This window comes from Epinephelus lanceolatus, chromosome 6 (genome assembly GCF_041903045.1).
Source record: "Epinephelus lanceolatus isolate andai-2023 chromosome 6, ASM4190304v1, whole genome shotgun sequence".
Taxonomy (NCBI): domain Eukaryota; kingdom Metazoa; phylum Chordata; class Actinopteri; order Perciformes; family Serranidae; genus Epinephelus; species Epinephelus lanceolatus.
Window position 1 is genome coordinate 6502706 of NC_135739.1, and position 128969 is coordinate 6631674.

The following is a 128969-nucleotide window of genomic DNA, read 5'->3' on the forward strand; positions in this document are numbered from 1 at the left end:
AGAAACTTTAGCCTCTGTGGGAGAGGAGACTAAAGAGAAGGACTGTCTCTCAGTTTTCCCTGTCTGCTGTTTCTCTGTCACCATCCTTCTGCTGCCATCTAAGAATTTCTCCACAACCTCCCTTTGAAAACAAAATTCAGTAGCATATTTCACTTCAGCTCTGGTAGGTTAGTGTTAGGCACTGAGCTGTCTAATCTAACCCGACAGTCAATTTCAGGGTCATTAGCCATCAGAAAGTTGGCGATTAAACCTTATTATGTCGATTTCCTTTTGATGTTGTGGACCCTGAATTATGGATCTGTTCGATTCAATTTAATCTCACAGTAACCAGGTGGCACTTTTAGAAACCACTGAAAGGTTAGTGCCACAAAGTGTTACTCTTAAATCTCACACATGAACTCATTTTCATCTGTCACCACAGTTTTGGTTGTGTCAAATTGTGTTTCATTATCTCTCCGTCTCTGTAACAGAGTCAAAACCTCACAGCAACGCAGATCTGCTCTCCATGTGCTGAGATGCTCCTTCTTTGTGATAAAACCGAGCCGCAATAAAATGCCAGGCTTCTCGGTTTCACTCTCCTCAATAAAAATGCTTCTATCATATCAAGGCCTGCAGCTGAACCCGCATTTGATTTGTGAGTCAAAGGAGCAGAGATAATCACAGGGCCTCTGTCTTACATGACCAAACTACTTTGTGTTTATGGGCTTGTGATGCAAGCCAGTGCAGCAGGCTAAACTGTTTTTAATTTGACCAACAAGGTTTTAGTTAGGCAGTAGGCAGCGAGAGGGGAGGACGTGGAGGTAAGAAGGGGATGGCAATGAATCAAACTGAAAAGTAGCGCCACAGGAGCCCTGAAGTGCCCAAATGGAGTCGATTACCAGTAAAAACTCAGTGTTTCTGAGGCAGCCGGGGGGGGTCCAAGGTGTTAAGGTTGGATCATCAGACAGAGTGTGAAATAAAAGATGATGATGGTTAAAGACACCAAGAATAAGAAAGAGAAATAGATTCTTATGTGAAGCTCCAGCTGCTCGGCCCAGAGCAGTTTATTTGGATTTCAGTTGCCTTCATCTATCAATGCCAATTATCAAAATGGGATGTAATTGCCTTGTTATGAATAGCTCTCTTCTTTTCTTCTACTCTTTTGTTTGCTTGGCTTGAGGGTCCGTGACACACAACAAAAGACTCTGTAGTCGTTCTTCCTTCTGACAATGAGCTCACTATTATTCAGCAATCAGAACAAGACACTTGAGGGCAAAACAAATTTGGCTTTGATTTCAGCCTTGACTTAAACCTCTACAACAACAAACTTAGATATCACTTAACATCCCCAGGTGAGCCCAGAATGACCTAAACCTGACAACTGTGGCCAAGTCCATCCAAATGTAAAGTGACGTCTCAATATATAACAGATAGCATCAGTGATGTTTAACATTCTTCTGATTCTTCATGTGTTGCGTAGGAAATTAATTTGAAACAGAACACTTCTCTGCTGATAAAACCCCATTCAGCAAAGCACTTAACCACCAGTGAAGCAGCGTCCAGCGGAGACAGACTGTGCAGCTAAGTGTGAAATAGGGCATTGCTGAGAAAAAATTACTCACTCAACTTTTCACGGCTGAGTAAATGTTTTTAAAAAAGTGCTCAGAACCAACATCTGCTGCAATAATTAGATTAAACCCAGCCCATCTATCCTGGCTGAGAAGAGGAGCAGCAGTAGGAACAGAGCAGAGCATCTCAGCAATTAGAGGAGAGGATTGCATGTCAGAAGAACCACCCGAAGGCTACGTTTTCTGCAGAGCTACTAGGAGACATAATCATGTCTGACTGCAGCCTCAAGGCGGACTTCGCTCTGCTTCTCCATCACCAGCAACCGTCTGGGCAAACACAGGAGGAGGAAGAGATCCGGATGGTACCAAAATAGCTGAGGGGCGCCAAGAAAGACATGGAATTGATTGATCATGTAATTGAATCAAATCGTCCAGCATTGCAGTGAATCATCATGAGACCGTGTACTGAATGTATAACTTTTATATTAAAGGTGCTGTATACAACATTTAGCACATTAACATAGCAAATATTTTTTAATGTAAAGATATAGAGGAGTAAGGAGAGAGTGAAGTCACGCTCCCTCTATGTGTGTCACAACCCCAGCTTCTCTGTTCTTTGTTGTGTAAGGTGGTCTGGCCACACGTGCATGTTAGTGCATGTGAGTCCTGTGTGTGGATCCCACTGGCTGGCTAATCTCTGCTGCTCTACACTAGGGCTGTACCCAAATATTCGGATATTCGGATATTCGAATATTCGTTTCTATGGGTAGGTATTCGTTATGAAAATTTGGTATTCGATATTCGTTTTTTTAATTTACTTACTATGAACGGCAGGCTTGAGCGCATCTGTCTGAGGCTGTGGATCAATGCCAAGTTTTACCACTTTATCACTATTCCCTCTAACTTGTAGCTGTTTTTTCATTATCTTTTGAATTTGATATGAATTATGGAAGCGTTTTGTCAGTGTTTGTTTCCCACGTTTTGTACAATAAATTATTGTTTAAAGTTTCAACAAGTTTCTTTTGGAGTGCGTGACACAAGTGTGTTTTGAAAACGACCGCGGACTGTCACCTGCTCAACGCATCAGTACCTTCGGATGCCGTGACAGTAATAGCCAATAATGTCAAAATATCATTTACAGACCGATTTAACAGACGATCACTGCTGCCCAACCTGCAGGTCCATTTGCGGGTCCCGCGGGTTACGGTTCTACCCGCGCATCACTACTCAGCTCAGTCTATAAGGCTGTACACAACAGTAAGGCTATAGACAATATATTCTATTCACGCCGGCAGAACCAGCAACGCATCGGCTCTACAGTGCACGACACTGCTGATTAACCATTTTATGAGTGTCTGCCAACAACCAATTACTTGCAGATGCTTCCTACAACTTGTTTCAACGGTTCTGATTTAATCAGAAGACAAATTAAACAGGATGACTAGCCAATGTGAAAATCAAAAGGAAGCATAGAATAATGTACTGAAGGAGACTGTTGTGCCGTCACATCTTTTTGTGGTTTGAGAGCAAAGATCCGGTCGCCGCTGTGCAAAACTCCGCAATACGATTAGGACCGAAAAACCCCCGCCCACAGGTGAAACATTTGTTTGACCAATCTACTTCACCTCCTACCGACCCTACGCAGATGATCTCACTCTTTATATTAAGGTAGTTGCCCGCAGAGTCAGATACTGCCACCATCCACTGCTTATCATACCGCCGCGAAAGGTGCATCTGTGTATTGGTGACTGCCACCAAGGGCCAATGACCAAGCGTTGGTATTTGATGCATGGGCTGGACCCAGGGTGGCTGAGTGCCGGGTTGCAGAAGTATAGTGCCTGCCACGCTAGCACTGTTGTTAGCACTGGTTGTACCAAGAGCTGTGACTCTGAATCACAGATGTGCTCTGCAAGGGTGTAGGTTTTGCTTTAACAGTGAGGAGAGGCGCCGATTGAACAAGGTGTTTGGGGGTCCTCCCCCAGAAACCCTCAAACTTTTTAAGAAGATTTCACTGCTGGAAAGATGGCTTTTTTTGTAAAACTAGGATGTCTGTGTAGTAGAAAGACACAAATACTTTGGAAACTGGTGATACATGACACGAAAAGGATGCTTTTGCTCAAGAGGAAGAAAACCTACAACTACCAGAATGCACTGCGCCGCCCAGATCAATAAATGCTCCTAATGATAGGTGATATGATGCCGACTTGTCCATGTCAGACAAGAAACGATCTGCTATTAAAGTTAAACAGTAAGCTAAAACATTTGAGTAGCAGAATAGAATCTTGGTTTATATTTGATCTCAGTGTTTCTTCGGCCTCCGTTTTCATTGTGCAGGAAACAGTACGGTGTGCACTTCCTGTTCACAAACAATCTTGATATGTATTTGATCAGCACTGCCTAGTTTTACCATTTGATCTGATTTCCGTTCCAAGTTTGATAGAGAGGGGGGCGGGTCTGTCTCTTTATCTGCCTCTGTACTCTTTATGTCTGTGGTGGCACAGGTGGTGGGCAATACGCAAAATGCAGAAGTACAGCCTGTAGCTTATAGCTAGCAAAACTCCAAAAGCCATAAATTACGTCATCCCGGTGGGTAAGGAGGGATATGTAGGCTACTTTCATGTTTTTATTGGAGGGAACAAATGCACATGTTCTTAATATTAATATTAAATATCGTCCCCTGCATCCCACCTTAAATCTACCCCTATGATCCTCTGAATGTTGCACAGAGCTCCTTTAAAGGAATAGTTTGAGCTTTTGGGAAACCACTCCTATGAGAGTGGTATCAATCTTCTCACCTAACTCTTGGTAGGAAGCGAACAAGCATATTTCCTAAAATGTCAAACCTTTACTTTGATTTTCTGCCCTATCGGAAAATATTATGAATGACTGGGCGATTTACTGTACAGTGTGTGCTTTCAACCAAATAATCATGTTCACGCATCACATTTTTCCTCTCATGTGCTATGCATTTATTCAGCCTATTTTATGCCGTCTATTAACGACTGATATTCTTCTCCTCGGTGACTGGAAACTGAAGATTGGCCACTTGATGTGACAGAGCAGTAAAGTGTGATTTATGTTTCAAAGGTCTAATTGGCAGCATTTCCTTCGTCTCCAGGCTGCACTAGTCAGATTTTTGACATATCTGAAAACCTTGGGAGATATATACTTGGCCTTAAACAGCGCTGGCTGGTCTCAGATAATTTATCTCTGTCTTGAGCTACCACTGAATAAAGAGCAGGCCTGCTTCTGTGGCTAACTGCATTACTCTTTGGAAATATCGATTTACGGAGTTCAGCAGAACAATGTCTTGATGGAAACATTTTTACAGAGAAAAGAAAAAACAATAAAAGGGTTATACATGAAGGCAGTTTAGGAACAGCTCATATAACTTAACACCAAACTGTATTTTGTTCAGCCATTTTATCATAAAATCTAAATATATTATGCTATAAAACGTTATGTACTGTAATATGATACAGAAACCATTTCCCCGGGACATTTTTGATAAAGTAGACATTGACTGGGCTTATTTTTATCCATGTTATACTGCTGTGGCTCTGCCGATGATGATGCTGATCGGTCTTAAATGTCTCAACAAATAAACGATGGTACAGATGGATTGTAACTTTGGTTTATGACCAAATACCTGCAAAACTAATCACAGTGCATGCATCAATTTTTTATCAGTACTTTAAGCATTAGCAACACACGAACATGGAAACACAGGGGGCATCCCTATGCTCTCAGGGTCACATGTCTCTTGATATAACTTATGTTGTCAGAGATTGTTGGGGATTATGTTTGGAGATCAAATTGCAAGGTACAAAGGGATGTGGTTGTTTTAAATGCTGTCTGAATGGTACAAACCTATTCAGCGACTGTGGATATGTCTAAAGTCAAGAAAACTGTCTCGCCCACAGTTTTGAGGGCCGAGGTTTCAGACACCAAGCAGCGACGAACTGCAGCTGGCCAAAATAATTACATCTGTCTGTAGCCAGGAGGCGCGTTCATGTATCTCAGGCAGGAAGAAACTCTTTGTAACATAGATCAGCGTGTGTCAGGAGTCACAGGACTCTGGGGGTATATTCTGGCCGCGATTTGCCGCTAAAAGTTAAACTGCCTCCAACTTAATTTGGCTGCACTTAGAGTGACCACCGAGGCCTTCCATAGACATTTCATGGCAGCTCACTAAAGGCTGTGCTTCAACGCTGCTTGGTGTGTTATCGGCGTAACATCAGTAGGCTATGCTGTTGTTTAGTGATTCTAACATGTTGACCCAGGCAAATGTGCTGAACTTAATATTGAACATTTGACCTAAAAAATAAAATTTAAAAAAAGACATTGCTGAGAACATGAAGCCCTATGAACAGCTCCCCAAAAGTGAAGCCAGAACATCTTGATTGCCCCCTGGTGGCTGGCTGCAGTATAGCTAATAAACCCCACCCCCTCTGTGTTAGCAGGTGGGACATGGACCAAGTTTGGTTTTAATTATTTATCGGATGCTATTAAAAAGGGGGTTTGATGTCATAGTGGACAGCTGTGTGGGTCAGTTAGTGTGCTTGCAATCAATGATGCTGCATGTGATTGGTCAGATGGCGTGAACTCAGTATCGCAGAGATCACTACTGCACAGACTCAAAATGACATCACTGGCATAATATGGCGGCAGCCGTATCCGGGATATTTTGGCCTTGTTTTTGTACAGCTGAATACAGCATATTGCTGCCACATCAGGAAAAAAATAATGGATCAGTATTACATTATAACATAAAAAGTTTATTGTTCTAACAAGTTTTTCACGTTATAACAGTATATTTTCAAGTTATAACATTAAAGTTTCATGTTACAACATGAATAAACTTTTCACGTTATAACGTAATACTGATCCATTATTTTTTTCCCGGTGTGGCAGCAATACACTTAGCAGAAGGACATGGAAGTGTGTTGTCCATCTTTAACAGCCAGTTCTCACTCCCAACTCGTTAAATACCGATGCTTGTCGGCAGACACCAACGCACAGAGGTGCACAGAGCACACAGCTGTTTCTGATGCTGCAGGTGACTACAGTAGAATTCAGAGCGAGAAATTCCAAATAGGGCAACTCTGGACTTTCCTCGAGGAGTCCTCTCTTTGTTTCCTGTGTGAAGGTCAATATATTTTGACATGTACCACTGTCCAAGCGTCTGTGTTTGATGAGTCGGGATGAGAATTTGTTGTCTTTATATACAGTCACTGATTCCTACTTGCAGCCTCATGAAGCTGCTAGCATGGCTTCAGTCTTGTGAAAATGCAACTATAAATCATATATAAGATGTAAAACACTCAGTATGTATCTGTCGTATTAATTTGATTATTTAGTTATGATATTTAATGTTACTGTATGAATGTGTCTCTGTAATCACTTTTAACATCTCTATGATTGAAGGTTCAAATCATATTAATAACAATAATAACAAGGTTGCAGTGCTGTAAAATCCAGTATTTACATTTTAAGCAACAGCGTCTCTTATAACATCAGAATGATTTAAAATTGTCATTGATTTGTTTTCACAGTTTCACTTTATTGAATTTATTGTCTCACACACACTAATAAATCACAATTCCCACCTGACTGACCTCCTGTAAACAGCATCGGTGGTTCATTCATCGCGAGCTGCAGCCCTAATCCAAATTATTCACAGTTCTGTCACTGCTGTGTTATGCAAACACACGGTACATGTCTGCTTCATAAATCTTCCCGCAACGTCTGGTGTAGGGAATTATCTTAACGGCGGGAAAACAAGCAAAGCCTCTTAGCTGTTGAGGCACTATTGATTTGATTTGCTCCCTAAAAGGGGGGAAATTTATAGATGCACGCCGTCTCCTCCGGAGAGTGATATTAGTTTCCCTCAGGAGGAAAGGATACTGTCTGAGCGAGGTGTGAAGAATTGGGTCCAGATTCAGCAGCAGCGTGGGCCCCTTCGTGAGTGTATAACATGTTATTAAAGGAGAGAAAGTTGTTACAGGACTGTTTCTCTTGAAGGTAACCCAAAGCTCTCCGGTTCTGTGGTCGCAGGAAGAAAATTTATTTCTCGCAGTACACTGAGCGCCGAGACAGCTGACGACACTAAACCCCTGTCTCAGTTTCTCTGCCTGGTTTTCTTCTTCACTCACTGAGTTGCTACCTCAGCTACTCTCAGTTTCACAAACTCCACAGTTTTACCATAAGAACAGTTTGTCCTGAGTGTTCGAGCTGGAGGCGTTTCTATGTTTAACTGCAGGTTTTCATGCAGCTATATGCAAAGTCTCGATGATGTTATTTTAATGATAAGCTGTCACTGCTGTGTTTGCACTAAACTTCCCAGGATGTCCTGTGTAACATCAGCAGTAATGTGAGGGCTTCTTCCCTCCAGTTTACATTAATAAAGACCTGTTCTTTGCTTCACTAATGCTAACTACTTGATGCTGCCTCCATTCCTGTTACTGTGTGACAAAAAGTAGTGACATAATATATCTAAACATACAACTGTGGCATTATATTGTCATATATGTGTTTTCCCTAGAGTTTCCTTGTGTTTCCCCTTCACTTTGTTCCCATCTGCTTTTCTCTTCCTGACCCTCATCCATCAAACAAACGTACAAACCAGCGCAGATCCAAACGCAGAAATGGTTCATCCCAGTATCCCTCCTAGACTCCTCTATCCTCTATCCTTGATCACTTGACCTGGAAATCAGTTAAGACCCGCCATCTTGAAAGACGTCCCAATTGACCCTTTGCTAAGTCCCAGCCCTGGATGCAGACTGACCAATCATAACGTAGCATCAGGCCAGCTCAGACCAGGGTCCGACACCAACACAGCTGTGCTCCATCATTTCAGATTTGCTTCATTTTCAGGCAGGTTTTGTGGATTTGGAGCTAAATGTTGTGCCTGGGGCACGTCGTGTATTAATGATACTTGTTACTTGGAGAGGTTGGAAAAAGATATACGTTTCTTCCCTGTTCCAAAACCAAAATCAAACCCTGGAAAGTGTAGGGTTAGCTAGCTAGCTACTGAAGATATAGCCTACTGAATGTATACACATGCTGCTTTTGCTTTTTAATGGTCATAACAGTGAAACAAAGACCGACCCTGCTGTACAGGAACCAGTGAAGGGAAGCAGGGAAACTTTGCTGATATTCAACCAGCTGTGTGTCATCACAGCGTGTGCAGATGAACGTTGTTAGATTTCCCCTGCCCATCTGACAGCTGAGGTCCAGGTGCTGGCAGCAGCACGGGGTGAAGCCAGACACTGTTCATCTGCACACACTGTGATGCCACACAGCTGGTTCAATATCAGCAAAGTTTCCCTTTATATTCATTGTCTTGTGTGGCGATCAGCAGTGATGTGGTGGTTCACTTTTACACTGTGATCTGTAGCCTATAGTTCGGCTTTAGCTTCTAACTATCTTTGTCTTTTTAACCTGTTGTTGCTGCTGAGTCAGTTTGACATCCTGGATATATCCTTCAAACACAGACTGTAGACCCCTCTGTCTGCTTCTCTCTGGAATCACTGGTTCATTTCTCCAAAAATATGATAATATTTCTTCAGGGAGTGCAGTTAGTTACAGTGTCGGCTCCACGTCTACTCCGACAGCTTGAAGAACTATCACAATGGGGCGGGGCTTAGTGAAGGGTCAGTGTGGTCTGAGGAGAGATAAGCGAGGACACACGAGAGCAGGCTTCACTGAAATCTTTTACATCCTTATTTGATATCAATTATTGATTTGACACTGCAGCTGATCCGACTGATTTGAGACTTCACAACAACACGGGAGTTTTATTGAGTGAAGACAGATGAGAGATTAAACTCAGATGTTTTTCTTCCAAGTTTTATGTTTTATTTGTTTCTTTGTTTTGTCTCTTCAGTTACTTTGCATCTCTCTGTGGTCTCTTTGTGTCTTTTTGAGTCTTGTCGTGGTCGTTACGTGTTAGTATGAGTGACATTTTGTAGTTGAAAGCCACTGCCTGTAGATGACGCCTGTGCCCAGTTGGCCCATTCAGTAATACATCTGTGACTCTGTTGGAAGATGGTGTACTGGGAAGTTATCTGTGCAGACACATCACATGTATGTAAACACATGTACAGCTGGTTATCTCCTTTTTTTCTGCAGGTGGTCAGATCAGTGTCCCGGCAGACCAGCTGATGCATCTGTGGTACAATAAGTTTTTCCCAGCCACAGTCGGCAGTGGATGCTGATAACAAAGTTCAACAGGTCTAATGTAATCCGTGCCTGGGCTGACAGACAGACGGAGCTGGTATAAGAGAGCTGTGTGTGTGTGTGTACGTGTGTGTATCTACAGACTGACATCATGATGCGAGCACTGGCTCTCCTGCTGCTTCAGGTGGCATATGGTGAGTATGGCAGTTGTTACAAAACACAGACGTCAGACATTGAAATAAAGGACTAAATTTATTTCAGTTACAGAATCCAGTATTATGTGTTTGTAGTTTTTGGATGTGGTACGCCTGCTGTCAAGCCTGACACCAACAGGGTGGTGAATGGAGAGGATGCTCGCCCCCATAGCTGGCCTTGGCAGGTACTGTCACACAGATGTTTTAAATTTACATGCAAAAGTGCCGATATGATGAGTATACTGTTATTTAGGATTAAACTCTGATTATTTATGTTTTCCTCTCAGATCTCCCTGCAGGTGAAGCACGGCAGCCGATACCATCACACTTGTGGAGGGACTCTGATTGGACCTCGCTGGGTGCTGACTGCCGGACACTGCATCTGGTGACTAACAATGAGAAAAGATAGCTGCTGTGTGATTCAAATGAGAGCAGGAGGTTAAGGGTTTATTGAAGCAAGCACACAGAAACACTGTCGACGTGCAAAAGGACACAAATGCATTCTAGAGAGGGAAATAACAGGTAAATGTCTTGCAGGCCAGGAGATGTGTACCGTGTGGTCTTGGGAGAGCACGACATGAGCCAGCAGGAGGGCACAGAGCAGATCAGAGATGTTCTGCGCATCATCGTCCACCCCAAGTGGGACATTGACTTTGTGGCTGATGGGTGAGTTCATTTTGACTTAAAATTTGAATGCAAAATTTCCATGTTTTTGTATCAGTGGAATCCTCAATAAGCATAAATAATACTGTTTGATTATCTCGAACCAAAGACCCGTCAATGTAAAGTAAATGCCAAAAAGTTTGGTAATCTGTTTACTATATGCTGAAGGAATATTTTAAAAATCACATTAGACCGTAAACACAGTCTGAATGAATGATCTTAGCAGGCTCATAAAGTCTGCTCACCTCATCCGCCAGGTGAAATCTGACTCTGATAATGATTTTCCCACAGAAACGATCTCGCCCTGCTGAAACTGGATAAGAGCCCCATAATGAATGACAGCGTCGGCGTGGCTTGTCTTCCTGAGGCTGGAGAGATCCTCGCCCATGGGACCCCGTGTTACATCTCCGGCTGGGGCAACCTTTACAGTAATGTCACTGTGTCCTCACCTGTCATCCTGACTTTGCACCCATCACAGCAGAGTTTCATTTGCACAGAACATTAATGGGCACTCAAGGTTCAGATCGGAACTCATTTTAAACATTAAAATGTGAGCAGTGGTTGACATTAGCAATTGTACAGTTCGCACTATCTGCCCTTGTTTGGCAGTGATGTGCTACCAGAATGTAACTTATAACTACAGCTGTGGTCTGTCTCCATATGTAGAGCAATTGAGTGCCTCTGAGATGTGGCAGAGTAGAAGCATAAATTTGCATAAAATGGACATACTTAAGTAAAAGTACCTCAGGTTTTTCCTTGAGTTAACGCACTTACCGGTAGTTATTTTCTACCACTGCTGACTGGGAGTTTGAGGGACAGACTGGTCCAGGACTCGCTCCAGTTTGTGTCTCTTGTGTACTTGCATCTGGGCCACAGTGATAACCCTCAGTCTCTTTCAGTACCCAGAAGGTCGTTCTGGACACTTGCTGCTGTTCTTGCTTGCTCATGGGAGAATGTTGGGTCTCTGTAAATTAAAGAGTGTGGTCGTGACCTGTTCTTTATTGAAAGTGTCCCGCAATAACTTTTGTTGTGAATTAGTGCTGTATAAATAAAAGTGACTTGAAGGGGTTTTCAGAATCCTCAAATACTCTTCGAACCATTTGGGTGAAAAGATATTCTGTCGGCTGACTAACAAAATGTTTCCGTTAATTTCCAAAGTTGCGACTTTCTTTCCTATCCAGGTAGCCGGCAAGCTGCCATTCTTGTTTTCGGTTTCTTTAACATCCAGGTGGATGTGGAAATCTTTAGGGAGCAACAGTGTTTTTAAACTACCTTCTGATTAAGAAACGATTACCTCAGTGGCTCGAATGAATGCTAAAGCAGCAAAAACTAGGCCTGGTCTATTTGTTTACGTCACCTGTGTGTTTTAGCTCGCTAATGTTAGCCATGGGAACATGAACATTCAGGAGTCAGCTGTCTTTATGTGTGTGAGCTGAAGTCAGGACTAGGGCTGGGCAATATGTCCTGAAAATTATATCACAGTATTTTTAAGCTATATCTCGACACACAATATATATGATATATTTAAATTTCATCAAAAGCACTTGAATTAATGCTTGGCTTGAAAGACCGAATCGATACTATCGATCGATAACGATATTTCGGACCAAATATCCTCACTGATGCAAAAAAGTTAAACAGATGACTTTTGTTTTGTTTTGTTTATTCAAAAAATATTAAGACAATGAGATTTTGACCAATAATCATCAATAATGTGGATTTGACGACTATGTGGGTTAAGAGTAAAGTCTGGTAAGCTGATAAATTGAAATCACTTTACTTTAATGCAGCCTTTAAAACAAGGGGAAAAACAACATTTATGCCATATCATAACGATATATAATCTTGTGTCTCGATAACGATATAATATCTTCATATTGCACAGCCCTAGGCAGAACTTGTGAAGAGCTGTGTGCAGTCATCGAGGCAAAGTTAAGATAGCTGTTGATGGATGATAAGTCCCTCTGAACTGTAGAGCTGCTTGTTTAAATCACAATGTGTCGTCTTTTGTTTTTACCTGATGTGTGGAGTTCTTTGAGTTGTTTAAAGGCACTCGTGTTGCCGTGCTGAGTCATGACAGTAATGCAACTAATTAGTTTTGCTGCGGAGTTATTCATAATATAATTATCTTTTAAATGAACAGTGTGTTATGAGTAATTACACTTCTGAAGTTAGTTGCCCAACACTGCTCTCTGCCTTGTATATTTATTGATGCGTTGCTGTCTGAGCAGCTCTGTTTGTCCTCTCTGTGTCTCAGCACACGGCCCCATGCCTGATAAGCTGCAGCAGGCCTTGCTGCCTGTGGTGGAGCACAGCGTGTGCAGCCGCAGCGACTGGTGGGGCATCAACGTCAAGAGCACCATGGTCTGTGCAGGAGGAGACGTCGTGTCTGGATGCAATGTGCGTGAGGCAAAAGAAAGGCAACTTGTACCCGTCAGAGCTGAACTACCTGCTGTGAACAAGGACAGATCCTTTACACTGTGCTCCTGTTCCTCTCTCAGGGAGACTCTGGCGGTCCTCTCAACTGTTTGGGCCAGGATGGTCGCTGGTACGTCCAGGGTGTCACCAGCTTTGTTTCCTCTCGTGTCTGCAATGAAGTGAAGAAGCCAACCGTCTTCACTCGCACCTCCGCCTTCACGGATTGGCTCAGTGACGTAAGTTACTCAGACTTGCTGTCTTGCTGTAGAGATACAGACATGTACATCACTCAAGTGTCACTAACATGAAAATGTCATGTATCAATAAGTGATGTTCTCTCTTCAGGTCATGCTGCAATACTGAGGAACAACTGGACACCAGTTGATCAAAAATGAGGTCTCAAATTCAAATATTTTCTCTATTAATTTTTAGTTTCACATGAGCGTCAGACAGAACAAAATGTCTGTTAGTGCTGAAAAGAATAGAAAAAGATAAATACTTTTCATTCAGTACAATAAACGTTTGTGTCTCTTGTCAGCGTGCCTCTGGTTGTAAATTATTGGACCTGCGTTTTAATCAGTCACCAAATTTTTGTGCTTAATTTGCATCACAAACAAACCACAACTGTTAATTTCAAAGCAGCAAGAATCAAACAAAAATCTGCATTTTTCACGAGAAAAGTGCAGAAAAATTCCCCATCTCTGTAAAAATGCACCGTTCCACTTCATATTTCATCCCCTCCTCACTGCTGTGTGATAAGAAGAGTGAGGAATGGCTGCCCATCAGCATGTGTGGAGGACTTATGAATCAGTATTTCCTATCAATCATCGCCAAGGTCAGCCAAGTGTCGGCGCTGGTGAACATACTGTCTGATGCACCCAGGTGGGAGCTGAGCTGGAGAGCAGCAACTCACATCAGATAAATAGCAGCAATAGGTTACCTTGATGCACGACCTCAGCAGTCTGCTGCGTCAGATAACAGCAGCATTTTGAGCCGCTTCACACAAACACACATCCAGTTTGTGACCGCAGACTTTGCTATTTTTAGTGTATGATCATACACAAGGGTACACAGCAGAAAGTACTGGCATCAAAATACATTTAAAGACTCATTATGCAGACAGAATACTATATATTGTTGAATTTTAGTAAACTATTTGAGAGCTTATATTCTGTATTATTCAAATACTGTGTTTATTCTGTTAAACCAAACACTGAGACACACTGATGGGTGATGTTCTGCTTCAAACTATGACATGAGGACAAACCATCTGACATTTATCTGCCCCCATCTGCTGGTAGATGTGGGAACCTGCTCAGTCCTGACAGCATCACAGCAGCTCCATCCAGTGGAGAGACAAGAAGACAGACAGACCAACAATGGTAACTGCTGTGTTTCCTAACACAGACATCAGGCACATAAACTCTTATGCTGGACATATATGACATTTAACTTCATCAAAAAAAAGCTGTTCTTCTTTAATTAGTTTTAAACAAAAGCGTAATTACTCACAGGGAATTTCAGAAATGTGTCCATCTCACTTTGACAGTTTTAATTTATTTTACTCACAAAATCTTTTTGAATATCGTCCTCCGACTGTCCAGTCGTCATAGTCCAGATGTGACAGGCAGGTTTAAAATATTGATGCTCTTTTAAACTACCTTAAAGTATTACAGCACACTCACAGCAGTCACTTTAAAGTCACTGTAGGTGATATTCGGAGCATTAATACAGCAGCAAACAACTATCTGAAGTACTGGCGTCCTGAGCAGAGAGTGACGTCACGCTCCCTCTTTGTGTTTGTGTTGTAATCTGAGCTTCTTCATTCCTTATTGTGTTAACCAGTCTGGCCGTATGTGGATAATGGTGTATATTTCAAATGGAATCAAAATCAAATCAAGTTTATTTATAGAGCACATTTAAAAACAACCACAGTTGACCAAAGTGCTGTACAAATTAAAAGAATGACATGCAGGTATAAAGCAATGAAACATGTACACAAATATAAAACAGAATAACACCAGTATGAACAATTACATACGTAGAAGGATTATAAAATACTAAAATAAATGCCACTGAAAACATGTACATTTTCAGATTTGATGGAAAGGTGTCAGTGGAGGGGGAGCATTTGGTTGAGATATGAAGGCTGTCCAGAGCTTTGGTGCAGTGACCACAAAGGTACGATGTCCCCTCACCTACCAGCCTCGACAGTTACAGACAATGTTCTGAGGATCTAAGAGGTCAGGAGCTGGAGTAGGGGCAGAGGAGTTCAGTAGTATACTAGGGTGACAGCTCATGTATGGCTTTGAAAACACAAAAGAACTTTAAAATTACTCCTGCATTTGACAGGTAGCCAGTGCAGGGACGCCAGCACTGGTGTAATGCTGTCTCTCTTTCTGGCACCAGTGAGGAGTCTCGCTGCAGCGTTCTGCACCAGCTGCAGGTGAGACAATGATGACTGGCCAACACCCTGAGAGTTGCAATATTTGTAATCTCTGTCGCTCTGCACTGCGCTCATACGGCGGTTACTGCTGATAACGCCATCCTAACCCACGGTGGTGGGACGGCGTTGTCAGGGAAGCTTCACGCCCAGCCTTAAATCCCCTCCTGGTTAACAATCACTACATTTACATGGACAAAACATTCTGGTTATTTCCCTTATTCTGAAGAAGACAATATTCCTACTGTGCTGTTTACATGACTAATAAAGAGGAATATTCTGATATTCCTGTTCACATACATACTCTGATTAATGTGCCCTCAACACATCAAAATATAGCAAAGTAAAACAGCTGGAGCTGCTTGTGTCATTTTGCTTCTTTGTGTCTGAATAGGATTTTGTCAGTTTTCCACCAGCGGAGGACTTGTTTAACTGTGTGAACACAGCCTCCGTCTGTCATTCCTTCAACACTTTATTGAAAAGGTTGGTGCTGGGATACTTGCGCATATCTACAACGTGTTAGTAGGGTTAGGGTTAGTCTTTCATAATGTTTAAAAGTAGGGGTGTTTCTGCTTGCGACCAGAAATGTTACTGCAGCTGCGAGTTGATTTGTGTACAGCATGAGAGCTGACTGTAAACAGACTGTGTGTCGCAGACTGCAGTAAAACCCCCAGTTGAGTTGCATATGACAAATGTGCCATGTACACGTCCAAACAATGAGATTAAAATGCAAATGGGAAAATGCTGAATTTGGAAAAAGGCCTACTTTGAAATATCCAAACGTAATATGCTGTTTACATGACCTGTATCAAATTCAGAATAGTTAGTTAGCTGCCGCCACCTCCATGTTGAGAACCAGGTGTAGACAATCCCGCCCCAGACTCAGAATCATAGTTACTGTATGCTCTAAATGTTGCACTCAGCTGCTTCAGTCAGTCTTGCTTGAGATCTTGCATTTTGCCCCGGGCTTTGCCTCTCAGGCTACATTCAGTGTGCCGTGAGGAGCCCAAAGGGAGCGCCTGCAGACACAGCTCTGGGCTGAAAGGGAAGCCTCTGAATGTTTGTATAATAAAGAGGCATCTGTGGGTTTAGTTCGAGTCACTATTCTCCTGAAAGATTGTGTTTTTTTTAACATTAAGCAAAGGTGAGGTGGGAGAGCACATTTTGTAGTGAAGATGCAAATACAACATAAACTGTCACATATCAGTCTCTACCAGGGCAAGTACACATGATTTTAGGTGTTAGTGAATTAACAATACAGCAGAGGATTACATAGCATTTGTATTTTATTTTTGTCTTGTTATACCATAAAAGACGCTCTATAACCAATGTGTGTTTTGCTGGATAGAATTAAATATTAAAGTAATAAAAAGTAAAGATAAGATAATGAAATCCTTTCACCCCAAAAATGTCAAAATACTTCATGCTGACACAATACTGTAAATTATCAGAATACTACTGTATGATTCTGTTTGAATTGCTAATAATTATATCATCAGTGGTTCAGTGTGTCAGAAGGGTCACGAGACACCGGCTGATACTCAGCATCACCTTTGTGCTTCACTGCACAATAAACTATATGTAAGAGTACAGAGTCAGAGGGCGTTGCTCCAGGAGCAGCTCTCTGCAGCTCAGAAACCCTGACGAGTTTCAGTTTGTACAACAAGTATTCCACCCGTCATAAACTGATTTGATTATGCTCTGTAGCCATCAGTATTTATATGAATACAACATTAGATTCAAAGTCAGTGTTTTGCATGTCACAAGTCTTTGCACTCAAGTCCCAAATCAAGACAGGCAAGTCCAGAGTTGAGTCCTAAACTTTGAGTTTCATGTCTTAGGGTGCATTCACACCAGGATAGTCCAGGGACTTGGTTCGATTGGGCAGGGTATGCCAAAAAATTTCACAACTTCATTTGGTTCGGTTCACTTTCACACTGCACTTTTTAAAGTGGACCAAACTGCCTGGACATCACGCAGCTGCTCGTTTGGGGGCAATATTGCCTGAAAAGACCACTGACCAGAAAGAAAAAAAGTATGAGGAAGAAGAAACCCGGCTCATCGATTGGCCAGGACCAAAAACGGAAATCCATCCCCTTCAGGGTGCAGCCAGCAACTGCAATATACAGTATAGTCCTCTGACCTCTGACCTCTGATATATCAGTAAGCACCTGCACCTCCTCACTACTCCACATCTGCCCACAAGACATTTTCCAACTTTTTCTCTTTTTTTTTTTACCTCTGCTTCTCCTGGTCCGCGATGTTGGCTTTGTTTTTTTTCTACCCAAAATACACTGCACTCTACGTCACTTCCTCTTTTTGGTTCACTTCCTGTCTTTGGTTCGCTGGATAGTCCGTTTGCATTTCCCATTATAAGCGAACCGCACCAGGGTTCACTTATAAGTGAACTGAGACTCCCAGTTTTCAAGTGGACCAGAGTTCGAATGAGCATTCACACCACTCCAAACGAACTATCCGTGAAAGTGGACCAGGGTGCGTTTAAAGCGGACCAAATAGCGCCAGTGTGAATGCGTCCTTAGACAAGTCATAATGAGCTTCCAGCAAATGTAATGCCAGTATAACACAGGAGTAATATTAAACTTACAAAAACAATGAATGATTTATTTATTTGTTAAAACAAAGTTGCTTCTACTTATGGAATTTTCCACCTGCACGTTTTGTATCCTGCAATTTGTTTCTTGTTGACCTGCCATAGTTTTTTTACACTTACGAAAATTATCGTTGGTTTAATTTTTTTTGTCAAATGGCACTCACTCAACGTAACGTTAGTTCTTTATGATTCTCTCTTGCAATTTGGCAGGGTGCTGTCGGATTGGTTCAAACAAAGTGGATCATATGAGGTGAAGAAATTAATTAAATCGCAACACGTGTTTTAAGTTACATACTTTTTAATCTTTGGGGGAAGGTATCATGTTTTTTTTAGGTCAAAAGGCTTCAGTCCAAATGAATTTATAACTCACTGATATCAAAAGCGGGTATTGGTTAGCATTGTCACGTCACAGCAAGAGGGTTCCAGGTTTGAACCCAGGGTGGGGGAGCCCTTCTGTGCAGAGTTGCATGTTCTCCCCGTGTCAGCGTGGGTTTCCTCCAGATAGTCCAGCTTCCTCCCACAGTCCAAAGACATGCAGGTTAATTGGTGACTCTAAATTGTCCGTAGGTGTGAATGTGAATGTGAATGGTTGTCTGTCTCTATGTGTCAGCCCTGTGATAGTCTGGTGACCTGTCCAGGGTGAACCCTGCCTCTGAGTCCGACCCCCAACAGGATAAGTGGATAGAGAAAATGAATAAATGAATGAAAAAGTTGAAAGTCATTAAATTTGTGAATCAAGTCATGTGACTCGAGTCCACTTCTTTGAAAGACATTAATATGTCCTGGCAGTATCAGAACCTACAGAGGCAGTATGTGACATTCCTTCTGCAAACATTAACCACACTTTGGTGGAAGGTGGTTGCCCAGTATTTCAACACGTCCATATGCCAAACGTAACCCTGCAGTGAAAGTGGCTGTCTGTGTTGTCAAAGGTCAAGGTGGACGATGATGATGATGAAGATGATGATGCCATGAGTCAACATGATATTTTCTTCTAACTCTCAAACTGAAACATGGTTTTAATGTTTCTTTAATGTGTCAACGGACCAAACCTGAAGACAGACTTTCCATCACATCACATGCCGAGTCACAGACACTTTGATACTGTAGCCGCTGTGTCTCGCAACCTTCAGATACTCAACCAGTTTGGACGAGTTCTAACAGCTGAGCTTTATGGTTTTATTGCAGCTCAGCCTACTCACAGTGTAGTACTACAGGGTGGCCCCCGTGGGTAACAATAGTGCAAACCGTTTGACCCTCTGTGGACTGTGCCAGCATGGCAGATACTGCAAGTGGCATCAACTCAGTGACCTCACAGGCAATGATTTACTCCGGTACCATAACACTTCTCAGAAGGAAAACAAAACATTTAAGACGCAGTCAGCGGGGCAGAGGAGAAGACAGTTTAATGTTCGGCACAGGGAGGAGGGATCATGAGATTTAGAAAGCAGTGTGTTTTCTATAAAAAGAGATCACTCCCACATTTCAGATGGAAAAAATACATAATTACAGGCATAACTGTAAAGTATTTTGATTAGCATGTGGGCGGAGGGGCAATGAAAGCAGCGTTCCAAAGGTTAAAGGTAAGACTCAGCTGATCTTTCCATCGTATGTGGGTCTTCTTCTGAAGTCACATGGTGATGAAGCGTTGCATCAAACCTAATGGGTTTGTCAATAAATAACCAGGAGGGCTGTACAGTAGAACCACTTTAAGATGCTCCTTTTATCTCCACCGTGTGCTGCGCTGTGGGTCGAGCTCGTCTCATGCACAGATCGTGTCATATTACTGCGTGCACTGTGTGGAGGTCAAGGTCAGAACCACTGCTGGAACCAATCAAATACCTATCACATAATATTACTGGCCATAACTGCACAGAAGCTGAGCCTGTGGGCGTCGGCACACTCAGTCAGTTATTAGTAATCTGTGATAAATAGTTATATAATCAATTATCAACTATGTGCTGTGCCTGCTTTTTATATGGTTTATCTGCAAATAATTAGCAGCCTGTAATTACTGCTACTGAAATACTGTTCGAAGAAATAATAAAGATTTCATGGTGATTAATTATTTATTCTCAACAGGCAATATACATTTAAAAAATGTATGTGTTTGTGTTGATTAAGAAAAATATATAAAAAGATTTAGAACACAAATATTTGATCAAATAAAATAAAATCAACACATCAACATGTATTTTTTGTCTATACACAGTTTGTTCAGGCACTTTTTAACATGGTGCTGCTGTCTCTATATAAACCTGTGTGTTCACCAGTAAAAATAAAATTATTTGGAATATTTAATTTTTCACAATTTAATTTTCAGTGGTCAGAATGTAAAAAAAAACAAGAATATCCACATCATAAAAGGTATGGAAGATTCTGATGTGTATGGAAGCAGTTAAGAGACAGAAGTATTTACATTTTAATACTTAATATTAAAATTAAAAAATGTCTGAATCTGCTCTTTTATAGCATTGCAATATTTTACGTTGAAAACCATGTTATTTAATATATTTTTCCTGAATTAAGCTTTGCTATGAAAATCTGAAATTTCTTGACTTGCAGTTTCAAAAGCTGAATTTAAAGCAGCTGTGCGGAACTTTACGTTTTCGTTGATTATAGCGCCCCCTTTGGTCGAAGCGGTATGACACCCACAGCCTGGTGTCGTAAAATCTCGACTGCAACCGGCAATTACAGCATGCATTTATTTTGGAGAGCGAGAGGAAAATCATAAATGTTCTGGTGTAGCTCTGAATTTCTTATAAACTAAGGACAACTGCCTGCTGTATATTTGTGTTCATGGTCACAGTCACAGATAATTTTGTGCTGTTTGTTGTAACGTTACTACACAAAAGCTTCACATCAGGTTCACATCAGCTAACGTTACATTTAGCTTGCTTATAACTTCCATGTCGTCATATATTGAAGTGAAACAACGTCTAACAAGTTGCGGTATAGTCTCTAAATAAAAACAAAAATTACATATCCGTCGATTAGGAAAAGGCCCAACTCGGGATCAGTTTTAAAACCTTTCAAATCTCTCAGCTCTCTCCACTTGGTGAATGCCCGACCGAGGTTTACACGCGTTTGGGCTTGAGCCCTATCACTGTCCCGTTTAGCCTTCTTCTGTTCTTCTGTTCTTTTTCTTTTAGATGGTGCTCCTTCTTTATCCGCCATGACATCGAAAGTACAACCAAGTCCTTATAGATACATCTGGGAAAACTGTTACGTGTTCAGCAATGCCCGTTGCGTACCGCTTACTCGAAGAACACTCTCTGTAAACACGGCTCTTCTTCTTCTCTCAATTTATTGGCGGATCGCAAACAACTTCCAGGTGCATACCACCACCTACTGTACAAGAGACTACTCCCTACTACATGTCATTTAGCCTGTTTCTTAAACCTACTCGTAAACACGGCTCCTTCTTCTTCTGTGGTTTAATGGCTGCGGGCCGCTGCGGGCGTGCAGACTTACTTCCGCCTCCGAGTGCCGTATTCTGGTTTGCTGACTTCTGCTGTGTCCGACCCGAGCCAGGCTACGCTAAATAGCCATATAGAGAAAGGCTTTTTTGTCGCTGTTGGGTTCAAATAAATATGCGGATCTTAAAGGGGGGGTGATACGAACTAGGGACAGTTTTATGAATGGTAAAAAGTTCTGCACAGCTGCTTTAAATGTATTGTTTTCAGTATTCATACATTTAGATCCAAAAATTTTAGTTTCAGAATTTCAACAAAATAAATTCAAGTTGCTCAAATTCAGTTATTTGTTTCAATTGAATCAAATTCAGATTCAGAAATTCAAGGTTCAGAATTTCCAAAAAAAAAAAAAAATAGTTTCAAGCTGCTCAAATTCAATATTTTGTTTAGATTTTGGTGAAATTTGCAACTAAACATTTAAGTTAAAAATGTTCTGAAGAACAGAACATATTTGCTTTCCTAGATATTTTACTTTTTTCCACGTAGAAATTTGTGACATAGCTCTCCACTGGATTTTCTGTTGTAATTAATAAATCAACATTAGTTAAGAAATGTGTTTTTGCAGGTCTGTTACCTGACGTTTATTCGTCTATAATTACTTTCTATGATCATCCACAGTGATATTTCTGATGTGTTTAAAAATGTGTTGGTGAGTGTCCTTTGTAGACTGATAGTTTCATCATATTGTGTTTGATTAAACAGTCAGCAGATTTTGGTTTTTGGAGTGAGTATTTTAATTCCTTGTTTGTAGGTGCAGTTGTTTTGCTGAACACTGCTCTCATTATATTACTGCCTGTGTAGTAAAGTCTTACAGTATAATGCTAGTTGTTTATGAGCTGTTGTTTTGAAGCCAGATGACACAGGATCAGTTTACAATATCAGCTTGCCGTCTATCCCTCAAGGCAAATCAAGCGAATTGAAATAACAAAGAATTTGTTCTCTAGTTTTATTTAATGGAGATAACTGGTGTGTTTCCGTTTGTAGGCTGGTGATGAAAGGAGGAGAAGACGAGTGTGACAGGCTTTCAGACGTGCATCTAAGAGGCCCAGAGGGATCTGAATCTCTCATAAAACTACCTCTGATGACCAAAGTAGATTAAATGCATCATGCCGGCATCTTAAGGCAGCCTTTGGAGCTCAATTTCAGAGGGAAACATCGTCTCCAAAGTGTGTGAGTGAGCATGTTCTGCTCAAACACCAACACAAGTCTCACATTTATCATAAACTCAGCCGCTGCTCTGATGGCTGACCGTGTGACACCTGGCCAAATCAGATAAATATTCCATACCAAACATGCGCTATCATCATCATCACTATCAACAGATCTGCCTCTTTAAAGTTTAACTCGGTGAACTTTTTTTAGTGCGGCTCTATATCTGCAGTGATTGTTTTACTGCGCTTTGGGAGTACCTGAAATATCATTCTGGCTTAATCATTGACTCAAATTCACACCATTTATTTTAGATGTAAGCTGCCATGTTGTTACAGTCATATCTCAGCCGTATCTCTCACTATAAACTCAGACTAATAAGCAATAAATGTGTGCACATACGAGTGTGTGTGTGTGTGTATGTGCATGCTCAGGCCTGTGTAAAGACAACTAGAGCTGTACATTAGCTGTCTGAAAGTGTTTTTGTGTTACAGTGGTGTTTATGAACGCTCAGACTGGTGACAGTACATGACCAGTGAGCCCATTATGATAAATTTAACTTTTAATTTACCTGACATTAAATTCCTCTTTTGCAACATGACTTTATTTTGCTTGATTTTCTGTGTTTTCTGTCTGTAACTATGTGATTTTATTTACGCTGTTGACTGTCTTGGCTGGGTTAATTTATTTATTTATTTAAATGTGTGTAGAATTCCATGGAACATTTAATGATAACTTGCAAAGACCAAAAGTGGATTTATACTTTTAAAAAAAAGGTAAAATAAATCTCTTTGTGACTCTTCATTGCAGCTAACGGTCCTTATGTGGACATGAGATGTGGTTTTCCCTCTAATATCATTTAATTTAAATGTTTTTAGCGCCCAGAAATGATGAAAATATCCAGTATTCAGTGTTGCGGAGTAACTAATTATACATAATTAAATTACAACATAATTTTAATTGTAATCTGTTACAGTCAGGAAATATGCAATTTAAATGCAGTTACTCATCAAAATGTTGCATCCAAATTTATTTCAGTAAAATGTTAATAAGTTGAATATAACATTCAGTACATTTCTTTGCATCTTTTCATTCTGCAGGAACATCTATTTTTTTTCATGTTTTAGCTTTATTGCCAAGTTACATTACTTTGATTAAGTATTTAAAATAGCTACATTACTTATTACATTTTTAACAGAGCAACCAGTGATCTGTACCCGATTACATTTCAAAACCTTCCCAACACTGCCTGTGTTTCACAAAAAAAAATTAACTGAAAATAAAGTAAAATTAGAAAAAGCAATGCATTTATTTTGTGTAAAAGTATCTGGTGACCTCTAAAAAATTTGCTGCAACCCAGAAACTTTTCTCTCCTGCCCAAAAAACACTGAAGAAATCAGAAGAAATGCAGCTCCGTTTCCAACCACCAGGGGGCAGCTCTCTTAAATGCATTACACTGGTGCACTACCTGAACATGCAGTCACCTGTGGCTTCAACTAAAGTCTGTAGACAAGTGCTCACCTAAAATATGATGTTATATATGTACAGCATGATTTTATTTTTTTAGCTATAATCCCACTAAAGTCGATCAACATGTTATTAATGTAAAAATCTGGCAATAAAAGAAGAAACTCCAGTTTTGCATTCAACATAAACACTGTGTCTCAGTTCAGCTCTGCTCTCGTGAAGAATCAAATCATTACTCAGGTTTAATCAGTCGCAGTGTGTCCCACATACAGATGCACCTCACAGCCACCTGTACTCTGCACATGTGTGTTCGACCTTTGAACCGAGAGCAACATGTGTGTGCTCTGTGCGCCGCTATAAAAGGCGCGCTCAGTGTGCAGGAGAGCAACAGGTAACCCAGGTGAAGCCTCCCACTCAGCGCTCAGAGCTCCGCTGCAGGTGCGTACACACCGACATCACCGCTGCTCTTATCCTCATGTGAAGAGGGGCCGCATGGTCGCATGTCTGCAGGCGAAGTGACTGACCGAGGACGTTTGTAGAAGTTGATTTGAGGACCCAGAGAGGCGCGAGAGTGTGTGACAGATGATATTTAACATGTGGGAATAACGTGTTTCTGTTGTGTGTGTGTGTGTGTGTGTGTGTGTGTGCGTTTTTAGGCATGCTATTTTTCTATTTAATACTTTATATGTAGTTCCAGTTGATCAGCCATGAAGGTGATGAAGCTGAGGCTGTCAGTATAGAATATTATTGTGTTATAATAACTGTTCTACAGATTGTATGGAGGCTAAAGTTATTGTTAGTTTTTGACATGCACAGACAGAACATGGACATTATTCCCTCTTCATCAACTTAAACTTTTGCTCCAATCTCTTCTTTCTCACTTAATTTTGTGTAACACATGTATCTGACTTGCTTTATTTATTGATTGATTTATGATTTATTGTACTTTTCCCTTCCTCACACAGTCATGACTCCAAGACCTCAAGTGGGGACTGATTCCCCTCCAGCTCTCGGTATGTCCTTTCCTCTTGGATTCTTTGCTGCTTAAACTGTGTTGTTGCCACCTTTTCTAACATCCCCTCCTTATTACGCCTCTATCAGATGACAAAACTTCAGGTAAAGATGCGGCCATCCTGCCGGCGTACTCCACTGTGGACCTTGTGAATGAGGATCAAGATGATCCCTGGGATCTCCCCGAGCTCAAAGACACTGGGGTCAAGTGGTCAGGTGAGGCAGCTCGCCTGTTTCTGCACAGTGTGGACACCTTTACAGAACCTGACTCTGACTGAGCAGTGTTTTTCCTTACAGAGCTGGATACAAAGGGAAAGATTATGAGAGTGCTGACGGCTCTTGTAAAGGCAGTTCTGCTGCTTGGACTCCTTTACCTGTTTATCTGCTCGCTGGATGTTCTCAGTTCTGCTTTCCAGCTCGTCGGAGGTAATTTAATATCTTTGATCTTTATCAGCACCCATCACTGCACATTTAGATGATTTCCCTGATAATGCCAGGTCCAACAGAGAGCTGCTTATGTAATGTGCACGGAGAGCTGTGTTTTTAACCTGAGGGTGTGTGTGTGTCTCTGTGTGTGTCTTTGTGTGCAGGCAAAGCTGCTGGTGACATCTTCCAGGACAATGTTATATTGTCCAACCCTGTGGCCGGGCTGGTGATCGGGGTGTTAGTCACAGTGCTGGTGCAGAGCTCCTCCACCTCCTCCTCTATTGTGGTCAGCATGGTGTCCTCAGGATGTAAGCAGCAGCACTCGCGCACACACTCGGCATTTATCGACGTCTCTACTCAGACACATGCATGGATGTTGAGTGCGTTAATATAATGGCACTTGTATTCCTCAGTGCTGGACGTCCAGTCTGCAGTGCCGATCATCATGGGTGCCAACATTGGAACATCTGTCACCAACACTATTGTGGCCATGATGCAGGCGGGAGACCGAAATGAGTTCCGCAGGTAAATCAGAGCGTGTGATGATAAAGACAGGACACATATAAGGGGGTGATCACACAGAAATGAGACGCTTGAAACGCAGACGCTTGAAACGCTAGAAGCGCTTATTCAATGCACGCTAGCTACTGGTGTCTGACGCTCAAAAAGTTGAAAATATTTTAACTTTTCAGCATCTACGCGTGTCTAAAAAAGAAGCATCTACAAAAACGGCCGTCTAAAAAGATACTTGAATGTGGGTCAGCCACACCGTATCATAGGAAAACAATGGTTTTAGTGGCGTCGCGTCTCTAGAGTCTCATTTCTGTGTGATTGCCCCCTAAGGCTGCAGCAGAACAATAACTGCAGGAACAGTGTCTGGTGCATGGTCAAGAGTATGTTCCTTCACTTTCAGGGCCTTTGCTGGTGCTACAGTCCACGATTTCTTCAACTGGCTGTCTGTGCTGATTCTTCTGCCCCTGGAGGCCGCCACAGGGGTTCTGTACAAACTCACTCACCTTGTGATCGAATCCTTCAACATCCAGACCGGAGAGGACGCCCCCGACCTGCTCAACGTCATCACAGACCCTCTGACCGACTCCATCATCCAGGTAGAGTCGATGGCATTGAAGTTATCAAGAAATACGCTCATGCAACGGATTAGTGCCTGACAGATCATGTTACGGACTGAGATAAAGTTACGTAGGCCCTAAGAGACATGGTTGGCCGTCTTTAGTTTGAGGCAAGTGAAGTTACGAAGGTTAGGTTTAGGAAAAGAAACATGGTCACAACGTACCCTAAAACAACTCTAGTGTACTTGGTTTCAGACAGTTGCAAACAGTGAGGGAAAGTCCTGTAATTTTTGACCAACCTGCCTCTTTACCTGCACAACTTCCTTATTTACTCCCGTCAGTGCTTTGGTCACATGATCGCAGCCTTACCCTTTCCATTGGTTGTACACAACTCACTGGCTCATGATTATCTACAGATTGTGCTGCACTACCTTTCATAGGAAAATGTGCATGTCATCAGCCTGAACATTAATATAAAGATCTTTGTTTTAAAGGTGTGTTTACATTTGTGTTTTCTCAGCTGGACAAATCTGTGATCACTGGCATCGCCACTGGTGACGCAGCAGCCAGAAACAAGAGTCTGATCAAAGTGTGGTGCAAAACCGAGGTCAACACGGTAAGAAACCAACAGGAGCTGCATCACGTGCATAAATTATTAGTTTGCCACACAGTAGCAGTGAAAACACATGATAAAGCTATGGTTAGCTCTGCTTTCTTCCTGATGATGATTGATATTGTCCTTGTTGTATTGTGACCACAGTGATCGTGTTGTTAGATCATGCTTTGAAGGTGTGTCATTTTATAAAAGGGGGGATGTTACGTGTGATCATTTAAAGATTATCACGGCTGCATTAAACTTGTTTTTTGTCCTTGATCTTTTCTCTCAGACTTTCTGGAACGAAACAGTGGTGAACTGCACTGCTGGTGCCGTCTGCTGGGAGGAAGGAAACGAGACTATGACCCAGATGAACTTCACTTGGATTAAATACGAGGAGAAATGTAAGCGTGCCTGCACCAGTGAATAACCACAGTTGGGGGGAAAAAAGAACATTTACAAAGCAATTTGGATTATCTGATCCGCTGAAGCTCAGTGATATACGAGACACAACAACCTACTTCATCCAGACCCTCTGAAGTCCGGACAATGACTACCTTTGAGTCGTTACAGTGACTCAGCTAATACCCTCTCTTGACCCGTCTACCTGCTCAATAGGTCTATTCATGCAGCCTTGCTGAAGCACCTGAGTGCCACATGACCATAAATTGGTCAAAGTATTCTGACCTCGGTTAAATGTAATGCTTTTTTGCCTGGTTAAAGGTTTTTGGATCTTGGTGGAGATCAGAAATTGGTTGTAAAATCACAAAGAAAGACAGTTTTTCTCCCATAAAATGCAGCTTTATCAGCTCCATTTATCAAAGAAAGGTTTGCTCTAAAGTGAGTCATTCACATGAGGCTATTTTTAGCCGCCACATAATGCTAGCCTAGAGGGGACGCTTTAATGCCAATCATCTCTTTGACCGTTCATTGCAGGCAAACACATCTTCGCCAATGCTAATTTGCCGGACCTGGCGGTGGGCCTCATCCTCCTGGCTCTGTCTTTGCTCGTCCTCTGCACCTGCCTCATCCTCATTGTCAAGCTGCTCAACTCTATGCTGAAGGGACAGGTGGCTGTGATCATCAAGAAGGTGCTCAACACAGGTAAAAGAAAAACAAAGATCCCCCCCCCCCCCCCCCCCGCCGACTTGCTCTCTCCAGCCTGTTTGATAGTCAGCACATCTGCCTTCTGTGGTGATGCTTGATGAGCAACACAGGTACAGCCTCCCTGTTGCTTCTGGCTCGTCTCCAGGTCCACCCGTCCTGTTGCGTGACGAAGAAAGCTCAGACACAATTACTGTTGTGATAAAGACTCCGGTCGTAATGTGTGCAGTCACACTGTGCTCACTTCATCAGGTTTATTGCTCACCTCCTGTGTTTCTGTTTGACTACAGACTTCCCCTTCCCCTTTGCTTGGGTTACTGGCTACATCGCAATCTTGGTGGGAGCGGGGATGACCTTCATTGTTCAGAGCAGCTCGGTCTTTACCTCAGCTATAACTCCTCTTGTTGGTGAGTCGTCATTTACATAAAGATTTTGCTGCAGTATCTTAAAACATTTGCTCCAATTACATCGTGATTTATATCTTGTCTGTCGTCTCCCACCAGGTATTGGTGTCATCAGTCTGGAGAGAGCTTATCCTCTGACTCTGGGGTCAAATATTGGTACGACAACCACTGCTATCCTCGCTGCTATGGCTAGTCCTGGAGAAACACTAGCCAACTCCCTGCAGGTAAGATGCAATAGAGCCTGTGTAACTCTTTTTAGCCATGCTAGCAGCGTGGCTTTTTGGATTGCAATGTCTTTCTGCTGCTCTGCCACTTTAGTCCAAACTGAAATATCTCAACAACTATGTGTTAAATAACAAGGACATTTTGTGAACACATTTGTAGTCCCCAGAGGATGAATATTGCTGACTTTGATGATCTCCTGACTTTTTCTAAAGCACCACAGAGAGGCCAGTATTTTTGTGTTTTAACGAAATATTTCAACCACTTTTTGATGGATTGCAAAGAAATGCTGTAGAAATATCCATGGTCCCCAGAGGATGGATTCTCATCCTCTTGTAGGCTGCATTTAGCCAAATATTCAAAATAACAGTTGAGTGTCAGAATAATTGTGGATTTTATTTGCAAAAGGAAGTTGGATTTTCCAAGTTCCCAGTTGGAAATTTCAGCTAGATGCCCGACTCGGAAAGTCAGAGGAGCCTCACCAACCCCAGCCTAAACAATCCAATATGGCTACTCTGCACATCAACAGTAGTAAAAGCCGTAGTAGTTAACTGTCTATTAGCACTTCTGTCTTATTTGTGTCTCATTAAATCTGCCGTACACGCAGTACTGTCCAACTTCCGTCTGTGGACGTTGGTACACTGTTGATATGTGCAGCTACTAGTATTGCTAATAGTGGCTAACCTGGTGTTGCTAGCAACATCTCAATTTTCCGACTTGTTGTACTGGAGCGTGGTCAGCTAAAGTCATTTCCATCTCTGACCTCCGACTTCCGAGGCACATGGAATGCAGCATAATCCTAAAAATAAACCTTTCACTTTTAAATATATAAAAATTAGTCAGCTGAAAAGATACCTTAAATAACTCGTTAGCCTCACTGCAAAATTGTAAAGGGAACGGTGTATCATCTAGCACAGTGGCTCCCAAGTAGTCCAGCCTTCAGGGTCCAGTTAAAGTTAGTTAAAGGTCCACATTTAAGGTAATCAACATAATACTAGCGTTTGGCCATGTTGTTGAGCTAGTTTGCTGTCTCTGTCCATTAATCATTCACTCTGCAGCGGGAAATGGCGCTTTGAAATAAAAGCTACGCGCTAGAAATTCACTGTACTTCAAAATAAAGTGTACAAATTTCAGACTGGATCCATGACCCACTTTTGGACCACAACCCACCAGTTGCGAACCACTGATCTAGCGCCATCATCAAAACTAATGACATTCCCATCAGCCCCAGCTGTGCTTTTTATTGGTAATAAACAAATGTTAGCATGCTAACACACTAAACTGTTGGGCTACCTATGGTGAACACTTTACCTGCTAAAAATCCACATGCTAGCGCTAGCATTGCGACCATGCTGATGTTAGCATTTAAATCAAAGCCTTGTCTGGTGATTGATATTTTCTATGAGCTCTGACAGTGATAACTTTATTTAACCATCATCTGTGTTTTGTTTTCTAGATTGCACTTTGTCATTTCTTCTTCAACATCATGGGTATCTTACTGTGGTATCCAATCCCCTTCATGCGGGTGCCCATCAGGTTGGCCAGAGCGCTTGGGAACCGCACGGCCAAATACCGCTGGTTTGCCGCCCTCTACCTCTTCCTGTGCTTCCTGGTTCTGCCTCTGTCTGTATTCGGCCTGTCAATTGCTGGCTGGAAAGTCCTGGTCGGCGTTGGCGTGCCCATCATTGTGTTGGCTATCTTCTTGGTCATTGTCAACGTGATGCAGTCTCGCTGCCCGCGCTTCCTGCCCAAGTTCCTCCGCAACTGGGACTTTTTGCCCCGGCCCCTGCACTCCATGGCACCCTGGGACACTGTGGTGACCTCGCTCATGGGCTTCTGTGGCAAACACTGCTGCTGCTGCTGCAAGTGCTGCAAGTGCTGCAAAAAAACAGACGAAGACGAAAAGATAAGGAGGGACAGCAAGAAGAGTCTGGAGATGTACGATAACCCGGCCATGACGAGAGACCAGGACATGAGCGATGCTGTGAAAGCGACTCATCTTTAATATTATTAAGTTAAATCTGTATTTAAGGGCGATACTCAATGCAATAATGTATTTGTAACACACCTCTCAGGCTGTGGTATGATGATGATGATTCCTCTTCAGATGATACAAAGCACTGTCATAAACACTGTCTGTCAGCACTGAGCTGGAACATGAACAGTTGTTGGACATGTCATTGTGAACCTGCTGTTTCTGGGCGTGTGATGTTTATTTTATTATGTTTCAATTTATAGTTCCGACTCACTATCTGCTTATATAACGATGGGTGGTTCCGAATGTTATGACTTGTTTTTGTATTTTTTATGATATGTGTGAGAGGTCGTTGGTTTTATTTTCAACTTTGTAACATTTAAATTTTGAAATGTTTTAATGTAGCATTTAAAATATTTGTTATTCTTCAGTATTTAAAGAAGTAGTTTGTAGAATTTAGAGGCATCTGTTGGCAAAATGGACAATGAAACTAAATCACTGTGTTTCTGTTAGCTTAAAATGGAGTCCACCATGCTTCTACCAGACAGGGCCTTTCACGTTAGGTTGAAGTCAAGGCTTTAATAGCTTTACCTACAAGCTTAGAAAGCAACTCGCAATCTGCAGCATCACCACTAGATGCCTCTAAATCCTACAAACTGCTCCTTTAAGACTTTATAATATTTGTAAATTAAAAAAAATTCTATTTTTAAAGTGGAGTTTTGTCACTTTTTTTTATCCGGCACATCACTTATATATAAAGCTTTATAAAGCTAACACAGTCTCAGTATGAAGTCAAAGTTATTTATAGTTACTGATTTGTCATTTTAATCAATTCATTTGATAATCAGCTCAGATATCTCTGGTCGTGTGTTTTGCACATGATAGATCAGAAGATTCATTGATTCCCTGTTAAAGTGCTAAAAGGAAATTAATTCCTGTAGCAAGTAAGATTTTTCTTTGATTTTTGATTTGCCTTTGAACAGTAACTTTGTGACTTCAGACTAAAACATCAGGCAAAGTCTGTACTGTGTAATTGGAGCAATATCTTCCGGTGGTTTTAATTCCATTTATTTTTGTAAAAGAAAATCTTTGAATAAAATGTTTTCAAAAGAAAAGGAATGACTAGTCCATGGATTCTGAAATACTCTCAGCAGGATGTGTTAAAGTTTCACCACATGGGGCTTTAATATGGTCATTAACCTGCGTGTACTGCTGTCAGCTGACCTCCAGAGTCTAATCAAAGTATGCGCTCCTCCTCCACCACCAACCACGCTGCTGAAGGTCCAGGAGCAGCAGTGGACTTACTAGATACTCAGATAAAAGGGAGACTTTAGCCACGTATTTTATTGTTAAATTTATTACTTAATGATCACAAACAGTCACTTGGCATCTTTTATCAGGACAGTGGACAATGCTGAGTTATGTAATCAATGTCAGGACCATGTCGAAACACTGAAAGCTTTGAGTCCATTTATTTCCTCACCAAATGAGCTGTTTATTAAATAATACACATTTTACAGAATTTAACAAATTTCTAATATCTTAATATTTAGTTATCACATTCACCCGTTTGCCAGCTTTAATGAGCAGCTTGTGTTTTTGTCACATTGCAATTAAGCAGTGTGATAATTCAGTGAGTGCATTGTTATCGTGAAACAACAAAGTGCCACACTGCTCCACGAGCCACATTTGAAAAGCTGACTAATGAACAGAGTCAGTTATAATCCACAGCAGCTGCTGTGAAAATAGTTTGTGTGTTATCAGAGTGTTAGATGCTGGAGTTCACGCAAAGTGTAACCCAGTTTTATCTTCACTTCTCCTCAGTTTTGCCATTTTTCTTCTCAACCACAGGCACGTTTCAGGTAGTTGCACAACTCAAAAGGCAAAGCTGGAGAACAGTGGAGCGCTGGAGGGGTAGATTTAAATGCAGTGATAAAATACAATACTGTATAAGACAGTAAATATAAATACTGAGCTGTGTCGTAAAGCAAACTGTGGGATCCTTTAAGAGCTATGAGGTGTGTTTAACCTTAGTTGTTCTTTGTTAGTGCCTCCACTTTCACCATCCGTCATAATCCTCTGTCCACAGACTTTCATCCACAAAAGCTGTCAGCGTTTTGCAACAGTGGTCAGTACTGTAAGTACAGCTGAATGGGCTCTCTGAGCTTTGGCCTTCACAGGACAACCTCAGACAAACTGTTGTGGAGAAAGTGTTTTTCCTGATACACAATCTGAGCAGCATTTCTTTAAACACAAAGTAGGAATGCAACTGTTAAAATGGAATGCAGTCATCACTGGTAATGTGGGCAATGTGTTCAGGGCCCTGCAGCCAGTTAATATTATCCTGTTTTTTCTTCTTTAAGTTATGGTGTTTTTAAAATACTGGATTAAATGTAATTTTGAAAATGTAATATGTTTATGAATTTGTTTGAAAGGTTTGTAAATTAGCTTTTTTAATCTTTTTTTGAAATTTAACTTTATAGAAAAAAGTAAATGGCACCAATTCAGACTTTGTAGAAACCACATATTGTCAAAAAGACAAGTGACTAACTAAAACTAGATAGTGAGAAAATAAAGAAAAGAAAAATAACTAAATAAATAAAGACACTGCATTTTAAAAGTATGTAGTTTACAAGCTAACGAATAGATGATTATAGTGATGAAGGGGAGATATACTTTTCCTTTCATTTACATATTCTGCAGACTGCACTAGAATAATAAAAGAATCTATCAAAAAAAATGAACAGGGGGATGACTTGGCAAATATAGATTTGTGTATATGAAATATACAAAGCAGGATAGTGGGGTTTATCATAAAATGCAATGACAAACAACAACATCTTTCAGACAGATTTTCACAAAGTGACCACTATTTCTCAAAATGTCCTATATATTTCTAAATCTGTCCAAAACTGAACAGTGTGAACAATTAGAAAATAAATGTGTCAACGTCTCAGGCTCATTATTGCAAAATGTTTATTTTTCATCCAAGTCAGTAAATCTTGACACCATAGAAATTGTGGAATGAATCTCTCTGTTGTTAGAAAGACAGAATTTGAAGTGACAAAGCCTTTTTACATTCAATGTCACATATTTTCCGAGAAGAAAAACGTTGTCTTGTACATTTATTAGGACATGTTGAATTCTTAATTAATGTATTATTATTATTATTATTATTATTATTATTATATTTTGTTGTTCTTGTTCTCTGTAAAGTGTCTGAGTATCCTGAAAAGCGTTATATTAATCCAATTTATTATTATTTTTATTGTAAATATTATTATCATCATTTTATTAATAATTTCTATTGGCCAATCAGGGAATGTCGTAATTACGTAATGACGTAGCTGTAGGTCGAATGTCAATTCCGTTGTCAAAATGGAGGAACGCGCGCCTAACGGTCATACTATAAAAAAAGTAAAACAAGCTAAAAGTGTCGCTCTGCTGCAACAAATTCTTCATATTTCGACATTTTTCTCCACTAAAACAGGCGGAAGTGACGGTGTTACTGTCAGTAGCGGTGCCACACCGCTGCCGGAGGAGAACCGGGATGCCAATGCTAGCGCTGCTAACATAACCCTTAGAAGCGGGATGCTAATGCTAGCGCTGCTAACATAACCGTTAGAAGCGGGATGCTAATGCTAGCGCTGCTAAAATTGACATTAGCCCAAGTTCACAGCACAACTTAACTCCTACTGACGCCTGAGGACATGTTTTTGGGAGCATCTGTGGACGGTTTTTGCGAGAGGAAACATCCGCACCACACTCTGAGGATGAGAGGAGCCCCTTGTCCTGGAGTTGAACTTGGACCACATCTCTTCATAGAAGGACTGAAGAAAGCCGGTGGGTCAGGTAGGATATTCCCCTGCAATGCTGTATGGTCGTAGCCGTGGCGCTGAACTTGATTTGTTGTTATTTCATGTAGCTTGTCTTTCACGTTTTGTAGTTAGTAGGTTTAATTAAATGAATGAATGGGGATAGCCTTGTGCTACTGTGTGTCTAAGCTGTGTGCGCCTCAAGTTTGTGTCCATGATAATCCGTCCATGAATGCAATGAAAGCTGATACAGACTAATCAGTGTGTATGGACAGGGGTTCCAAAGCTATGAGGTTTTCACAGTATGATGACGTCTCAGAAAATATCACGGTTTTACGGTATCAAGGTGTTACATAATTTATATTATCAGTCAAAATGACCCTAAAAGGAATGAAAACAGAAGGGCTATTTTTGGTTTAACAAGCATTTTATTACTGTAACTGAAACTTAAAACCATTTTGTTAATGGAAGCATGTGTAAAAAGTCTTTACTTTCCAGTTGCTTTTATCCCTCAATATTGTAGTTAAGCAAATGTATACGTCAACTTTTATATCCCTGTATACATTGAAACCAGTATATCGCTACAGTCCTAGTATGGACAGCACATTTTAGCAGTTTTAAGATCAGTGAGCTTGTATGACTTTTATATTTTACTCCAGCATTATCGAACAGAATTATGTAAAGATTATATTCAAGCAGGAGTATGCATTCACATCCAAACCAAAGAGGGCACGTGCTGAAAGTGAGCAGGTCATTAAATAAACAAATAAACAGCTTGCACTCTGCAGGCTTCCAGTGTCCACTTATTTATTACAGGTTTCATGCACAACTGCGCTACATCAGACACCTCATCCGTCTGATAAAGAGCAGTTGTACTTGAAACGTCACCTAGGTGTAGTTAATAAATGGACATAGGAGTCCAGCAGAGTGCAAGCTGTTTGTTTGTTTGTTTGTTTTAAGTTAACTGTACTCCACAGCAAAGTCCAGTATCTGGCAAAAACATGATTTTGACCAGTGCAGCTCTTGAGGCAAGTGTACAAGTATGATCATGGAGTTGATTAAATAATAATAAAAAAAACTTTGCTGATGATAAAAAGAAAAAGCATAAGAATTTAAACCCAATCATAATCGGAAAAACAAACATTTCTCTCAGGGCCTGCGAGCTATCTGTTCCTACACTCCATGCAATAAACTAAATCACCAGCGCTCAAGGTTATGTTATCAACTCATTTCAGTCTTCCCATGGCAACTCAAGGGATCAACCAAGGACAATAAAAAGCTTTCAGCTCTGACATAAGTATTTCATCTTCTCCTGTAAAATAAAGCATTAAAACAATTCAGCTTCAGGTGATTGGCTGTCTTTTAATGCTTTCGATTTAAGGTCAACTCATACTGTGTAGTGCTTGTTCTAAACAGCAGTGGATTAGTTATAGTTCCTGATCTACAAGATCTGAGATCAAAGGAGTTTGCATGCTGAACAAATTTTTATTGGCCAATTGGGTGGGGAAACAAACGCTGTGATATGATCATGTTTGATGACACCAAGCAACAATCATTTGGAGTGGCATCTTCATCCAACTGATGAATTTAAGTTCAATATTGACTCTTTTAGCTCTGTTGTTGGTCTCCACCACCTCCCCAGTGAAATACCTCTCTCCTTAGCTGCTAAATGCTCCACTATGTTCACCAGCTAGTCACTCACTGGATGTGTGTGCTGTTTGGAGCTGGGCACTTAGTGTAAAGAAGATTTTGAGGGCTTTGATGAGAGCGGTGAGAGTGAGGTCCCGTTTATATGACAACGATTTCAACTGAAAACGGTAAAGTTTAGTTGTGTTTTGGCTGATCGTTTACATGACAGCAGTGTTTTGGGTGCCTGAAAATGCAGCGTTTTGAAAAAATTTTTTGGAAAAGGCACCGTCTACGTTGTCATGTAAACTTGCAGTATGCAGTCCCTCTGAAAACGGAGACTTTTTGCACATGCGCATTACGGTTCCAGTCACTAGGCATGCGCGAGAAAGTCGACCGTCACAACAACAATGCCAAGCTCTGTTTGTGCTGCTCACCTGTTGATTTTATCAACGCTTCTCCAGCAAAGTGTAGAGCTACAGTAGCATCTCCACCTCATCGCGGTCCTCCCCGCTCTTCTCACCCACACTTGAGCACCCGTTCTGGGATACACAGTGTCGGCCCACCCGGCCTGACCTCTGCGTCCCTCCCTGATGCTCAAGTGTGGGTGAGAAGAGCGGAGAGGAACGTGGAGGTCAGGCTGGGCGGGCCGATTCTGTGTATCCCAGAACAGGTGTTTAGGTGTGGGTGAGAGGTGCGGAGAGGACAGGCAATGGTAATGTATAGTTACCTGGGCTTCATCAATCAAATTCCGCGTTACTGCCCAACGCTGATTATAACTATTTAATAAGAAAGTGGTATTTGGGTATATAGCAAAAAAATAAAAATAAACTTCAGGTTGCAGCCCTCGCTCAGAAAATTAAATGGTCCTAAAACTGCGGTCCTGAAACTGCAGCCTCCGGTACTGCAGCTTTACTTTACTCGATTTTGCAGCTCCGTGTGAACGGAGATCGTTTCAATAACGTCGTCATATAAACGCGAATGTTTTCTAAAACGCAAAGGACAGATTTTTCCGTTTTTAGAGAAACTGTTGTCGTCTAAACAGGGCCTGAATCATAACAGTGAAAAAGTTTGGGGTCGTAAACTTAAACAAAATATGCCAAGACACTAAAACAGCCTGTAAACCTTTGCAGAGCTTTTTGCTTTGTAAGCGAGAAGTTGATAGTTATCTGTGTGCCACTATCAGAGACCCTTTTCACATTACGTGTAGTATCTAAGCCATTTTTGATATAAAAATATTGACTGAATAGATCACTACGCATTGTGGTCTGTTGCTCACATTTGTAGCAGCTCTGTGTCGTTCTGCACCTGAGCAATTACTCTGTGACTTTAAATAGGCTATTCTGTGTTATAAAAGTATGGCTACACTTAACAGTGTTCATAAACAATTTAGCAGTCGTACCAGGAAACACTCTACCAATAATTAACAATGCTACCTAATGCATTCTGATCACTCATGGACAATAAACCAGATATATGACCATATATTAAAGGCCCTGTGTACCTCCTCAGGAGTTTCCACTTTAATCAGACCTCTGTTCAGGTTGAAGTTGGGTGGATCTCTGCTGGAATTACACGAGGTCACCAAACTTCATTAAAAGTGGAGTCAGCAGTTCTGGATGAAGATTGTTAACGATGCACTATGGAGTTTTACCTCCTTTTGCTCCCCCTGCTTTTCTCCTTATATATCCATGGCCTTTCCCCTGTCCTGTGCACGAGGAAGAACACTTCCTGTTACTGATTGGATGGAATAGTGTTGTGTGGCTCGGTTCCAAGCACTTTGTTTATCGTTTACCTTTTTTTTTTTTTTTTTTTAACCGCCATGGCTGTGTATGGACACCTGATTGTTTTCCAGCACGCACACAGAACAGACAGCTAGCACACTGTAAGGAGATACTCACTGAATTTGACAAAAAGTTTGTTGGCTTAGAATCGCTGCCTGCACCTGTAAAGGTCCAGTGTGTAGAATTTAGGGGATTTAGTGGCATCTAGCAGTGAAGATTCCAGATAGCAACCTACTGAACTCCCTGATAGAATTCCCTTAAATGGTAAATTCCAACAGTCCTCCTAATGAACGGTCCAGCTCTAAAGATAGAACATCAGAATATGGCAGAAGATGTTTTAATCGTGGCGGGCTGCCACAAATAAATGAATGTGTGAAAACCCTGAGTGTTCATTGTTCAGGAGGTTTTTACTGGGAGCTGAATTATCTGCAGAGCTCTCTTCCGCTTCAAAATAAATGGATCCCAGTGACTTCAACCAGTAAAACCCTGAATGAAGCAGTTTAACCTTAAAAAAAAATCAGTGTTTTTTTTTTTGACACTACGGTGTTAAACACAAAAACACAAATGGCCCTATGTGGGGCCAGTGTTTGGTTTGGGCTACTGTAGAAACATGGCGATGCAACGTGGCAGACTCTGTGGATGAGGACCCATTCCCTATGTAGATATATACGACTCATTCTGAGATAACGAAAGCACTTATTTTCAGTTGATTATACACTAAAGAAAACATATCTATTATACCATGTTCCATGTCTGCCAACATATCCTCCTAAAAAAAAGAGATGATAAAGAGATGTGAATCAACAAGTCAAACACATCATACTAAGTGTTATAAGTCATGTCCAAAAGATAAACAGATTTGTTACAGCTACATGTGTGTGAACGTGCAGATCCAAGTGTCTTTAGGGTGACACAGTGTGTCTTCACTTGGCCACATCGCCACCAGTCTATTGGGAGGCCGACGTAATCTGATTATTAACGGTAGCACTGATGGTTTTAGAGCACCAGGCAGGCTAGTGTGTAATTACTGGTTGCTGACAGGTGAAGGTCCACAGCAGACAACCGTCAAGTGAGGACACACAGTGACTGTGGTTGGACACAAATAGGTCTTCGTTCTCAGTATGTTCATTTTGATTTTGTTTGACCTAGAAGTGTGATATGGTGTCGTATAATAGAGTAGAAATTTGAAATGAATGGAGGCTGATTGTTGAAAACAGACAACCTACCAACCAACAAAGCTACATGATTCTTTCTTTACCAAACCCTGCAGGTGCAGTGTCTGCAGGCCAACATGACACCATGATCAAAACAAAACTGTGAGAACAACAATGTCTGAATACGTACCAGCTCTGCAGTGGTACGTACTGGGTCCAGTTAATAACAGCCTCCCACTGAGTCCGAGAAGAACAACTCTTCCCGGCTGGTTGCCTTCCCCCAAATACTTTCTATAATCCCAAGTAAGCAAACTGCTGAACACACTGCCAGTACTTGCAATGAAAGCATTACAACTTTTATTTAGTGTGGACAAAATGCCTCTCTGGTGTATGAGTTACTGTGACAAAGTGTAGCTTACTTTTAGCGATGTGGGTGGTGACACATGCTTTCCCCTGGAGGCTTCCCGTATAAACCCAGATGCACTCAGTCTGAGGCTGAGCGCAGTGCATCAGGACATGCAGTACTTGTATTAGCTGGTGACATTTTTAGTCTAAGTGGTATTCTGACCTCAGTCAGTCAGGGTTCTGGGTCTGTATCATTTTTAAAAAAAAGTTTATACTGTGTAAAAAAAGCTTGTTCTGCAGTGCAGCAGAGACCCCGATAACATTCCTGACTTATTTCACATTTTGCTGTCGTTCATTCACTGAAATTCAAATGCAACATCCACACACATATTTTATATTTTTAAAATTCATCCCTGTGACCGGCAGCCTCCGACCACCAGGGCCCTCGCCCTCTGGTCTGCTGATAATAAGGGCCTGTTGGGAGCTGTGTGTATGTGTGTGTATATATATGTGTGTGTGTATATATAACTAGATAGATAGAATTACAACCAGACTACAGTCTGTGCTGGCGGCAAGATTGCTACATCCAGCGAGCTCTCTGAGCTCTTTCAGTCTAATGAATACATGAATTAAAATCTCTGTTAAATGCCAGTCATATAAACACAAGCTAAATGGCAGTCACTAATGTACTAAGTGCCACCATAGACTGTATATAAAGATGGAACAACATGACAGCTCACCAAAAGTGAAAAAAAGCCATAAAGCCCGCCCTCTCCATGGTAGTGGATGGGACATGGCCAAACTAAAAAAACTAAAAGCAAGCAAGATGGCAGTGGCCGTATCTGGAATATTTAAGCTTCACCTCTGTACAGTGGCGATAAGTGGAGAGGCATCATCCATCTTTATATACGATCACTAACATCACCAAGTGGCTCTAAACACAACACCCGTAGGTTATGGGAGGATCTTCTATTTCTGGTCTGGTAATGGCATCACTTACTATCTACTATCTAGGGCTGACCTGCCTGCAGCCCGTGAGTGAGCGCTATATTAAATAATAGGGCACTCAGACAGTGCCAAACAATGTCAAAATACGCCCACTAAAAGTGCATTTTTTTCACACAGATATGCTCGGATTGTTAGTATAATTATCTGACAACATAACGCAAAGGAGAAATGAATGTCTGTGTTTACCTTTAGCTGGATTCAGACATGTTCCTCTGCCTGTTGCTGCTCCCTCTCTCTCCTCGTCCACTCTTCAGTTTCAATGAGTTCTGCGTCCGTGTATGTCCGTGTACTCCGTGTTCAAATAAATTCAGGCGGTCATCAAATTCAGATGGCTCATCCAGATCCAGTTGGTCAAAATTGGGTAAAAATTCAGCCATGACTACTCCAAACAGAGTAACTCCTCATGCTTGTAAGGTCAGTCCAGCGGTAACTCCCTGCAACAACTCAAATCCTGCAAGACATGAGATTTCAGAGCCAGACTTTCACTCTCTAAATGAGTGTTTTGACTTGCCACAATAAAACATGTCCGAATTTTTACCCGATTTTGACCAACTGGATCTGGATGGACCGTATTTATCTGAACATGGAGTACACGGACGTACACGGATGCAGAGCTCATTGAAATTGAAGAGCGGACAAGGAGAGAGAGGGAGCAGTGTTACTTTGGTAGCACATACTAAAATTTCAACAGGCAGAGGAACATGTCCGAATCCAGCTAAAAGTAAACACAGACATTCATTTCTCCTTTCCGTTATGTTGTCAGATAATTATACTAACAATCCGAGCCTATGTGTTAAAAAAATGCACTTTTAGTGGACGTATTTTGACGCTGTTTGACGCTGTCTGAGTGCCCTATTATTTAATATAGCCCGCGCTCAAAGGCTGCAGGCAGGTCAGCCCTAGCTTCGTACTGGAGAAATGTCAAATAGTGAACATCCTATCACTCATTTAGACAAAAGTAGATCGGAAAATAGGGCCCAGGTTGAAAAAAACATTAGTTCCCCTTTAACAGGGGCACTGATGTTGCGGCGAGTTGTTGGCATGTGCATGATGACGTCAACAAGTCTTGATTAAAATCTTTGTTTAGTCAACAGGGAAATTAGTCACCAGGAACATCCCTACTTGCCACCAGCTAACTAAGCTACTCTGTCCAGTAGAAGTGCTTGTTTTTGCCGCTGATAGGCTCAGATTGTTATTCTGAGTGTCTGATAAAGACGTAAAATGTATTTCTTTCCCTTTTATTTGATCCGATCTGTTTGTTATTGTGGCTACCCAAGTTTCGCTCAAGGAGAAGTCTCGTGAGTAGAGACGACAGGAAGACGATATTAAAACAGACCGGATCAAGTGAAAAGTTAATGTTTTATTTCTCCATCGGATCTTTTCCATGATGTTGTCAGACACTTATATATAATAATCTGAGCCTGTCCGTGCCAAAAATGGGTGCTTTTAGTAGACGTACATGACGTGCGTTATTGCCCCAAGTGGTGACATTGTTGCATGCTGGCTGCAGCGTTCTCGCACAAAACTGGACCACTTTAAAAAAATTGTTGTTCCCATTAGTCACTTAGACACAAAACATAAGAAAATAGAGTCCAGGTTTAAAAAAAAACCCAAAGCTTCCCTTTGATAGAATCAAATAGGGCTTATTACATCAAAGATGGTCTATTTCAGCACTGATCATTAGTGTGACCATGCCAAAAAACACTTTGGCTGGTTTCTTTGTTTCTGAAATAGTTCTGTGATCAAATGAAGCCTGCAGCAGGATGTGGTGCTCACTTGAGCTAATTATGAAATAGACAGGCCTCATTATGTGGGAGGGAGAGTAGTGTTACATCAGTGGCTGCTTGTATTTATGGTTTAGTTTTTTTTTTTCTTTTATCACCTCGGCTAGGGGTATTGCTCACCAGGTTAATACAGATTGAGATGTTGCCAAAGTCCAGCTGAGGTTGAATGGGGATACACGCTATTTATAGCCATGTTACAATCTATGGTGTGTAGCGCTAGATGGTCATGTCACTTCAGGACCTCAGAAGCCTTACTGAGGAGTAGCTGAGGTATAAAACCACACACAACTTCAAGTTCAAGTGTCAGGCTACAGGCAGCCATGTGTGTTATTTCTGTTTGAGTGGACACATGAAAAGGCACTCATGTCACAGCGCAGGAATTTCAGTGGAATGCCAGTGGGGTGCCGGATTTAATTGCATGTTGGAGCAGCCATTTGAGAAGTTGTGAAATTTTAATTAGATGGTCACACATAGCATCATCAAACTCTTTGATTCTGTTCAGTAATTAAAATTGCATTTGTGGAAAATTAATAGTACTAACATGATTGTGTTTCAGCGACAGTTGTGGACATGCCCTATCAAATATTCCTTTTTTTTTTCTGCACAAGAATGTCTGCCTGTAAACGTTTTTTTGTCCCTCCGTGTTAATCAAATATCCCGGAGGGTTCATTGAGAGTTTACTTCGGCTTGAAAAGAATGAGCAGTGTGAAAACTGTAAATCAGTTGAGAAATTCTGTCAGTGTAATAATAGCGGTCAAAGTGCCATGAAGTGAAGAACAGTATACTGCAACTATTCAAGGTCAGATAAATCAACGTGTTATCAACTCATTAATCAGTCAAATGTAAATCAAGATAGCCCACCACATCATTTAATATGGCTTGAATAAATTCTGCCTACTTCAGGTAGCGACAGTTTTATTGTGTGCAACTCGAATCAATGGAAAGAACGTTGATCAGCTGGCTATTCAAAAAGTTATGACACACAGTATTAGATTTTCCATGCAGATTAGCTCATGCATGGATCTTGGTGGTGATCCAGGTCTGGAATTTCACAATTAGGGATAACTGGATTTTGAGCCCCAAACTGACGCATGACTTGACTCAGAATCCTCATGGAATGTTTTTTTATGGTCGGTAAATCAATTTAATTTAGCAGCGAAACGATAAGGAAGATGTCAATGAGTAACAGCAAAAGGTGCAAGAGCAGAAGTCATGGTCCAGCATAGATGTGTTTAGCAGTCATAACCACAGCGAACAGTAGCTTACCTACTTAGTGAAAGTTAGAGTCCTGTCTGTGCAGTAAATTTGAAGCGACCACTAGCGGCCGGTTAGCTTAGCTTATCACTGGAAACAGGGGAAACAGCCAGCCTGGCCAAAGGTTACAAAATCCACCTACGACCTGCCCAGGCTAGCTGTTTCCACTTGTGTCCAGTATTTATGCTAAGCTAAGCTTTATTTCAAGTGTACAAACTGAATGACAGCCTGTGGGGCTGAAAAATTAGGCAAACGTGGAAGTGCCAAAAACTGCAGTTCCTCTCATGGCCACTGGAGGCCGGCTCCAGAAGCCCGTCGATCCCCATAGACACTCATGTTAAAATGTCCGACTTAACAGCAGAAATTAACTGCTGCAAAAAACCCTTTTGGTCTCTTAATTCTAACATTCTTTACAACTCTAAGGGGGTGAATTTTAGCTGGTCATTCTCCTGGGCCTAAACTGGGTCTAACACGTCTTCGCAGCAGCTGCTCCTCACCATCGATCTGATCTGATCAGCTCTGAATAGAATAGAATAATAAATTAATTATCCACCCTGCGACTCACAAAGTGCTGCCGAGCTCCAAATGTGCTGCGTTTACGGCAGGGCTTGACGCTAACTTTTTTCCCAAGGAGCACATGTGCTCCTAAGTTGAAAAAGTAAGGACAATGTAAAGGGCACAATGTAAATTGATCAAATAATGTGTTTTCCGTAATAAACGTGATGCAAATAGACATTTACAAGCAAAATTATTTAATGAATTTGTATATTAAATGTACAGAAAGGTAAAATCATCAAGTTTTGAAAAATTATTGCAATTTAATTTTGTCTTTAATGTTATTATCTTATATATATTATCTTTGCAATATGATTATCTTATATAATGTTATTATTATCCTAAAACATTCTCCAGGTCCTCTGAAACTCTGCAGGACTTAAGCCTCTTTCACACAGAGTGCGATTTTCACAGCGCCCACAACGGGGTAGGGCGCAGAGCAAGCGGAGAGCAAGGCGCGCAAGACAGGATTTGGGGGAGTACAGGCTCATTCAGGAGCTACAGCTCCATGGTGCCTGCTTCCGGGTCTACTTCAGGCTCTTCTCTGCTATTGGACGCGCCGAGGTGTCACCACAGCGCGTTGTGGTGAAATTAAAAAATTTTCAATTCGAGCGCAGGGTGGCCGCGGCATCAGCTCGGCGGCATTGCGGTGTGCTCTTGCGCCGCGGTAGCACATACACAATGAATGGGTTTGTTGGCGGAGGTCTGCGCTTTGCGCGCTCTGTGTGAAAAGGGCTTTATTTCCACCCTGCCCAGCAGCGGTACCGTGGCAAACGGTCCCTAACTGCGGGGAGAACGGAGCAGGCTTCCCCATAGGTCCGCCGCTTCCTCCACACTTTGACTTATTTCCGCGCTGCCGACAGTGGGACTTATATTCATTGTGCCGACAGTGGCTTGGAAAACCGCCCATAACCGTGTCACACGGGGAAGAGGGAAGAGGGAAGGCGGCTGGAGTTCCTCCAACATTTGCGGTTAGATTATCATATTTTTTTATTGACAAAAATATAGGCTGCTTCAGCTGTTTTTTTATGCGCACATGTGCCCCTAAATATTTTTTACAGTTCGCACACACCTATTTTTAGTCGCAAATGCAAGTGAAACGCTCGCACTGTCGAGCCCTGGTTTATGGACCTGCAGGAGCATTTGAAGAGCTCCCCCATCTCATCCAAATATTCAAAATTAAAAAAACCAAGATGCTGACCCCCTAAATGCCAAGCTTGAAGCTTCAAAATGGCATTCCACAAACCAGTGGGTAACATCACGGTGGCTAAGTCCATTATTTTTCACAGTCTATGGTACAAACCTGAGACTTGTGTTGATTCTCTCATTGAAATTTCTGCTAGAAAGCAAATACATTTTTCCCAAAAATAACCAACTTTTCATTTTCAAGGAGCCATATGTAAGAAATCTAAAGCAAATAGTCATAAAATCCTCCTAATATGTCACAGAGACTAAGGAATAATGTTAATATAACATACTGATCTCACTGACAACAATAGCACAGCCAGAATATTCGCATTTTAAAAAAAAATTTACGGTCCGCAAATCATGTTTATGTTTTGGATTTGTGTTTTGGCCTGTTGCGCCACCCACCGCCGTCTACCAGTCACACAGTCAGTAGAGTCTCAGCATCAGTTACAGTTACGACTGAGCTACAGCGGCATGGCAAGCAGCATTAGCAGTGTCCCGCTACATAGCATTAGCAGTCGGCTTCTCCTCAGCTGTATCCCGACAGCAGCGTTAGCAGCAAAGAAGCCGGACTTGCTTGAACCATCCGCTGGAAAACCAAAGATCAAGGATGCGGCCGCCCGTGGGCAAACAAATCAGTCTCCAGCTTGCCGCTGTCCAGCAGCATCGAATCTGTAGGGGAGGGGGGGCGGACACGACTTGCGGCAGTATTTTGAATTTGAGTGCAGTAACTATTAGCTCCCAATGATATACAAAACCTACGCCCTTTCTTCCTACATTGTTAATTTTCTTCTTTTTTTTTTTTTTTGATATACCTAAAACATTTTAGTGCCAGACATGCTTTTTTAAACCCAGACTTTGGGATCTAAAATGTACATTTCCTTTTCACAGTTGAGATTCAGTGTTAAGCAATACTAACTAATAGCAATGCTGCTATAAATACTTTGAAATAAAGTGCAGAAACATCTTAAATATTACTGCAGTGTACATGTGTAACAGTATACAATGTTTTTGTTTTGGTGACCTGTCCCTTTAAGGAAAGAGACAGACAACATCAAGGACAGAGATAGAAGAAGGAAGAGATCATTATGCCATCACCAAATTATATACAGACTTGACTCTAAACTGGAGGAGCTCCACATGGTGCTGTTTACACTGTGAAACTCCTTATTTAAGTAATGACAGCTCACATCACACAACTCATCACAAGTCGCCCAGAGCTGTAAATAACTGTTAAGAACTGAGTAACACTGCCTATTCCTCATATTTGTGAGCGGCCATAGAAACAAAAATCCCTCAAAGGATATTGCCCATTATCTTCATGAACACAGTAACAACAGCCCCACGGAGGAGCATTACTTTTTGACTAATGCCCCAGCAAGGCCTTTTAAAGTTTGTTTGAGGTGTCTTCCTTTGCTATAGTGACTTATCCTTTCAGGTCAAACTTTTCTTGTTGTCGTCGTCTCCCATAGCGATGGCTAAAACTGATATTGTCTTATCTTTTGTATCGACCAGAGGCACCTGCCCAGACAAGATCAATAACTTCTGAAATTCCATTGCTCTGGCCTTGGACAAAATGTTAAAGTGCCCCTGCATGTTGTTACTGCATGTCCGGTCTCCGGTGAGACACTTATCATCAACATGTCTCTGATAGGGCCAGGAACAAGCCTTAATGGCTGACCTATTAGAACATGGCTTCCGGTACAACATCTTCCAACACATTCATCACAGAGGCTGTGGCTGAGCCTTCGTGCTTGTAAAGGATTTATTGGCAGAAATGGAATATGATATAAGTATGTTTTCTCACCAGGATGCACCACCATATTTCTGTCGTTAAAAGCCCCTCTGTGACAAGCAGCATTGGAAAAACACTGTAAAATGTAAAACTCCTTAATTCAGTGTTTTAACTGGTTTAAATCACCTGGTCCAATAGACTTGTAGAGGAAGAGACCTTTGCAGATAATTCAGCCATCAGTAAAAGCCTCCTGAATGTCTGCATCTCAAGTTGTCAGAGAAAAAGGAAGAGCACAGATTAGCAAGTGCTAGGTTAGCAGCCCATCTTTAACCAGACAGCGTTGGGGAAACACTAATTTTAAACATGAAACTACATAATTCAGTGTTTCAGCTGGTTTAAATCACCAGTTCTGTTTGTGTTGAAGAGAAAACCTCAGTGGACAGTACAGTATATCCCTGAATGTATGGATCAGAAATAAGGTGAGCATACATTAAGTCATGCCCTACCACTGGACACGTCCCAATAGTAGGAGGCTTCGGGGCAGACCCAGGGGAGGGATTACATATCTCATCTGGCCTGGGAACGCCTGGGGGTCCCCCAGGAGGAGCTGGAAAGCGTTGCTGGGGAGAGGGATGTCTGGGGTGCTTTGCTTGGCCTGCTGCCCCCGGGATGCGGCCCCTGATAAGTGGATGAAAATGGATGGATGGATATATTAAGTTATCAGAGAAAATAGCTGAGCACACATTTGCAGGTGCTGGACATGCAGGCCGTTGAACAAGGTGAAGAAACACTGATTTGTAAAATTAAACTGCTTTGTTTAGTGTTCATACTGGTTTGAATCACCTGGGGCCTCATTTATCAACCGTGCGTACGCACAGATGTGTGCGTAATGAGTGCGTAAGAACATTCCCACGCAAAGTATGGAATTTATCAACTTGTACTTGTGCTTAGGAACGTGTGTAAATTTAAGCACAGCTCTGACCATGCTTACACACAAAATCTAGTGGTAGAACAGTGAAACTACAAATAGAACCCATTGAAGGGGTCACGGTGTTCAGCAATCTCAAACTCCACACATGTTCCCTGTTTCCTCTAATTTATACAAATTCTCAATTAGTAAGTTAGCAGACATTTTGAGTGATTGGTGTGACAAGCTCTAAAAGACAGCTGTGACAGGACAACCTGAAAAGAAAACTTGAAATACAAGTACCATGGCTTATCTTGCACTATTGGAGGATTTGGAGAACCGTACGCTCTGCAGGCAGCGCGTTTTCAAAGAGCGTGCTGATCTGTTCAGTGAGAGCACAGAGTGGCTTCTCAGCAGGTACTGCTTCCCCAAAAACATACTGATGGATTTATGCCGTGATTTACAACCCATGTTGGAGCGGGAGACAAAAGGCACCAAAGCCATCCCAGTGCACATCCAGCTCCTGTCCACCCTGGGATTTTTGGCCACTGGAACATTTCAGCGAGAGATTGGAGACATATGCGGCATTTCGCAGCCGACACTAAGCAGAATCATGCCGGCAGTGTTGGATGCAATAATTTCTCTGGCCCCAACTTACATCCAGTTCCCATACAGACATCACCAACAAGCCGAAATTAAACGAGGATTTCACGCCATCGCCGGATTCCCAAACATAATTGGAGCCATAGATTGTACCCACATCGCAATAAAAGCACCTTCACACAATGAATTCAGTTACGTGAACAGGAAAGGGTTTCATTCAATCAATGCACAAATAATCTGCGATGCAACTATGTCTCTGTTAAACGTTGTTGCCCGGTGGCCTGGAGGAACGCGCGACTCATTCATTCTGCAGAACAGCTCTGTGGGTGTGCACCTCCAAGCAGGAGCCGTTGAGGATGGCTGGCTTATTGGTGAGTGTTACAACATTTTGAAATTATTTTCTGGGCTTCGCATGGTTTATTAAAACATCTCTATAGGTGATCGGGGATATCCACTAAAGCCATGGCTGATGACCCCCATGGCCAACCCGATTTGTGAGTATGCAATGTTTATAAATGAGAATGTTTGTTTATGGGAGGAAGAGCCCTCCGTGGATAAAACCTCCTAAACAATGAACACTGAAGGATTTCTAACTAGGAAAAGTTTCAGCTGGTTGCAATCTGCAGTCATCATCGCTAGATGCCACTAAATCCCCCAGAATTCTACACACTAGACCTTGAAATGCATCTGTCTGTTTTCACAGTGCTGTGACAGAAATGAATCAATTTCATAATGAAAGAATTGACTGAATAATCCAAAGCAAGTCTGTTGAAATATGTTTTACTACATGTTGCATAACAGAAGCTTCACTCTGCTTTCTTGGCGCCACATCCCAGAGACAATATAAACTACAGGTCAGACTTAATTAAATAAACTGCATGATAAGTATTTTATTTTCCGCAAACAAAACAAGTGACATATGGTTACTGAGGAAACACTATCACCACTCTGATAAAGCAGCACGCTGATCAGCACTTCTCTCCTTCCCGTGTTATAACTTAAAATGAGTCACATGTCTCCAGAACACAAATGTGTCACATGAATAGTGCTGTAACTCATCCTCTAAATGTATGCTCTTACAATATGTAGTGTCTGGGGCTTTTGCTGTGGCTATTGGATCACTGCGCTGGGTATTGTATGCCATAAGAGATGATAGAGGAGTGTGGTCCAGAAAGCACACAGGCACACGCCCGTCAGAGTCACAGCCCAATCACAGGTCTGCCGTAGCCGCTGTTCACCATTCAGGATGGTAAGCCATAGATTCCCCGCTGCTCCGTAGGTTCCTCCTGTGGTGCCGTCTTGCTCTCTGTTCAAGTTGACGCCATCTTGGCTGTTGGATGATTCCCTTGCTCTCAGTGCAAACACTCGCTGCCTTTGTTCTGTGTTTATTTGCAGATGAGGGGGATGAAAAGAGGTGAGGATCATGGCAAACTAACACAGATGATCTTTTGATGTGCAAAGCAGAGCACGAGGCAGCAAACTAATATGTGGGGAAATTGCACCATCTTGTGGCAGATAGGTGCAAGTAGGTGCAGCTGGGAAGGAAACAATTACTTACCAAGACAGCTCTGCAGTGGCACTGTGACAATAATGACAATGACAGAAAGAAAAGATGCGTATGCCTATAGAGAAATGAGAAATGTGGTTTTAAATAAATTATCACATTTTCTCCCCCAAAATAGCACTCTATATTGTCTTTAATGTCTTATTCATGACGAAGGTCCAATTAGCATTTTCCCATATTCAATAATTAAAGGTAGATCAGATTATCAAAGGACGATGATAAAGTGTAGGAGTGCAGCTTGTGGTGTGTTTTTCTCTTACTACACACAGTATGAACTGATTGCCTTATGCCTACCAAGAGGAGCTGTGCACCGTTCTGAGTCATTCTCCTCAAGGCTTTTCCCATCTGGACTCTGAGCAGAGCTAAAGAACAGGGCGTCAATGCTTCTCCTTCCTCAGTCTCCACACATCTTAGGAGATAAACAATGGAAACTGTATTACACACAATAACAGTGATATTGAGCCCTCATATTTCTCTTAGAAGAAAAAGAGCAATAATAGAGCACATGACTAAAATGATGTCAGTGAGTAATAGCAAGAAGTGCACGAGCAGGGGTAGGAGTCTAACACAGATGTGCTTAGCAGTAACAGCAGCTAACATTGACTTTGCCCTCAAGAATTTTGACCTTCTGGGAAATACTTTCTTGCAAAGAGGTAGAAGATTGACACCACTTTCACGTCTGTACGGTAAATATAAAGCTTCCAGGTACTGTAGCTTAGCTTAGCATAAAGACTGGGCACACGGGAAAACAGGTAACAAATTCCACTTACTAGTACCTCTAATGGCCAGTCCGCAATGAAAGCTTTCTAAAATAGTTTTTTTCGACGTCTCATGGCACAGATATGCTTCCATTTTTTTTTAATAAAAATTAAATTAAAAATTTAATAAAAAAATATCCCGCTGTATATTTGTTATGAACTTATTAAAACTCTGTCTACATTAAAGGGTCAAAGCTCCCAGTCTGTGTGTGAGCTAGCCTGTTTCACTACAGGCAGATTACCTTCACTCGCTACAGTGGGCGGGGAATAAAATCAGTGAGTCAATACGTAAGAACACTGTTGATGTCTCCCCATGGAGCCGACATGAAAACTGTTTTGGTTCAGTAAATTTCTGTCATCAATCAGTGTGGTGAAGACAGGTTAGCGCCGTCTCCTCAGCTCCCCACGAGCTGCTGCTGACAGACGGCTGACATGTTTACAGAAGACAGAGTCATGGTATGTGTCCACAGTATCTATAATCTCCACACCTCCCATACACTTTTTCTATGTCAGCAGCCGTGCAATGCATTCTGGTAGCACCAAGTTGCATTTTAAAAGACAGGACGTCCGCTCCTGATTTGTTTAAAGTTGAATTTAGGCTACGTTATGCTAATAAGGGGCATCCAGCGTAACTTGCCACCTTTGGAAACAAGCAAAAAAACTTCTAAACTAACAATTTTCAATCTAAAATTAAGATAGATTCAGCAACTGCATGGCTTATTTCTGGCCACCGATGTTTTCAGAAGCAAATTTCAGTGAACTATTTTTGTAAAATAAGAGAAAGTTTCCAAACTAGCCGCCATCCAGTTTGAAATATGGTAGCAGACAGCCCACATGCCAAGTGGCACGGCCATCAAGCATCCAGTCTTAGGAGGCGACACAACCTCTCAATGTGGATTGGACGACAGTATGCTTATGCACTGCTCACGTCTTGCTTATGTGTCACTTGTAATGTGGATTCCCAGTATCGCTCGATAATTAACAAGTGATATGAAAAACAGAGGACAAAACCAGCAGCCTGTTCCACCTGTTTGTGCTAAGCTAAGCTAAAGAGCTGCCGCCTTTATGACTGCCGTACATACATGGGTGTATGTTACCGATCTTCTCTTCACTCTTGGCAAGAAAGCGAATAAGTTAAAGTAACTGTAGAAGCACATTATCCCACAAATGTCATCACTCTCAGGTGCTGTATTATAAACAGCCTTAGATCACCTAAATTAGATTCATGGTCATTATTCATCGCTGTGGCAGCTCATGAATTTATTTACTTATTTATTATTTATTCACCTTATTAAGATCTTCTCCACCACGACGTCCCGCTCATCATAATGTGACACATCAAACCAGCCGCGGACTCTCAGTGGCAGAACGTATCCCTGTCGCACCAAAACGACCAAGTTGTACATTCCCTGTGAGTTTGGGTGAAAAAAGATCAGAACAGGAGCTGATGGGTTATTCACAGCGAAATTTTTCAAATAACAACAACAACACTGTATAATGCTGTTTGTTGTTTTTATTGCGGTGGGCCTGAGCCCGTGAAAGTTTAATTAAGTTTATCATAGGGTGATGAGATTACAGCTCAAGTAAATCTGTCACCTGAGGGCTGCCTGCTCGAGCTGCTCTGCCATACATCGATATGGCCTGACCAAGCAGGGATAATGAGTCTTCTCGCCTGCCGGAGGATCGGAAGTAGTGGTCTCCCATTTTCAGCAGAGCTATAAAAGAAGATAAATACTTGGTGTTTATTGACCAGATTGACAGAAGGAGGGAGAGGTTAAAGAAAAATGAAATGAGAGGAACTCACTGGATGGATGGGGATCATAGTTTAATATAGAGTAGTTATTATATCTCCACTGACAATCATCGCCGAGATTCAGCTCCTACATTTGGGAGAGTGAGCGCGGGGTGAGAGAGGGCAGAGCAATGATGAAGGTTATGTTATCAACCACTGACAATTTCCCTGCGGCTTGGTTTTCTCATTTTAGTACGTGAGTGGAATTATGTGCAATTTGTTCATCAGCTACCTCCAAAACTCCAATTATGAGACATCGATTTCAGATTTGTGCTGTTATATAGCTGTCTTGACGGACACAAAGGGTTAAAAGCCAGAGTAACAGCCTCCTACCTCACACAGGTGCGCCACATTGCTCTGGGCCAAACCCAGACCAGTTTCAGCTGCCAAAACATACTTCACAAACGCTCCCCGCCTGTTTGCAACACAATAAAACAAATGTGAAGAAGCAGAGACAAATGGTAAGGACCAGAGAAAATGATTAAATGAGGACAATTGCAAAGTAATTGAAATTAATGTCCCTACCAAGAGCCCTGGAGGTAGGCCTGGAGAGCGTCTCTGACCATAAATCCAAGGTGTCCGTTCTGTTCGCAGACCTTTTTTAGCATTCTGCACAGAGGGTAAAGCATGGGTGATGAATTATGGAATATCATTTTCTCCACATAAACGGAAAATATTTTAACATGATCTAAAAATAGTTCCTGATTTGTTTAGGTCATTCTAAAAAAACAAACAAAAAAAAACCTGTCTCTACAGCTGCAGCAGGAGCTTCTTTAAATTCATAAGATACCAGAGGAACAACGAGTCTCTCTGTGCCAGACAATAATGCAGTGACAGTGACTCTTATTTTTAGATATGCAAATACGAGGTTCTGACCTTGAATTAGCCACTGTCATTGAAATTAGATGCCACTGAGCTGCAGGCTACAGTGCAACAGCCCATAACAAAGCTTTCTTCACCAAGCTAATGAAAGCCTCTTACATCACAGCCCTTTCCACATCCTGAGACACCCCTTCCAGGCTTCCTGTTGAAAGGTACCAAGCAGCCTCCACCGATGCAGAGATATGACCAAGCACAGACGCATTCAAAAACAGCTGGAACGCAGCCGTCTGTGGATCATACAGAAAATACAGTATATCAGCTTATTGATTGCAACAGATCAATGATGAAACTAAGCTTAACAAAAATTTGAACACTACTGTTTTTGCTCCCATTTTTCACAGGCCTAAGTTAAAGACTATTGTTATGCACTCAATGGATACATTACTCTCAAACTTTGGTCTATATTAAAATCCGTGTTAGTGAGCGTAAATAATCCATCCACCTGACAGGTGCGCCATTATCAAATGCTGATTAAACAACATCATCACTACACAGCCGTGCTTTGGGATGGTCACAGTTAAAGGCCACTCTAAAATGTGTAGTTTTATCACACAACACTATGTCACAAATGTCCCAGGTTTTCAGGGAGCACGCCACTGGCATGCTGACTGCAGGACTGACCACCAGAGCTGATGCCCATGAACTGAATGTTCATTTCACAACCATAAGACATCTCCAAAGTTGCTTCCTTGAATTTGGCAGTACATCCAAATGCCCTCACAAAAAAACCCCCATAGGTAACCACACCAGCTCAGGACCTCGACATCCAGCAACTTCACCTGCAAGATCATCTGAGACCAGCCACCCGAACAGCTGATGCAACACTTGGTTTGGTGTTAGATTTTTAACCCAAATTCTAAAAAACGGGAGCAAAAACAAAAGTGATGTGTTTTAAATTTTTGTTGAGTATGACTTTTGACAAGGTGTGTGACTTGAACCTCATTCCTCCACGGGTGGTGTGGGTTCATCCCAGTGAGATGATAAATCCCCAGGTTATACATGCCATCCTCACTCCCATTTAGCGCTGCTTTCTCAAAGTATTTCACTGCATTGATGTGGTCGTTCAGTATCATCCCATGGTACCAGCCTAAAGCATTCAGGGCGTTAATTGAGCCCTGAAGCAGGGAAACAGACAGAGGTATAGTGAAGGCACATACTGTAAACACAGATTGATTACCACGAGTACACACGTACCATCTCTGCAGCTTTCTTCAGCAGCTTAAAACCTCGGGTGTAGTTTCTTTTCACTCCGTGGCCCTGGAGGAATCAGCATCAATCAGTGAATCAATAACTGTCACAACACAGACACACAAAATATCCATTGTCCAATTTAATCATAAAATAGGGTGAGTCTTTATAATCTTACAGAACCTTCATTAGTAGGGTGGAGTAGTCATACATCGCTGAAGGATCCTTCATCTGCATAGCGCTTCTTTCAAACCACTTCACCGCACTCGCTATGTCTTTTGAGACTCCGTGATGTCCCCAGTAAAGCAATGTCCCCAGGTGTTTCTAAACATAATAAGAGAGTTTATATTGGCTTGCTCTTAGCATGGACTGTGTCTGCCAATCATAACAGAAGTATTAAAGTAACCCAAACATACCTGAGAATCTATGTCTCCTTTCTCTGCTTGGTATTTCAGATACTGAAAGAGGTCACTTGTCTCATGTGTGAGGCTCTGTAGGTCCTCTGGATTGTTTAGATAGATCTGTTCAAGTGTGCTTTGCTTTAAGAGATAAATCCATATAGTAATCTGTTAGAGTAGTATTTATAAAAGCAGCAGTAGTAAGTAGTTCTAATACAAGTGGTGCATTTGCATGGATTAAAGGGCCAGTGTGTAGGATTTAGGGGGATCTATTGGCAGAAATGGAATATAAGTATGTTTTCTTTAGTGTGTAATCACCTGAAAATAAAATATAATGTTTTCATTAGAATGAGCCATTTTTATCTACATGGGGAGCAGATCCTAGTTCGCAGAGCGCACCATGACGCCATGTTTCTACAGTAGGCCAGAACGGACAAACCAAACAGTGGCTCTAGATGGAGCCATTTGCGTTTTTGCCCCTCTGCGACAAGAGTGTCGGAAAAACACTTATTTTTTAAAACGTGAACCAGCTTCATTCAGTGTTTTTACCTGTTTAAATTACCGGGTCTGTGTGTTTTGGAGAGAAGGCCTCCTAATTCGGCTCCCGGTAAAAACCTTAGCATCTGGGACTGTTTGTGCAAAACACATTCAGTTAAGATTTTTTTTAATTCCTTGTTAAGGTTTCCTCAAAATATATATTATTGGTTGCACAAAACACCCTCAAGTCTTCAACTTAAGGTTTCCCTAAAATGTCCACTGAAGTTTTTATGGTTTTCTCCGTGTCTTGGTCTTATACTTAAGGAATCCCTAGATCATTGCTCTAAGATCTTAGCAACCAGGGCACGGTAAAAAACAAACAAACAAAAAAACTTGAGGTACCTCTGACTGTATCTTAACTGCAACATGGCCGAGTTTATGGTAATAAATGAAAAAACTAACACATCCTCTGTGTGTTCTGCAACCAGAAGAAATGGTTGCACTTTAGATTTGACTGAATTAGTTTTTGTTGCAGTTTCTTCCTACAATCATTTTTGTTTTCTGGTATTTGGAATCAAATTTACTTTGTAGTTTGTGCTTTCTGTGATTGTATTCCTCCAGAAGTTTAATCTTTTCCTCCTCTGACCAGTATTCCAGTTTTCTGGTCTTTTTTTTTCATCTGCCATTTTTTCACTATCTAACAAAAAGCCAATATCTGAGATGATAACAGGCGTCACAAACCTGAGTCCAAGCAAACAAACAATCTCCATGGAAACTTTTACCGCTGTGAAATCTCTTTCAACGCAGTAAATGAGTTACCATTTTGCCTTAACTACGGAAACCTTTTAAGTGATTGTTTGCAATTGTGCAAGTCCCTTAGCTAATTAAAAATTAAGCCTTAAGTGTCATACTTGAGTAGAAAACTTAAGGTGTTTTGTGCAACTGGGGCCTGTACCTTAAGGTATCAGCTGGTTGCAATGTGCATTTCCCACCAGATGCCACTAAATCCCACTATATCTTACACACTGTTCCTTTAATTTCTGAAAATATAATTTAATTCCCTTGAAACTGGGTCAATATACAACAGTTAAAGTTTGGGTTTGGTATTATATAGTTCAACACTGAGAAACTAATCAGGACTGTGAGGGTGTCATTCAATCAGATTTGATTGACAGTACTGGCAACATAAGCAAACAACCCCACAATTCAAATGCCTGCTATATCCTGATCAGGGCTCAGAAGTACATGACATCACTTTTTTAACGGAGCTCTGCCCACTTTAGACCAGTCAGAAGAGCTCAGACAAAACAGCACAGACTAATATCTTTCAATTGAAATAAATAAAACCATTCTAAACTTTGGGAGACTACTTTGTGCTCATGTAGGACCCTATCTCTTATAATACGAGGCTGATTCAAAAAACGTTTCAGGGCCTTTAATTAAGATTAAATCTGGATGGATTATTGTGCTGTCTTCCACTCAGACAGTTTTTAAGTCGGTCAGAAAACAGCAGATAGAATTTTCCTATTTAGACTTCACTGCAATTGTTTTCTCGCTGCATTGGCTGCCTATTCAAGCTGGAGCAGACAGTAAAGCCTCTCTGTTGTCTTCTATGAACTTCTATTTGTTTGATGCATCTTATTTAAATATCCCAGGAATAAACAGGAAATCAGTCTGAAGTTTCTCATAGCAGGTGCCTTATCTTTGGTTTGCTCTCCTTCTATTCATCAGGACAGCTAATGCATTCACATTTTTAAATTAAGATTTAAGACCCATCTATTTTCCTGGGCTCCATCAGCAGATGCACTATTAATCATATTTTGGAGACAATCCCTGTTTAACATTGCTGTCATGTATTTTTTACACATGTGCACTGTTTGTGCGTATGTGTATGACTTGCATTTGAGTGTCTATGTGCAAGTGGATGTGTTTGAAAGACTTATGGATTTACTTATTATCCTTACACATACTGTACATTTGTTCATATATTTTCAACATGTGGATTCCACTTTGATGTTATCATGAAATTAGGGCGCACCTAACCATTTTACTGATGAATCTAACGTTATTTTTCGATTAGTCAACCAATCTAATGACAAACTTAAAGATTATTCTAAAGATTCTTTTTTTATTACTTGATTAATATATCACTTAAATAACAAGAAAAACTTGTATCACACTAACACTGTTGTGTAATGATGATATTATGACTATTAATAATAGTAGTAGTAATAATAATAATTGGACCTATGTGTCAGACACCTGATCAGAAAGTACTGGACCATAAATTGCTGTAACACATACATTAATTCAATCACCGTAGATCACAGCAGTCCTTTCCTTGAAGGGGAGAATCAGTATTTTTTCTTAAGTACTTGACTTAAAACTTAAAATGCTCATGACATGTATTTATTTCATCACTGGCAAATGTATTTTTGCATCGGCGTGGGAAATAAATGAAACTATTTACAGACCGTAACAGAAATCACAGACTGTAACAACAGTCTGTAATGTTAGTTTAAGCCGTTATCTCACTCGTGCATGCTCGTTAAAGTAAGCAGAAAATATAACAGCCTAATAACAATGTTAGATGATACATGCGGTATCATTAGCAGCAGTGCATAAAGTCTAATGACTTCTACTAACAGATTCATGTTCCGTGTGTTGATAATCCTGAAATGTCAGGCTTGGGTCGGGACAAAAAGTAAACAGGACAGTGCTTTCTGCTTTTGTCTTGACATAGCGCTCTGGGATGCCTTTACTTTGGGTGTCTGTGTGCTGCAGTTGCACACCTGTGAGACGACATTTTCACTTTGTAGGCGAAGTTTTCAGCTGCAGCCTGTTATCTGGAGGAATCCATGCTTTTATCAGGTGTAGCCTACTTAATTGTGACGCACCGACGCATGTTTTACAAATCGACATATTTTCATAATCGATGACCCCTGTTATGTATTGATTTGTATGTTTATCAGTCACCACAATGTCACAGTGGCTGGTGATGTTTTCACCCTGTGAGTCTGTGTGTGTCATCATTGTAAAATGTGGTCCTGGTGACACCTTTATTAACAGGTATTTTGCAAGTATTTTGCAAGGTGTTTATATGTCTGTCTGTGGACAGATATTGTCAACGCGATAGCGCCACAAACGTGTAAGATGCAATCCCTTAATTTTTTCAATGTATTGTTAGGATCAAAATTAATTTTAAATGGTTGTCGTCTGTGTAAAGCTGGAAGTTGAGGGGTAGGAAGAGGGGAAGGGGCACATTCGTTGTAAGTTGCGTATTGTATAATCTTTAAAAGACGGTTTCTCGTTTACTTATTTTTCTCATTTTGTTCTCTTGTACTTACTTTGACTTAATGTATACTTATACAGCACCCCTTTAACTGCCTGTGTGTCCCTTTGTGTAATCCTGTGCTCCATCTCTAAATTTGGAGGTTTTTATCTGTCGTGAATGCAGTGCAGGCGGAGCACTCCATGAGTTCTTTTTTTTCCCCCTCAGCAGCAGTGACTTCCGAGGTGGATAATTGATCTGATTGATCAGATCAGATGAATGGATGAGAGGAGTGGCTACTGTGAGTGAATGCAAACTTTTAGACCAAGCAGAATGAAAAGTAAAGTTTCATTTTCAATATGCCTGCTGTTCTGCTGCTCCATCTGTGCCCAGAGAACGCCCTGTGCTCTGACAGTGTGCTGCTATAAATAACTGAACAGTGTATATATATTCCACTGGTGCTCCTAATGAACGGTCCAGCTACATTTGCCACCAAGATAGTTGTTGAGACATTTCAGTCCAGACCAAAGTAGAGGACTGTCCGACAGACCCATATTGCCAGCAATGCTAGCATTATATAATATTAATGTCAGATGTTTACCTCATTTTCATGTATTCTGTAACTATCAGTGTTGGTCTGTACCCCAGCGTTGGAGTAATAGCTGTAAGCCATGTCCAAGTCCTTTGGAAACCCATCAATTCCTTGTGTGTGCTTGTACCCAGCATGCATCAGGGCGAAACGGTTATCGCCCACTGCACCAATCAAACTATAGACATGGCCCTGAAGAACACAGGAGTCAATATTATCAGTCATCATTACCGAAGTGATGTTACATGTGATAAAGTAGCAATTAAGGCACAAGGAAGGCAGCGACTCTACCTGTTGTTGATCGACTGAGTGCCCCAAGCCAGAGAGGTGGATAGCAGCCAACAAGAGAGACGCTTTGTGATTTCCAAAGCAGGAGGCCACAGGGAGTAGTGCTGTTGATTTGAATGTGATTTTCTGTTGTGTCTGATCTACAGAGAGCATGGTATCAACTGCCTGCTTAAACAAAGCATTCCTGAGGTCCTTCATGGCCAGAGATCCTACAATAAATGATACAGAAAATTGTCAGTATTGTGAATAATGAGTTACATATGACTTTTGTGGTCAAATGATCTATGACACCTGTTCTGATTTCCTCCTCTTTTGTCCGCAAGAACTGAAAAAGAGTGCTGTATCTAGGTTGTTTTTCCCAGATCCATGTTTGTGTGCAGATTTCCTCTTCGGACTGACCCCACAGTCTTATGAAGTGAGGTGTACAGACACCTGGAAAAAAAAATATACAGCAACCTGTCCACAGAAGTCTTCCCACATTTAATAGGTGTGCAGTTGTTGTATTGACACCCTGTATATGAGATCTATATAAGGATGATCCCTGTAGAATGGCTGCTTTAAAAGATTTGTCAACATAATATTTCACCTGTGTTGAATGGTGAAAGGAGGTGACTCTTAGTTACATCTTGGAGAAAGGCTCTTGTGAGCGCTTTCATTTCCTGACAGTCCTGATGAGTCTTATCCAGCGCCTGCAGTGTTGACGCGGGGTGAAGTTGATTTTTTACCTGTGACATGGATAACAGCATATTTTATCACAGTAATTATTAAACATCACATCAGTGACTTAATGATTGGGAAATGGGCACTTTACCTTAGTTGTTCCAAAACGGTAGTATTTGACAGGTCCAAAATACCCACGGATGCCTGGCATGTACTTGCTTCCACCGATCACAAAGTATCCATCAGTGTCATTATAATGGATACTGTTTTGAAATCTGTAAGATATTGAACACCACTCAAACCAGTTGTCATGATCGTTATTCACATAGCAGTCATCCCTGTTCTATTGTGGGACTCCCTAAACACCTGCTATTTCCCTTAAGTCCTGGGCACAGGGGTCGCGTTAACAGGATATTCTCGGTCATTGACCGTTTTTTTACAACAATGACCGGAAAATCTGAAGGCCGTCGGTCATTTTGACCGGTTGCAATTACTACCCCTGTCCACTTGGCGGCGGAGTGCACAGTCAGTGGTTTAAGTGACTGCCGTTTTCACACTGCAGAGAAAAAGTCATTCATATGCTTCATGTAGCGTTGTTGACATAACGCCCTGGACACACCGGACACGGAACCGAAGCACGGCGCTCAGCAGCGGAGGCAGTTTTCAGTCAGCTCCAGAGTGGAGCGCCTGCGGAGGCAGTGCTTCAGTTTGGTGTCTGGTCTATTTTTCACAGGAGCCACGAGCGCTTCTGTCAAGCTGGATCGAGCAGATCATACCAAACAGGAAGTCGGACACAGAAAAGACGAGAGAATCCGGCCAATTTTCAAAATAAAATAACAACAGCACGCACTGAGGAACGTGAGGAGAAAATACCGTGTTTAGAATTTGGCACGAGTGTGTGGATGTCTGTTCATCTTTTCGTTCATGTCCTTATTAATGCACATTTTATAACTTGCTTGTTGGATTTATTAAAAACGAATGAATGAAAACTAAATGTGTTTGATTATCTTTATCATCATTGAAAAATTAAAATTAAAATGACTGGTAAAAATAGATTATGACCGGATTTTTATGGCCCTGTCGGTCAAAATGACCGGCGACGAAAAAGTCTAGCGCAACGTCTGCCTGGGCATAGACTGTATGTAAAGATGGACAACGCGTGTCCACTTACTCCAACTGTACAGAAATGAAGCCAAAATATCCTGGATAAGGCCGCTGCCATCTCGTACTGCTGACGTCATTTGCAGCCAGAGTCTGCAGTTCAAGGGGTGGGGGACTTTTTTTTTTGTTTTTGTTTTTTTTTGTGTGTGGCAATATTGTGTCGTCACATGGAAGCCACAAATCAATTTTTTTATTATAAATTACTGCTTTTGGTAGCTAGGGTTGCAGCAGTGTAAGAATTTCACAGAATGATCATGGTCTCAGAAAAGTTTGCAGTTTCACGGTATCACAGAATTTAATGGAATTTTAATTTAACTGAACTTAAGAGGAGAATCTTGGTCCAGTTGCTTTTTTTTTTTTTTTTCCCCAATATCGTAGATAAGCAAATGTACACGGTATGATAACCTTCAACTTTTATATCACGGTATACCTTGAAATAAGTATATCACTGCAACCCCATGGGTGGCCTACGAGAATAATATAATCCAGGGGTGTCCGAACTTTTTTGAATGGGGGCCTGACAGATAATGTGAAAATACCCAGGGCCAGCTGCCTTTCAAAAAAAAATCCTGTGCAAATAAGACAAATGCAACATCCTTCTTTGAAAGTGTTCAACTTTCCACTGCTCCTGAAAGTGCCGGCCCTCACTGTTAGCTTTACACATCTTTGCTGTGGCCATGTCTGCTACTGAGCAGCACCATTGATTGCAAGCATATCAATTGCTACACACAGCTGTAAATATTATCAGAAACATTCAACACCTGAACGTAGGCCAGGGTGATAAGACCTATCTAAAATGACTGAAACAATCTTTGGGAAAATTTATGTGACGTGTACTTTGGTTTTTTAGTTTTGCCCATGTCCCTTCTGCTAACACAGAGGGAGTGAGATTTATGACCTATACTGCAACCAGCAACCAGGGGTTGATTAAGATGTTTTGGCTTCATGTTCTGTCATGTTGTCCAACTTTTTACGTATACAGTTTATGGTCCTGCGTCACTTATACCCCTTTTGCACCAAATTAGCTGTGGCTCTTGAATCGGTTCTGTTCAGGGTTCTTGGAAATTTAGTGCTGTTTAGCAAACCAGCCCGTGTTTTCACCAGTTTTGAGTGGAACCATTGTAATTAAGGATCCATCATCAACGAAGGGCGTTGCACAATGCACAATGAAGGTAAACAGTATGCCCACCTATGTTAATACCATTTGCACTTCAAGTTAAGAAAAACCTGCTATATTTGGGTTCCAGCTGGGAGCCAACTTTTGCCGGTTCCAGACCGATTTATTTTTGGTCGAAATGCTCCAAATGGTGCAAAATTAGGAGCGAGAACAGAATCGCAACCCGTTCCATGTTGGTCAACAATGTGTCCTCATACAGCGGTTCGTGTGATAGCCCACAAATTGGCACCCTATAAATGAACGTACAGAGGTTAGGTTTAGGACAACATACCTTAAAATGACTCAATCGCTTGGTCCTGTGATCACAGCCTTCCAAAATATGTGGGTTATGCACGATTTACTGGCTCATGATTACGTGGGATATGTTCAAATTTGGGTGTGTAACTTGTCTTAGGAAAACATACAAATAGTGCATAAGAGCTGCCTGTGGTTGAGAAGGGATAACAGAGCATTGGGTGTTGGATGCACATTGGCACACATTGTGTGTTATTGTCACATTGTGGATAAGCGAGCAAAACTAACTTTTACCTGACTACTGAAAAAAATCTCCACAGTCAACCGTTACAACTTTATACTGGAAAATATATACAACGAAATAGTGCTAAAATGTTTACTTGAATAACAAAAATCTACTCAGATGGGGGTCTTTATATTTATATCAATGTAGTATCTCACACCAATAGATGCCCAAACAGGCTTTCAGTTTTCATGTATACAGGTGTGAGACCAAATATACAAATTACAGGAAAACAGGAATAGTTTACTCCATATGCCTTCATACTTGAAGTGTGTATTATTCAGTCTAGTTTGCCTGATTTTACAAGCTTTAGAAATAAAACTAGCCCAACTTTACCACTCAGTCCAACTTAATTTTAAGTTAATACTGAATTTCCTGCATGGTGGTGAATTTAATGCACCAAATTTGTTTGCCTTTTCTGCATTAATTTATGGAGTAGATGTCTTTAATGTCTCCAAAATAAAAGTCTTTTGGAGGGGGACAAATGCACACACTCTAAATATTGAGGGAGACGTGTCCCCTGTGTCCCCTCTCTCCCCTCTCTCCCCACCCACAAAACAATCTACGCCCATGCCTGGCTTCTCCTCCTATACCCTTCATTGCTCAAGTTGACAGGATTGGTTCCCTAGATGTGTCAGACATGAAGCCTTGGACAAGTCCCCTGCGTCCCCCCAAAATCTACATCTATGCAAATAAATATTAACATGCACTCAGAGCACGGGGCTGAGATGATTACAGAGCTCACCGAAGCATGCACTTCTACATCCTGCAAAACCACACCCATCCGAGTGAAATACCAAGGTTTGAGCTAGTCCTGTTCTACTGCAGTAACTGGACAAACAGGTGCTTTATAAGTGCAAGAGTTGTTTATTTCACAACGATTAAATCAAACTGACATTAAGCATCTTTAAATCAATAACTGGTCTTACTTATATCGATGTCTGTGAGTGTGTTCATCCCATGTTACATCCAGCAGCACCTGAAAGTCAGACACAATAATACATGAGCTCACAACACACAGAAACAGAAAAAATAACCTACTCAGCTGTGAACGACTCCAAATTGCAGTACACACTGCAATCGCCTGGAGTTTCCCAGCTGGAAAGGAACCATCTCTCAGGATCTTACAGCTGTTCCAAAAGGAAATCAAACACCGCAGAGCAAGGGCACCAAACCAAACAGAAGAGAAAGGAAGGCTATAAGATGTTGCCCCGAGCTGTACTTTAATTTCTATTTCTTATCCCACCACCCAGAGGAGACACACACTGAGGTTTTATACCTTTGAGTCCTGTATGTAGCAGTCTAATCTAATCCATTTCCACTGGGGCAATGCCGCACTGACTCGGAAAGCTTCATCTTTTCCTGTTGTCGCACGTGCCTGAATTATGACGTCCCCTACACAGGAGATATGACAGGCATATATGACAGTCATATATTTCACCACAGGAGATCCAGAGCTCTTTATTAATACATAACACAGTCTGTTCCACAGTCTCACAAAACACACACCATCACTCACAATCATCTCATGATACCACAGTCTAATCCCCTAAACTGGTATCAGGTGTACCCATGAGCTGCTGTGACCCACCTGTGTCTGTAAGCTGCATCAGAACCGAGTCGTACGTATTTTTCCTATCGACATGATGGATGATCCCACAGAGCTTCTCGTGACACCATTTCAGCAGGTAGATCCACACAGATAAGGTGACGCTGAAAACCAAGCAACACATGATTTGACAAATCATTTCTTCGGCTACTGAAGTGCAAGGTTGAGTTTAAAACGCCTCGCTTTCTGTTAGAAATGACTGACCTCGCTGTCTTTCATCGACCGTAAATAAAAAGCTCATATGCTCTGCTGAAGAGGCTTCATGAAGCTTGTTAAGTCATTTGTAATGACAGTGAAGTAAAACTAAAAGTAGAGTGTGTTGTAACAGCTGACAGCACTGAAAAGGAAACAATCAGTGACCTGTGGCCTGTCAATCTGCTGATAAACACAAACTACTGACATTATACTGTACATCTGAGGCCATATGTGCTGGTTTATTTGGTTTTATTGTACACGTATAGTATTTAACATCTAAAGATATAGATAAATATATTCTTAAAACTGCCCCTCTGTCACTGATTAAAACCCTGCAGATTCATCTCTGTTCTTCAGAGTAACATATGTAAAAGTTTTTTCCCATGGAAAAAAAAAACCCTTTATGCCTTAAAATGCTTTAGATATAACTCTACACCTTCGCTGCATTTTGTATGCGTGGATCTATGAATATGCAGATTGGTCCCCACCTCTATCTCCATTTTCCACCATCCGCTCGCCTGCAGCTCGAGCACAACTGCTCACCTTCGACTCTGCTCATCGCTCTCTACAACGTTAAAAATGTAACAGTAATAGATAACATGAGCCTTTGGCCTGACTACATTATCAAACAGCTAATAATGGGTTGCTAATGTTAGATAAACCTTGTCCCCGATCGCCAGCTCTGATAAATAGATGTGAAAATAAAACTTAATACCAATATGTAGCAACACCTGGCTTCTCCTTCCCTCGGACCCCTTGTTTTGGAGGTTGACAGGATTGGTTCCTGGGTAATACCCAGGCTGACAGAAGCTGTGTTTTTGAGACTGCAGTTCCAAGGTGGAAATGCTCAGCCATGGCGTTGACTGCTTATTATCTCAGGCAGGTATAAAGCCTAAAGGGAATCATGCGTTTGGTTGTGTGTGTGTGTGTGTGAGTGTGTTTATCTGTATGTCTGCAGCAAATCTCACAAACTACTGGACCAATCAGCCTAATATTTTGTAGGGCTGCCCCCTAATAGTCAACCAAATGTTAGTTGACCAGAAAGGTCATTAGTCGGCAAGATTTAATTGGTCGCTTAGTCGCAGAAAAGGCAACAACAACAACAAAAAACGTGAAACTCTATGAGGAGCTGCACCTTGTCAAAATAAATCAAAACCTATATGACTGGACCATGTGGGAATTTAATTTGAAAGGACAGACACAGGAAGTGTCCATGCTCAGCAGTCACACAGGTGTCACGTTAATTTCCAGGGCTGGTACCTGCGGTTATTCCACAGGCTAGTTAATAACATGTTGGGCAGGAAATCCAAAGTGTGGGATCATTTTGAGAAGGTGAAGGACGAACCCAAGGTGATATGTAAACTCATCTTCATTGGTTCATTAGTACAGTTTTGTATTTCTCTGTAATGTAGCACAGTGTTAACAATGTTACTGATAGTATTCTTTCTCACACCTTCAACTCAAACCACCAAAATATATAATTCAATAATTAAATTAATATCATAAACATGCAGGCAACTAGTCGACTAATGGCCCTAAATGACGACTATTGGTCAACTAGGAAAATTCGGCGCCAGCCCTAATATTTTGTGTGCACATATATGATTGTATGCTCAAGGACCTCTCATGGTTGCGTTGAATCACAACAGACCTTTCTCACAACAGACATTTTGACATGTCACAGTAGGAAAAGCACAGGTGTATTCAATAACATTAATGACAGCTGCAGTCCACTTAGAGGAGGCCCTGGTATTGTCCGTGCTGGCTTACTGGAACAGCTTAAGGCTCATTTATACTCCCTTAACGTACAAAAACAGATGCGTCCGTTTCAGATGTTGTGAATGTCACTGCCCTCATACTTCCATGTGCCCTCTCTGATGGCATGAATACAGCAGATAGATGGCACTTAAGGGCAGAGTCAAAAGTTTCACACAAACGAGGCGACGGTGCAGGAGGTTGTAATAAAGTACATTTTTACAGAGGCAGCATTGTAGAAGGCAGTGGCCTGTGGGGGCATTAAATAAATCATGACATGCGGACGGAGAATTCTTTTCACCATATTAGCGATTTGTTCCATTATTATTTAAATTTTTTTGTTGTCCTCTACTGTCAAATCTCACTTGAACTATGCTACAGTGCCCCCACAATTTCCTGTGGCACTGCTCAGTTTCATCTGTATCCGTAAGCTCTCAGAAAACGCGCACAAATACAGACGAAATGCAGAGTATGGACAGAAGGCTCCGTCTGTCTCTGTATGTGTATCTGACATTGAACATAAATTAGGCCTTACTGGAAAACTTAATGGAAGCAAGCCGTTGTTGATGTTAGCAATTTCACCTGTGCATTTCCTATGACAAGACAAAATGTCTGTTATGAAAAAGGCCCATGGGAGAAAAACCTGTTTTATTGACTGATTTACATCGTCGCTGACTGCTGAATGTTCCCCTGTGTCAGCGTGGGTTTTCTCCAGGTACTCTGGGGTCCTCCCACAAGGACTGACTTTAGATTGCCTGTAGGTGTGTCTGCCTCTATGTGTCAGACTTGTGTCAGTCTGGACACCTTTACAAGGTGTACCCCCCTTTTCACCCAATTTCAGCTGAGCTTGGCTCCAGCCTCTTCACTCCTCTTAACCGGCCAGTAGGGGCTGCAGGTTTTACTGAAATCTTCTCAGCTAAAAACAACAAGCCATACCGTCTGTTGCAGGACACATTTTTGTTTTCGTCATGGCTCGAAAACTGACATCCACACAAAGTTTTAGTCTTATTTTGAATTGGAGCATCCGAAGATTAATTCCATACCTGATGTTATGATCCACTAAAGTTAAGCATAATAGGAGATAAATAAATCACCATTTTCGTTATCCTCTCAGCCATTTTGACTTTTAGGGAACTGGGAGGGACAATTCTGTTGTTTTTGTTCTGTCCGTTTGTGGCTGTGTTTTACTTATTAAAAATGCATTTACTGTCATCATTTTATTTTATCTTCTGAAATGTGTCAGCTTGAATTACAAGAGTGACCGCAATCGGCTCGGGCAGCTGGAACGTGGCCATTTGGCGGAGATCTGAACTCTACTGAGTGCACTTTTCTAGTTTTGCTCATGATATGTGTTTTAGCTTTGTGAGCTATTTAATGCAACATTTGGAGACCCTGCTGGAGATTATATTCCTGCTGTGCAGTTGAACTTCATACAGAATAAACTTCAACTAAACTGTACTAAATGAGAAGTTATTGGGTGAATTTTAAGTACAACCTGGGCTGTGTCACAGCATGAAGACGGGCGCTCTCCAGGGCTCTGTTCCTAAAAGGCTGGAACCTGCGGACCACTCCAAAGTGCTCACCAGGACTTGCCAGGGGGAACTTCAGCATATCAATTACGTCTATGCACAAGTAAAACAGCAAAAGATTACATACTGAAACAGTATTTTCATGTTATTATTAAAAGTTAATAAAGATAGAGGATCTGACCTGACTCATGTGGACAATGATGAGTTCTGTTTCTGGTCATCTGCCACCTCAGATGAGCTGACCATGAAGGGCACTCAGTGGGAGGTTTAGTTGGACGCTCTGAGAGTGGCTCTGTCTGCAGTGTTTTGTAAATCCTCAACATGGAGCCCTGGTATGTCCTGGGTTCCCTGCCATAATTAAGATGGTCTACCCAAGCACGAACTGTCACATTCTGGGCGTCCAAAATGTGCCTGTTGAAAAAGTCATGTTGATATAAAATGGATGGAGGCAATCTGAGCAGCACCTGGTGGATCCTGTAGACTCGGGTTGTGCTGCTGATCCATTTCCTCCTGAAGACCACTAAATCTGTCTTCCTTAATGTGGACACCACCACCTCCAGTGCGAGCCGACATGGCTTGGAGCAACGATACCGCACACGGACCACTGAGCCGTCTGCCACTTTGTCAGGGGCTGAGTCAAACCCTATGAAATTGTCAGGCAGGCTCTCACCAGTCTGGGATGAGGAGGTTGAAATGGCTGGTAACACACAGTGTCCCTGGGTGAAGTGAAAGATGAGTAAATACAATTAGGTGATGTACATATAAACAGGCTATCATGCAGTCTTTTTCCACTCAGACAAATTGCAGGTAACAAGTTGCCAGAGGACATATTTTTTTAGAACACGCTCCCTTTGGCCACTCGAGGCAGTGGAAACAAGCTGTGAACAAAACACTGACATGTCATCACTTCGCCGCGTTCTCTCATACAGTGAATGAGACAGTCCTGAACAGAGCTCATCACCACCTTTTAAACTCATCTGGTGAACTTGTTAGCAAAGAGTTTCTTATTTACACATCCAGCAGAGCGGAGGCAACATCACCATTAATTTGGAGCTGTGTTTGTGGCCATCTGGCAAATGCAAGTCTGTTAGCTCTGTTTAAGGTGAAGGGATATATCTGGTTCTTAAGCAGCTCAATGTTCAACCATGTTCACCAGTTAGTGTCTTAACTAAGGCTGGGTGTTATGGGGAGAATCACATGTCACAATATTTTTGACTAAATACTTTGATGTCAATATTGCAACAATATTGTAGGGTTGACTGTTGGTTCTTTAACATTATATTTACACAGTAAGGTTTAGGATAAATAACTATCAGTGATGTAGTAATAATGACTAAGTGGGTAAAAGCAAATAACAGAACAACTAGAGCAGTTTGCAAAGTTCAGAAAATGGCATCACTTTACTGTAATGCAGCTTTTAAAACCATAAAAGGCAACACTTAAAATACTACGATACCCAAAATCTAAGACAATACCTAGTCTCATATGATGTGGATATAATATCAATATATGGTCTAACCCTATTGCTGACTGTGTCTGTCTGCTGTTTGGTGCTGAGCAGGCAGGATAAAGTGTTTTTTTTAGCTTGTTTTTCCTGAAAATTGCCGCCTGCTGACAGCTGCAAAACAACACTATAGCTCCTTTCCCACAGCACAGAAAAACCATTAACACCTGCAAACATCTGGCTTTTTAATGTAATGGGAAAGGTTACAATAGGCATTCACACCTGGGTCATAGGTATTTATCAGCTCCGGCTTAAATTGGCAGTGATGGAAATACAACACCTGGGTGGACACGCTCATTTTAGCCCACTTTACCAGTGAGATGCAATGACATGCCACACCAAAATGCCATCCATCTGCACCCAGGCAGCATTTAGACATTGTTCCAAGTTAGTCTTCACCAAGTTTAGAAGTGAGAATGAATAAGTAAGAGATAAAGAATAACCACAATAACATTTTCACTGGCTTCCATGCTGTGTCCTACTGTGTACTAACCTGTTGTCAAATGTGACACAGCAGAAAAGAAATAAAAACAGTTATGCTTGTCTGCTGCAGAGCCGTGTACACTGCTGTGGTCTACTAGCAATGGCAAAGAAGTCTATAGCCTATTTTATTGGGTTTTGCTGTGTTTAAAAAAAACACATACACACTCTAATTTTGGTGGAAAAGGGGTGTAAGAGAGTGGTTAAAGGTAAAGGTAACATTTCTGTGAGTGAACAACTGGCATGGCCATTTTCAAAGGGGTACCTTAAACTCTCACTTCAAGATATGTGCAAGAAAATGGGTTCTATTGGTACCCACAAGTCCTCCAAAAACTTGGGAGGGCTTGTTCCCAGTAAATGTTTTGTACAATCAATGTACTCCTTCAAATTAAAGCTGTATATTTTTCTTTTTACAGAAAAAGACAGTATATTTGAAAAACAATAAATCACAAAATACATTAAAACAGGATTGTTGTGGAACTCAAAATGTTATCTGCACCATCACATCAGATAATTGGTAATATTAACTGTAAAATAACAAAGAATATCAGTATATGATTCCTTAACTCTTATATCAACACAGTTTCCAACTGGCCTGTGTACCTCAGCAGCATTATAGCATTTCTGCAACTTAGTTATGGCTTTTGGTTTGGTGCAAGATTATCAGTTACCCCATCTGGCCACCCCTATGAAAAATGTCTGGCCATGCCACTGTTTCACATCAAACAGCTCATATCAGGATTATCACTGTGATAGCAGTAAAGTTTAAGAGTTCCTTACCATTATAATAGCAGCAGTGAAGAAATATCCACAAAAGATGGAGGTTAAAACCTTCATTTTGAGGTTTTTTTTTTTTATCTAAGATTAATGAAAACATAAAAACAAACACGTAGTCCTTGAGTTCATGGTTGATCTATTTGACAAACAGAAATAGTAATGTGTCAAGTCACGTTGGGTGAAGTCACTTGGTTGAAAGCACGTAGGTGTCAGGTGTGAGTGTACACCCTTACTGATGCAGCATGACCTGATATTCTGGTGTCTCCAGTTCAGAAATTTGAATGTTCCCTTTAAAGGGCTGCACTACCTAAGAGGCTTGACAGGATTGACTCTGCTGTGTAACACAAATGTTGTTTGATTCATTTCCTTCCTGATTTTATTTGGGAACTTTTCATGGGAGTGCTGCATCAAAGCTCAGAGTCTAACTTAATTTGATGTGCTCGAGCCAAGGCCTTGCCATCACCCTGCGTCCTCTTTGGCCTACGCCCACACAGGACTTTGAAGAAATCTGATCTGAAAAAAACAACCTGACATAGCAGCCAAAATTAATTACCCATGGGCTAGTGACTGTGGATGCTTCAAAGTCAAGTGAATGAGGATTTGGTAACTGTTGCTGATGGGTTGTTTTAGCTGACCACACATAAATGAACGCGATCTTGTGCTCTATATAAAGGCGGACTGCTGCTAAAACCGACAGTATACAACTCCTGATGACATGCAAACCTTTGTGGACAGCTGATACAAATATTTTTTATTGAACTTGATTTGAGAGTGCTATTTGAAAGAGAAATTATCCTGCTCAATGGCTTTACAGGACCTGTGCAATTTCCAGGACTTCTTTCTGGACAGTATAACCACTGAATGTTCTTCGGTGCCTTTTGGAAAGAAGACTGGCTGTAACTATGTGACTGGTTTGCCCTTTAGCAGCAGTACAAGTCTGTTTAATTTTTACATACCTGTTGCAGAATACCTGGATGAAAGTCCAATACAGTTTGGGCAAATTAGCACCGTCCAAAGCTCCGGCGCCTTCTCATCTCAAGACTCAATCTCACCATCGCTCTCCTGGCCCACAAGCCTTCCTTTGGCCTCCTCTCAGTCGGTCCCGCTGCCTTTTCCCATGGCTCACGGCACCACCACCCTGGCTTTCATGTTTCAGGGCGGCGTGCTGGCTGCAGCAGACACTCGTTCCAGTTGCTCTGGGCTCGTGGCGTGCCCAGCCTCCCAGAAGATCCTGCCCATTCACAGTCACTTAGTGGGTACTACTTCGGGTACGTCAGCCGATTGTGCCCTTTGGAAACGGATTCTGTCTCGCGAACTACGGCTCTATCAACTCCGCCACGGCCGACGGTTGTCCACAAGAGGAGCTGCCAAATTGCTCTCCCACATGCTTCATCCGTTTAAGGGAACTGAGCTGTGTGTGGCTGCCACATTGTGTGGGTGGGACGGAGGAGAGGTAGATGTGTGCCATGACCAGGGATGTGATCTCAGCAGTTGTAGAGAAGCAACAAAGAGTCAAATGACTGATCCTGCAGAGTCTATAGATGCCAGCCTGGAAAAGGTGTCTCTGGCTGAGACAAAGAATCAGAGCTCTTCCTCAGCTATTCTTGGTCAACAGTTTTCTGCAACAAAGAAAGTGAGTCTCTCTGGACCCAGTCTGGTCTATGTGTGCAGTGATGGCACTCGCCTGCAGGGAACGCTCTTCTCTGTGGGCTCGGGATCACCCTACGCCTACTCGATTTTAGACCAAGGGGTTCAGTGGGGACTGACAGTGGACGAGGCCACATCAATAGCCAGAGAGGCTGTGTACCGAGCCACACACAGGGACGCATACTCAGGAAACTGTGTAGACATCTATCACATCTCCTCCAAAGGATGGACTCGCAGGAGCAGGGAGGATTTAAAAGAGGAATATTACAGAGAAAAAGAAAGACAAGAGAGAAGGGAGAGACGGGATATGACTTTGTCTGAGTAAAGACATGAAACAAACAAAAATGGCATGAGAAAAGAAAGGCAAACATCGGAGACTATTTTGGAGAGACATGATGGCATCTTTGCAGCAGATATTGAATTAATGAACAGGACAGGCAGTTGCATCCTCCAGGCTATTTCTCAAGTGATTTGGGCATGCATATCGTTCCCTCTAATAAACAGCTGATGTTTTGTTTGTGCTGATGATATGTATTCTAACAGCACACTGCTGCTTGGCATTTTGATTTGGACGTTAAAACATTATGAATCATTCCAACTATGTGAGATAATTACAACCTACTCCTGCATGTGTTTGAATCACAGAGAGAGGCAGAGAAAAGGACCGCAGTGAACGGCCAAAAAATCTAAATGTCTGGAGTCTGTATAAGGAGGCTAATTTAGCTGTAGCAATAACGGGTGGTTGAAAACTGATTTGTGTCTGCTGTCAGAACTCGTCTGAAGTTTCTCTGACACTTAAATAAATTAATGAATAAATGCAATTTTGCTGAACTTGCCTGTTCATTCTGTTTGAGCACTGTGGTAGTAAATTAAGCATACTAGTAGTGACAACGAATCTGCAGGGGATATTAGGGCAAAAGGTATAGAGCTGTTAATCCTCGTTCTCACTGTCCAGCCCTGCCTTTTTAAACTTCAGTGAAGACAGCTGAAGTATGGAGTTGAAAGTTTCCATATGGGAGGAAGCTTTACAGCATATGAATTATGCTATGACATTACAAATAGTTGAGGCTGTTCTCATGCACTTTTAGTATGCTTTTCTGCAAAAAGTAATGCACCAAAATTCATACATATCCCATATAATCAGAACCAGTATAACTCACTTATTTGGGAAGGCTGTGACCACATGAGCAACGCATCAAGGGGAGTGGAGAAGAGTTCTGTAAGAGGCAGGTTGGAGTCGTGGATAGGTCACAAAGCACAGGACTTTCCCCCAGGACTTTCTCGAGGTGACTGTAAACTTTGAGTGAACTTTATCACCATGTTTCATTTCCTAAACCTAACCACAGAAACTTAACTTGCCTAAACCTAACCTCTGTTACTTTACTTTAAGTGCGTAGATTTATGGTAAGTACGTAATGTTATTTTTGTGGCGCTAATTTGTACTATAATGATATATTAACTGTTGAGTGTGCATTTTTGTAGGATATCATAACAACTACATATGGGTATCGGTATTAAAGGGGCCCCACGGCTAAATTATCAACACCATAGTATTGATAAGCTCCGACTTTATTATATCTTTAATGTGTACTTTTTAACGTTCTGATTGAATTTATTACCTGGCTGCATTCTCTCACCTGCTCTCAGTGTAGGGACTGAGATCCGCCATTTATACACCCACACACAAACAAATGCAACATGAGGTAAAGTCAGTGAACAGCAGAGCAAAGAGGCTGCCAAAGAGTGGACAGAAAGTGATGATACCTTGATTACTTGTTGACGACAACTGCGCGTGTTACTGTATGTAAGTGCAATAAAACCTTCACAAGTAAAAAGCCAGCACTTTATCCATACACATGTTCAACAAGCATAAACATGTAGAAAGCGATATATCAGTCTGCTCTGTCTGCAGTCTCTCATCTACCACTGCTGACTTTGTTTTACACAAGCATAACTCAACTCGTAATACATTGTTACAAACAAGCAAAATTAAAAGCTGCCTGTGTTTAACTACCTTATTTTGCCAATTATCTTAAAAATGGACAAATTCTTTTAAACATAGCAGCTGGCTGAGACAAACAGCCCCTCCTCCCTCTATCAGTGGTGTCTGCAGATTGTGAATCACATCAGCATGAGAGAAGGACAGAGGACAGGAGGAATAACAAATACTGACTGATGAAAATTAAACTTCACTCAGTATTGTGATGTCAGGAGTTTTATTTATAGAGTGACTTTGCTGTTGTAAACATTACTGTTGCTGCTGTAGAAACAACATTTAGTTTTATTTAAAATATTCAGTGCTAATCCTGGTCTGAATTCATTTTCATTAATATATTTTATAGAAATTATTCAGTAGTTAAAAAATAGTATCAATAAGAGTTGTAGTATCAGTAAAATCTTAATGTTACCCTAATAAGAACCATTTTATGAGGATATGGAGCCGAAGGTTGTCGTTCTAAATGAACTTATGTTTTTGCAAAACTCCATATATGACTGAGCTTTTAAAGGCTAATGTGTGCATCTATGTATTATCCACTGTACTAAATAAATTACAGGCAGGGTTGCGTGATGATGCCCAGCACATCTCCAGTGTAGCATCAGAGAGTTGAGTGTCTTCTCAGACCTACACTAGTACTACTGTCTGATTGACTGCAGCTGCGGGAGTAAGAGGGGAAAGCCTCCCTGCCTCCCCAACCTCATCCATAATTCTCGTCTTTGGAAGTTCATTAATGACAGAATTATTGAGCGAGTGGAAAACAAAAAATGAAATGATTTAGTAGTCTGGATTTAAGCAGACTTGGGAGTGCAGAGTAAGTTCTGTGATGGTAATCAAAGTTTTGGGGCTGCAGGAAGAGCTGTGACTCAGTGAGCGTTAAGGCTTTCTTTGCTTGCCCTCTTCAAAGCTTTTTGTTCCATTTGGCAGTTTCCTCTCCTCGCATGCAAACTCCAGCCGAGAGCAGAACAAACTCCACTGGATTTGACCAAGAAATGTCACAGACCCTGCCTTCTGAGCTACATCAGTACATCTGCTTAGTTTTTTTCATTCGTCTAAAAGTATGTTGGAAGCATATGACCCTAACAGCTAGAAATTTGCCAAAAAATTGTTTGACAGCCCCCTCGCACAGTCGGAGCTCAGAGCATGTTTTGCAATTGTAAATCTGTCCCTGCGTGCTCTCAAATCATGACTAGCAGATTGATTACGGCTTGGCTTTGTTTTGTGCTTGCGCAGTAGTTTTGACATTGACAAACCTCCGTATCCAGCTGGGTACAAGGGATCTGAGGAGTGACCTTAGGGTTGCAAGTTTGCTTTCTAGTCATATCAGTCAACACTTGTCTCACCACCACTTGTTTAAAGGCGATCTTGTTTTTTCAGTCAGGAGACAGAAATCAGAAGTGATCAAGAAACATCGATGTGAAAAGCAAGACTGCACTGAATGATCACTTTTCACAGGATTGAGAGGCTCAAAGCCTCCCTGCTTTTCCCAAATTAAAAATATCCAAAACAAGTGGGTGAGAAACAAACATATTCTATTCCAGGAGGTATGGGATAAGATGCGTCAAAATGTAAAAATATATTACCTAAAATCTCATCTGTACTTTCCAAACACATAAATTGGGTGTAATATTTAGATCTTGGGCATCCAAATCTAGACAAGTATGAAATGATGTTGTTTTGAACATTCATCCTTGAAATTTGGATTAGTAAGTACAAATTTAGATTGTATTGTCTGAGGCTGACAAAGAATCGAAATGACTCATAAAAATCAGCTTAAAGCCAAGACTTAATGGGAGGCTGAATTACAGAAATGCACTGTATATTAAATTGATCATTAATTTCCAAGAAAAACGCATCATGAACGATCCATTCAACTCACTGGAGAAAATATCCTATCAGAGTGGGAAGAAAAAGGGGGGAGGGGGTAATTACAGACATACATTTGAGACATGTTTCTAGCCAGTGGGAGAACACTATTGGTGAAATGTAATCTTTTAATGCATCCTTGAGTACCAATTTTCTGGTCCAGCTTCTGAGTGGAACAACTGGGAAAATGCAAACGTACTGAGGATGATTATGCAGACTGGCTATACTTAAGCAGATTACAAAACACTGGATTGCTTCAAGGGAATGCTACAGCTAAACCAGAAAATATTAAAGGGGTTTAAACGATTTGCATGTTGTCCAGAAAAGTATGATCATAAATGTGGTAATTAGACACTCAAGCTATGATTTTGAAGTAAGGTCGTAGCCATGGAGCCAACATCAGGGTGGACTAACTGTGCCCAGGGCGCTTTTGAAATAAATTTTATTTTGATGAGCATTTTTGACAGTAGTTAAAATGCAGTTAAACTACTTTGGTACACTACAGTTTTAATATCAAAGATGACACATGCAGCACAACATGAAAGATTGAAACTTTAGATTTCACATAGCTATCTGACAAATATAACATGATATAAACAGTCATGAGCACCACCTTCCACGATTCAACTCATTTGCTCAGATACAGGTGAACAAGGCCATTAAAATTCTTGTGCGCATTGTTGGTTGCTTGTTGAATGTGTGGCTAATTAACTGCAAGTAACTTAGCAATGATAGCTGATTATGTTTGATTGACTAGCACTCACAGATTGGCCTGTTTCCCAGAAACATTCGGCTCCATTCCATGCAATCACTGACATATTTTAGAGGATTTATTTTTTGTTTCCACATTTTCAGTTCCGGGGGGGGGGGGGGGGGGGTTACCAGGAGTTGAATTATCTGCAGATAAACAAACAGACCTGGTGATTTAAACTGGTAAAAACACTGAATAAAGCAGTTTCACGTTAAAAAAAAAATCAGACCTGAGAAACTGCAGTAGTACTGTTTGGCCACCACAAAAATTGGCTTCAAAGCCAGGCGCACTTGCTGCACGTGCTAACTGTGGTGGCCAATGAGAAGATGCGAATGGCTCCATCTAGAGCCAGTCAGTACGGTTACATGACATTAGAGAAAATCGATTCATTGTGTTAGTCCGACTAAAACTTGACTTTTAAAATACATGTTAACATGTTAGTCCGACTGTAATCGTACGAAATCGAATTCCTCAAAGTCGAACTAACACACCCAGATAATGTGATTAGGAGTTAAATTATCTGCGCATGCACTAAAGTTTCTGTCCTCAGCCTTGACCTCAAAGTTGAACAGCATTAAATGCATAACAGAAGAAGAATCAGAAAACAACATTTTGAAATCTACATCCAGAACCGCAACTTTTGGGACGGACGAAGAGATCCAGTTCATGCTGTGTCAGCTTTAAGAGTGTACAGCACGTATGAAATCTACAGAGCAGTAGCCGCCGGGGGCGGCAGCAGCAGTCCATAGGGACTTGGGTTGGGAACCGGAGGGTCGCCTGTTCGAGTCCCTGTCCGGACCAAAATATGGAGCGTAGGCTGGTGGCCGGAGAGGTGCCAGTTCACCTCTTGGGCACTGCCGAGGTGCCCTTGAGCAAGGCACCGAACCCCCCAACCGCTCGGGGCGCCTCACCAAGGGCAGCCCCCTCACTCTGACATCTCTCCAATTTGTGCATGTATAGGTCCTGTTTGTGCACGTGTGTGTCTTTCGGACCTGTGTATAATTGACAAGCAAGAGTGAAAACATTGAATTTCTCCTCAGGGGGATTAATAAAGGAAATAAACTTAAACTTAAAACTTAAAAAAAACTTTATAGTTGTCCACCATGGTACCAGTTTGCCGCTAGCTAACTAGTTTGCCAGTTGTTTGGTCTGTGATGCAATAGGTCAAGCAGCAAAAGGTCCATATCGCCACCTATCGTAGCGTAGTCAGATTCGGATACGTTTGATTTGTCTATTCTAGGCTACTATAGAGACATGGTGGTGCAACATAGCAGACTCCATGGACGAATACCCTCTCCCTATGTAGATAAAACAGCTCATTCAAAGGTAACAAAAACACAATTGTTTTTTTTTTTGTTTGTTTGGTTTTTTTTTCAGGTGATTTTACACTAAAAACATATTTATTATTTTATTTCCCATTTCTGTAGATATATTTTTTGCTTAAATCCTACACGCTGGACATTTAGCAGAGCAAACTGAACCAAGCTGAAATGGTAATGTGTCAGTGTGGGTACAGGCTGTGTCTGTGTGGTACTGTGGTCACTGTGTATCCTCAAAAATAGCAGGCTTTTAGGGTGACTGTGGTCTCTGTGAGATAGTTCAAAACTAATGGAGAGAGGGAAGGAGAGATAGAGGCAGAGACTCAGAGCGGGGAGAGAGAGGGAGGGAGACACAGAAACAGAGACTGGGCTAAGTGGACAGACCTCACGTTGAGCTCAGATGAACCTCGGCATCCTTTCCCACGTTGGATCATTTCAGCTCCGTTAAACCAGAGAAGCACCGGAGCAGCGCTGCAAACACACGGTAAGCTCCGACTCTGCTAAAGCACTTTTTTATCTTCACGATTCAGTAGTTTATTGAAGTGAAGCCACTTACGCCTACACAGACGTGACAAGTTTCCACTCCTCGGCTCTCTTGTAATTTCTCATATTTTGGGGGGAGCTGAGAGCAGCGGTGAGGTGAGGCGGTTTCCAACTGTTTGACTGTCAGTTTGGTTCCTGAATAAACACAAGCACAAAGCTTTTGGTGCCGCGAGCAGATGTGCCATGTGCAATAATACACTGGCTGGCTCGGAGGAAAGGTTTGGAAACGCAAACGAGCGCCAAGGTTTGACAGATGGTTTCGGATAACGCTGTGCTTCCCCTCTCATTTTCTGGCGAGGTACCGTTTGCGATTGTGCGCGCGCGCTCGTTTTTTCTTCTTCTTTAATTTAGTGCGTGCCGTGCTCACCTGCCGCACGCACCTTCACGCGGGGACGCTAATATGATGTGGTCGCTGGATCTCAGTTTGCCGACAGCAGTATTTTTGGGACGCCGCATTCATTATAATAGTTAGCCCAAGTGTGTAAATCACATTAACATGCATCAAGTAGGTCATTCCTCTGGCTTCCTCTAACAAGACAAGGTCACGCTCCGGGCTGTTTATAGTGTATCTGTACTAGATATGCTAATAAGCAGTCCAGATGTGAGTGTGCGTGTGTGCGTGTGCGTGGGTTTGTGTTACCAAAGAGAGGCTGCAACGAGGCATCATGTGCTTTGAGAAATGTAATGTTCCTCTGTGTTTACATCATAATGTAATGTCAAAGAGGAAATTATCATCTACAACTGCTCACACACACACACACACACACACACACACACACAGATATACACATTAACCACAGAAACCAAGGGCATGGGGGGGCTCTATTAGAAATTTTCAAGCATCAAACACTGAATTTGGTTCATTATTATGCACCGATTTGAGCCTTTTCTGCATCCGTCTGCAATGTAAGGGACTGTTCTTTACTTATCGGGGTGGCTGAGTTGTTTTCTTTTATCTTGACCCTCCTCGCAGCTACAAATATTTTTCCTCAAGCCTCCCTGAGGGACTGGGGGAAAATGCATGACCCACCCTCCACCATTAACACTCATATTTTTTCATTCACATCCAGTGTAGGTATTGGAGCCAATGCAACAATGGAGCAGCACAGAGGGAGTGCTCACCAAAACAAGCAGATAATTTCTTAAGCAAAAATGCAAATTGCATTATCACACGAGCTGTGTGCACTTCAGCAGAAAATGGGTGTGTTACAGCCACACACAAACCAACAACATTTGATAAGCACACATACATCACAGCCCCAATTAGCAACGTGCATATAATGACTTTTTTCCAAAAGCAGCCAGGATGTCAGTAACCTGGCATGGTGGTTGGGATCAGATTTTTAAAACTTCCACTGTGTTGATTGAAAGCTAAAAGTTGAAAACAAAATCTGAATTGTTTAAATTTATTTATTTATTTATTTATGTATTTACAGGATCTGGTTAGTGCAAACTAACACTTTACATAACACATTTTTTAAAGTGATTGTGATGAAATATCACTGTCTAAAGCTTAGATTTGATTATCTTTCTTGATGGAAGCGGTTGTCGCACTTGATGTGTTCATGAACTTGAAAAATGAAAAATTATTTCTCTATATTCTGTGGGTGGCACTGTGGTGCAGTGGTTAGCATGGTCACCTCACAGCAACAGGGTTCTTGTTTCGAACTTGTGGTGGGGGAGCTTGCAGTGTTTGCATGTTCTTCCCGTGTCAGCGTGGGTTTTCTCTGGGTTCTCCAGAGCCTCCCACACAGGTTAGGTTAATTGGTGACTAGATTGTCCGTAGGTGCAAATGTGAATGTGAATGGTTGTCTGTCTCTATGTGTCAGCCCTGTGATAGTCTGGTGACCTGTCCTGGGTGTACCCTGCCTCTTGCCCAATGTCAGCAGGGATAGGCTCCAGCCCCCTGCGACCCCCAACAGAATAAGCAGTTATGGAAAATGAACAATAATTTCTGTTCTCACAGTTTCTGTTGATGATGAATTGTTTTATTTTTGCAATTTTTAAAAGAAAACATGCCTTTCAAACCCACTTGTGGGTTTTGGGGTTCTGAGGGTATTTAAAAAAAATACAAAATACTAAGACGACTTAGAATTATGTCAGCTGAGTCAGATGTAAAGTCCAAAGGCCAAAACACACCGGCGGTGTACGACGCGCATCAAAACAGCCGCCCCCATTATTTTCTATTTACAAACCCCCACCGGCGGCGGCTTGACGCGCGTCGATGTGCCGCAAGGCGGCACTTTACGTTATTGTCCTATTTTTCCAGCGTCGCCGCCCTTGAAAAAGCGCTATTTTGTACTTCCCAGCCTAGTGGACTGGAGTGTGCAATAAAAATCCGGTTAACGCCCCGCAGCGCGACGCTTTTTGTGTGTGTTGGAGGCGGCACTTGACTCGCGTCAATGACGCCGCCGTCATATGTCGCCGCCGTCATATGTCGCCGCGGGTGTGTCTTGGCCTTTAGTGGGATGTTCAGCATGACGCAATAGTCATGTAATATAGTAAACAAGCTAACGGTGCTAAAGAGGGGTTTTTTGTCAAGACTAGATATCAGATATCTCTGACTTCTAAGGGGCAGCCCTACAAAATACAACCATTTAAAGTTGAATTCCCTCTTCTAAGCTAAATAAAAAGCTTACTTTTTTTTTTTTTTTTGAAATGCCTCCCCTGTTTTGCATCACCCCCTTCCCTCTCTTAAATAACGAACAGTCCCTAAATGTCTTTTATTTTGTCAAAGAAAAGAGAAAATCCTCTGCTACACTTCAGTTTTCATTGGTTGGAGTGGAAGATGCACATGTTCTAAATATTAATAGGAATGTGTCCCCTCTATCCCCCCAAAATTTGTGCCCATGCACTGAAGCATTTTCATATCACAAATAAGGACACGGCTAAACACTTGCTCAGCACAGCTCTTACGCCGTGGTATCACTTAAGGTTAAGCTGTGTCAAGCTTTGACTATAATGAGGTGACTGATGTGCTGAGTACAGTGTGCCTCTCCTCAACGGTCTGATTTGGAAAGACTTAAGAGATTTCCATGTGTGCACTGAGCAGGAGTGAGGCAGCGAGAATGGATGAGAGGTCTATAAGCATTAAGACGAATGGCAGGAGGAGAGAAAGCCAGTGATGTTTAAATGGAACAGAATCTGTCCGTGTCTTGGTCGTTAAAGGCAGCTGGGCTGTCCCCCCTCCCTCCCTCCCTCCCAGGGCACTTCTACCACCACCGCCACCACCACCCCCTCTCTACCTTCATCGCCCATTTTTCCCTATGTAAAAGGCCTGACATGCACAGGCTATTTTTAATAAAAATGAAATAGCCTTGTTGCAGTGAAGCGACTCGATGCAGAGTGAAGTGAGACTGAAACAGCGATTTGCAATTTAGAGCTATGTCACCACTCATCATTCCATTCTGAGCCGGCAACAGCAAATCGTCCTCACGCTTTCATCCTCTATCCCTGCCTTACATTTCACACATATCTCATGCGCGCTCATACTCTTAGACTTCAAACAACAATGAATGACATGTTCTGCTGGCAACGTGGTTTTGGAGCAAAGCTAGAAGAGAGAAATGTAAGCTGTGAGCTCAGTCTATGCTAATGCACAATAGCTGAGGAAGACAAAAGTGTTTTGGAGGAGACACTTCTTGTATTTTGCTCAATTTAAGACGACGGCAAACAGATGCAGATGGTGAACATAAAGCATTACATACTGTATGTTTAATAATTGGTGTGTAAAATCTGAAAACAATTCAAGGATGAATTTCCTTTTAAGAAGAACTGATGTAAATAGAGAAGAAATTACTTAATGACTTTGGAAAATAGGTCAGTATCTGGAGTGTAAAGGAACATTGGTTTCATTTTCATGTGTCCTTCCTTTCATATGAAGCATATCAATTTGGGTATATCAGAAAATGTTATGGTTCATATTATACAGTGCCATCAAAGGCTTGTGCTTAAGGCCCACTCGGTGCTTATTTGCATCTAAATTAATCAAAGCACATGTTTCAGTGTACATTTGTTTAGTCAGATCACAGACAAGGCCAGAGGTTTATCAGCATGCACAATGTCATTTATGTTCTTTAGCCACAATATTGATCATTTGCATAGCTTCACAGGCGGTGCAGGAAAATCTCTTTAGCTTTTGAGGATTTTCAAAGCCTGAATATTTCACTCTTCAATCTGTTCAAAAGAGAGATGTGTTCATGAAAACTTTATTTAAATTTGTTTGAAGACCACATCCCTGTGTACCTATGACTCATGCACTCTGTGTGTGGGTGGGGGGTATGACTTAGGTTACCTAAGGGGACACACACCAGACTTATGACCAGTTTATTGGGGACAGTTTGTCCAAACAGGGAAGGCAGAATTCTGGGAAGGTGAAAACTTGCTGTGGGAATTTAGGGAAATTAATGATAAATAACGGGAATAACGAGAATATAGGGGTTAATTGCTCAGGCTGTCATAAGCTGATAGAAAAAAACAATTTGCTAAATCACAAGCAGATATAATCCATTAATTTGCCAAGTAAATCTATAATTTGCCAAATATATACAGTGTGAAATGAGTTGTGTGTTATGTTAGCTGGCTAGGAAGTTGACTAAAGGATAATTAAGGAGCAGTGTGTAAGATTTGGGGAGATTTAGTGCCATCTAGCAGTGACAATTGCTGATTGCAACCAGCTGAACCTTCTCTCTGTTAGGATTCCTTTAGTGTTTTAATTGTTCAGGAGGTTTTTACTGTGACCCAAATTATCCGCAGAGGTCTCCTCCTCTCTAAAACAAACAGACCAGGTGATTAAAACTGGTAGAAACACTGAATAAAGTAGTTCCAAGTAGTTGGTATGTCGGAGATGGGCCACTAGCCCAGCACCTGTGAATGTGTGCAGTCTGTGCTTTTCCTTCGCTCTCGTAATGGAAGGGCTGCTAACTAAGGTGGCCACAGCGAAAACACGAATGTCCTTATCTAGAGCCAGTGTTTGTTTGTCTGTTCTGGGCTACTGTAGAATAGCAGTGTAACATGATGACCTCAGTAGACGAGGAACTGTTCTCTATGTCTACAGTTCATTCTAAGGTAATATAAACATTATGATCCTTATTTTTAGGAAATTCTACACTGAAGAAAACATACTTATAATATTATACTCCATTTCTGCCAATATATCCTCCTAAATCCTTCACACTGGACCTTTAAAAATCCTCAGTTAGCATGCTCAGTGAGTCAAGCTACATCCCACATGGTTAGCAAGCAAAAAATAATGAGGTGTTAAGTTATTCTGAACAAAACTTTAAGTGCAACACTTTCATTTTTGCTCCCTTTTTTAACAGATTTAATTTCAAGATCTGAGACTTATTTTATTCTCTCAATAGTTCTCTCAAATGTCAGTTGCAAGTTTGTTTAAATCATGTAAGTGAGCACCTCTCCTTTTCCATGATAATCCATCCAACTGACAGGTGTGGCCTATCGCAATAAAAGGCCACTTTCAAATATACAGTTTCATTTCACAACACAATGCCACAGATGTCATAAATTCTTAAGGAGTGTGCCATTTGCATGCTGACTGCAGGGATATCCATCAGAGCAGTCGCCTGTTAACTGAATGTTTATTTCATTTTTACCATGAGTCATCTCCAGAGTTGTTTCTGTGAATTTGGCAGTACCTCAGTCCACCATGGTTAACCACACCAGGTCAGGATGTCAGCATCCAGTGTTTTCGCCTGCAACATCATCTGAGACCATGATTGGTTTGTGCACAAACCAACTGTTGCTCCTGTTTCTGCAGAAACTGTCTCGGAGAAGCTTGTTTGTAAGCTCATTGTCCTCAGCAGGGTCTTGACCCGACTGCAGTTCATGGTTCTGACTGACTTAAGTGCTCACCTTTGCACCTGTGGCACTTGAGTCTTGTTGCTGTGGTGTTGAGTGGGCAGCTGGTCAAGTTTTCCAGTGGCAATATTATGAACAGTGCCCTATGATGGTGGTGGTGGGGTTATAGTATGGACTGGCATCAGCCACGAACAGTGAACACAGATGCATTTTATTGAATTTGAGTGCACAGAGATAATGTGAAGAGATCCTGAGACACCATTCGCTGCTGCTGTGATCTCATGTTGCGGCACGATAATTCATGACCCCGTGTTGTAAAGACCTACACACAGTTCCTTGAAGCCGAAAACATCCCAGTTCCTGCATGACCTGCAGACTCACCAGACATGTCACCTGTTGAGGATGTTCAGGATGTGCTGGATCAGAGTGTACGACAACATGTTCCACTTCCTGCCAGTGTCCTGCAACTTCAATTAAGAAGAGTGGTCTAACACTCCAATGAGCACAACCAACAACCTGATCAGTCACCATATACTGACTGATTCTTTGGAGCAAGAAAATGCATTTCTGTAGTGCTAGTAATGTGAAATCCTAATAAATGTCTTCCTTTTTTTTTAAAGCTCAAACTGCAAATTTGAGAATGGCCTCTAACTGTAACCATGCCAATGCACGCCTGTGTACTAATGATGTTTAATCAGCATCTTGATGTGCCACACCAAGTGGTGTAGGAGAAATGCTTACTATCACGCATTTTAACAAAGTAAGTCTTGTGTGTGCCTAAAAAGTCTTAAATCCTTAACTTGAATCTGTAGAAAATGGAGCAAAATCAAAAGTTTTGCATTTGTAAGTGTATTTTGCTTTAGGCTACCATCCACTGGTTGACTGAAATATCATAAAAAATTCAATATATATTCACTCCAGTAATATAATCAAAACTTTGGCTCAGACAGTGCAGTAACCTTGTGTGGGCTGCACATGTGATGGGAGAATGCTCTGTGCATGGTTATAATTTTACTGGATTCTTATTTAATGGGATGCTGGCCAGTTATCTGTGCATGTGACAGAAGAGTGCGCTTCTGAAGGCAGTGCATGGTTACAATGGGAGTGTGCCTGTGTTCCTCAGCTCAATATACCCTTAATATGAAGCATTAAGGAGACCTTTGAAATGGTTTTATGTTCTTAGCAGTGTTTCTTTTCTTAGGTCAAATGTTCAGAACTTGCCCACCTACAGCTTATAGCCGACTGATGTTAAACTCCTTGAAATCTACGCCCTCAGATTTGCAGGCAAGACAGTTTTCTTGACTTTAGACTTTGACATCTCCATTGTGGCTGAACTGATTTATACCATTCAAACTGCTTTTAAAATGTCCATTTCCCTTTGTGCTTTTGCAGTTTTAACTGCCAAGATAGCCTGACAGTGTTAGTTAATAACAAGATAGTATAAATATTTTTATAGATCTGTAAAACCATTAGACAGATGGATGTACAGAGTCTTATGTGATTTATTAAGGGGCTACAGAGCTGGGGAACATGGGAATGAACTTTCTACAGTTCAGTTAATTGGGAATACTTTAAACCGGAACATGCCAAAAGACCTGTTACTGCTTTTTTTATGTATATCCCCCTCCCTGTAAATTTTCTGACCCTCTGCAACCCCAGTGATAACGCTTGCCTCCATGTGTGCATAAAGGTGGAAAACAGATGTCAGAAAATCTACATTCATTGCAGTGCATGGTGAGGCAGAGTGATGGATGCAGGTACAACGTGGATGGAAAAACTGCTGCTCCACCGTCTTGTTAAGCTGCTGACACTTTTCAGTACATCAAGTTTCAAAGATCAATGGCCGGGATCTGACTCAAATACTAACGAAACGCAGATCATTAAACTTTTGGGAAATGAGGACAAGTCATTGATTAAATTATTTATGAGTCTAATTAATCTCTTAAGGGGAACTTCTTTCACTACTGGGCATTGAGGCATGGGGACACCATCTTTAGGGATGACATCAATCACCTGATGTCCGGGCAATTGTGTGTGACAAGGGACAGTAAAGTACCTGAGCTCCACCTCATCGCCAGGCCCCTCGGGCTCCAAATTAATTGAAAAATTTTAAGACCACGTTTAACTCTCGGAGAATGCCTGAGTGATCAATAACAGCATTCGCACACAAGAGCAGTCCCAACAGCAATGAGAATAATATGAATAACAGCATCTGGTATAAAGGGAATTCTCCTTTTTAGGTAATTTCTTATCAGACCGTAATGTTCATAGTTACTGTGCAAAACTCACAGCTATTTTTACAGCAGCTGGCAGGGAGCTCAGATTAGCACACAGAGCTGTTCAACAAACACTAGGAAAAAATGATCTATAAATTTCTCTCAAAATATTTGCTAGATAATGAGTAAAATATCAACTTTTCTTTGTCTTTCTACTTCAATATCTTGAAACACTTGCTTCCCCCGTTATAATGAATTCCATGAAGATCACACTAATTATGTGTTCTTCTCTCAGGTGATCCTGTGCAGCATGTGTACTGCACGGGGAAATGTGAGAAGAGAAGGCGAAGAAGACTCACTCTGGGGAGAAGAAACCTGAAGACAGGAGTAGACGCACGGTGTAACAACACAAGATGGATCATCATGCAAACGTGCTTCTGATCATCCATTCATTGGTTATTCTTTGAAACACACAGTTAAACTTAGCAATGGCAGCACACACAGTGCTTCTTTTTCTTTTAGTCTGGAACGGGGGAAGCATTTCAGCGACTGTTGGCTTATCAGAGGAAGATCAGGATTTGCAGGTGATATCAAGCAAAAGACAACAAGTTTTACCTCAGCCAGAGTCCATTGATAACTTAACTGTGAGTTTCAAAGAATTGGGAAGCCAGCGTCAGACTGAAGAGGATGATGTAAGAACGCTGCCAAATGTGGCTCTTAGACTAAATGGCAGAAAACCTAATGATTTGGACTTTAAGGACAATATAGCAAGGCAAACAGCTGTACTTAAACATTCCAATTCTGCTGCCAAATCCCCATTACCCAAACATATCCCTGAACTCACTCTGAACCACGAGAAAAGAAGCAATTTGACTAATGGAGAAGCTGAAGGTGTAATTAATGTTCTCAGTCAAGTGCCGAGTTCAGACAAGGAGCACGCTCTCCAGCCTGAACTCCATTTAGAGACAGGTGTCGGTGACGTTCTGCCCCAGAGAACATGGGGCCACTCTAAATGGGTCACGGAGACTGAAGACGGGCGGTCCGAGCCTCGCTCTCGCCGCCGGAGGAGCTGGCTGTGGAACCAGTTCTTTGTGATCGAGGAGTACAGAGGGCCTGAGCCTGTGCTCATTGGGCGGGTAAGCTGTGAAATCATCCTGTGAATAACCTGTTTCTCATTGTGTGAAGTTGTTACTGTGCTTCAGAACAAGAGCCACATGAAATATTTTGCAGAGAAAGAATAATGTGATTTGAGCAGACAATCCATTCTGTGCTCACCACATTTTTTCACTTAGTCGTGCGCCATTATCCACGTAAGCGAACAATGATAACCTCTTTCACTCAGTTTGACTCATTTCCCTTCTCCATTTTGCTGCTCTGTGTGCTCACAAACCCTTGGACTCACAGTGTCTGTCTCACTCTCAACATCTCTACTCTCAATGCGCTGCCCGGTTTTCTCTGCATGCTCCATGGATGTATAATGAGGACTGGATACTGGTATCAAAGATGGCACCACTTGAATGGAAATTGCTTGCCTAGTGCATAAGCTAAAAACTTTTTCTGGCCTCTGGCTGCTTCTCAATTTGCTGTCTGAGAGCTGGATACAGTGTTGGAGGCACGTTCATGTGAAAGGTGCTCAATGGTGCAGGAAGTCAAAAGAGTTTGATTTCCAGGTGTAAAATGACCCAGGTCTACCACATCTATGGGCCCACAGACAGGGTTCAGACAAGGTTCTTGAAGTGCTTACATTTTGAGGGAAAAAATCAGGTACTTTTTTAAGAAAGTGCTGAAAAAGTCCTTGAAATTTAAATGATCCACATTCCTCCGTCTCACATTTTAACTAAATTCATTATAATTAAATTGCTCAGAATCATAAAATTGCTGAGCTTTTTCTTTTCTTTTTTTGTTAATTCTGACCCCTCAGCGTCGATCGCAGCATGCTCTCCCTCTCCTTTCTTCCTCTCCTTGAATGATGTCCCACCCCACAATGAAGTTTATTCCTACCTCACTCTACTCTTTAAACCCTATAAAAATCAGTTGGCCAATGTTGGCATGACTAAACTTAACTTGACTTGATGAGTCAGCTTTTCACTGTGATTTGGTTTCCTCTCTTTTCAGCAGTGCAGAGATGTAACACCTCTGCTGAAAACTGAAATTGAAATTTCAGTTCCAGCTGGCACAGTTTCCTTGTGTTACACGTGATTGTTTTTTAAAAATATTTCATGTCTTTATAATGTGGACTGTTTTTTGCTTTAATGTGTCCTACTGGCCCCACCCACACGTTGCCCCTTGTCCCATAGACCAGACCGGCATCATGGCGTCACCAAAACAAGCTGTTTTATATTTTATTTTATTTGTTTTATACTACCAGATTTTCCGCGAATGTTGGGCCGTTTTGCCGGCAAGCTGCAAGCGTTTATACACACAGAGCCGGATTGGCGAGATGATCCGAGGTCCCCAATTTTCCGCCTCGTAGGGTAGACATATTGGCGGAACCCTTTTAGTTTAAACTGACCGAGGTGGCATTCTGCAACGGGAGGGGCTGTTGAAGACTTGTGGGAGGAGCTGTTGATGACGCTGCATGTGTGACCCACTGGCGGTGGATAAACAGGAAACAGCTGATAGCAGGAATTAGCGAGAAGCTAGTAGCAAGAGGGAAACGCAAACCTGACAGACACTGTAAAGATGAGCAACTGGGGAGACAAGGAATTGTGTGCCCTCCTTACCCTCGCAAACAAAGAGGCCATTAACCGTCAGATGACGGGAATGGTGAAGAGTGGGCCGACTTACCAGAGAATCACCCAAGGACTGACCAGCCACGGCTTCCCTTTCTTGTCACTGTTTATGTCACACGCTGAGCTACACGTTTTGTTACTTGCTCACGCCCCCCATTGCCCTGAAAAAGGTGCATTCTGCCCTGAAAAAGACGCATAAACAAAAGTAGGTAGGCGGCATTTTGCTGCACTCCCCGATTTTGTTTTTATACTGCCAATGCTGAAAAAAGACTGATTGGGCTTTCCTGCAAATTTGCACAATTCCTATCTAAAAAGGGCTACAGAGTAACAGGAAAATAATAAAGAGCTGCTGTGTAGCAGGTGAACCACAGCTTTCACACTGAGATTTAGGACCCATAAGATGCAGGCATATTCACTGTCACTGTGGTCAGTTGCAAAATGATGCTGGTGAAAGTTACTCCTGATGGATTGCCAATATTACCTAAAGTGGTAGGCTGCTGCAGTAGTCATACAGCGCAGCATGTAATCTCAGCCTATCGAACAGTTGGCTAACACTTAGTCTAATGATACCTGCTGATACCTTATATGTACAGATGTCTGCGTAATCAACATCCAGTGTTGGGTCATCCATCCACATGGATGGGGGCAGACTGAAGGGACATGATGGCGATCAACCTTAATTTATTAAGGTATTGAAACGCTCATGTTCAGGCCAGGACACACAGTAATTAGTACACATGTTTAACAAGAACTACATGAATACAAACTGGTCAAAATTATAATCCAAATCCCCCACAAGATATATTACGGCACAGCCTTGATGTTTCGTATGTGCTGGTCTGGTCTATAGAAGTTTTGACTTTGCAGTTTCACGAGTCCAGTCAACAGCTTTACAGATGTCTGTTTTGTGATGGTGGTCTGTGGGGAAAACGTGTTACAGTGTGCAACAGTTACAGACAATCTTAATATGGGAGTAGGTCATTTCAGAATGATTGTGTTGCTAGTGGAGTTAGCAGTTTATAGTTGATACAGTTTAGATACGTACCTTGTTATTAAATTCCATTTGTTGGTGTGTTAGTCTGTTCTTGATAGCTTGCAGCCCAGCTGTATTGGTAGGTTGTTAGCTAACCTCCACCATACATGCAATGGCAAACTAAGCTAGTTGACAGCTACGCAGATGGTAAATTAACTTCCTCTACACAGCGCAGTTTGACTTCTCAAAGGGCTTTACAGCACAAACACCCATTCACGCACTGTTGGCCAAGGCTACCACACAAGGTGCCACCTGCTCATGTGATAAATATTCCCACGCAATCAATTTGGGGTTCAGTATCTTGCCCAAGGACACTTCAGCAGGTAGACTGCAAGGACCAGGAATCAAACCACCGACCTTACACTTGATAGACAACCTTCTTTTACCTCCTGAGCCACCACTGTCACCGCCAAGGCAGTGCAGTTATTAATGAAGTTCCTTTAAAGGTCCCGTATTGGGAAAAGTCAGGTTTCTATATCTGTTTAGAAATAAAGCAGGTGTAGGTGAAGAAATACTGTGAAAGTATCACAGTGTTCCATCTACTAATACACACAGTCTGTATTCAGACACTGTGTCTTTAAACGAGCTGTCGGGATTGCTATGAATTTATGATATCATACCTATACTAAATAGACAGCTTGAAACAGCCTGTTTAGACCTGGTGTTACACGTCTAAATAACCACCAAGACAAATTGTGATCCGATCACTCACGTCACTTGCTATGTTGGTCTGAGATGCATTTGACCACATATTTTTGTCGGTAATAACAGCAGGACAGTTGAGTGTCTGTTATTTAAACAGACAAGTCAGTTGAAGGTGAATCACAGATAACATTGTCGGTACTGGTTACAAACAGGCTCACGAGTGAACGACATGCTCATGTGCTGATGGATTCTGTTTTTTCGTGTTTGTAGCTGGACCAGAGGATATTCAGTTAAACATATCGGTGATGCTGTTGTGCTCTCATTATTCTGCATGAAATTTGCTGGAAATGATGATAATGTCGCCCCGGTGGTGCGTTTTATGTTCAGTGAGCACTGTGCCGGACTCAAATGCTACATTACTTGTCATATGGTAACTTAAGAGGCAATTTGGCCTCTTGTGCTCTGATTAATTTGGCATGCGGTAAACACCAGTCACAATTTTGTTGTAATGAAAACTCAACTCCTGGCATTTGTTTTGGAAGAAGTAAAGAAGTGGAGAAAAAGTGGCACTTTTTCTTTTTAAATAAGTGCTGTGCAGTGGATTTAATTTATGCTGATGTGAAAAGGGGTTTATGTGGATTCAAAGAGTAACTGATGAATATTTGGAAAAGTAGCCTAACTGATAAATATTTAAAGAAACTTTAAAGTGTCACATTTGAGAATGGAATTTGGTGTGGCGGTTTCACGCTAAAATCAATGAGACAGAAATTTGCTTGTAATCAAAACTATGAACTAATTATGTGTGCCTGCTTCCTTATTCCTCTAATAACGGCTAATACTACTAACAGACATTAAGAAATGACCGACTTTAGTTTTCTGATGAGCTTGGATTGTGGCTCGCTGTAAGGAAAGAGAGCAAATTTTCGGCTCGTGTTTTTCTCATGAATTTGACCGCTCAATCATTTGTGTTAATTCACCCCAAACGGCCCATGTACCAACTGCACAGACATTAGCCGTAAGCTAGCTGCTGCGTGGGAGTGTGTCTGTGTGTTTGTGTTAAGGTCAGCTTCCGACTGAACTCAGCAGAAACTCTGCTGATTTGCCTCCAGTTTCTCTCCTTTTTCCTGTCGTCTCTGTATGTTCATAAAGTAGATTCACAAAGCTCCAGGACAGGAGCACAATCTTTTTTACACTAGTTGAAACATTTTCAACTCACGCCGACGCTTCCTCGAATTTGCGTTTACTTTCATCTTCATTGACTTTGGGTGCAATTGTGCTGCCTCTCAAACTCACTTTGTCTCCCGTCTGAACAAGTTGAGTGAGCTGGCAGGCAAACCTGAGAGTGCTCTGAACAGAGATGTTCAGAGCAAGACAAGCACTTTCAATAAGTGTCTATAGGTCAGGGACAGTGAGAAAAGGCAAATAAGATAATTTAACTGTTGCGTGCCAAGACATTTATTGGACGACCAGGATTTATTTTCTTTAGTTTCTTATTTCCTGATCATAATTTCTTTACAAAATATAAAGTACATACTTGAAAAAGCTCATAAAATGTCTCATCATGTCGCACAAATATAACTCCACATAACTGCTGTGCAGCCGTCCCTTCCACTCGTCGTGTCAGAACTTGAATTTTACAGTCGCCACACCAGCAACCTTCAACTGCTGTCGGTGTCGCAACACGTAAAGTGTCTGAGATGATTTAATCCACAGCACACCTGAACCATTCAGATCCCTGGGGTTTACTTGTAGCATTTCACAGTCAGCTGCTTCACACTAATGCAGCTGCTGGCAGCTACAGTATACTCAGGGTAGGATTATATCAGCTGTAACGCTAACAGGGAATGCTGCCAGCCACTTTGTAGCTAGCAGTATACTTTATAGTGACAGTCTAGATTGGATTCTTACCAGTGCAGTATACACCTCATAAATGTTTAATCTTCCTCTCTGGTCGTTATTGATATAGTCAGGGAAGGGTGTTAAAGCAATCAGTACGAGACAACATACGAGACTGCTCATTCCTCTGCAAGCAGTCTTGATGTTGATATTCATGTAATAAAGCATCACCGCATTGCGAGGGGGCTGGAAGCGTTTCTCTCACAGGCAGCTCAGTCTGTTTGCCAAAAATAGAGAGGCGATCATTTCAAACCCATCACCAGTGTGTGGTTTGAGGTGACTTATCAACTGTTGAGATCACAGGTGCCTCAACCCGTGCAACGGAGGAAGAATTTGGCTGCCAAAGGAAGCAGCGTGAGGCAGATTTAAACCCGGAGGTGGATGTACTGCATGAGTGAGAGGAGGGGGGGAAAATTCAGATTACAGAGTAGGAGAAAAAGTGACAAAGGAATTGGAAGAGACAATTTCCTCTTTTTCCAGCTTTGTTTGTACGGGGCGGATAAATTTCTTCCCCACAGTGAGAGTGTTTTTTCATGCTGACTGAAGCACAGCAGGACTGAGCCAGCAATTAGACAGTGAGGAGAGGAGGGCTGGATAGAAAGGGAGGATGGAGAGAGGAGGGGAGGGAGGGGGGCAAAGAACAGGGGAGCGCGATAGGCACAGACTCTGACAAAGATGTCTCTCGTGGTGAAGTGTGGGATCAAAATCGAAGCTAGCTTTAAGGAAGAAAGGAGGGAGAGGGATGTGGGTGTAGGGATGAATAAGAAACCCTGAGTCCCTTATCTAGCAATTTGTAGGGTATGCTATCACGAGTTTCTATAATCCCCAACTTTATCCTCCAAGACACACACCACACACACAGAATGTACTCTAATCTTATATTTTCTCCTGCCTGCTAGTCATGCAGTCTGTGTGAGCTGCACTTGCGTGAACATGTGTTGACATGTATTATGCTGGAATATACAAATACTTTGATGTGGGCATCTGTCTTACAAATGTCTTACATACAAATCATTTGACTAATTCTGCACTGCATTAGGCAGGCAATTAAAATCCCCTTTTTCACAAACACATTTTCGTGTAACAAAATTAATGCCCTGCAAAAATGATTATAAATTGCTGCGGAAATTTGTAAACAGTCATGGCTGTGGCTGAATTTTAAAATTTGAGGCTTTTAGTTCTCATGAGTATCTGAGGTCCGCAGCAGAGGTTGTGAGTAAGCCTTGTGGATTATGAACATGTGCAGATGCGCCTTAAGGGTAGAGAGATGTGAAGGTTCCTGGTCAGAAAGCTCAGTGTGATGAAGGCTGAGTAATCTCTTTAGCTTTCTATTTCTGTGTGTTTGGCCTTTTACCTATCTAGCTCACACTAATATCCTCTCTGCCATGAAATACCGAACGAGTACTCTGCACCAGGGAGCAAAACAGTCCGACAGAGAGGGGAAGAGAGAGGGAGGGGGGAATGAGAAATGTGAGCAGATGGGCATTCTGTGTAGCCGAGGTAACTTGATGAAAAGAGAGAGACACAAGGACTGGAAAAAGAGGTAGCTTAAAAGGTACAGGGAAGTCAGGCAGATGGATTTACAAGAAGGGGAAGGAAGGGACAGATGGATAGAAGTGACAGAAAGATTTACAGATGGATACTGCAGAATACATCTGTGTACATACATGTAGGACATTCGCAGGGCCACGGTCCACATCGATGCGGCTCTGCCCTCAACAAACCCCCAATGGCATCTTTGGTCCAGTGAGTTAATTAGCTGAGCGCATCAGCACTCATTCTGGTCCCATATGTATCTTCCACACCTGGTGCCATTCATTTCAGATTCACTGAGCACATCCCGTCTTAACATAAATCACCTATTTCACACAGTCCTGTTTGCAGTACTTGCCAGACAGATAGATGAGCGTTAATGGGCAATACCTGCATCATCAGTGCACCATGTGTGAAAGCAATGTTGCCTCCAGGTGGAACAGTAATTTACTCTGTATGGTTTTATTTTCCAGCTGCACACAGATATGGACAAAGGAGACGGACGCACTAAGTATATGTTGGAGGGGGAGGGGGTGGGCTCTGTGTTCGTTATTGACGGCAACACAGGCAACATACATGTCACCAAGTCTTTAGACCGCGAGGAGAAAGACCAGTACCGCCTCATCGCAACAGCTACAGATCGTCAGACCGGCCGAGCCCTGGAGCCCTCGTCTGAGTTCATCATCAGAGTTCAGGACATCAATGACAACCCGCCTGTTTTCCTTGATGAACCCTATGTTGCCATGGTGCCAGAGATGGCCAACATAGGTACAGTGCTAAAACAACACTAAAGTGACGCTCCACCCAAAATCTCTTCAAGTGTGGCTGTAAAAGTCTTCATGTGGAGCAGCAGCTGCTCTCAGCTTGAATTTATTCAGCTTGCCATGGATTCCAATGGTGATGAGTTTTCTCAGCAAAACAAGACAAAGGCTGTGTGCAACACTCAGAAGTTTATACGGAGAAGTAGAGTGAGATCAAGCAACAACTTTCAGGGCTGAAAAATGAAGCCAACGTCAGAGTGCCTTGTAGGGCGACTTGAGGCTGGCTCCAAAAGTGAGTCAGTTCTTAAAGACTACCATGTTAAAATGCCCAACTTAACATCTGAAAAGAACATGTTTGCAGCCTGGTACCAAAACAGTTTTGGTCTCTATTGCTAATTTCCCTGTTCACCATAATTGTAGGGAGTGAATTTTTGTAAACCTCACCCTTGAAATTTTAAGGCTAAAAGCTGCACATATTTAAGAATGTGGCAAACTTTCTGCACGGTGTCACCATTGTCTGAGAGTCAGATCCACCCTTCCTCCTCCACAGCTACATCCTCAAATGTGGTCACTTCTGGCTCCAAAAGTCCAAAATGGTGACGGCCCAACTCGAGCATGATGGATGTATAAACAGAACTGGATACAGGAGGCTATCAAAGTTGTTCAGTGGTGCATGAAGCCCAAAAAAGTTCAAATTTTGGGGTATAAAATTACCCAGAGCTTCTATATTGTTAGGCCCATAGGTGCACCAGAGTCTTCTGTCGACCAAGTGGCTAACTTCCAGTTTAGCCCTCAGCTAACTTGAATTGGGATAAAATTATTTAATAGCGCATTTCTTTCTCTTTTTTTTTATTTTTCAAAAATTTTAAAATGTTATCGGACCAGATGGATGAAATGAGTTATTTTGCAGGTGCTGTGATGCTAATAAGTCTTTCAGGGCACAGTAGCATCACATGACGAACTTGAAAGTTGTAATTCCCCAGTTTGGCCACTGTCAGATTGGCTGTAGAGCCTTGCACTGTTCCCAGGGGTTAACTTGAGGGTTTAAAATGGAGTCTGCAGACCGATGGGTGACATCATGGTGACTGCGTACATTATTTTTATACAGTTGAATATTTGTCATTTTTATGACTGTGATATCGCACTCATCATTTGGCTAGCAGAAAGTCACCAAACAGACACAACTTTTCTTGTTCAGTGTCAAATTTTTGAGGGTGTTTCCCTAAGACAAAATGGCGGATGGTGAATATAGTGCAACAGCAATATAGAAAATAGGGAGCGATTTCAGACATGGACAGAGTCGACAGCCATGCTAGCAACTCTGTGAGGCTGTTGTGCATTGAGCTCAATGTTAATGTCAACATAACACGCTCACAGTAACAATACTAAAATACTGTTGTTTCGCAGGTGTAATATTTTCCATGTTCACTATCTTACTTTAACGTGTCAGCATTCTAACATTTGTTAATTAGCACTAAACACATGGTCATGAACCAAAGTATTGAACGAACTTTGACCTGATGATGGTGCTAGATGAAAAATCAGAGGATCAGGATAGGTTGTAATGATTCGTACCATATTTCATGGTAATCTAGCTCATAGTTGTCAAAATATTTTATTGAAACCCTAATGGTGGCACAAGAGGAAAGGTCAGGGATCACCAAAGTCATTTGGACTCATCATCTGGGCACCATGAATATCTGTACGAAATTTAGAGGCAATCTATCCAGTAGCTGTTGAGATATTTTAGTCGAGACTGAAGTAATGGACCAACTAAATAATGACTAAAGTAATTTGACAAAAATCCATAGAAATGTCTCAACCTACAAAAGACTGCAACAAATGATTATGTCTATTGAATAATCTGTAATGGTAAAAATGATTGTTTTGTTTGTACAGTGTTAGAAAATTATGACAAATGCCCATCACAACATCGAGGAGTCCAGGAAGATGTATACAAATTGCTTTTTTTTTTTTTTTTAACTATTCTATATGACAATGAAAAGCGTCACAGCTTTGTTTGAAAAAGGGCTTAAACACTTAATTGGTTCAAAACAGGTGCAGATTAATCTTCTGTCAATCAACAGATCAATTGATCTCCTAATTGTTGCAACTCTCAACCTACGCTTGCAGCATTATTGACTCCCCCACTGTCCAAACATTTTCAGTATCTTACAAACAATCCTACTTCTGCCAACATGGAGCTAAACACACAGCATCTGGCACGGCTCCAGAGATTCAAGGAGGGCAATTGTTCAACCTGAAAACGCGGCCTTTAATCATACTTTGTCGAAAAGATGAATGTTTTAACATACCGTGCCGCACGGATAGACAGCAGAGGAAGTGGATTATCCTTTTAATCCTGCAGATGTAAGTACTTGATATTCACAAGATAGATTTTGGGTGGAGTATCATTTTTAAGCTTACGATCCAGCCACCAGCTTTAACTACTTTAAACAGCACTTTGACCTGTCGCCTTTGTCGCCTCGTCTCTTTCACAGGCACGTCCATAATCACAGTCACAGCCAGAGATGCCGATGATCCAACATATGGAAACAGCGCCCGGCTGGTGTATGCCATCACTCAGGGCCAGGACTATTTCTCTGTGGATCCTCAGACAGGTCTGATCATATGTACTACACATCCTCTCAAAGCTGTTTACCATTAAATGCCTCTCCAGCTGATGATTACGCTTTATACAGTCAATCCCGGCGGCCCGCTCAGATATCATATGTTGTATCTTTGCGACCATATGTCCAGTTTGAATAAGAGCATTTGAACTCACATTTTACACAATGTGGTCAGAAGCAGAAGTGGCCTGGAGTCATATGTTTTTCAATGTCCTAATTCAAACATGTATGCATCTGACTCGCTTTGATGGTGATTTCCAGAGACGTTGTGTCGCTGTGAAATCTGTTGCCGCTGTGATTTTTTTGCTGCATGTCCTGGCTCTCCTGTCCACCAGGCGTCCTGCGGACAGCTGTACCTGACATGGACAGAGAGACACGGGATGAATATCTGGTCGTCCTCCAGGCCAAAGACATGGGCGGGCATCTGGGCGGATTATCAGGGACTACCACCATCACTGTGAAGCTGAGCGATGTCAACGACAACCCCCCTCACTTCAGAAGGAGTAAGCGCTGCTGTTATCAGATCACCACTGTCGGCTGCGTTCAATCTCTGCAGCTGTGGAATATGTGTGTGTGCGAGTAAAGATTAAAATGATGAAACATCTTGTAATGGCATTTGTGACAGGAGTCTGATATTTTTTGCCTCCTTTGGGTCCTCGTTGTCTTGACAGGTTCAAGATAAGCTCTAAAGTAGTTAAACAGCTTGTCAGTCCGGTATCCGTCTTTTATTCTATGCACTTTTCATAATGACTGTTTTTACCATCAGCCTGAGTAACATAACCTCTGCCAGAGATGACTGACATTAACATTCATATAAACACTCCCATTGGGTCCCTGAGGTTCAAAATGGACTGTGCCTTGACGTAGAAGAGTGAAAGATCATGTCCGCTTTTTCTTATCCAAGCTTTTCCCTGTTCCATGCTATTAATATTTCATCTTAAAGTTCAGTGCTTTCTGCTTCAATAGACAGTAAAATCACTGCAGAATGCGTCTAACGCTTTGAGACATATACTGCTTTTCTCTACATTCTACCTCTCCCCTACTTCTTCTTCCTGACAGTCTCCGCTTACTGCCGTTCATCTTAATGTTTAAAGTCCCCTCTCCTCGTGTTGATATATTGTTCTGCAATACAGCGCTTTATAGAGGCAATTTAATATTTTCCAAATGCCAGCAGTGTTATTTATTTACTGATATCTGACTTTATCCTCCCTTCCTCCCCCACCACCTCCACTCTATTATTTTCTGTTTGACAATAATGCCAATTAATAATTAAAGCAAACGGCTCATTTAGTATGCTCTTTGAATGCGAGGGGTGTGACTTTTTAAACACTCTTCATAGTGTGGTGGATTTGAATGATTAACAATCAGCAAGGTAGTGCCGCTCTGATTAAAAGGAAAGCTTTTCTCTGCCAATGTGCAGCATCACAAGTGATGTATAGACATGAACTGCCACAGATCACTGGCTGCCTTTTCATGCTTGTTGAGTGGACAGACTGTAATGCAATCTAAACTATGACGCTAACAGATTCACTCAGCTAAGCTGAAATTTCCAGTTTAATAAATACAACTCATGATTCATTATAAACAGAAGAGGACAGATATCATTTAATTTAAAGCGTTACACTTCTATGCACTGTATGTCTGTCACAGTTATGGTATTAATAGAGGTGACACCTATTTTTATCCCATGATTACTCAAATGAGGCAGGGCTACATTTAACATTTATCTAGTCTTCGAAAGCAGCAGCTCAAAAACCAAAGATATTCTATTTACAGTGAGATAAAACACGGAGAAGTAGCCAATCTTCACATTGGAGGAGTTAACAATTAACCAGATATCAAATAGTTATGGATTAATTTTCTGTCAGTTGTCTAGTCAACTGATCAACTAATTGTTTCAGCACAAAAGGGAGAAAATATCTTCAGCGCCTAGTTTGGTGCAGCTCAGCCAGACTGTGATCAGGGTAAACACAGCTGAGCTACATTTAATGAATGAATGAATTTAAGGGCATCATAAAGAATGTGGTGACAGAGACGTGCTTGTTTTCTTGAGAGGCAACTGTGTTTGAATAGTTGTTGTTTTATTGTGGATTTTTGTATTATATGTTGTATTTGTTGTATTTTAAATGTGTTTTGATTGGCTGCTACCTCGGCCAGAGTCTCTTGTAAAAGAGATTTTCAATCTCAATGGGACTTCCTGGTTACATTGAGGTTAAATAAAAAAAAGTGTTAGTGTCAGTATGCTAACTTGCTCACAGTGATAATACTAACATTTTTATGTTTAGCATTTATAATGTTAACTGTGTTCAGTATCTTAGTTTAATGTGCCAGCATGCTAACATTTGCTAATTAGCACAAAACGCAAAGAACAGCAGAGGCTGATGTCGTTGGTTTTAAAAGTATTGGGCAGATTAAAATTTTGACCGGATGGTGGCGCTAGATGAAAAGTAAGAGGATCACCAAAGTCAACAGGCTTCATCTTCTGAATGTCGGAATAAAATTTCATGGCAATCCCTCCAGTATTGCGAGGCGTGTTAGTCTGGATCAGTCTGGCATCGCTATCCCGAAACCATTAGAAATCTATAGGTGTATAGGCGTTTTTGCACTTGTGGTAGTAGAATGTAAATGTACCGATTAAAGATAAATGTGTCTAAGTGCAATGGAAACAGATTCAGCGAATAAATGATGACTTACAGTAATGACGTACTGTCGTTACTGCAAGCTCTCTTCCTCATCTGTGGGTGGCTTTTAACAGCTCATGTCCACACACAGGACTGTTAGCAGGACTCCTCCACGAGCATATAGCTGTCATATTAGATGTTAAAAACTCTCTGTTTCTGTGGTCCAGTGTGCTCTCCGTTATTATACATCCATTGTTTCCTTCCCATTTCGTTGCACCCCCTTTTTCTGTACTGGAAGATTAGCGCTCCCTACTGCGTTTTGCAGTGAGCCGACTCCCAAAGTGCATAATTTCACATTTTCTTTGTCTATTTTCTAAAAATTCCGTTTAAATTTGTGCTACATAAGAATGGAAACCAGGCTTATCGCTTCAACCCACAGATACTCAGTTTATAATAAAATATTGATAGAGTATTCCTTTCAGCTCAGAATAAAGTTAAATTCCAGAGCACTCAGATCTTCAAACCAGCAGCTTCTGGCTGTGCCTCGATCGAGGCTAAAGGGCAAAGGGGATCGTGCATTCGCTGTGGCTGCACCCAAACTTTGGAACAGCCTACCTCTCTCCATTAAGGATTCCCCATCTGTGGACACTTTTAAGGCTAGACTTAAGACCCACTTTTACTCCAAAGCTTTTGAGCGCTCTTAAACTCTTATCCCCCATTTTTAGTCCTTTGTATTTCCACTCTCCAATTTGCTCCTTTACTTTTGGACTTGTGTACATGGGATAGAGTGCCGAAGTCACGCCCCTTCCGGTGAAGCTCATGGGACCTTAGATCGGAAAAAATATGAATGGCAGTGAATGAGGAGAGAAATATTATCTTTTGTTCCTGTTTGAGTTGCGACATGAAATCCAAATATGTCGTAAATGAATTTAAAACATACATTTTAAGGTCAAGAAAGTCATACTTTATGGTAAAACTGATGAGATATATTGTATTTTGATCTCTGCACTTTGTTATTCTGTGATTTTACCTTTATTGTACAGCACTTTGGTCAGCCTAGGTTGTTTTTAAATGTGCTTTATAAATAAATTGGATTTGGATTTGGATTTAAAGAGAAAACATCTAACGTACAGTATGTGGCCAAAATAATTACAAATAAGGGCTCTGTATTTGTTCAAATCATTCGTAGCGCACAATTTAGTTGTAAAGTGAGACTAATAGAAACACTTGAAGCTATTCTGTGCAGGAATTGTAACGGCGGGACATTTATAGCTGCAGCCACATTGTTTTTGAAGCCTACACGACACACTCCAACAAACCACGCCCACCAGCATATACAAGACAAACCCACTAACGCAGTGGTTATTTGAACCCTGCTGCAACAGGAACAAATATGAGACCAAATGTGGCAATAATCAAGATTCACCTTGTCAATAAGGAGATGTAGCCCTAACCCTAACCTTAACCACTCTTACTGTAGTTAGTCAAACGTGAACTTAGCATTTTCTTCAAGGCTTCTGCCTGCAGACTAAGGAGCGTAGGGGCCTGATAGTGAAATGAGTGGTGATGATGGTGGGCGGGTCATGCCGCAGCTGTACCTGCTCTGTATCGGCAGCGAAAGTAAAAGTTAAAGCCAACCCCTGCTTTGTCTAATTTGTGTTTCCCCTCATTATATTTGCTTTTTTTTTTTTTTTTTTTCAGCTCTGGGTCCAAGATGATCTTAGCCTCCTCTTGGATGTTTGCCACTTTATAGTCTGTTACCTGGTCACTATATTTTTAAATAGCCCATAACCTCACCTGAGCACTGTGGCCATGAACATCCTGAACAAAGCAAAACAAGATGAAAATACAGGCAGAAGTCAGAGTCTTGTATGAGTCTATACCTTTAAAGGCTTGTTTTATATTTTTGTCTGTCCTCAAACATGCCTATATCTCCTCCTCCTCCTCTTCTTACTGGCCTCAAAGAGATATTCAGTGCAAAAATGCATTTTAAGGTTCAGCCAAATCTGATAAGGTTTCAGCAGTCTGAGTCATATCAAGTGGGTATCTTCAAAATGTACATTCCCACAGGACATTCCCAAGAGGGAATTCCACACTAAATATAGTGTAACTTTGGAGGATGATATGAGCCTCAGCTGAAAGTAAGAATGCATTTTACACAACCTGACGGCTGTGGATTTAGTCCCTCGTCTCTTTCACTGGTATTGCACTAGGAAGGATCTCTTTACAGCCAGTATGGGCAGGTGGAATGATTAAAGCGACAAATAACTCTTCCAATGTACGTTTACAGGGGCGTGTGTGTAATGGATTAAGATAGACTTGTGTTAATGTGAACCAATCCTTTAAACTAGACTTGAAATATGTGAGTGAAAGCCGTAATAGCCACATGCATTATGTTAGTTGACACAAAATTGAGCCAGACACATGTAGCGTGTGCGGGTTATTTTTTCACACAGTCTCATCTGCAGTCAGCGCCAGTGCTCAGAACCATTGTATTCATTGTTATCCTCTCTGCAGGTGCATGGTCATTCTCTGTGTCGGAGCTGGCAGCGCCAGGTGTGGAGGTGGGCCGCCTCACTGCCACTGATCCAGACCTGGGAGAAAATGCACAGCTGGAGTTCACAATCCTGGACGCAGAGGAGGCCGAGGTATTCAATATAACCGGAAGAGACCAGGAGGCTGTGATTGTTCTAAACAAGGTAAGACAGAGTGTCTGCGTGTTAAGTTGTCATAATAACTGAGGATCTGAAGCTACATGTGGGTGGTTTTGCTTAAATGGCCACGTAATGAGAAAAACATCTAATATGTGACATTCTAACACATTTTCTTTGGTCTACTGTTGGAAATTAATTTTATTTGGCCATTTAAACACTTGAGTTCTCCACTCGAACACGCTCTGTGGCTGACAGGTTCAGATTCCCAAGGCTCTACACAAGCAATTAAAGAAACAATGAACTAATAAGCAGCTGGTGAGAAACTGCAGCTCATTTGAAGCGAGCAGGCCGTGTTAAAGGCAGCCAGTGTGACTCGTCTTTTTACTTCTAAGCATTGGGCACTCAAAGAACTATTGCTCAGTAAAATCTTAAATTAAGAGGTTGCAGAGGATGAGGTAAGAAGAGGTCGATGATGAAAGGAATAACTCAAAAATGTAATATTGTAGGAGAGTTTTATGGAGAGAGAGAAAAGAGTGAGGTCGATGAATGAAATTAATTATGAAGTACTGTATGTGGGATGAAATATAGAACATATATACATATGAATCAAACATGAAAGGCCTTCAGTGAAGTATACCCTTCAGATTGACGCTGCTTTGTTCTTCACCCGACAGCTGCTGGATTATGAAACCCGTAACTCCTACACTTTCTCTGTGGAAGTTGCCAACCCTATAGTGGATGCACGGTACCTAAGGAAAGGTCCCTTTAAGGACCAGGCAACAGTCCGGGTCATGGTGCTTAATGCTGATGAGCCGCCACGATTCTCTCAGGCTCGGTACCATCTGGATGTGTCTGAGAACTGCCCCCCTGTCTGCTCTGTTGGCCGGGTGCATGCTGTGGACCCAGACACAGGACAAAGCACCAACATCAGGTGGTTATTTCACCATCACTCACTCACTCACTCAGTCCGAGCTCTCCTCACCATCCTCCTCCTCTCTTTCCCACTCTTGCCTGTTTCTGTATCTCAGGTACTCCATCGATCCCCAGTCAGACCCTGAGGCTCTGTTCCGCATCGCCTCTGACACCGGCTTTATCAACACAGTGATGGAATTGGACCGCGAGCAGGAGCAGTGGCATAATATCACTGTCATCGCCACACAGAGGGGTATGTCAGCCCCTCTGCCCTCGGGCGCTATGAGCAGCAGAGCCTACCAGAGTCATATTTCACCAAAAGCACCGCCCGGAGTTGGGAATACAAAGTGTGCCGTAAAAATGATACAAATTTAGTGATCATTTCAACATTAGTGTCCGTTTCCTTTTCTTTCAGACAATCCAAATCTTGTGTCAAGGGTTGTGGTTGCCATAGAGACACTGGATCAGAATGACAATGCGCCGGAGTTGGACAGACAGTATACAACGTCTGTATGTGACTCCAGTGCCCCGGGTCAGGTGTGTTCCTGTTTTGTTTTTGCCTTATATTACATTTAATGTCAAATGTTCTTTCCTGTTTTTATCTGTTCTGTCTCAGACTCATGCAAGAATTTCTTTTCTGTTTTATTCTTGATTTGATTTAAAGGAGCTCTCGACCATATTCAGAGCATTAATATAGCGGCAATTATTTCTTATGTGATGTGAAGTTTTGCCCACTCTCTGTTTGTTGTTGTGGTAGACAGCCCAGCCACATGTGCATATTAGTGCATGTAAGTCCCTGTGCACACTGGCTAGCAAATTGACCCCTGGCTAAACCCCGCCCCTTTGTGATGGTCTTTGAAGCTGTCCGAGCTAGCATGGAGCCAACATTGTAACTAACTGCACACCCTGAAGAAATACTATAACATTTTTAGAAGAACAAGGGGCTCTGTCAGATCCAAACACCGTTCATCGGCACACACTGCGATGACACAAACTGGTTAAAAATGAGTGAAGCTTCCCTGTTTCCCTTCACTGGTTCCTGTAAAGCATTGCAGCTAGCTAGTCTCAGTAGCAAACCCTACACTTGTCAGGGTTTGATTTTGGTTTTGGTACAGGAATGAAACATGTATCTCCTTCCAACCTCTCCAGGTAACGAGTATCATAATTAAACATGTCCCAGGCACAACATTTAGCTTGAAATCCACAAAATAATATATATAATAATAATATCCACTATAATTTGTCATGATGTACCATAGGGCTGACCCAAAAAATTCGAAGCTTCAAAGCTTCGTTCGATGGCACGGGATTCGATTGTGAAAAAAAATAAATAAATCGAAGCTTCGGCGCTTTTTTTTTTTTTTATGTGTGTGTGTGTTTTGGGGGGAGGCCTTAAACGCAACACTAACCCAACAAGCACACTCAGATCCGCTCTGAGTCCGGTGTCAGAGACACTTCTGATGCTCTGAGTTGCGCATCTGTTTGATTGTGCTGCAGTGTGCGCCGAGGGTTTTAATTTAAGGTGCCCACAGACTCGGACACACTATAAGCGGAGCAGACTCCGTGAGGAATGTCCACAGTCATTCGGGCTTCCATAGTCGAGCGCACTTCCGTGTTGTAGTTTCCTGTAAAAATGTTCATGAAACACTACATTACCCGCAATTCTTGTGCGTTTCTGTCATGGCGATGTGAAAAATACATGCCAAGCAGTCTTTTGAGTGACACTGGTGTGCGGAGCTGAGTCCGTGCAGTCGTAAAATCTGAGCTTTGCACGCACAGGGCTTGCGGACGTCCGCTTTTAGTCTGCGCTGACCTCCGCGTCGTCGAATGCTTCGAATTAAATTTGTTCTGAGCTCCAAAGCTTCGAATGTCCAAAACTGGAGTCGAAGGTCAGCCCTAATGTACCAAGTCTTTGGCTTTGACTTAGCAAAGGATAAATCGTCGGCGCTATATGCTGTGCTCATGGGACAGTTATCACTGGTGTTGGGATGGCGTTGCTGTGGAAAAGTAGCACCCACCGTCCATATTATTCCCAGTTAACATTGTTAGCTCTGTCAGCACTGTTGCCATAGTTAGCACTGCTCATGCTGTTAGCACCGTTAGCTGCTACCCGCCAGCACAGACACCTCTGTGTTGAGACTAATGTGCAGTCAGCTTTTGAATCTTAGATAGTCTCTGATTATCGTATAAAGTTCCTTTAATTTAGGTCTTCTGTTGTTAAAACATCCCATCATTAGGAATTGGTACAGCGGAACCAAACTCGCGTCTTTGTTAACTCAACTCTGCAAATTGTATAGATTTTTATTTCTAATGTTTTGATGGATATTAATAAAATACTGCGAGGGGGCTTATTCTTTGCTTCACAATAAAAGCCACCCTGGGTTGTACCAGTTAAATGTGAAGCAACAACCGTAGAAACTTTTAGCGTTAGCAGTTGCTTCATACATCTCTGATACAGCATTAGGAGAGTGAACAGTAAACAGTGCGGCTGATATAACATGAAAAGCAGTAGTGTTTGAATACATGTTGCATTGTTTCCTGTGATTTCCGTGTGGTGGACTCCGCCACTAACAAAGAAAGCTACTATACAGAGAGGTAATTACAGAGTGTAAATACATTGAATGGATATTGCAGAAAGAATGTTGACAAGAAGTATCATCAAAGTGGGGATTAATTTGACTAAAGTCAGAAGGATTAGAACTGTAATTTGCTTCAAAAAAGAGCAATTTATTCCAACTTTGTTTCTCCGTATGACCCCTTAAATTTAAGCACTTGTAACCCCTCCTGTCACCAATGTCAGCAGCTCTACCAAAGAGTGATTTTCATGTTGCAGATTCTTTCATTTTAATAATATTTAGATCCCTGAAGAGGTCAAATAGGTAGAATTCTGTGCAAAAATCTGTCTCTTTTTCCCTGGATTTATCCTGATAAGCATTAAAATGAAGCATCCTGATCTGTTACGCAGGTAGTTCAGGTCCTGCGAGCCATCGACAGGGACCAAGGAGTGCAGGACACCCCGGTCCACTTCAGCATCCCTCCTGAATCCAGCTCTGCCCTCAACCTAACCATCAGGGAAAGCGGAGGTTGCACCAATTGGCTCTGTTTTTCTATTTCACGCACAATCAAAAAAACATGACACCAGCCAAAACATGTGTGAGGGTGTTGTGCAGTGACCGTGTTTGATGTGTGTGTGTTTTTTCTCTCTGCCACTTTATCAGGTGTGACAGCCAGCCTGGTGCTCCAGTCAGTCTTGGAGCCCCTCCCTGGCTTCTCCTCATCCTCACTCACCCTCTATGTGCCGGTGGTACTGCGCGATGGGGCCTCAGGTCTGACCAACACTGGCACGGTCACTGTGACCATTTGTCCTTGTCTGCGAGGGGGCATGCAGACAGAGGATAGAGGGAGACAGAGGGACAGGAGATGGGAGAGACACATGGTTTGTCTCCCCGTGCCTTCTGCCTCCCCGTCTCTCATATTCAGTTTGGTCACCTTGCTCGCCATGCTGGCTTGTGTCACCACTCTGCTGGGTACGTTTGTTGGGTTCTCTGAAGCACTATAAATATGTTGTTTGTGACTTTTTGAAAGATGCTGAGCAGTTGTGTCAGGTTGCTTCAGTAATGTCTGAAGAGTATGGTGGTCATGTGTCTCTTTTTTGCCCTTTAGTGGTGTGTGCACTCTCGCTGTCATTGCGCCATCAGAAGCGAGACTCCCACTCACCCTTCGAGGAGGATGATGTCAGGGAGAACATCATATCCTATGATGACGAGGGGGGAGGGGAAGCAGACACCGCAGCTTTTGACATTACAGCGCTGCAGAGCATGCACAGAATACAGCACATGCACAACAACAGGAACATGTGAGCTGCTCCCCAAAATAAAAAAATAAGTTTATCCTTGCCATGGTGGCTTATGGGAGCATGTGCGTGTGTGTGTGTGAGTGTGTGCCTCTCTGACATTTATCTCTTGGCACAGATGGTACACCCAGCAGAATGCGCCGAGGGCCAGGACGTACAGCTGGAGTCGTAACCCACGCCTCGGCCTGGACCCACAGCAGAGGCCGGGCTCGGCACCGCTCTACGGACGCTTCTGTTACGGCATTCACACGCTGCCTGTTCTCAGAGATTATCCAGTCGGGCCACTGGAGGCAGGACTGCAGCTAACGCAGCTGACCCATGGGCTCACTGGAGGTCACATTGGCAATTCCCTTGTCATCCAGAACCAGAGCACCTTTGAGCCTCCGCTGCGTTCTCCTGAGATGAGCCCTGCTAGTTACGAAGCAGAGCACACGCTGGCGAAGAGCAGAATCACAGAGAGAAATGAGGGCAGTGAAGCAAACGCTGCTGACACAAAAGAGAAGCAGGATCAGGCAAAGGTCAGATCATAGTGTTGATACTAACACAAACATGTAGCACATATATGAAAGCAAAAAAAGGCCATAAGGATTTGAGTGGTATAAGCAAGTGAATAATCTTGTTCCCCTTTAAAATAGCCTAAAATATTCATGCCTAAATATGCAACAGTGTGATTCATCTGGAATCATATTTGATGGAAAGTCACTATAGCAACCCACCAGCTGTCCTCAGATTCTGAATCAGATGTTGCTGCATTCTGAGTTGTGCACGGAAGCAAGTGACATCACCTCTTTTTTAGCTGAGTCCCCTCCACCTCAAACCGTTAAGAAGAGCTCAGACAGAAACACAAATACAGAAATCTGTCATGTGAACTGACCAGAGCGCAGGTTTAAGAAGTTTTAAAGATGTTTCTTTAGGATCCCATCACTCAGAGTGAGAAGCTGATGGATTAAAAACGTCAGGGCCTTTACTGTACCACTGAATTTACAACATTTTGAAAAATACTGCACTGTCCTGAAAACAATGTAGGTTGGGGCTTTAAAATGGTCGTCAGCAGAAGGCATCTTAAGAGGCCCAGCGCCAAAAAAAAAAAAGAAAATATAAAGCCCAGTTCAGACCAAAGATTCACGACGAGATGAAACCGTTTTGGAACGTTGCAGAGAGAAGTTGGCTGGCTGGTTTTAGAACATAAAGCACGTCACATGTCGGGTTGTAGTGAAGTCCACTGGGCAAATCGAAATGATCACAGATGCCGTGCTCGCTTGCTGCAGCAGGTCTTCCGTCCCCACTGAGCCCTGAGTCAGTCATTTCCAGATTCACAAATTGAAATCTGGTTGTTCAGATGTGATTGACTAAATTCAGACAGCAAATTGACTCAGCTTTGTTCAGATTTCATTGATTCCGATATTGATTGTATTAGAAAACAGTTCGACCCGGCACCAACTTAGCAATGTGTTTGATTTATTTGCATAGACTAATGGACGCCACTCACTGGTTTGTCGACTCCCGTTTTGAAGCCTTGAGTTTGGCATTTCCGCAGTCGCCATCTTGTTTTTTTCAGCCAGAAGTGACCAGATTTGGATGAGAGGGTGGAGCTGTGGAGGAGTGAAGGATGGATCTTAGGGTGAATCCAAATGTCCCTTTTTAATCATACTTCGTTTCAGTTTCCGCTGAGATAGTCATGTCTTGCACAACGTCTTTTTTCTTTCATTCTTTCTCTCTGCATTTTGCATATTGGGGTTCAAAAGTTCAAAATAAAATTAGCAAATTAAAAAATTCAGACACCAAATTAGGGTTAAATGAACTTAAACATCAGGTCTACAAAGGATATGAAGAAGGATTTGGAATGGAGTCGATCAGACCCTCGTCCAATCAGGTTCAGCTCTGTTGAGGTGCAGATGAGTGCATTTGAATTTTCTATCAACGTTCAGTATTCAGTAGTAATTTCACGGTTAGCAGTGTATCAGTTGCTTAAAATATTGTCATCATTATGGCCTCTTTCTGCTTCTGTACATTTATCCCTGCATGTGTGTCTGAATCATCTCATATCACCCTTCTTCTTCTTCTCTTGTCCAGATAAACCCACCAGAAGCAGAGTCGACACCAACAGCCACCAACGCTGCCAATCCGACCCACTGTGACCCAAATGAGTCTTCATGCCAAAGTCACACCAGCTCCTCGTCAAACCAGCAAGAGGGGCGACCGGGGTCATCGCAGACTCAGATCAGCACTGCAGCCACCAGCTGCACGTTAGATGACATTGACACTGATTCCTCCATCCCTTCCGTTTCAGAGCGAAATTATTCAAATGGCAGTGAGATCGGCTCTGTGAACCCTCCTGTTTACCTGAAAGGAGACACGTACAGCATTGTTGGCTCCCTGAATCCAAACAGCAGAGGGACGTGTATGAACGGGACTAGCAGTGGAGGGTTGTACCCAGCGGGAGTGCAGCTACTGAACATGTGCAGACTCCAGAGTAAGGATTTGACCCCGCAGCCTTTGTCCTTACCTGGGGGGATGTTTGGCAACAACAGAGGCTGGGCATGCGGGGCGGAGCCTGCCAGAGCAGAGGCCACCAACCCGCAGCCCCTCCGTATGGAAGACCTCCTGAATATCCGTCTGGACCAGGTCACCTTTGACCTGTCCCAGCCGCCCTATGACTCACTGCAGACTTATGAGTTTGAGGGCCGTGACTCAAGGGCTGAGTCACTGAGTTCACTGGAGAGCGACGGGGAGAAGGACGATGGGAGAGTGGTCGGAGGGATGGAGGAGTTAAACCAGAAGTTTCAGAGGCTGGTGGAGATCATCAGAGAGAGGGAGAAGGAGAAGGAGGGAGGAGGAGGGGAGACACGAGCGGCCGAGGGAGGCGAGACTGCAGCGGCTGCTCACGATGAGACTCATAAACAAAAGGAGGACAAAGAGAAAGAACAGCAGAGATGGGATTTCTAGACTGCAATAAAAGAAAAGTTAGAAAGAGGAGAACTCTTTCAGCAGTGATGGATTTTAAACACAGCAGGGGTGGCAAAATACACAGCCTCTGACAGAGATCTCCTTGTCCCACATGCCCAGAATCCAGCAGGCTGACAGTACAGTCGAGACTTGTGGTGGAATCAGTGCACAGCGTATAGTTTTCACCTCCACTATGTTTATAAAATGCATATGGAATCTGTCACTTTTCACACTTCTCTTGTAACAGATATTAATAATGCACTTGGGCTTTCAAAGCTAAAGTTATGAAAAATTAACATTTTTGAAATATTGATTCTGAGCCCTGAAAGCTGCATTGTTAGAAAATAGGCCTCATTAAATATTGACCAGAATTGTGATGTTTAATATTGATAGTTTAATAGGGGCACACTCACTAGAAACCCTTGGAATCTGAATCCGAATAAACCCACACAGGCGTACAGTACAGTGCTGCAGGCCAACACTGCCGTGTGTTCACAGAGCCTCTCTGACGAGTCTGACTGTATACGTTGATATTCTGTAGCTCCATAGAGAGCGTCCGGCTCCAGCAAGTAGCAAAACCTGCTCACTATGCAATCTGCACACAGTTAGAAATGATTAGATTGTCACTGTCAAAGACTTGTGTACTGTTGTGAAAGTACAGTAAATAACTTCCATATGTAGATAAATATCAGCGTCTGCTTTACTGCTTATTGCTCACGAGTGGACGATTGTTTCAGGAGGGGGATGTTTACCGCAATCCACACAGGAAATTAAGCATCTGATTTTCAGTTATTAAACTGTTGCAGGCGTAAGCGTACAATAGACAATGCTCCCCATAATTTCACCCACGCAAGATTAATTATAATTCACTATTGTGTTTGCGTTTGCTGGTCTAGAATTATCTCCAAAGGCTTATTTATCTCCCACCTTTTAAAGAGACAAAATTAGGCGAAAGCCGTCATGTGGCGTGGTACACACAGGCATTGTTCCCGTGACGAGCCCAGAGCAACAGCAAAATAATCATTTACTCCGAGATTGTGTGATGTTATTCAGCAGCCTGTCACTCGGCAATGACTCATTTCTATAGCTATTTTTCAAAGCTCATTCCTTATTCACAAGGTATCTGGATGAGTTATTAAAATAATGACATTATTTTCAGTAATATGATAAAATGTATTTGACTTTCTGCAATTATTCCCGCGTCCTCTGCAGTGGGAATTTAGGTCTTAATCAGCCGCCGCTCTAATACGATTGCAATGCTTTCAAACTAAATTTGACAGAAAATCTTTGGCGTCCTGACAAGAAGAATGAGGTGTAAAAAAGACTGGACTCCTCAGGCAAGAGAGTGAAATGCAGAGGAGAGGGACTGGGATATTATATGAAGTGCCAAGTGATAACTAGTCATCAGCACGCTGCATATTGTCAGTACGCAGTGGGTATCTTCTGGCATAGCTGCTGCAGAAATGTCACTGTACAGATGATCAAGAGCCAGACACGTCGTCACCCTGGAGATCAGGAGCAGATTTAATTTAACAATGAACTAAATATAGACTCACAAGTTAGAGTGTGAGACACTTTCTGTATTACCACTTCAAAAAAATAGTTAGACAAAAATAAAATAACGGCAAATTAAAATGTGTTTGAAATTCAAATGTGTAAAAGGCATATTGGCATTCACACACACTTTAAAGAGAGCTGAGGAGAAGTGCTGTGAAGTGGTGGACGTCAGCTTCTGTCCAGGCAGCAGCCACTGACGGTACCATGGTGCCACCTAAAGTTAAACATGTGCACTGCGTCTTGTCTGTCCTCTGAGCACTGAGGTGTGATATAACGATGAAGCAGCACAGAACAACAGGAAAATTGATTCAGTCTAGACAAAGACCATATTTCCTTTTGATCCATAAAAACAACATACTGGCTTGATTAACTTTGATTTTTAAGAAAAGTTCAGGTGGGCAGATGCTGCTGTGGGATACTGACACACTGTTTATGGCTCAGATCTATTATTAGATTTCATACGGTGCTAAGGGACGGTATTAAAATAAAAGTTATGGGGGTAAGGGGAGAGGTATGTGCATTTTGTTTTGATGAAGGGAGGGTTTCTAAAATTTTATGGAGAGTAGGGAAAGGGTCTTAAACATTTTCTCATCCCACAGTTAAATAAAGAAATCAGATATTTATATCCAAAAAATGTGAGAGCCACAAGAATAAACTAAAAATAATGGGTGTACTGTAGCTGCTGTGACATCATCCACGGACTTTAGCTGTTTTTTTTTTTTTACTCTTCTCACTTCTGTTCTTCTTCCTGTGCGCTAATCAGCAATTTTATTCACTACCAGGGTCCGCCGTCACTAATTTAATGTGCTGAATTGGCTGAAAAAAAGCCAACAAAGGGCCAACGGTGCTGGACACACCATGTGACAGACAGAGCAACATCAACCGACTGTCAGCTCGGTGTGTCGGTGACTTTACTGCATTGCCAATTTCTCGCCTCAAGTGTTTTCAGAAACACATTTTAGTTACTGTTCAGCTGTGAAATAAGAAAGTTTGTGACCCTGCCGCCATGTTGGATAAAGTTAAACAAGAGTATCAAGCACTACACCAGCCGGACCGACTTTCACATTTTATAGCTAAACAGTACACTAAAATATGTTTATGAAAACGTTAGCGCTGTCTAGTTTGACAATTGGAGTTTGTGAAGTGACTGACAGCTGCGTAAGAGACTGCTCTGCTCTGATTGGTTGTTTCTGCCACACTGTGGTCTGATCGTTTGTTTGTTGGTTTGTTTTCACGAAGTTAGATGGAAAATTCTCCAAAATTCAAAACGTTATATACAAGTTCAAATTCAGTCATTGATGGATTTGAAAATTGAAATCTAGTTTCTCAAATTTGATAAATTCAGACAGCAAAATTGACTGTGCTGTAAATTTGTTAAGATTTGATTGATTCTGATACTGATTATGTAGGAAAGTAATTCGATCTGGCACCAGCTACGCAGTGTGTGTGACGTCGAACCATTAATTTGTGGACTGCCGTTTTAAAGCCTCGAGTTCGGCATGTCGGCCGTCACCATCTTGGTTTTTCGGAGCCAGAAGTGACTATATTCGGACTGTAGAGTGGGCTTGTGTAGGAGCGAGGGGCTGATTTGCCCAATTTATACGTAACTTTAGGTCTTAATGAAATGTAAACTGGTGAGTTCTATAAAGAGTCATCTCCTGTTGTCATGAAGGGAGAAATAAGCTAAGCCTCAAGTGGCCGTTCAAAGAACTGCAGTTTTTGGCACTTCAGCATCGGCTTCATTTTTTACCTGTGGAGGTTGCTGCTTGGCCACGAGTCATAAAGGCGCATCAGAAAACAACCATCGTTGATGTGACTAGACGTGTCTTTGTTATTAATGATTGAGCGGTATATCCCCGTAGAGTGCGATATTTGCCTAAAGTTGTGCCGACTACTACAACAACTACGGCGAAGTTATGTTAAACTTGTCGTATGAAGTGACAGGGACAGCTCTTGGTTGAAACATAAAGAATAGATGGAATACTTGCTAAAGAGGATACATTATTTTGGTGTGTTTTCCTAATTTTTGCAATTCTAATTTTGCTCCTATAGACCAAGTCACCATGATGTCACACTAACACGTTTGCCAGGTTTGCTTCCTCCTGGTTTCTGTGGTAATGTTGAAGAGATTTGGAGAAGAACATATTTTAGTTGCTGACATATTTTAAAGATGACATGAATTATCATCAGCCAGAAAATCTCAAGGCTACCGTTCATTTGTTTATATCATCTCTGTAAGACTACGTGCTGCCCCAAAGTAACTGGCATAATTTTTTACAGTAAAGAGATACGAACGTTTGGTCAGCCATGGTCTATATTCTGTAATAAATACATAGAATACTTTACTGATCCCCAGAGGGGGAATGGGGGCACACACAGGTCTCGGCCTCTACTTCTGTGTTTTTCTATGAGCCTCGGTTCATGTTTTGCCTTGTTCATAAAAGCTAACATCGTGAATACATCCTTCTATCATTTTTGTCGAGCTTGTCTGACATAGGTGGTGCAGTGTTTAGCATAATCGCTTCACAACAAGAGGGTTCAAACCCAGGGTGAGGGAACCCTTCTGTGCAGAGTCTGCATGTTCTCCCCGTGTCAGCGTGGGTTTCCTCCAGGTGCTCCAGCTTCCTCCCACAGTCCAAAGACATGCAGGTTAACTGGTGACTCTAAATTGTCTGTAGGTGTGAATGTGAGTGTGAATGGTTGTCTGTCTCTATGTGTCAGCCCTGTGATAGTCTGGTGACCTGTCCAGGGTGTACCCCGCCTCTCACCCAGTGTCAGCTGGGATAGGCTCCAGTCAGAGCCCCGTAACAGTTGTAGAATATATGTAAGGGGAGATGATTGCCAGGATAGGAAAGCAAAAAGACATATTCCTGCTCCACAATTCTTTGTTTATTTGACTTTCCTCTCAATATCTTTTTTTCTTTTGAGTCATTGGATGTTTAGCTCTTCGGGCCTCTACAAACTCTTCACGTAAAACAAAAGGAAAACCACAAAATCAGGCGTTTATCTCTACCAGTGAGGCCAACAAGGGAATAAAATGTCATACAAATATCTGCGTAGGATGTTGTGCTGCTCTGACTGTTACCACAAGTCATATAAATGTGTCCAGTCATGGTAATGAGCTCGACCACTCTTCGTTTAAACAATAATCTCATTTTTGCAACTTAGCATTTCATTTAGAGAAGCTGCTTCACTCCTGCAGCTGCTGCAGACTTCAGGGTGTTTTCCACTGTCACGCTGGGAAAAGAAAGAGAATGGCAGCAGACACAATAGTAGCAGACATCCAGCAGCTGACATCACCTCTGGGCCCTCATTTTGATTTGATCACATCAAAATCATTCAGATTTCGGACAAAGGTGCAGGTTAAATATAGAACAGAGCCATCGTACACAGGCGAGGATTTCAGGGGGAACACGCCTCAATATTCAGATCATGTGCATTTGTGCCCTGAAATGAAAACATGAAAGTAGCAGAGGGCTTTTATTTTGACAGAATTTAGACATGTACATCATAAATTCATGCAGAAAAAGGCACAAATTGGAGCATGGAGGAAAAGTGTCTGACTCCCCCAAACCTACTGTTTCATGTGTCAACCCCAATGTTCAAATCCTACACTCTTGGATAGATACATCTACATTTATGCATACTCCATATCATGACAGGGCTTACACATATCAAGATTTATTATTTTGACTTAAATCCCAATTTTAAATACACACAGAATGAGCCTTTGTCTTACATTGGACCAGTTTCTTGCTGGTTTCCATCTCTTTCTGTTTGCTGAATAAGAACCGTGTGTTTAAATATACAGTAGAGTAAGTGGTTAGTACAGTCAACAGATTAAGGCTTTGTCCAAACATCCACACACACACACACGCCTTCTCACAGAGATCTACAGTTTATCATCCCTAAACAGAGAAGATTCAAACATTTATTTAGAAAATGAAAAGCATTAAAAACTGTGAGTGCTTGTTTCTTTTTAAGGCAGCAGGTAATGAGATTACAGAGATGTTTAGAGAACGACTTCACCAACAGAAAAGAATCGTGAAAATGTATTAAATCATTTAAAGTGTGTAGGATTTAGAGGGATATATTGGCAGAAATGTAATGTAATATAATGAGTGTGTTTTCTTTAGTGTATAATCACCTGAAAATAAGAACTGCTGTGTTTTTGTTACCTTTGAATGAGTCTTTATATCTACATAGGGAGCAGGTCTTCGCCCACGGAGTCTGCCATGTTGCACTGCTATATTTCTACAGCAGCTCAGAAGGGACAAACTAAGCACTGGCAACAGGTAGGGACATTTGTGTTTTTGATTTGGCCACCTTAGTTAGCAGCCCCTCTGCAATCATGATAAGCAGTGTTTGAAAAACACAGATTTTAATCATAAAACAACCTTTTTCAGTGTGTTGACAGGTTTCAATCACAGGATGTTTGTCTTGGAGAGGAGAAAATTCAGCTCACGTTAAAATCCTCCTGAACGTCTGGGACCGGTTGCACAAAACACCTCAGGCTGTATTCACAGACATCCTGAGAACACTCAGAGAGCTCTTAACTTAGCCTAAAAATGAGTAAGGGGTCTTAGCGTAGGAGTGATTTAGGAAAGTTCTCACAGCAACTCTGAGCAAGGAAGGAACAGAAACTTTTACCTTAGTGAGGAGGTGTGGTTGACCCTGTTGCTTGGTATGCTGCGTTCTTTTAACAGATGTGATTGGTTGTCACAGACACACCCCTTTGTGAGCCTGTAAGGTGTGGACACCCAGTGGAGATGAAATGAACTGCTGACTGTGACAGTGCTGCCATTGTTCATGTGATCACTCTGCTGATGGAAGGCTTAGTGCTGGTCATTTTATTTCTTGTGTTATGATGTTAGGTGGGAGATGTGTGCGTATCCTTAATGAGATCGACCACTAACATAACACCTGCACGATCTAATCTGTAGCATTTCATTTACTCACTGTCATCCAGTGTTTGGAGAATATCTCTTGGACCTCTTTGTGTTTCCACATTTTCTCCTCAGATTAAGAAACTTTTAAAGTCCTCATCCCTATTCCAAACAGTTTTTCACCTTAGGAGCTCTTTTAAGGTCTAAGGCTGTGAATAACTTCTATCTTTACAAGGACCTAGTCTTAACTTTAAGGGAAAATTCTAGGAAAACATATAAATTATAAGATTTTTCTAAGAATTTTATCGCAAAGAGCAACTCTTCGACTAGGAATATTTTGTGAATATGGCCCCTGAAGTTTTCCCCTCAAGTGTGACACTTAAGGCTTAATTTCTCCTCACCTGAGGGACTTACATAGTTGCACAGAATCCCTTTAAAAGTTTCATGAGTTCAAGAAAAACGTTAACTCATTTACTGTGTTGGAAGAGATTTTACAGCAGTTTAAGTTTCCATGGAGATTGTTTGTTTGCTTGGACTTATGTTTGTGATGCCTGTTATTGTCTCACAAAATTGGCCAATAGTCAGATAATAGTGAACATTTAAAGGAAATCTTAAGGAGAAGACTTGAGGGTGTTTTGTGCAACAGATTTCATTTTGAGGAAACTTAACTCTGACTTGAAGGAAAATCTTAACTGAAGGTGTTTTGTGCAACAGGTCCCTGGATCTTAATTCATCAGAGAAATTAGATGAGCACACATTAGCAGGTGCTGCTCTACGGGCCCGTCTGTGACGAGCCAAACAGCGCCGCAGAAACACTGATATGTAAAGTGAAACTGCTTTATTCTGTGTTTTTACTGGTTTTAATCACCTGGACCGTTTGTTTTTTGAGAAGAAGAGACCTCTGCGGATAGTTCGGCTCCCAGTAAAAACCTCCTGAGCAATGAACACCAAAGGAATTCTAACCAGGAGTTGACGCCTGGTACAAGGGGGATGTTTCAGCTGGTTGCAGTCTGCAGTCCTCACCACTAGAAGCCACTAAATTTGACACACTGCTCCTTTAAATCAAACATTTCTGATGAATTACAGTTTTAAAATGATTCTGCAGATTGAAGATCACGGTGCAACAGAGGTCCACCTGGAGCAACTTCATAACTTTGCTGACGTAGAAGAGTTTCCATAGTTTCACATCTGTGTGAATCGCTCGTCATCTGAGAACGACATGTTGTTAACACCCTCGCTCACAGCGCCATTTTCCACCGTTTTCGCTCGTGTGTCTTCTTCGTCGTCCTCATCGTCATTTTTCTTGTTCTTCTTGCTGGAGGAAGAAACCAGAGACAAGTCTGACTGAGCTCTGTGATCACATTAACACAGTGAGAAAGGAAAATCATCTACAGTCATCTGCTTACCGTTTCTTTTGGACCAGAGACGACACAAGCAGAACGACGATCCCAGCACCCACAGCGCCCATGACCACCCCAAACACAATGAGCCATGGAGGAGTGTCAGGGTTGACTGGTGCTGCCATTGTGGGAGGGATGTTGATGAACTCCAGAGTTTTATCAGTTAGAAGAAATGCGCTGTTGATGCGGTTCCTGGACTTTCTATTTTTAAAAAAGAAAAGTTTAGATTTAAAATATGAATACTGGCTATTTTCAGGCTGACATGTGTCTGACACCAGTCAGATTTTACTGCATGTATTGATGCAAAAATATGCAGCTGATGCCTAAATTTTATGCCAGAGCTCGGGGAGATGCAGAGACTCCAAAATGTCCTCGCAATCCAGCACAGCCACCAGAATGAAATGTTGGCATTGTATGTTTCTGCAAACCATGGGTATGTATATTACGTATTATATAAACAGTTCCGAAAAAGGTAGTTCTGACTACATGTGTATAAGGTGACCTTGTTATTGGGAGGTGGAGAGGATGGTGGACGGCAGGACACCTATGTGAGACGGCTGCCAAGCTGCAGACCACTGTTAACAAACAGCAAAACTGGCTGTCCATTAGCCAGACACTGAGGCTTTTCCAGCGCCAATTGTGCCACTAAATCTGGGTGTTTTTTAGTGACACATTGCAGTGGTTCCATTTGCAATTGTGCCACCAAACCAGGTTACTTTGTTGAGACAAATCGTGACATTTCCAGTGGTGATTATGCCACAGAATGTAGGTGTTATTTATTGACACATCACAGCTTTTCTAGCGAAAAATGTGCGACCTAATGAGGGTGTTTTGTAGTGACACCGCAGCATTTCCAACAGTGTTTGTGACATTAGATCTGGGTGTTTTTAGTGACACATTACAGTGATTCCAGCGGTAATCATGCCACTAAACTTAGGTGTTTTGTTAGCAGCACATCCCAACATTTCCAGCAGTGATTGTGTGCGACTTAGCGACACACATTGCAGCATTTTCAGCAGCGGTTATGCTGCTAAATCTGGGTGTTTTTAGTGACACATTGCAGTGATTCCATTGGCAATTGTTTGACCAAACCAGGTTACTTTTTTCTTTTTTTTGAGAAAAATCTTGGCATTTCCAGCAGCACTTATGCCACCAAACTGAGGTGTTTTTAAGTGACACAAAACAGTTTTTCTAGCAGCAATTATGCCACCAAACCAAAGCGACACCACTGCGTTTCCAGCAGCAACTTGCCACATAATCTAGGTGTTGTTTGTGGTCACATCACAACCTTTCTCGAGGCGATTGTGCTACCAAATCTGGATGTTTTTAGTGACACATTGCGGCATTTCCAACATTGTTTTTGCCACTGAACCTGGGTGTTTTTTAGCAACACATCGCAGTGTTTCCAGCAGTGATTGTGTGCTTTTTAGCGACACAAAATGTGGCATTTCCAGAGGCAATTGTGACACCAAACCTGGATGTTCTGTAGGAACACATTGTGGCATTTTCAGCAGCAATTATGCTAGAAAATCTGGGTGTTTTTTAGTGATACACAGCAGCATTTCCAACAGTGTTTGCACGACTAAACTTAAACTAAACTAAACTGGAACACATTGCAGTGATTCCAATAATAATTGTGCCACCAAACTGGGTTACTTTTTTGAGACAAATAGCAAAATTCAGGTGTTTTTAAGCAACGCATCACTGCATTTTCAGCAGTGACTGGCCACATAATCTAGGTGTTTTTTATGGATACATCACAGCTTTTCTAGTGGCAATTGTGCTACCAAATCTGGGTGTTTTTAATGACACATGGCAGCATTTCAAATGGTGTTTGTGCCACTGAACCTGGGTATTATTTAGCAACACATCACAGTAATCAAGTGGCAATTATGCCACCAAACCCAGGTGTTTTTTAGCGACACATTGCAGTGCTTTCAGCAGCGATTATGCTATTAAATCTGGGTGTTTTTAGAAACACATCACAGCATTTCCGACGGAGTTTGCGCGACTAAACCTGGGTGTTTTTAGCAACACATAGCAGTGACATACCATTGGCAATTGTGCCACCAAATCTAGGTGTTCATAAGCAACTCACCACTATGTTTTCAGCAGCGACTTGCCACATAACCTAGGTGTTTTAATTGACACATCCCAGCTTTTCTAGTGGCGATTGTGCTACCAAATCTGGGTGTTTTTAGAGACACATCGTGGTGTGATTGAGTTCACTGACTTGAGCCTTGAAAACCTCCAAAGGTAAGAGTTCAGGAGGAGTCCTTAATAGTTTCCCAAACAATTTAAACAAGTAATGGCTCAATACAAACGTCCACCATGTTGTTACACCTTCTTAATCAGCTCCAGTGAGGCCTGAGGAAAAACTTTAACTCGGTCGTATGTATCTGTGTCATTGTCACCACCCAAAAGTCAGTGAAGGTTGCAGCAGTGATGGACAAGATTGTTGCTATATTCGATACAATAAAATATCATTAAATATCATTAAAGCCAAACATGAGAAATAAAGCATTACAAAGGACATTGACTCAGAGTTGAATGTGACCTCTGACCTCTCTGAGGAATGGCCAAAGAGAAAATAACATTTCCTGCAGTGTCAGTGCATCGTGTGATTACCTTATGGCCTTGTCCACGTCTCCTTTAGGAACAAGGTTTGAAGGGTTCAACGGTGACGTCACCACGAACCAGAAGGACACTCTGACGGTCTCCTTACATACAAGGATGTTCGACACACTGGGGGAAGTTTCACAAGACAATAAAGACCACACCAGTGTCATAACATGTTCATAAACCGTGAGTCACCGATTTTATCACAGTAAAAATAGATTATATTATAGTTTTATAGTTGTTGTGCCTGTTTTATGAACACACAAAAGTATTCCTGAACTTTATTTTGCATTTAAAGGTCCAGTGTGAAGGATTTAGGGGGATATGTTGGCAGAAATGGAATACAATATAATAAGTATGTTTTCTTTGCTGTATAATCTCCTGAAAATAAGAATTGTTGTGGGTATTTTTATCTCAGAATGAGCCATTTATATCTATGTCAGGAGCGGGTCCTCGTTTATGGACATCACTATGTTGCACTGCCATGTTTCTACAGTAGCCCAGGATGGACAAACCAAACGCTGGCTCTAGATAGGGCCATTCGTGTTTTCCTGTTTTGGCCACACAGACTGTATAAAATAATGGACGTAGCTTCCATGATGTCACCCACGGGTTTGTGGACTGTCGTTTCGAAGCCTTGAGTTTAACATTTCAGATTTTTGGAGCCAGAAGTGACTGAAGTGTCAATTTACAGACAGACAGTCACTCAAGTTGCCCCACCCTTACTTATGTGTAACTTTATTAAAATGTAAATGGATGATTTTTCTAAAGATTCAGCTCTTGTACATGTTTATTACTGCTGTAAAGTTGGGCATTTTAACATGCAAGTCTATGGTGATTTACTCCATTTTGGAGCCAGCCTCAAGTGGTCATTAGAGAAACTGCAGTTTTTGGCACTTCCATATAAGCTTCATTTTTCAGGAACACATTCTCAGTAGCCATGTTTCCATCAGCCTGTTTAGATGCGCATCTAGAAGTATCGCATCGGAAAATTATGATGGAAACGCCAAAATTCTAATTAAAATCCCCTGATTCGCACAAACTAAAATACGCTCGCTTTAACCGGGTTTTGGTTGATTCAAAAAAATGTTGATTCGCAAAACGGGGGATGGAAACAGTTATGTTTGAATTAAGTCTGACGTAGCGCACCTCTCTCCATGGTGATGTCCACACTCCGGGTCGGGAAGGCAGTAATGCATTTACAAGCTGGTTGCCAACCACCAGAAAACGTAGAAGAAGAAGAATACGAGACTTGTTTTGTTTCCGGTTCTGCAAAACATTTATGGAAACACACAGGATTCGTATTTCTTTTAATGCCCATTTCCCAATGATTCGAATCACTTTTGGATGGAAACATAGCTACTGTGACCTTGTCACATGTCGACATTTGCTCATGGACTTTCCACGTCCACATACGACGTGAAAGGTACCCTGGGTGCGTTGGTTGTTGACGCCCTTCTTTCAAAATACACTTCTGTTTTTCACAGGAAATTTAACATTTATTTACAGTCTCTTTCAAAATAAACGCACTACGTCGGTACAACACAGAGGATTTCCTGCACAACAAACACACGTGGTTGGGTTTAGGAAAAAAGAACAGGGTTTGACTTTAGACTCAGGACACGAAAACCACTGCCCTGAGTGAAAGTCTGTGTTTGTTGGACCCATCCACCACCCCTCCCACCTGCCCTAACTCTCGTTCTTGTCCTGCCATGCTGCCGAGTGCCGTCAAACTATAACGGTGACGGGCCACGTATCATGTCAACGTTAAAGGACAGCTTTTATCATCAGTGTCGGACGCTGCAAGTCAGTGCCCAAGCGCCGGATATTAATGACTTCAGAGTGAGAACAGTAAATCACCAGCTCTGTTTTGTAATGTGAAACTGCTTTATTCTGTGTTTTTACTGGTTTTAATCACCTGGTCTGTTTGTTTTTGAGAGGATGAATCCTCTGTGTATATTTCAGCTCCTGGTAAAAACCTCCTGAACAATGGACACTGAAGAAATTCAAACCTGGAGAAGCTTCAGCTGGTTAAAATCTGAAATCCTCACGCCATGAAACCCCCCTAAATTTTACACACTGCTCCTTTAAGATCAAACTGCAAAAGAGAACACATTAAAGTTGTCTTACTTAAATTCCTGGCCGCTGAAATGATTCCTCATGGCAAAAGCCAGAGTCGCTCGGAAAAAGTACATTTCATTGTCGTTCCAGTCGTACTGCAACAACACAAACACAAACATGTTCTATTGTCAGTAACGACCTCTAAGGTTAACTGACCATCAGATGAACCTTGTCCTTGCAGTAAGTCATCACACAGTGAATTTTAGATAATATTCAGCATATTGCTGTTTATAAGTTCAGCTGGTTGCATGAATGATCAGTAGATTATGAATAAATCATTATTATTACATTATCAGAACGACATATAACACAGTCAGACAGTTTATGATCTGATGCTTTGATGAATATTTGAATACATACGTACAGCTTTATCTCCCAGAGCGGTTTTGATGCTGAGTCGCACTTGAGTGGCAAATGAATTATCTATAAAGATGAAACATATTTAAATGCACTGTTAGCTGTTAGGAGGGTCCAACATCATTTCATGTCAGCTCCATCAGTTACTTCCTCCCAGAGTTGTAGAAAGCCAGCATGTATTTCAGAGTAACTGTTGATGTCACATGGAGGTTGTTGTTAGGAAGCAAACGTTTGAGTTATGTGTCTAATCCGATTTTGTTCCAGATTAGGAGCTGCATTCCACACCAGAGAGGCAACAAAGAAACACAACTGACCAGCCGCCTCACTGCAACAAAGCCTGTGTTTGCTGACAGTATCCGCGAGGATAAAATGTGAATACGACACATGTTAAGGTATTAAATACGCTCACTCACCTGGTTCACAGAGCTCCTGTGCCAAAGCAGAGGACAAACAGAGCAGGACTAAGATTTTTTCCAACATTTCCCCAAAGAACAAAACGCAAAATCCAAAAAAGGCAAAAAAGTAAAGTGTTACGGAGGCTCAAGTGAAACTCCCAGAAGTTAGTGATTCGAGGAGGTCAACAGAGGACCCTCACTGGATTAAGTCTGAGGTTAATGGTTAAACCAGGACACACCTCAGCTAACCAGTCCTCCCTGTGTGACATGCAAACAATAATGTGGGAACTGCAGTAAAAGTGCTTCTGTTTGTTCAAGCGTCCAAGGAGCCAGATAGGTTTGCTGATGTGAGACAGGCCGACCTCTCGCAGAAAAACAACGGCTCAGTCTGCTTCTGTTTGCTCAGTAACAGTGACTGAGCCGTCCAGTGTGGATTAAAGCTACAGTTGGTAACTTTATATGAAAATATTTGCTGAAACTGCTAAAATATATTCACACAGCGCTAAATAAGACATAATCTGTAAAAGAAGTCACACTCCTCTGCCTCCTCTGTGGCCTTGTAGCTTTTCTAATGGCTGCATGTGAAGGAAAACAGCCAATCAGAGCCGAGGAGTCTCTAAAGCAGCTGTTTTAGTGGCACGGCAAGGCAAGTTTATTTGTAGAGCACAATTCGTACACAAAGTAATTCAAAGTGCTTTACAGAACAAGAAAATGCATTAAAATCACAATACAAAATAAAAACATAAATAATCATTATAAAATGAACTTTAAAAGAGAAGAGTGCAGATAAGATCCTTTCAGTCATATGCACAGTGAAATAGAGCTGTTTTGAGCCTAGATTTGAACATTGTCAGAGTAGAGGCCTGTCTCACATCTTCAGAAAGACTGTTCCAGATTTTAGCTGCATAAAACTGGAATCCTGATTCCCCATGTTTAGTCCTGACTCTGGGCACCAGCAGGAGGCCGGTCCCTGAGGTCCTCAGAGTCCGAGATGGTTCATATGGCACTAACATGTCAGAGATGTACTTTGGTGCTAGACCGTGGAGAGACTTGTACACAAGCAGAGCTGCTTTAAAGTCTATTCTCTGAGCCACAGGAAGCCAGTGTAGAGACCTGAGCACAGGACTAATGTGCTCGTACTTCCTGGTTCTGGTCAGGACCCGAGCAGCAGCATTCTGGATGTACTGCAGCTGTCTTACGGCCCGTTTGGAGAGGCCAGTGAGCAGGCCGTTACAGTAGTCTAACCTACTAGAGACAAATGCATGGATCAGTCTCTCCAAGTCAGGTTTAGACACTATACCTTTGATTTTGGCAATGTTTTTTTTAGTGACTGCTAAGCTTTAAAATTAGAAAGTTTGTGACCCGGCCGCCATGTTGGATACAGTTCAACAGGACTACCAAGCACCGCTCATCAGCCAGACCAACTTTCTCATTATACAGTTAAAAAACAAAGACTGTATGTAACAATGGGCGTAGCTTCGGTGACGTCACCCCTTGGTTTTTGGACTCCCGTTTTGAAGCCTCAAGTTTGGCATTTCGGCCTTCGCCATCTTAGGTTTATGGAGCCAGACGTGACGATACTTCAATCAGGAGAGACAGAAGAATGAAGTAAAGATAATATTTAATACAGAATATGAGTGTACAGATTAGCAGATGCTGATAAAAGCCCCTTTTACACTGCCAGATTTGCGGCGAATGTTGGGCCGTTTTGCCGGAAAGCTGCGAGCGTTTAGACACACAGAGCCGGATTGGCGAGTTGATCCAAGGTGCCCAATTTTCTGCCTAGTAGGGTAGACATATTGGCGGAACCTTTTTGGTTTAAACAGAATGAGGCGGCCTTCCGCTTCCGGTTTCCGGGCTGTGGACTTGGCTTTGTTTTGGATATTGCTCCCTATATTTATTAATAACTTTTGTCTCGGCCAGCAAATTAAAATTTCCGACTGGATATATGTTAATCTGGATTCATCGGATTCATCAGAGTCAATCGGGGCTCTGGAAAGTTTTATTGATAGACAATACAGAGCCGCGAAGAAAATGCCAGGTCACGGAGCGCCCCGACACAAAAAATCCCGCAACAGGTCGGCTTCTTCGGAAAGCGCAGAGGAACAAACAATGGAAGTGGAGATATCTTTAATGCAATCAATAAATGAGCGACTCGGCAAGTTGGATATACTGGTTGAGCTGCAAAAAGATCTCCGTGACCTGAGACAAAGTTTAGTCAAAATACAAAACAATCTCTCTTGGGCAGCTCATATTACTGATCTTTCTAAAAGAGTGATGAAAATGGCAGGAATGATTGGACGAATTGTAAAGTTTTTATCTAAAGACACTCTTAAGGTAATATTTCATAGTCTAATCTATAGTCACATTAGTTATTGCTGTGCAGTGTGGGGTAATGCAGCTCTGAGAGATATGAGGAGGCTGCAGATTACATTAAACAAGGCAGCTAGAATGGTCTTAAGATGTGGGTTTGAAAAAGCAGTAAGTGAACTTCATGCTATGATGGGATGTCCCACAGTAGTAGAGCATGTGAGACAACATTCTGTTGCACTAATTTCAAAGATTCAAAAGTTTAGCAAGCCAGTGAGTATCAAGGACAAGTTGTTATTAGTGCGTGAAAAACATCAAGTCAACGTTAGAATAAGAGATAAAAATCATTATGTATTACCAAAAATAAAAACTGAAATGGGAAGGCGGACTTTCATTTTCAGAACCATTAAATTATGGAATTCATTACAATAATTACTCAGGAGTGGTTTGGCAGTTGGATTGTTGACTGTAGGATTTGTATTTGTATTTTAAATGTTGTTATTATCACAATATTATATTGCAAGTAGGTTTGCACAGTAGTGGTATTTCTGTGAATGAATATCTCATTCACATGAATATTTCATTTCATACATGCATTTGTTTGAATGAATGTGTGTATATATGTAGACATATATGGTACTCAAATTGTGCTAATGTATTTTGGCTGAGTGTGTGTGTGTCTGTGTGTGTGTGTGTGTGTGGGTGGGTGCGTGTGTGTGTGGGTGTGTGTGTGTGTGTGAGTGAATCTATATATGTATATGATTATATGTTTAAGTGTTATGATTACTGTATGTTTAATTGTTTTTAATCTTGATGTGGACTCTTGGAAGATTAGCCAATGGCTAAAAGAGATCCAAATAAAATCAAAATCAAATCAATTCCGCAACGTGAGGGGCTGTTGAAGACTTGTGGGAGGAGCTGTTGATGACGCCACACATGCGACCCACTGGCGGTGGATAAACAGGAAACAGCTAGTAGCAAGAGGGAAACGCAAACCTGACAGACACTGTAAAGATGAGCAACTGGGGAGACAAGGAATTGTGCGCCCTCCTTGCCCTCACAAACGAAGAGGCCATTAACCGTCAGATGACGGGGACGGTGAAGAACGGGCCGACTTATGAGAGAATCGCTGAAGGACTGACCAGGTCCCACGTCACTGTTTACATCAGATGTTGAGCTACACATTTTGTTAGTTGCTCACGCCCCCCATTGCCACGAAAAAGGCGCATTCTGTATAAAAAAAAGTAGGTAGGCGGCATTTTGCTGCGCTCCCCGATTTTGTTTTTATACTGCCAATGCTGAAAAAAGACTGATTGGGCTTTCCTGCAAATTTGCACAATTCCTATCTAAAAAGGGCTTAAGATTTTACAGAAGTCTTTGGTGCTTGGACACTGGAGGGAGATATTTTAGCAGCAGGATAAATCCCCCCCATGGAGTCCAGATACTGGTGGAGGTGGTGGTGGCTGATGACTCTGAGGCATATGAGGATGATGAATCTGTAAAAACTAGGTGGTGTTGGGGAGGTGGAGGGCACACATCATGGCAGCAAGAAAGAACTATATTTAAAATGAGGAGCAGTAAGATGATGGTCAAAGTTGTCACAGGGAAATTTAAGGTGTGTTGATTGAGTCACGTCATCATCTCACACATTGAGTAACATTACAAGTA

The 128969-nt window shown here is 41.8% G+C and overlaps 6 protein-coding genes across 7 annotated transcripts; 4 read left to right on the forward strand and 2 right to left on the reverse strand.

The window, feature by feature from the left end:
* Nucleotides 1-9799: 9799 nt before the first annotated feature.
* On the forward strand, nt 9800-13540 carry LOC117254258 (chymotrypsin-like elastase family member 3B). The gene is made up of 8 exons (XM_033622397.2): nt 9800-9922; nt 10019-10107; nt 10210-10307; nt 10460-10588; nt 10877-11013; nt 12843-12985; nt 13087-13239; nt 13349-13540. The coding sequence occupies exons 1-8, from the start codon at nt 9880-9882 to the stop codon at nt 13364-13366; spliced, it is 810 nt and encodes a 269-aa protein (XP_033478288.1). The 5' UTR covers nt 9800-9879; the 3' UTR covers nt 13367-13540.
* A 10947-nt stretch (nt 13541-24487) lies between these two features.
* Nucleotides 24488-31667, forward strand: LOC117253393 (sodium-dependent phosphate transport protein 2B). Its single transcript, XM_033620807.2, has 13 exons — nt 24488-24587; nt 25115-25162; nt 25251-25376; nt 25458-25586; nt 25751-25894; nt 26000-26111; nt 26500-26695; nt 27177-27272; nt 27544-27655; nt 28188-28355; nt 28646-28762; nt 28859-28983; nt 30438-31667. The coding sequence occupies exons 2-13, from the start codon at nt 25117-25119 to the stop codon at nt 30984-30986; spliced, it is 1920 nt and encodes a 639-aa protein (XP_033476698.1). The 5' UTR covers nt 24488-24587; nt 25115-25116; the 3' UTR covers nt 30987-31667.
* Nucleotides 31668-49478: 17811 nt separating this feature from the next.
* On the reverse strand, nt 49479-71482 carry LOC117253613 (protein sel-1 homolog 3). Of its 2 annotated transcripts, XM_033621169.2 has the most exons (24): nt 71289-71482; nt 68706-69240; nt 68491-68617; nt 65028-65149; nt 64716-64831; nt 64366-64415; nt 60733-60856; nt 60508-60646; nt 60213-60353; nt 59925-60130; nt 59646-59825; nt 55315-55437; nt 55082-55222; nt 54905-54967; nt 54649-54825; nt 53810-53937; nt 53354-53437; nt 53162-53243; nt 52841-52916; nt 52633-52751; nt 52324-52445; nt 50573-50687; nt 50273-50336; nt 49479-50093 (listed from the first exon to the last, which is right to left on the reverse strand). In XM_033621169.2, the coding sequence occupies exons 1-24, from the start codon at nt 71343-71345 to the stop codon at nt 49825-49827; spliced, it is 3360 nt and encodes a 1119-aa protein (XP_033477060.2). In that variant the 5' UTR covers nt 71346-71482; the 3' UTR covers nt 49479-49824. The 2 variants fall into 2 exon arrangements, with proteins under 2 accessions (XP_033477060.2, XP_078024672.1); XM_078168546.1 differs by lacking the exon at nt 55315-55437.
* Nucleotides 71483-72087: 605 nt separating this feature from the next.
* On the forward strand, nt 72088-73746 carry psmb11b (proteasome 20S subunit beta 11b). Its single transcript, XM_078169137.1, has one exon. The coding sequence runs from the start codon at nt 72088-72090 to the stop codon at nt 73255-73257; it is 1170 nt and encodes a 389-aa protein (XP_078025263.1). The 3' UTR covers nt 73258-73746.
* Nucleotides 73747-79223: 5477 nt separating this feature from the next.
* Nucleotides 79224-112342, forward strand: cdh24a (cadherin 24, type 2a). The gene is made up of 14 exons (XM_033620866.2): nt 79224-79348; nt 87736-88576; nt 95753-96047; nt 98542-98661; nt 99006-99173; nt 103809-103990; nt 104620-104876; nt 104974-105110; nt 105273-105394; nt 107823-107940; nt 108076-108384; nt 108521-108713; nt 108829-109228; nt 110784-112342. Exons 2-14 carry the CDS (start codon nt 87929-87931, stop codon nt 111654-111656), a joined length of 3822 nt encoding a protein of 1273 aa, XP_033476757.2. The 5' UTR covers nt 79224-79348; nt 87736-87928; the 3' UTR covers nt 111657-112342.
* Nucleotides 112343-116080: 3738 nt separating this feature from the next.
* cltrn (collectrin, amino acid transport regulator) lies at nt 116081-125258 on the reverse strand. The gene is made up of 6 exons (XM_033622738.2): nt 125010-125258; nt 124604-124662; nt 124249-124334; nt 122128-122244; nt 119506-119700; nt 116081-119414 (listed from the first exon to the last, which is right to left on the reverse strand). Exons 1-6 carry the CDS (start codon nt 125074-125076, stop codon nt 119282-119284), a joined length of 657 nt encoding a protein of 218 aa, XP_033478629.1. The 5' UTR covers nt 125077-125258; the 3' UTR covers nt 116081-119281.
* Nucleotides 125259-128969: the final 3711 nt, after the last annotated feature.

Excerpts from the sequence above, each read along its gene's own strand:
- LOC117253393 (XM_033620807.2), top strand. The coding sequence starts at position 25,117 with ATGACTCCAAGACCTCAAGTGGGGACTGATTCCCCTCCAGCTCTCG. Across the intron at positions 25,163-25,250 it reads TGATTCCCCTCCAGCTCTCG|ATGACAAAACTTCAGGTAAA; the intron begins GTATGTCCTTTC and ends CGCCTCTATCAG. Across the intron at positions 25,587-25,750 it reads TGCTTTCCAGCTCGTCGGAG|GCAAAGCTGCTGGTGACATC; the intron begins GTAATTTAATAT and ends CTTTGTGTGCAG.
- psmb11b (XM_078169137.1), top strand. The coding sequence starts at position 72,088 with ATGGCTTTACAGGACCTGTGCAATTTCCAGGACTTCTTTCTGGACAGT.
- cdh24a (XM_033620866.2), top strand. The coding sequence starts at position 87,929 with ATGGCAGCACACACAGTGCTTCTTTTTCTTTTAGTCTGGAACGGGGGA. Across the intron at positions 99,174-103,808 it reads CCCCCCTCACTTCAGAAGGA|GTGCATGGTCATTCTCTGTG; the intron begins GTAAGCGCTGCT and ends TCCTCTCTGCAG. Across the intron at positions 105,111-105,272 it reads TGTCATCGCCACACAGAGGG|ACAATCCAAATCTTGTGTCA; the intron begins GTATGTCAGCCC and ends CTTTTCTTTCAG.
- cltrn (XM_033622738.2), bottom strand. The coding sequence starts at position 125,076 with ATGTTGGAAAAAATCTTAGTCCTGCTCTGTTTGTCCTCTGCTTTGGCA. Across the intron at positions 124,663-125,009 it reads ACAGGAGCTCTGTGAACCAG|ATAATTCATTTGCCACTCAA; the intron begins GTGAGTGAGCGT and ends TCATCTTTATAG. Across the intron at positions 119,701-122,127 it reads GACGTGGACAAGGCCATAAG|AAAGTCCAGGAACCGCATCA; the intron begins GTAATCACACGA and ends TTTTAAAAATAG.
- LOC117254258 (XM_033622397.2), top strand. The coding sequence starts at position 9,880 with ATGATGCGAGCACTGGCTCTCCTGCTGCTTCAGGTGGCATATG. Across the intron at positions 10,589-10,876 it reads ATTGACTTTGTGGCTGATGG|AAACGATCTCGCCCTGCTGA; the intron begins GTGAGTTCATTT and ends ATTTTCCCACAG. Across the intron at positions 11,014-12,842 it reads CGGCTGGGGCAACCTTTACA|CACACGGCCCCATGCCTGAT; the intron begins GTAATGTCACTG and ends TCTGTGTCTCAG.
- LOC117253613 (XM_033621169.2), bottom strand. The coding sequence starts at position 71,345 with ATGAAGGTTTTAACCTCCATCTTTTGTGGATATTTCTTCACTGCTGCT. Across the intron at positions 64,832-65,027 it reads GATGCAGCTTACAGACACAG|GGGACGTCATAATTCAGGCA; the intron begins GTGGGTCACAGC and ends TCTCCTGTGTAG. Across the intron at positions 55,438-59,645 it reads ACAGAATACATGAAAATGAG|CAAAGCACACTTGAACAGAT; the intron begins GTAAACATCTGA and ends TATCTCTTAAAG.